This window comes from Oncorhynchus kisutch, linkage group LG11 (assembly GCF_002021735.2).
Source record: "Oncorhynchus kisutch isolate 150728-3 linkage group LG11, Okis_V2, whole genome shotgun sequence".
In the NCBI taxonomy this organism is placed as follows: domain Eukaryota; kingdom Metazoa; phylum Chordata; class Actinopteri; order Salmoniformes; family Salmonidae; genus Oncorhynchus; species Oncorhynchus kisutch.
The window spans coordinates 67,260,157-67,368,020 of NC_034184.2; the positions used below are offsets into that span (position 1 = coordinate 67,260,157).

Sequence of the window (107,864 nt, forward strand, 5' to 3'; positions counted from 1 at the left end):
GTACTGCAAAGATGGCTGTCCTTCTAGAAGGTTCTCCCATCTCTAAAGAGGAACTACAGTGACCAAGGTCCTTCTCCCCAGATGGCCAATGGCTCAGTTTGGCCGGGCGGCCAGCTCTAGGGGAGAGTCTTGGTGGTTCCAAACTTCTTCCATTTAAGAATGATGGAGGCCACTCTATTCTTGGGGACCTTCAATGCTGAAGAAATGTTTTGGTACCCTTCCCCATATCTGTGCCTCAACACAATCCTTTCTCTGAGATCTATGGACAATTCTTTCAACCGCATGGCTTGGTTTTTGCTCTGACATGCACTGTCAGATATGGGACTTTATATAGATAGGTATGTGCCTTTCCAAATCATGTCCAATCGAATTTACCACAGGTGGACCCCAATCCAAGTTGTAGAAACATCAAGGATGATCAATGGAAACAGGATGCACCTGAGCTCAATTTCGAGTCTCATAACAAAGGGTCTGAATACTTACGTACATAAGTTATTTTGTATTTGTAATACATTTGCAAATGTATTTTTAAAAAACAACTGTTTTCACTTTGTCATTATGAGGTATTGTGTGTAGATTGCTGAGAAAAAAAAACTATATTTAATCAATTTTAGAATAAGGCTGTAACTTAACAAAATGTAGAAAAGGTCAAGGGGTCTGAATACTTCTCGAATGCACCATGTCCATTCTACACAATATACTCATCTCAACACACTACTTGGATTAGGAGATATTACAATGTTAAAATAAATACTTTAATATAGTGAAAAACATAACAAATGACAGGAGTTTGTACAGTTCAGACATATTTCAGCACTTTTATTTATTCATTACTCAGAGGCACAGATATAATTTAAAGGGCTACCCTTCGCTACGCATGCGCCCAAAAGTAACTCCTACTAGAGTACAATATGTGAGGTGTGCACACACACACACACACACACATGTGCGTGCGCACACACACACACACACACTGGTTCTCCCTCAGAATGGAGGCTCACTCCCCAATCGCTAGTAATCGCTTCATATAAAAGATTGTAACTATGTACAGAGAAAAGAGAAAGCGATTCGACAGGTTGCTTCTCCTTCGATGAAGCCTCCATGGCCCCCTTGAGGTAGATTACATTCTCTCGTCACTTTAACCAGGTAAATGGAACATATACTGCTTGCTATACTGTCACCCAGAAGCCTTAGTTTTGTGTCCTCTAAAAAGGTTTGAAGTCATCTCTTTTGCTGCTATTCAGCTCAAGTAAGCAAGCTGTGCTGTTTTTAGTTCAACTTTATTTCTTACACTATTAACAATGTGACGTTTCATATCACAGACTCAAAGATTGTATCTTTGGTGGCTAAAAACCTAAAATAAAAATACATTTTCAATTAACTTAAAATCAGTAACATAACCCATCCTCCAACTGGCTCCTCAAAAATCATTTCGGTGAAATCTCTGCCAAAAGTCTGTGTTTCCAATGTGTTTGAGAAAAACAAACAAAACAGATCTGCAAAAATACCTCCCCCACCCCCCCATCCATCCCCCCCCCCCATCCATCCCACCCCCCCCATCCATCCCACCATCCATCCCACCCCCCCCATCCATCCCACCCCCCCCATCCATCCCACCCCCCCCATCCATCCCACCCCCCCATCCATCCCACCCCCCCATCCATCCCACACCTCCATAAAATCGAAATACTCCAGTCCTGAAAAGTAACACTTAAAGAGTGTTATCAGAAAATCAAGTATAACATAACAGTTAAGTGCAAACAGACACTATGACTACAAGTTACACAGGTGTATGTCGGGAAAAACAAAAACACACCAGAAACATAAAAACATTGTCTGATGGTCGACGCTACAACAAAAGACAGGTTGTTTTCATGACATACTGTAGAAAAATACAATGTTCTGGTTATAAAATACTGCACAGCTACCAAAAGGTTTCAAAATAAAACTGTGGATGTAAATACAGAAGAGTTTGATGAGTGATTCCTTCCTTTCTTTGCCCCAATAGTTTCTTATATCTGGTGACTTCCTACTTCCTATAAAACTGGGCTTCACATGCCCTGGAAATCACAGATGCCATTCCTTCCACTGTTGATATGTAGCCTAAAAGGAACTCATTTTGTAACCACAAACTCAGTGTTGCTCATCAAAATGGTCTGTTAGGTAAGAATTTGAGTTCAAATGTGTTGACCTCTGTGCGTCTCCAAATCAAAAGCATTAACTGGTTATAACAACGTATATTGTATTTACAATTTGAAAGTGATCTTGCTTTTTCCACCCCACCCTACAAGCACGGGCGACAGTTGGCGCGTGTACTGTGGCTGACATTGACAAGCATATACTCTCAGCCTTAGTCTTTTTGGCACGTTTCTTCCTATACAAAGTCAAAATGATTCATCATGGTCAGTTGAAAACATGAAACCTAGAGAATATGCACATACAATTAAAACACAAATAACATAAGAACAAATCCTGACATTGAACAGTATGATCAACTGATACCTACAGACCACACCTATATGATTGACCTATGAGGCCGCATGTTTTCACAAACTCTACTCACCTACCCACTCTGCATGGTGCTCATCAGAGAGAGAAAACATCGATGGTTCGGAGCACAACATGGGACATAGCTATTTCATAATGAGACTTTTCTATTCCAGTACAGAATCTTGGTTTGGTGTCCTGTGATAGACGTGATACTCACAAATCACAGCCATTTGAATGTGGTGGCATCACTGTATTACAACATCCCAGCCTAAATACTTCTATTATCAGAGCCAAACAATGCAATGCAATCTACCGTATCAGTGCAGTACTGTACATCGAAGACTGTGCAAAATGCTGAGTGTCGATGTCTCTAACGACACCGTGCTGAAAATGAGCCTACAGTACCCGAACAGTCAACAGTGGCTAGGCCATCAGAGGATGACTCCAACAAGCACATTTCCTTCTGTTTTAGCTGTCAAGCAACACAATGACCGATTTGAGGGTCACAAAGAAGTGGACAAATTCTTGAGTTGATGATTAATTCAGATTCAGTGTTAGTGTCAAACCATCTCGTGATTTTCCTATATGTTGATGTATATATCGAATGGGCTCTGGTAGGTGAAATACCTTGATGACCCCAGTTGTCCTAGATTTGTGAAGCTGTGGAACGGTACGTGAATTTAAAGCAGCACTCCTGTACCTGAAAATAGGCTCTTTACAAAAAACTACTTTCATTCCCTGCACCCTTGCATACAATTTCCAATAATCCCAACATAAATAAATATGCTTTATGCTGTGTATTGGGTGTAACACAGTTAACATAGGCTAAATACTAGGATATATACTACGGCTATTTCTTAAAGCAATGGCTGAAGTCGGGGACTTTGACCAATGTTACAGAGCCAATAAAACAGGGTCAATTAAGGAGACCCCACCAGGCAAGGTGGACCACCTTCTGTGTCTCAGGCCTGTCTGCAATTCACCACATCAACAGCATCTATTGCACATTAAAATCCTTGGGCCTATCCTTGCCAAAGCTCCCCACCCCATACACAGACCTCTTTCAGATGTTGTGCTGCACTCAACAACAAGACGACAATTAACAACAAATTAAATACATGAATAAACCTAGTTCCCCCTAGTCCTAGTATGGATTAACAAGGTGGATCCGCTTCTGCGTTAGAACCCCTAACTTCCTCAATTAGAATTGAGGTTGACTGAACTCCGCTGTGAGTAGCTTCAGGGGTATATGAGGATACCAGTAGGGCAGAACACCTTCAAAATATGACCCCTTTTAATAACCAAGGGACAATGGAGCTTTGGAAAGCCATAGCAACGTCCTGATCTGTGGAACTGAATAAAAGTATGCTTTTTTTGGACTTGCTGCCTCCTTCCGTTCTAACAGAGCTCCGCTGTGGGCTAGGATACTGGAAAGAGTCACAGAAGCATATTATTCTAGATAACAACATTCCTATTGAGTTTTTAGATAATAGGTGAGAGCAGGAACCGTATTCATCTCTTTCAGGATTCAGAGTCGATTTGGTTCTGAGCTAAGGGAGATCTTAAAAGGCAGCACATTGACTTTGTGCCTCCTCAATCTGAATCGTACTTGAAAGATGAGGACAAAGCCAAAACCAAAATGAGGGCAAAGATGGACAAGCTAGAGAGACTATGGCTGTGTCCGAAATGATATAGGGCCAAAGGGTCAAAAATAGTCCACTATATAGGGACTCGGATGCTATTTCAGACACAGCCCATGTCCATATTAACCCTGTGGTCCTCTCCTGATCATGATACACAATTACCATGAACAGACATGAATACTGAACATAGAGAAGGGGGAAAAAAGGAAGAACATCCATACAATAAACATTAACACGTGTCAGATTAAAATGTTAGTGTCAGAATGCTCTATCCTCCAGTCGGTCGACCTGATAGATAGGCCCCAGGATACATGTGCTCTTCCCACGAATCAGGCTGATGCTATGACATCACACTGCCCTGATTGGTCATTCCTTCCGAGGCTAAAAAGCCCTCTGTCCAGTAACATGCCCCCCCCCTCTGACAATCTCCCAGTAACCCCAAGGTTTTGTGGCCGCAAGCGTTTAAGAGTAGATAGTGATGACCTCGCGTCCGCCCCCACGGACCAGGAGGACCCGGTTGAGACCCTCCAGCAGAACCTCCAGGAACTCCATGTCTGAGACGCCAAGGGTCAAAGAGGAAACAAGTCACATCACATGACAGGGGTTTATGCAGGTCCCATGACAAGGGGAGTACATTAGCTCTGAAGCTATTAGTTCTAGTACGCTTTAAATATACACTACATGACTAAAGTATGTGGACTCCTGCTCGTTGAACATCACATTACAAAATCATGGGTATTAATATAGAGTTGGTCCTCCCCTTTGCTGCTGTAACAGCCTCCACTCTTCTGGGAAGGCTTTCCACTAGATGTTGGAACTGCTGCGGGGACTTGCTTCAGCAGTGAGTGTTGTAACCGAGGACAGATGATTTTTACGTGCTGCGCGCACTCGACAGTTCTGTTCTGTGAGCTTGTGTGGCCTACCATAACAGCACATACAGTTGACCGGGGCAGCTCTAGCAGGCCAGAAATTTGACGGACTGACTTGTTGGAAAGGTGGCATCCTATGATAGTGCCACGTTGAATGTCTGTCAGCCAATGTTCCCTCTAAGAGAGAAGCACAGGATTGAATTTCACCAACCACTTGATCTCCAAGGCATTCCTAGTCAATTGCCAAACATTTCTGTAAAAAAACCAACAATAAAGCTTTGTGGTCCTATTTTTTTTGATATGGTGTCATATAGCCAACCTCAAATTTTGAAATGTCCCGAACATCAATGCACTGGCAGGGCAATTCAAGAAAAGCCTGTATGTGGTGATAATGTATTGGGCCTATAGCTTACAGCACAAACCTCATTGCTACAGTACTGTTTTTAATTGGTTAACGTTGCATAGGCTTACGTTTTTTAAGTCATGTTAAAATATAAATCTGAACAGATCTCGGCTTGCATTTTGACTCAAAGTGATCTTCTTGACTCAGAAAAGGTTGGTGACCATTGTTCTATAGTTTTCCCTGTTAACACTATTAACGTTTCCCTTTACCGTGGGAATTGTGATTGAATCAACACAATATTAACCACTTTCAGTGCAACATACCGAAACAAAACGAACTACGCAAGAGATTTTGTTGTAGGCAGAACGCATCGGAGTAGGATTCTATTTCATTGACAGGCACTACTCAACCCGTACTCTACACAGACCTGTGTGGCATATACACAATCAGAGCTCCTGTAGGCCTGTATGCAAATAGGCCATTGCCATATATGGATCTGTGCCATACACTTGAACTGGACTGTGTTTACAGCATGAGCGATTGTGAGTAGATGCACTTGTTTTGAGATCAAAGCGAGAGCTACATGTAGTCACGTGCACATTTTGTTCTTGTCCTTTGCTAGTTAGTAAGTTACTAGCCCAGTTATAGATAATTTGTAGTTGCACAGAATTTTCACACATTCAAGTTTGCACTCCGCAGACCTGAAATTTGCTCAGTGCGGAAAAATGTTTGAGAGAACACTGCTGTCAGCAACGGGTGTGGCTGAAATAGCCAAATCCACTAATTTGAAGGGGTGTCCACATACCTTTGTATATAGAGTGTACAATCAACAACTTAACTATTAACTAAACAACCTTTGTAAAGAGATCATCCTCGACCTCGTCAGACCGCTGATGAAGATGCCATTCGAGTTAACTTGGGATAAACATATTCAACTAAGCAACGCACAATTCAAAACACATGCATAGTCAAATTTGAATAAACAGACATTTTGCTGTAAAGGATACAGTTCTCGTCGCCCCCTCTGTTTTTGGGCGGTCCCGGCATGTTGAGCAGGACCAGGTGGGCTCCCTGTGACTTGTTGACCACCACCTCGTTCAGCTTGACCGCAGTGTGCATCCGGCGCACGTTGGACTGGTTCCTATACCACACAAGGGTGACAGTGAAGAAGAGCAGGCTCAACCCAATACAACCCTGACCCTCTAACTTCTGTCCCTGACTTCTCCAATAATATTAATGGACTGGATTTACATAACACTTTTTCAGAAGCTCAAAGCTCTTTACATTGAATCCTAACTAGAAACATGGAAAGTAAAACTAACTAATCTGTCACTCTTCTCACGTAACACTCATTAGTCTAAGCATTCATTAATGATTGATGAAACACTTCCTGATCATGTTTTTTTAAATGAACAATTACAGTGCTATTGTCAGATTGGCAGCCTTTAGCACACAGATGAGAACATGAAGCAGGTCAGCTGGTGGTTATGATAGTGAAGCCTTGGGAGTTATGTCACTCTGAATTAAGGCTCAGTATGGGCAGTCAAAGCAGCGTCACACTTCAAACAGAGGCAGTGGCAGTAGGGTGGTAGAGAGGATACACTATTGCAGGCCTGGTATACTGACAAATACAGTGGGCAAGCCTGTGGGTATGAAATATTCCATTGTATAACTAAGCAATAAGGCCTGAGGAGGAGTGCCTGGATACAGCCTTTAGCAGTGATATATTGGCCACATACCACACAACCCCGAGGTGCCTTGTTGCTATTCTAAACCAGTTACCAACATAAAAAGAACAGTAAACAAGTAGTTTTGCATCATACCTGTGGTATATTGTCTGATATAGCCAATTAGCATCCAGGTGTCAAACTACCTGGTTCCTAGCACTGCGTTGTATACACAGTATTCCAATATTCAATTGACCAGTTCAATGTGATATTGGGTGTAATATTGATAGCCCTTCTTGAGTTAGAGTGCACAGCAACACCAAAAATGCAGAGCATGATATGCAAATGGTTTGAAGCAGAAATCGCCACATCACAAATACAACGAGGCACTTCCAAAAAAACATACGCTTTCCACCCAGTTGAGATTTAAGGACAATATCATGTTGATTGCAATGACCAATTGAAATGGATTTTGGACCACTGATATTCTTAATTCTTTGGTTCTATTCCGATACAGAACAGATGCATGGAAAATAAAGCAATATTGTTCACACGGCTAAGGTCTGTATGGAAAGCGCAATTTTGATTGCACATGCTACATAACATGACATGTGTACCCTCCCATCACAGGTACGCACACACAAACAAACACACTTGCATGCACACACACAGACACACACATAGTCCCAGTGGCTGGGAGGTCAACAATATGGAGGAGACAGAAAAGGACTACTGTCCACAGACATTCACACACACAGCCTAAGGCACTATGGCAAAGAGAAATGTGACTTACAGACTCTCCCACTCTCTAGAAGGAGGAAAACGAGACAAAACAACAGAAACCGACTTAGATGTTTTATAGAAACCCCTTGCATGTCTACTGTTGCACATAACAACCACCCCACAGTTAAACACTTCCCTCAGTTTAAAGGGATGGTCAAAGTCAGATGTTTTCATTACTCAACAGTAGTCAAGAAGTGCAAAAACATCAGACAAACTTTGATTTGGAAGTGAATTATCCCTTTAAAAACGGTCTTTATAGTATCCAAATCATATTTGGGCTTGTTACAATTTTGGGCTATGTAATGTACTAGTGGTTATATCTGCCTTTTTGAGATAGTGGGTTCTGAGACACAAAGACATGATGATCATTAGTTCAGACAATGCATGTGGTCTGCGTGGTGGGGCCATGCACTGGATGTGTCCACACACACACACACAGTCAAACAGGTCAACATGGAACATGCCAACGCAGCCTGAACACACACCATGCAGGCCATGTAACCATTTCAAACCGGCAGGCTCTGGGGCTCCTGCAGTGTGAGCAACTGTCCACTTGGCTCCTCCATTTTGGCTCTGGAAGGTTTAAGGATAAGAGGGTTCATACGTAGCACCTGACTTACGGTTTCATGTTGAAGATGTCGCGCACGCCCATGCTGGCCTCGGCGCGGTTGCGGTTGCGCTCGGTGAGGAACTTATCCTTGGTCCAGGTCATGTGGACCCGGTCAGGGCCAGCGTCGGCCTTGTCGTTAAGTGCGGCGTGAGACGCCGTGTTTCTGTCATGGATCAGCTGGGCCTGAAGGAGAGGGAGATGATGAGAGAGTGATAGAGAGAGCAAGAGAGAAGAAAAGAGAGAGAGACTACAGGCTAGAAACCATAGAGTTGCACAAACCAGGTAGGTTATTATAGTTGTGGTTTTATTTTTGTTTTTATTTCTATTCATTTTTTAAATTTTGGGGGAAAATTTTGTTTAGATTTACTCATTTTTACTTAGCATATATTTATATATATATTTTTTTATGATTTAGTTTTAGAGACAGAAAGCATGCATGGGACGCTAGGGGCCATTGGTGTTGTATAGTTACTTGTGTGTTTTTTAGGATGTCACTTCTTGCAAATGAGGGGCAGTAATACTTAAGGTGATGGGTCAGGTCATTAGTTAGGTTTAAATTATAAAGTCAATCTCAATGCGACTTGGATTTTAAAATAACAGCACAGACTGGTTCAAATAGTATGATGGAAGAAAACCATGTTTACACCAATCTAATGCTTTTTACTAGGACATGTAAACATAATCAAGCTAGCTATCTAGCCAATTCTTTCCCTTATAGCTGGCGAGAGCTTAGTGATAGTGAGGCACAAGCTAGGCCTATTAGAAACATCGACATCTCCCGGCCACATTTACCATCCAGATTCAGTAGCTTGAAAACCCTCAAAAATCATGAAAACCCTATTGAACACCACATTAGATTTTTGCCTAAAGTTGAAAATGAATTCATTATGTTTTTTATTTTATTTAGTTAGTTTTGGAGTTAAAGATAACAGTTTCAGTATAGTTGTAGTTTTTCCGAACAGGTTTTTAATGATTTTATTTCAGTTTACTGAATAGTTTTTTCCTAATTAGTTTTAGTTTCAGTTACTATAATAACCTTGCCTGGTAGCAACAACACCACTAAGACAATCAACAAACATTGTAAAAGCATTTATAACTGACTAACACAATCAAATCAAAATCCATGATGTGCAAAACAACACCAGTGTTCTCTAAACAGGCCAATATCCCTTATATATCCCTTATAAGGAGTGAGGCACAAAGTACTGTCTGGAGCTACAACACAGTGAGATGGAGTAATGGTGACGTCCACGGAGAATTAACCAGGTGGAGAGGGATGAGTGGAGAAAGGAGAGATGGACAAAAAGAAGGATTACACCACAGTGCACGCATGCGGAATGAGGTGAGTCCATGACGTCCATTATGCCACTACGGTGAGTAACCTGCACAGTTACACAGCCACGGTCACCATCTACCATAGAGGGTCTATCCGGGGATGACTTTAACTCGACATTTTGACTGGGCTTTAACTTACTTTAGGTCCCGGACTGTTAGCAGCTGTGGATGTGGCTGTGTAAGTGTGGTCTCTGAGGGTTGGTGACTGGGGTGTAATGGTAGTCTCAGTGGGGGCGAGGGGCTGCAGTCACAGGGGCATTGGGGGTACAGATGGTGGGTGTTGGCTACCTCGTCCTCCTGTGTGTCCTCCAGCTCTCGACTGGGGCCAGATTCTGAGCCCGCGGCTCCGGTTTGGTTATTCCTCCTGATGGAGCTACGTGACGAGTCAGTGATACTCTGAATCTGAGGGCCGTGTTGCCCCGTACCGCATACGCAGCCAGACAGGAGAGGGGGCCAAAGGTCATACAACGAACACTAGGCCAAGGTGGGCTAGGATAGCCCTGATACACACAAACCAATAACATACAGGGGTGGCAGGTAGAGTGTTGGGCTAGTTTCCAAAAGGTTGCTGGTTCGAAATCCCTGAGCCGACTAGTTGAAAAAAAATGCCCTTGAGCAAGGTATTTAACCCTGATTGCTCACGTAAGTCACTCTGGATAAGAGTGTCTGCTAAATGACTAAAATGACAAATGTTTAAAACAATACAGTGACTTCAGCTAGTATTCATACCCCTTGACTTATTCCACAGTTTGTTGTGTTACAGCCTGAATTCAAAATGGATTAAATTGATTTGCTTTCTCATCCATCTACATACAATACCCCACAATGATAAAGTGAAAACATGTTATCATTTGTAGCAATTTTTTGGAAAATGAAATAATAAGTATTCATACCCCTGATTCAATACATTGTAGACGCACCTTTGGCAGCGATTACAGCTGTGAGTCTTTCTGGGTAAGTCTCTAAGAGCTTTCCACACCTGGATTGTGCAACATTTGCCCATTATTATTTTCAAAACTCTTCAAGCTCTGTCAAATTGGTTGTTGATCATTGCTAAATAACCATTTTCAGGTCTTGACATATATTTTCAAATAGATTTACAAACTAACCTGGTCACTCAGGAACATTCACAGTCTTCTTGGCAAGCAACTCCAGTGTAGATGTGGCCTTGTGTTTAAGGTTATTGTTCTGGTGAAAGGTGAATTAATCTCCCAGTGCCTGGTGGAAAGCAGACTGGACCAGGTTTTCCTCTATGATTTTGCCTGTGCTTAGCGCCATTCCGTTTTGTTTTCTTATCCTGAAAAACTCCCCGGTCCTTAATGATTACAAGCATACCCATGCAGCCACCACTACGTGTGAAAATATGGGTAGTGGTACTCAGTCATGTGTTGTATTGGATTTGCCCCAAACATAACACTTTATAAACCAAAAAACATGAATCGCTTTGTCACAATTTTTGCAGTATTACTTTAGTGCCTTGTTGCAAAACAGGATGCACGTTTTGGAATATTTGTATTATGTACAGGATTTTCACTCTGTCATATAGATTAGTATTGTGGAGCAACTACAATGTTGTTGATCCATCCTCAGTTTTCTCCTATCACAGCCATTAAACTCAAATTATTTTAAATCATCATTGGCCTCATGTAGAAATCCCTGAGCAGTTTCCTTCCTCTCTGGCAACTGAGTTAGGAAGGATGCCTGTATCTTTGTAGTAACTGGGTATATTGATACACCATCCAAAGTGTAATTAATAACATCATACTCAAAGGGATATTCAATGTCTGCTTTTTTTTTACCCATCTACCAATAGGTGCCCTTCTTTGCAAAGCATTGGAAAACCTACCTGGTCTTTGTGATTGAATCTGTGCTTGAAAATCACACCTCGACTGAGGGACCTTACAGATACTTGTATGTGTGGGGTACAGAGATGAGGTAGTCATTCAAAAATCATGTTAAACACTATTATTGCACACATTCCATGCAACTTATTATGTGGTTTGTTATTTACATTTTTACTCCTGAATGTATTCTGGCTTGCCATAACAAAGGGGTTGAATACTTATTTACTTAAGACATTTCAGCTTTTAATTTTAATTAATGTGAAATAATTTCAAAAAACATAATTTCACTTAGACATTATGGGGTATTTTGTGCAGGCCAGAGATAAAAAAAATATATATATATATTTTAAATTCAGGCTGTAACACAACAAAATGTGGAAAATGTCAAAGGTTGTGAATACATTCTGAAGGGACTGCATGTCCCATCTATGTACTGTATGTCCCATCTATGTACTGTATGTCCCATCTATGTACTGTATGTCCCATCTATGTACTGTATGTCCCATCTATTTACAGTATGCTTATAAGACTAATGTAATATCAGGTAATATCAGAGCTTTCCAACCAAGTGAGGTCAGGGTACATCCATGGCTGTTCAATGTGACCCAAAGCACTGACAAACTAAATCACATTCCCATGACACTTTTCTCTTTACAGACCAACTTAAAGTAAGTGCACTCAAGAAAGACCTGAAACAATCGCATTGCATTTAAAACACTACAAGATAAAGTTCTAAAGGAAAATACCATTCATTTTCTGATACAGGTGTTGCAAAACAATAACAGATTATATCAATACTCGCTTAATTCCCATAATGACTTGGAGTGCATCCCAAATGGCACCCCATTCCACATTTAGCGCACTACTTTTGCCCAGAGCCTATAGGCCCTGTTCAAATGTAGTGTACTATGAAGGGAATAGGGTGCCATTTGGGGTGCAATGTTGAAGGGCGATTGCTGCACTGTTGTAATGAGTGTGCCCTGCAGACAGGGGGCGGTGTTACCTCTCTCTCCCTCTCCGTCCGTGACAGCTGCATCTGTTTCAGCATCTGAGAGCGCTGCTCCATCACCAGGGTCTTCTCATAGGTGAAGGCTGAGATGTCGCTGTCGTGCTGTACTCACACACACACACGCACACACATTATCCAAACGGTAAACTAAACATCACACATTTTTTATATTTACCAAAACCCTGATGAAACTATTTTATTTTTTACCCCTTTTTCTCCCCAATTGGTAGTTACAGTCTTCTCCCATCACTGCAACTCCCCTATGGACTAGGGAGAGGCCAAGGTCAAGAGCCATGCATCCTCCGAAACATGCCTGCCAAGTCGGCACTGCTTTTTGACACACCGCTCGCTTAACCCGGAAGCCAGCCGCACCAACGTGGCGGCGGAAACACCAGCCAGCTGGCGACCGAAGTCAGCTAGAGCGCATTGGGACAAGGAAATCCCGGCAGGCCTAACCCTCCCCTAATCCTGGACGACGCTGGGCCAATTGTGCGCCGCCTCATGAGTCTCCCAGTCACAGCCGCCTGTGACACAGCCTGGGATCTAACCCGGGTCTGTAGTGACACCTCAAGCACTGAGATGCAGTGCATTAGACTGCTGCGCCCCTCGGGAGACCCTTGATGAAGTTCTATTGAATGAAACATTGTATTAGTTTTAAAGTGTTTGAGGCACTTCCAAGATCTTCAGAGTACGACAGTTTCTTCCTTTTAATATCTAAGGATATCAAAAGAAACTGACAAATATGAGAGACATTTAAGAGTGCTTGACTTGATGGAGCTACACCTCAGGTTTCGTCATCTCAAGCTATCGGTCAATAGGGAGATGTCAGTGCACCAGAGGTCTACAGGTAAGCTCACCATCTCTACCACCTCCACCTCTGCGTCCAGACGAAGGTGGTAGAGGAACATCTGCAGGTCCTTCTTCATCTGAATACTGTTGTCATCCATATTAGCCACCGTGAAGATACGCATCTTACACTTCCTCCACACCTGAGATGCGTGGGGAGACAGGAAGAGAGAGCAAGAGAGAGAGAGGGGGAGTGTGAACACAAGTCATCCCTAGCCTAGGGTATGGGTGTATAATGATACGTGCCCCTATTTGTGTGTTAATAACTAAGTGTGTGCATATGTTAGCGCGTTTGGCGGTGCATGCGTGTTTGCGTGCATGCACCGCCAAACGCATGAGTGTAATATTCCACCACAACAGACTGTGAATGGCGCCACTATAGATACCTTGTGCTGGCGAAGGAGGAAGGGCAGTAGCATGAGCAGTCCTCCATCATGGACAACCCACCACACGTCTATGGTGCCCTGGCCCAAGCGGTCCGCGTTGGTGGGGAAGCTGTCCACGTTCTTGGCCACAAGCAAGGCTTGATGGGCCGCTGTGGTCTCACGCACAGTCTCTGTGGAGGGGATAGAGAGAAATGCTGTTAAATTAGCGAATGCACGCCATCTCAGTAATGGTATTGCATGGGGTTTAGTACCATGTGATAGGGGTTATGCTCACATGACAAGTAAACGTCCTGAGCTAATTAATGTTAAGACTGTTTTGGTGTGGTCTCAAATCCAAGTGGGTCACACTGACTCACCGATGAAGTTCTTCCAGGATACGGGGTCGTTGGACTGTTTCCAGGTGCCAGGCCAGGCCATGAGGACCGTGTTGTGTTTCATGCCCCCAAGACCTGCTGTCTGGATGAGGTGGGAGAAACCATCACGCAGGTTGGACGACGCCACCACGTGGCAGAAGCCCTTGGTACGCTCCGTCGTCATTGACGACTTGATGTTCTGTTGGAGAAAGTCACGAAGAGTGAGAAAAGGTTTCCACTAGTTACCACAGCCAGACTGACTTGACACAATCGGAATGGAATCAACCTGGTAATTAATGTCTATGTTGGTCTACCAGTAGAAGGCAGGCAAGTCTCTGCCAGTGGAATAAGACTGGAAATGTCAACAGCCACTAAACCTCTCTGGTTGGTTCTCTTAACAGGTCTCTCTCAGACACATAGGACACATCTAACTTACGACTGTTGACTGTCCACGATGTATGAGCTGAGCCCGTGACTACAGTACCTGCTCGGCCTTCTTGACCTCGGCCTCCTTGGTCATGTAAGTGCCCTCCAGCACGGAGCCCACGATAGTCAGGCCTTTGCCTGCTTTGAGCTGGGTGCAGAAGGAGAGCAGGCGTGGGTGTTTCACAGCGTGGTCAGAATCCAGGTTCAATAGCAGCAGCATCTGGGGCCTACGACCCGGGAAGACAGGTGCGGTGAAACATCAGACAAGTCATACTGGATTGTATTATACAAGGCTGACCAAGACCCATACTGGTCCAACACATTGCTTTGATGATGATATAATAAAGGGCATTGAATTTCAGATTATTGTCTAGCAATCTGTATTAACACCTGGGAACATTGCATTGACTTTTGTACAGACATTTGGGTTCAAAATTAGATTGCCATAAGCCTGCACGTCTAAAGGTGAACTTTTAAACACATCTATTGATGGGATTCCTGATGGCTGCAGCTGATTGGATTAAGTAATGGGTCGTTCCATGTCATCTCAGCAAGCCATGACACCCAGCATCTCAGATTTTTATGAAATCATTTATGTAGTTAGAAACAGATAAGATTAGCATTCCTGCAACATTATTTTGTTGAAATATAATTTGACCTAATTGATTGCACCCCCAAATTGGCCATTTTAATTTCTAGGATTCATATAATATTAAATAAATATAGTACCTAACATCTGATTTGGACCAAACATTTTTCTAACGATGAGTAAGATATGAGGAATCCAACAAAACGGTCAAAAGCCACCCACGGACCCCCACACCTCACGCCAATCCCACCCACAGACCCCCCACGCCAATCCCACCCAGTTTTCAGTATCATGTTTCTATGTCTGACAAGTAGAATGGAGCTGCGGCTCAGAGTATTGTTTCTTCATCCTGTGTAATGTTTTCTCAGTGAATTTGGTGATTTTTCTTTTCCCCTGTTCAGAGTAATTGAAGTTGTTAGGTTTATGTCCCATCCTACATCCTGGTATTACCAGGTTCTGACCACTAGATGGTGCTGTTGGGTGATTCTCAACATTAAATTACTTCACCAATCAGTGCTGTGGAGTGGGTAAGCGATTTCATCTGTATAGGAAAGTAATTAAGAGCAAATTTGCCGTAACAGCATGGGTTAGTCATAATGAAAGACAAACACACACACACACAGTGCTGCTAATCACAGTGTAGGGTGCAAGATGCAACTGAACATTTGAGGGTGAGGCGAGAGAGGATGGAGGAAGATTGCCTTGAAGAGCTGGGCACCTTGTTATGACATGCATTATCTGAATCAGGCCCACGGAATTATACACGGAGGAGCGGCTTCTGTGGAGTAACTTTGAATATCGTTGAACTTCCGAGTTGGTTTAATGTTGGACCAGAGAAAACATTAGCTAGGTATGCTCCACATCAAAGAATGTTATTAACCGGTTCCCATGCTTTTAAAATAATGGTTCTGTTCCAGAACAGTATAGATCACTTTCGATTTCAGTTCGGGTTCGTTCCTCAAATAATTTTGCTATTTTCCAGCTGTTCCCTGAATCGGTTCCAACTCTTGGTTTTCTTACCTTGTAAGAAGTTTATGGACACCAACCCATAAAAATAAAATCACCAGGAACAGCACCATCTAGTGGTCAGAACCTGGTAATATCAGGATGCAGGATGGGACATACACCTAACAACTTCAATTACTAATTTCTCTGAACAGGGGAAAAGAAACATCACCAAATTCCCTGAGAATACATTACATAGAATGAAGAAACAATCCTCTGACCCACAGCTCCATACTACTTGTCAGACATGGAGGATTCCTAACGGCTCCAGTATTGGTCCTGCTGTCGAAGGCTGGTGGCACATTGCCAGTTACTGTGTAAAGAGGCTTAGGGGCGCGTCGCGAGCCGAGCGTGGGCGATGTATGGGAGTAAGTACTTGGTAGCCTGCCATTCTCATCAGGCCAGATGGCACAGGGAGAAATATTGATTTTGACGCTGTAGATTAGGGCTTTCCCTGGAAATGGGACTGTGGGTGATGCCAGGTGCATGAGGGAGAGGACCAAAGACTGACCTCATTCTTTCCTGATGTAAATGCTCCACTTTTTGGACAGGCACAGTCCTGGGGCTGCTATGCTTAGGCTTACTGGTATCTTTTTTTTACAGTGAGATTACATAGAAGGTTCAGCGATTCATCAAATAGTAACTTTCTCTGGATTACTCAGATGACAAATGGTACCAATTCACTACGTTCTCCAGCATAAAATTATACTGTTGAGAAAGCCCCAAAGTTGGATATTGCTGGTTGTTCAGCCACAAAGTTGGTTATCGCTGGTTGTTCAGCCACAAAGTTGGTTATTGCTGGTTGTTCAGCCCCAAAGTTGGTTATTGCTGGTTGTTCAGCCCCAAAGTTGGTTATTGCTGGTTGTTCAGCCCCAAAGTTGGTTATTGCTAGTTGTTCAGCCACAAAGTTGGTTATTGCTGGTTGTTCAGCCCCAAAGTTGGTTATTGCTGGTAGTTCAGCCCCAAAGTTGGTTATTGCTGGTTGTTCAGCCCCAAAGTTGGTTATTGCTGGTTGTTCAGAAATGCGGCATCAATAATGGCACAAACAAACGTATTTGCACATAAACCTAATCCCACGCACACACACACACACACGCACCTCCAGTTCTTGGTGTGGGGCGGCGCCTCCTCCAGGCGAATGAGGGCGTAGCGGGCGGCATTGAGAGACAGACCATTTATACCATCACCCCACTCCTTCTCCGCCCTGGAGATTGAGAGAACAAGAAAAAGGAGGACTCAGAAACACAATCTAACATGCGTCCTGTTTGTGATAAGGGAACCAATGTACCATGCTACTTTGGAATTCGGTAACTCTTACCCTCTGTATTCAATGTACTTGTAGATGCAGCCAGCGATCAGCATGGCCACCAGGGCATAGTACCAGGAGGAGATGAACATCAGGGAGAGACACAGACTGGCGCCCAGGAAAGACAGAGCCCTGTGGAGGACGAGAGACGGACGAGAGCATGGAGGTCACAGTCAGTCATATATAGGAGTACATTTTGACAGCCCAAAAATGACAAGCTGATTCCTTAAGTAATCAAACCTATCATATTAATTCAGATACTATGCAGGGTACTCGGTTCAAAACAAGATAGCACATGTCAATCCATGCCGTCTCTAGGAGGGGTGAGTCACTTGAGTGGGTTGAGTCACTAACGTGATCTTCCTGTCCAGGTTGGCGCCCCCTCGGGTTCGTGCCATGGGGGAGATCTTCATGGGCTATAGTCAGCCTTGTCTCAGGGTAGTAAGTTGGTGGTTTGCGGATATCCCTCTAGTGGTGTCGGGGTTGTGCTTTGGTAAAGTGGGTGGGGTTATATCCTGCCTGGCTGACCCGGTTCGGGGGTATCATTGGACGGGGCCATAGTGTCTCCCAACCCATCCTGTCTCAGCCTCCAGTATCTATGCTACAGTAGTTTATGTTTAGGGTCTGTTATATCTGGTCTAATTAGCCGGTCTTATCCAGTGTCCTTTGTGAATTTAAGTATGCTCCGTCTAATTCCCTCTCTCTCCCTCCAGAGGACCTGAGCCCTAGGACCATGCCTCAGGACTACCTGGCCTGATGACTCCTTGCTGTCCCCAGTCCACCTGGTCGTGCTGCTGCTTCAGTTTAAACATGTGCTGCCTGCGGCTATGGAACCCTGACCTGTTCACTGGATGTGCTACCTTGTCCTGGACCTGCTGTTTTCGACTGTCTCTCTCTCTCTACCGCACCTGCTGTCTCGAACTCTGAATGCTCGGCTATGAAAGCCAACTGACATTTACTCCTGAGGTGCTGTCCTGTTGCACCCTCTACAACCACTGTGATTATTATTATTTGACCCTGCTGGTCATCTATGAATGTTTGAACATCTAGGCCATGTACTGTTATAATCTCCACCCGGCACAGCCAGAAGAGGACTAGCCACCCCTCAGAGTCTGGTTCCTCTCTAGGTTTCTTCCCTAGGTTCCTGACTTTCCCTTTCTAGGGAGTTGTTCCTAACCACCGTGCTTCTAAATCTGCATTGCTTGCTGTTTGGGATTTTAGGCTGGGTTTCTGGACAGCACTTTGTGGCATCAGCTGATGTAAAAAGGGCTTTATAAATAGAATTGATTGATTGGTTAATGTGCCCATAGAAATCGGAATGCACCATAGCACTGCAAACAACTGAGCTCGTTCCATGGAATAGCTCAGCAGCTCACTATTGGGCTTTACTGTGGTATATATTTACTGTTACTGTGAAACCTTAATCCCAGACAGCAAATACCTTTCTCTGTTTTAGTACAGATCCATTTATCGCTGGACACGCCATACAGGTGTGTGTGTGTGTGTATTCACTATACAAGCTTACACGAGCTGAAGGGTGGACCTTGAATACTTGGCCAGTTTAGGGTAATGAGTTTTATGCTGTCGAGTAGGGGTGGAGGCAGTGGCAAGTCAAATTCAAGGACTTTCAAGAACTTTTACAAGCCGTAATAATTATTTTAAAGGACCATCAATTCGTAATAGTTCATATTATGCAATTGCTTCTAGTCGCCACCAGGTGCCAGTATATCACTACAAACTCATGAAAAAAAATGAACTTAGTATTTTTTTATTTGACCTTTATTTATCCAGATAGGCTAGTAGAGAACAAGTTCTCATTTACAACTGCGACCTGGCCAAGTTCTTACAAGTTCTACTCAATAATATGCTGTTTCACTACTTATTTACTACATACACGAGTGGTAAGTCAGTACTGATGATTTTGTCATTTGAGTTGTGATGGGCAGAGTTCTTGGGACATGTCTTTATTAGGCATTGTACTTCTTAATAGCTACAAAAAAAGCATCTTGCTTCCGACTGGCAGCTAGTGTCGCCGGTCAGGAGAAGGGCGGTGGGCTGTGTGAGGAAAACGGCACGTGAGCGACCACCAGAACGGCAGGAGCGCGGGTGCCCCATGAATGAGGCGAATTGCAAAGAAGTTAACAAAATTATAAAATGCAACATATAAAGTGTTGGTCCAATGTTTCAGCATCTCAGAGAGAGAGAGAGAGAGAGAAAGAGAAAGAGAGAGAAAGAGAGAGAGAGAAAAAAAGAGAGAGAGAGAGAAAAAAAGAGAGAGAGAAAAAAAGAGAGAGAGAAAGAGAGAGAGAGAGAGAGAGAGAGAGAGAGAGAGAGAGAGAGAGAGAGAGAGAGAGAGAGAGAGAGAGAGAGAGAGAGAGAGAGAGAGAGAGAGAAAGAGAAAGAGAAAGAGAAAGAGAAAGAGAGAGAGAGAGCAAGAGAGAGAGAAAGAGAATGTGTTCTCGGGGGGAGTAAGGAGGTTTGCTGCTAGGCTAACAGAGACTGCTATTGTACTTGAGAAAGCAGGAGAAAACCGTGAAGCTAATTTGAGAGGCCATTCGAAGAGCCAGCAGCACCATACATATAGAGAGAGAGGGGCTCCCGTTTACCAGTGGTAGAACTTGAAGCGGGGTCTCCAGTTAGGGGTGCGCAGCAGTGTCTGGAGGGCACAGGCCAGGTTGACAAACAGGTAGCACATCAAAAAGAACCTGAGTGAGAGAGAGAGATACACAATGAGGAAGTGGTAAGATTACACACGACTACCATTTGTCAGTAAACCTCCAGAGACCAGTTCTGCAACACTACCTTTAGGCTACAATAGATGGGAAAGCAAGTGTGAGAGGGAGGGATGGAAGGAAGAAGGGAAAGAAAGAAAAAGGGAGAGAGAAAAGTTGTGAGAAAGGGGCGGAGAAAGTCAGACAGACAAGTGGAGAGGGGGTTGAGACCAGGAGAGAAGAGGGAGGAGATGGAGATGATAGTAAATGGGGGTACTCACATGGAGAGGATGGGGGCGACAGCGTCCAGAGAGGCAATGAGGATGCCGATCTCACAGATCCCACCAGTCAACAGCAGGGCCCAGGTGGGCTCTCCATTAGCTTTGCCATGACCAAACACCTGGGACACAGGGAAATTCCAGAGAGTTATTGTGTGTGTTGCTGTGTGTGTGTCTACAGTGTGTGTGTCTACAGTGTGTGTGTGTGTTCTGACCTGTAGGAATGGCACAATTCCATCTCGTGCGATGGCCTGCAGCAGCCGGGGGGCTCCAGTGAGACTCTGCAGACCTGCTCCACAGCAGGAGAAGAACGAGCCAATCACAATCACCCAGGGGGAAGGCCAAGCAAGGATGCCAATCACCAGGTTCCCTTTGACCGAGTCCCCAAACCTAGGACAGACGGGCACACACACACACACATTCATTAGAAAATTACTCAGACAATACGCACATACACACGGAGACATGCATACCCAAGCTGCTGAAAGTAGAAAATACCTTGCCAGCGAGACAGAAACCCTTTGACCATTGTGTGCCCAGTGTAATTAACTTGAACTCTTAACCTGACAGTGCTATGTGCAACAAGGGGCTACTATGTGTCACAGACAAATAGATTTTTTAAGGGGAAACTGTGATGTTTTCAAACCAATTTTTCAATGTCCCAAAAAACTATTTGGGCTTCTTATCGCTTAACGAGGAGACACCTTAACCCATGGTCTGTTCCTACTTAAGAAAACAGGAGTTTTTAAGGTAACTACAATAATTCAAGCAAAGATTGAATATCCAGATGAGGCTCAAGAAATAAACAAGACATTTGTGCTGCTTTCATACCAGGTGCGAAAAGTGAAACAGCACTTACTTGTCTCTGAGCACCACTCCCTCGATGCAGGCGCCAAACAGTATGACAGAGGAAATGTCTGGGTGACGCAATTAAGGAAATTGGCCTCCAGAGGACCATAGGTGAAAAACCAACCAGGGTCACATTCATTTGAGTACCACATGGATTAGAGTATAGCAGGGAGAGACTACCTGGACTTGTCCAACAAGGAATTCTCAATTGTGATTACCATTGCAAAATGTTTTGCTCCGTTTTGCTATGGAGTGCCCAAATGAATACAACCTACCTTTACAGTTTACATGTAACAACACATTGACTTGTCATGTTTTATAATAATTTGGTAGGTGCTTAAATGTGTCCTATTAGACACGTGTATGGTTGGGCTGTTGTTGCTGTCATTAAAGATACAGATGAAGGTGGTGGTGGCGATGGCCATGATGGTTCCTATGGGGATGGACTTCTGGGCATCCCTCAGATCACCAGACCTGTTGGATCCAGCCATGATTCCTGTGAAGAGGGGAAAGCAAGTATTATAACATTAAAGTAAGAAAGTAAGAGCTGTGTAAGAGCTGTGCTGCAGCTTGTACTTTGGTGGGTCTAGGTCGGGTTACTGTCTACCATCAACACAGCAACAACAGTTCATGTAAAAATATATTTTTTTAAAATATTTGTAAAAGTTATAAATAGCTTACTTAAGCTTACTTACTACTTATTAATGAAAGTTATTCTAAAGTGTTAAGCAAATAACCAATTGAAACAAGTGAATGTGCCTTGGTCTTAATCCCTTTCCCAAAGAGCACCTTCCACCTACAAAGATCCACCATTGTGTACCCTAGCAACGCTTCCCTGACAAGTGGATATCCATGTGAACGTACCAGTGACGGAGGGGAAGTAGATCCCCACCAGCAGGGTGAAGAAGGTGGTGATGTCGTTGGCCACGTATGGCATGTAGATGTCCTGGGATGTGTCTGCAGCCGGCTCTGATGCCTGGTGCTTATTCTCTACCAGCATGCCGTTAGGACCGTAGTCCCCCCAGATGTTATCTATATGAGGGGGAGGAGGGGTGGTTAGGAGATAGGGAGAAAAGAGGTGGGAGAGGGAGTGGGATGGAGCAGAGGGAGATGGAGCGGTGGGAGAGGGATGGGGGGAGATGGAGGGGGGTGGAGGGGGGTTGAGAGAGAGAGAGAGGGAGGGAGAAGAGAAGGAAGGGGAAAAAGGGAGAGAGGAAGGGAGAAAGAAAGATCACTAGTCCCTATCCTCTGAAGGAAGAACACAGAGTTCATATGGAACTCATCAATCACCTGCCAGCACACGCCCAATTCCATAACTTCGGGAATTTGAGGACTTTGGAAGTGATGATGGGGGAGTGGACATTAATGTCAGAGATTTGGAATGTCCTGAACATCTTGGACGTTGTGGTAACCCAAAACTATGACTTCTGGCAGCGGTGGTAACCCTGCAGTTCAGCATAAATCTATGATGGATCTAGATGATCCTGGGCTGACTGAATTGAAGACAGTCCCAGTAAATAAGCCAGGGAACACTTCGACAAGACTTTCTTCAAGCATCACTCTGTTGGATCTCAGGAATGGGATCACGTTTCCTGTACATCTTCCTAATCTAATTTTCACAAGCACTTCAAAAGGGGCGGCAGGGTAGCCTAGTGGTTAGAGTATTGGACGAGTAACTGAAAGGTTGCAAGTTCAAATCCCCGAGCTGACAAGGTTCAAATCTGTCGTTCTGCCCCTGAACAGGCAGTTAACCCACTGTTCCTAGGCCTTCATTGAAAATAAGAATTTGTTCTTAACGGACTTGCCTAGTTAAATAAAAGGTAAAAAAAATATTTTAAAAAGGCAATATAGTAAGTAGTCAGAGGAGCACATACGGCATTATGCTTTACAAATAAACTAATGATCGTAATCGGGGTTTCCATTAGGATAGGGGTCGTAAGACAGAGGAAGCACAGGCTTTACATTAAGATATAGTTTACCGCACAATCAAAGTTTGTTGGATAATTTCATCCCAAATCATTTTTGTAGACCTCATTACATGCATTAGGAGAAATCTGCAGTAACAAAATGCCAATTCATGAATAGAGCAGATAGCCACCGTCTAAAACAATCTTTGTAAAGGTAGCCCGTCACCTCTGATGACACCGCTGGTCAGGCCAGGGATGCCCTGGATCACAGTGACGTTGTTTAGGGTGAAGTACTCGTTGCAGGTGGCGTTGAGGTCTGGAGAGTCACAGAACAGGGACCACAGCTTGGTGGTGACAGTCACGTTGCCCACCTCCATCGTCTTCAAGCACTGGTCGAAGTTGTGGTTCTGCAGCGTGCGGTTCCCCAACAGGCAAATGCTGGGAGGAGGATATAGAACGAAACATTGAAATATTACATTTAACAAACAAACAAAACAGAGACCTTAGACGTTCTGAGGAGACGTATGATCCGAGGTAAGAGTAATGTGTGTGATCTCTTCTAGATGTTTCTGGTTGTATTTTTATACAAGGCTGTGAGTTTAGACTCACGGGAAGTCTGGCGGTTCGAAGGCGGTCTTGATGACTCCGGCGTAGATGGCCAGAATGGAGAGAATGACACAGGCCAGGAAGACCAAGGCCAGCTTGTTGACGTACTTGACACCCACGAAAACCACCAGGGACATGAGGGTGAGGCAGCAGGTGCCGTACACCCGCATGTTGTTGAGCAGTGCCTCAGCCTCATCCTCCTTCTTCTCTGCCTTGAAGATGGCCGCGCTAGGCACAATGTAGGTCTGGGAAGAGAAGGGAGATGGGGTGTCATCAGGGAAGTTCAGTTCAGTAAAGGTACAGTGTTATTGCACGTTCAAAAACCAGCCTTATCTGGCAGTGTTGTTATCGGTTCAGAGCAGGTGGTCACAAAAATTATGGTATCTTTGCAAAGGATACTCACCAGTAGAATCTCTATAGTACCGAGGATGTACATGGAGCCAGCGAAAGTGGTCCCCAGGTAGAAGCAGAGCCCCACGGCCCCGCCGAACTCTGGCCCCAGGGACCTGGAGATCATGTAGTAGGAGCCTCCAGCTACAGACCAACAACGGGGGACAGAGTCAGTCACAACAGCCTTTGGGGAACTCACTTTAGGGTGTAGTGTAGTGGTATATATTGTTCCCTCTGGTGCTGGAACCGATTTAATCTTCACTTGAAGTTGAAATTCAACGTAATGTCTTGAGGTGAAGGGAATTATAGGGCAGCTCAATTGTATTTTGAAAAAGTAGAAATGTACCATTATCCATGTTGGAAACCTACCTGGAACCACACCATTTGTAGCAATGGCACTCATTGATATGGCGGTCAGCATTGTCTGTAAAGAGCGAAACAAATCTCTAAATATTAGATTAGGTTCAGCAGGAGCAGTATTTTTGAATCTAAACCTCATGGAATCTACATAAAAATAATCAAAAGGGGAGCTTATCCTATATTTAGTGGCTAAATGTCTCAGCTATGGCTTATAAATCTTTGGGAACACAATCGTGGGCGGCTGGGTAATTGATATGAACCCCGTTTTCGTGAAATTGGTCTGTTTCGGGAGTGTTTAACGGGTTTCAAGGATATTTGTATCGAACTGGTTGGTGGTTACATAACACTCCTCCTGCCCTTGAGCTGACACGGGTGGCAATGATTGATCAAAATAAATCCCTGTCCCCTGCTTCCTGCTTTTCTTTCAGGCCATGTGCTGAACTGGAGAAAAGCCAATTAGCTGGCAATTTACCCCCTAAAAACAGCTTATCCATTTGAATGGAAGCAGCATTCAACAGAAGGCTACATTCGTGTCTGTTGTGTGGAATGAGTGAAATGGAAAGTGCTGTCCAGTGTATGTCTAGCCAGGTGGAAGTGAACAGGATGAATGTGTGTACCTTTGAAAACACAAACGACACACAAAAAAAGGTGCCATCAACAACCTAAAAAGGGATCTTCGGCTGTCCCCATAGGAGAACCCTTTGAAGAACCCTTTTTGGATCCAGGTAGAACCCTTTTGGGTTCCATGTAGAACCCTTTCCACAACAACCTTAAACTCAGTAAATTAAGGTTCTTTATGCAGTTCTGATTGCATCGAATAGGTGAGCTTTGTACACTGGCTCACCTCTCCTGTTGGCTATTCTTTCAATTCTTTACTGACATACTTTGCATTTAGCCATGTAGAAAGTTAGAAACCATTTCTTCATTATTACTACGAGAGGACAGAATGCATTTATTCGTAGTTGTGTGAACTTATCTTCCACATGTCCAAAACAATATTGGTTCACACCACTGCTAAACTGTATGCCAATCACAATTAAAGCCTACTATTACTTAGTAAAGCCTACTATTATTTAGTGATCATGTCGACACATTTTGACGAGCAGTGGCTCTTCGATGACATAGAGACAGCAACAGACTCGTCACACACACACACACACACACACACACACACACTAAAGCTGCTCAATCCATTACAGTCATTAGGTAACACACTGGGAGTCGCGTGGCTTCTATTGTTCATAGCTCTTAAGCCGATGGGCGAGGAGGAGAGTACTTCCGTCCGATAGCGCAAAGACAGGAAGGGCTCAATCTTGAGCCTAGCCTTAAGCCTTTCTCTCTCCCGCCGCACCAAGGCTTTGAGAAACCATTGTCTGAGGGGGCTGGGTTAATAAATATAGCCAGGCCCCTGTGTGTCAGCGAGGCTTGTGGCGAGACAAGACAGAGAAGATTAGATATCAAGCTGCCAGGTGTCATCAGTAGCGGGAGCTCTACGTCGCTCTAAGTCGAGCTTCACAGCTAAATATAGGGGGATCAGTGACCAGGACTGACTAAATCACTCACTCCCTCTCAATCTTTCTCCTGCTCTCTTTCTCACACTAACACAACACCACCCCACTAATTCATAATGGGTTGGTAATTTCGCAGATTCTGATGGCATTGTCTGCACAGTTTATAATATACATACTGTTAGTATTCACATCAATGACCACAGCCTTCAAAGATGTTGTACAAAGGGAGCTTTTGAAATAAATAGTATCACCAAAGATGATCTATTATATTGACAAGATGGTCGAGTTACCACTTGAACAATGGAAATACATGTCCTCAAAGATGGACGGCAGGCGAGAGGAGGCAAGATCAGGTGGGAGTTGCCGAAATGCCACGTTCGTCCATTTATATCTGCACACCGCAGGACTGCGGACTGCGGTCTTCGTTCAACCTAACATAGTCTTCAGTCTCTGGTTAGGTAATGGTCCTCTGTAGCTCAGTTGGTAGAGCATGTCGCTTGCAATGCCAGGATAGTGGGTTTGATTCCCGGGGCCCCCATACATAAAATGTATGCACGTGACTAGGTCGCTTTGGATAAATAATTATATTACTTACACAGGAACAGGTCATAACCACAATGGCCAGGGACTCCATGATACCAGCGGTGCCCACGATCCAGGTGAGGCGCAGGAACAGGATGACCCCCAGTATGTTCTGCAGGCAGGGCAGGTACACCCCGATTAATGTGCCCAACGCAGGACTCTGAGAAGGGAGGGGGGCAGGGTGACAACAGGTAAAGGAGATCAGTTTCACTATATCAATCATATTCAACTACTGTAGCATTTAGAAATGGATTACATTTAAGATATTGCTTTTCATTATCCGTCATGACAATTTGATATGGGGGTAATCCCATCCCCCATCATAGTGTACCACGCAACTATAATATTACTCAGACCCACTACTAGGACAAAATGCCCAAGTGAAAAGCATCGGAAAATGCATTTTTCTTTAACCATTAAATATTATTGTCTGGTCTGGTGCCTTATATGACACATTGCCTTGGCCAGGAGCTTAATAACACGTTTGTAAGATACATTGAATTAAATCCTTGTTTCCCGCAATTGAAATCAAACACCCCACCAATTATTGTGTTTTTGATAAATACATGCATTCAAGGTCAAAAATATACCTAGGAGTCATGGAGATACAGTCCAAGCATTGTTGCTGGAGGAAAATGTCCCATTCTCAGAGTATAATAGCTTGACCGTACAGCGAAGCAAACAGTTCTACCCTGCACCGTGATGAAACTTTCCAGAACTTTCATCACAGGTATCGTCCTCACAGATCCATTCCAGAAAAAGAGAAGTTTCGCAACAGCTCAAAAAAGGAGGGGGTACCGCGATTGTTAAAAGAAACGGAAACGGACCTGAAAGTAGAGTACCGTCTCCTATTTCTTCAAAGTTGTAGCTACTTTTTCGACCATCTCTCAATCTATAACTAAAGGAAAGTCCCACTATCCTGTTCTGAGAGTGGAGACCTGGACAGGCCAGGGGTGTTATTCTCACTCCATCCTTGACACTCTAGCACCAATCAGAAATGTCTATCCGCATCTGGTCTCCATGCAGAATATGTGATGGGGCAATTGGCATGGGACAGAGGCTGTGGAATTGCAGCACCACTTGGAAAACAGTGTGGGTGTTTTCTTTAGATTTTTAGCAACAAACTGACTTGGAAGAACAACTTAATAAAAAAGGTTCCTCCAGGCTGAAACCGTGAGAGAAGAAGTATAAAGGGCTGGGTTGTGTCAGACCCGTGGAAGAGAATGAAGTTTGTTCATAAACATCCTTTTTTTTTTACTTTAACTTTATGCTACAGTGCATTCGGAAATTATTCAGACCCCTTGACTTTCCACATTTTGTTACATTTCAGCCTTATTCTAAAACGTATTAAATGTTGTCCTCAATCTACAAACAATAGCCCATAATGACGAAGTGAACAGGTTTTAAATATGTTTGCAAAAAAAAAACTTAATTACATAAGTATTCAGACACTTTCAAAATTGAGCTCAAGTGCATCCTGTTTCCATTGATCATCCTTGAGATGTTTCTACAACTTAATTGGAGTCCACCTGTGGTAAATTCAATTGACAGAACATGATTTCGAAAGGCACACACCTGTCTATATAAGGTCTCACAGTTGACAGTGCATGTCAAAGCAAAAACCAAGCCATGAGGTTGAAAGAATTGTCCGTAGAGCTCAGAGACAGGACTGTGTTGAGGCACAGATCTAGGGAAGGGTAGCAAAAAATGTCTGCAGCATTGAAGGTCCCCAAGAACATAGTGGCCTCCATCATTCTTAAATGGAAGAAGTTTGGAACCACCAAGACTCTTCCTAGAGCTGGCCGCCCGGCCAAACTGAGCAATTGGGGAGAAGGGCCTTGGTCATGGAGGGGCCCAAGAACCCGAATGTCACTCTGACAGAGCTCCAGAGTTCCTCTGTGGAGGTGGGAAAACCTTCTAGAAGGACAACCATCTCTGCAGCACTCCACCAATCAGGTTTTTAATGGTAGAGTGGCCAGACGGAAGCCAATCCTCAGTAAAAAGGCACGACAGCCCACTTGGAGTTTGCCATAAGGCACCTAAACGACTCTCAGAGAATGAGAAACAAGAGTCTCTGAATCTCTGGTCTGATGAAACCAAGATTGAACTCTTTGGACTGAATACCAAGCGTCACGTCGGGAGGAAACATGGCACCATCCCTACAGTGAAGCATGTTGGTGGCAGCATCATGCTGTGGGGATGTTTTTCAGCGGCAGGGACTGGGAGACTAGTCAGGATAGAGGGAAAGATGAACGGAGCAAAGTACAGAGTGCTCTTTGATGAAATCCTGCTCAAGAATGCTGAGGATCTCAGACTGGGGCATCGGGACAAGTTTCTGAATGTCCTTGAGTGGCCCAGCCAGAGCCCAAACTTGAACCCGATCAAACATCTCTGGAGAGACCTCAAAAATAGCTGTGCAGCGACACTCCCCATCCAACCTGACAGAGCTTGAGAGGATCTGCAGAGAAGAATGGGAGAAACTCCCCAAATACAGGTGTGCCAAGCTTGTAGCGTCATACCCAAGACAACTCAAGGATGTAAACGCTGCCAAAGGTGCTTCAACAAAGTACAGAGTAAAGTGTCTGAATACTTATGTAAATTTGATGTTCTTTTTATACATTTGCAAAAAAAAAAATCTAAAAACCTGTTTTTGCTATGTCATTATGGGGTCATTATGGGGTCATTATGGGGTATTGTGTGTAGATTGATGGGGGAATCAATTTTAGAATAAGGCTGTAATGTAACAAAATGTGTAAAAAGTCAAGGGGTCTGAATACTTTCCGAATGCACTGTAAATACCCATTGATTCTTGAAGAAAATAACATAGAAGCTTCATGAGCTTGGAGTTCAACTGTCACACCATCAAAACCCCAAATAAAAGCATTTGTTTGCAAACAATGTAATTTTAAACAAAACACTGTGCAGCTCAAAACATGGTTAAACCTATAATGTTTATATCATGGATGGTCAGTCCATGACTTTGAGAGTGGTTATATTTCTCCAGCCCCATCCCTCAGCTGTTTATCAAGTCAGTGGCGGGGAGTCCGCTTTGTTATTGTTCAAACTGTAGATTGCCCCTTTAAAAGGACAACACCAGATAACGCAACAGAACACCAGATGAATTCAGCCCATTAGAAAAAGAGATTGCATGAATGATTATCAACCATGCTTTTCACCCCATGGGACCACATGCCCCTTGGGTCTCCCGAGATGTGCAGCGGTCTAAGGCACTGCATCTCAGTGCGAGAGGCGTCATTACAGACCCTGGTTCAATTCCAGGCTGTATCACAACAGGCTGTGATTGGGAGACCCATAGGGCGGGGCACAATTGGCCCAGTGTCGTCCGGTTTAGAGTTTGGCCGGGGTAGGCGGTCATTGTAAATAAGTATTTATTCTGAACCGACTTGCCTAGTTAAATAAAGGTTGAAAAAGAACACACAAAAAAACAGGCCCCTTCAACGATCACACTGTTTCAGGAGGGGGTGCGCTGCAAAGCCTATTGCACAACACCCAGACCTAGGATGCGTCCGAAATGAAAGCTTATCTCATATAGCGCACTATTTGTGACCAGAGCTCTGGTTAAAATGAGTTGCACCACATAAAGAACTAGGGCTCCACTTCAGATTCTGACCTGCATTCAATTCTTGCTGTTTTGACCACATTTCCTGAAGAAAACAACGGTCTGTGAAAAATATGACAAGAATGTGTTTTTGATGTCGTTGTGGTGGCCAGAGTCGTTTGATTTCTTTATGGGAGGATGTGGGTGTGGTGGTGGCTTTCTTGGAGCATAACAAGTATTTACTTATTTAACATTTTACAGGATGACATCTCATGAGATGCATTTTCAACCGTGTCAAAAAAAAATAAAAGCATACACACACACGGAAGTGTACATACACTTAGGTTGGATTCATTAAAACTTGTTTTTCAACCACTCCACAAATTTCTTGTTAATTAACAAACTACAGTTTTGGCAAGTCGGTTAGGACATCTACTTTGTGCATGACAAGTAATTTTTCCAACAATTGTTTACAGACAGATTATTTCACTTACAATTCACTGTATCACAATTCCAGTGGGTCAGAAGTTGACATACACTAAGTTGACTGAGCCTTTAAACAGCTTGGAAAATTCCAGAAAATTATGTCATGGCTTTAGAAGCTTCTGATAAGCTAATGGACATCATTTGAGTCAATTGGAGGTGTACCTGTGGATGTATTTCAAGGCCTACCTTCAAACTCAGTGCCTCTTAGCTTGACATCATGGGAAAATCAAAAGAAAATCAGCCAAGACCTCAGAAAATAAATTGTAGACCTCCACAAGTCTGGTTCATCCTTGGGAGCAATTTCCAAATGCATGAAGGTACCACGTTCATCTTTACAAACAATAGTACGCAAGTATAAACACCATGGGACCACGCAGCCGTCATATCGCTCAGGAAGGAGACGCGTTCGGTCTCCTAGAGATGAACGTACATTAGTGCGAAAAGTGCAAATCAATCCCAGAACAGCAGCAAAGGACCTTGTGAAGATGCTGGTAAAGATGCTGGAGGAAACAGGTACAAAAGTATCTACAGTGGGGAGAACAAGTATTTGATAACCTGCAAAATCGTCAGTGTTTCCTACTTACAAAGCATGTCATTTTTATCATAGGTACACTTCAACTGTGAGAGACGGAATTTAAAACAAAAATCCAGAAAATCACATATGATTTTTAAGTAATTATTTTGCATTTTATTGCATGACATAAGTATTTGATCACCTACCAACCAGTCAGAATTCCGGCTCTCACAGACCTGTCACTTTTTCTTTAAGAAGCCCCCCTGTTCTCCACTCATTACCTGTATTAACTGCACCTGTTTGAACTCTGTACCTGTATAAAATACACCTGTCCACACACTCAATCAAACAGACTCCAACCTCTCCACAATGGCCAAGACCAGAGAGCTGTGTAAAGGACATCAGGGATAAAATTGTAGACCTGCACAAGGCTGGGATGGGCTACAGGACAATAGACAAGCAGCTTGGTGAGAAGGCAATTATTAGAAAATGGAAGAAGTTCAAGATGACGGTCAATCACCCTCGGTCTGGGGCTCCATGCAAGATCTCACCTCGTGGGGCATCAATGATCACGAGGAAGGTGAGGGATCAACCCAGAACTACATGGCAGGACCTGGTCAATGACCTGAAGAGAGCTGGGACCACAGTCTCAAAGAAAACCATTAGTAACACACTACGCCGTCATGGACTAAAATCCTGCAGCGCACGCAAGGTCACCCTGCTCAAGCCAGCGCATGTCCAGACCCGTCTGAAGTTTGCCAATGACCATCTGGATGATCCAGAGGAGGAATGGGAGAAGGTCATGTGGTCTGATGAGACAAAAATAGAGCTTTTTGGTCTAAACTCCACTCGCCGTGTTTGGAGGAAGAAGAAGGATGAGTACAACCCCAAGAACACCATCCCAACCGTGAAGCATGAAGGTGGAAACATCATTCTTTGGGGATGCTTTTCTGCAAAGGGGACAGGACGACTGCACCATATTGAGGAGAGGATGGATGGGGCCATGTATCGCGAGATTTTGGCCAACAACCTCCTCCCCTCAGTAAGAGCATTGAAGATGGGTCGTGGCTGGGTCTTCCAGCATGACAATGACCCAAAACACACAGCCAGGGCAACTAAGGAGTGGCTCCATAAGAAGCATCTCAAGGTCCTGGAGTGGCCTAGCCAGTCTCCAGACCTGAACCCAATAGAAAATCTTTGGAGGGAGCTGAAAGTCCGTATTGCCCAGCGACAGCCCGGAAACCTGAAGGATCTGGAGAAGGTCTGTATGGAGGAGTGGGCCAAAATCCCTGCTGCAGTGTGTGCAAACCTGGTCAAGAACTACAGGAAACGTATGATCTCTGTAATTGCAAACAAAGGTTTATGTACCAAATATTAAGTTCTGCTTTTCTGATGTATCAAATACTTATGTCATGCAATAAAATGCTAATTAATTTCTTAAAAATCATGCAATGTGATTTTCTGGATTTTTGTTTTAGATTCCATCTCTCACAGTTGAAGTGTACCTATGATAAAAATTACAGTCCTCTACATACTTTGTAAGTAGGAAAACCTGAAAAATCGTCTTTTCCCCACTGTATATCCACAGTAAAACGAGTCCTACATCGACATAACAGGATAGTCCACTCAGCAAGGAAGAAGCTCCAAAACCGCCATAAAAAAGCCAGACTACGTTTTGCAACTGCACATGGGGACAAAGATGGTACTTTTTGGAGAAAGGTCCTCTGGTCTGACGAAACAAAAAGATAACTGTTTGGCCATATTGACTATCGTTTTGTTTGGAGGAAAAAGGGGGAGGCTTGCAAGCTGAAGAACACCATCCCAACCGTGAAGCATGGGGGTGGCAGCATCATGTTGTGGGGGTGCTTTGCTGCAGGAGGGACTGGTGCACTTCACAAAATAGATGGCTTCATGAGGCAGGAAAATTATGTGGATATATTGAAGTAACATCTCAAGACATTTGTCAGGAGGTTAAAGCTTGGTCGCAAATGGGTCTTCCAAATGGACAATGACCCCAAGCATCCTTCCAAAGTTGTGGCAAAATGGCTTAAGGACAACAAAGTCAAGGTATTGGAGTGGCCATCATAAAGCCCTGACCTCAATCCCATAGAAAATGTGTGGGCAGAACTGAAAAAGCGTGTGCGAGCACGTACACACACACACGACTCAGTTACACCAGCTCTGTCAGGAGGAATGGGACAAAATTCACCCAACTTATTGTGGGAAGCTTGTGGAAGGCAACCTGAAATGTTTGACCGAAGTTAAACAATTTAAAGGAAACGCTACCAAATACTAATTGAGTGTATGTAAACTTCTGACCCACTGGGAATGTGATGAAAGAAATAAAAGCTGAAATAAATCACTCTCAACTATTATTTACATTCTTAAAATAAAGTGGTGATCCTAAAACATGGAATTTTTACTTGGATTAAATGTCAGGAATTGTGAAAAACTGAGTTTAAATGTATTTGGCTAAGGTGTATGTAAACTTTCGACTTCAACTGTACACACACACACTAAAAATGTCAACTACTATCTAATAACAATAACAATTAAATAACACACAATACCCCATAATGTCAAAAGCGGAATACAACATTAAAAGCTGAACTGTCTTGAATCAATAAGTATTCAACCCCTTTTTTATGGCAAGTCTCAATAAGTTCAAGAGTAAAAATGTGCTTAACACATCACATAATAAGTTGCATGAACTCATTCTATGTCAATAATAATGTTTAATATGATTTTTGAATGACTACCTCATATCTGTACCCCACACATACAATTATCTTTAAGGTCCCTCAGTCGTGAAGTGAATTTCAAACACAGATTCAACAACAAAGACCATGAGGATTTTCCAATGACTTGCAAAGGGCACTTATTGGAAGATGGGTAAAAAAAATGTTAAAGACATTGAATCTCTCTTTGAGCATGGTGTAGTTATTAATTACACTTTGGATGGTGTATCAACAGACCCAGTTACTACAAAGATGCAGGCGTCCTTCCTAACTTGGTGGCCGGAGAGGAAGGAAACCGCTCAGGGATTTCACCATGAGGCCAATGGCGACTTTAAAACAGTAAGAGTTAAATGGCTGTGATAGGAGGAAAATAATACATTTAAAAAACAGATTCTGAATAAAGCACTTGTACACGAGAGAGAGTGTGCTAAACAACTCTTTTGCATGGCTCTGCTGCGGTCATAGGTATGAGGCGGAGCCGAGTACCATAGATCAGCACAGCCGTGGTAAGGACCGCGAGTGTACAGCCGTTGCAGAACCTCGAGTGTACAATTGGTTTTCTACAATGGTTTACCAATTAAATAAAAAAAGTTTAATTTTAATAATTGTATTCATAGGTTACTATTTCATGCCTCAACAAAAATATAGGTCGCACCCCAATGGTTGCGAGCCAAGCCGGCTGGCCGTTCATTCATGTGCAAAAATGTCTAAAAACATGATTTCACTTTGTCATTATGGGGTATTGTGTGTAGATGGGTGAGAATTTTTTTTTTTGAATTCAGGCTGTAACACAACACAATATGGAATAAGGAGTATGAATACTTTCTGAAGTCATAGTACATACATTTTTATTTACAAATATCTGCACATGATGTTTCTATTAGTTAAAAACACAAACAGTTTGTTCTTAACAGGTGAAAACGGGCTTCCTTAAATCACTGTGTGATTGTCATGCCCTGATTTCTGAAGGTAAAGTATTCCAGTTGGGCCTTGTATCTGAAAGATCTTGCTCTAACATCACGATGTACCCTTAATTGCTGCTGTTGTCGAAAGGAATAGTGTGACTCTTGTAAAGTTAGGTGTTCGTTAATATATACAGGGAAATGTAAGTTGACACATTCAAAAATAAATTGGGTACCAATATAGTTGTCTTCTGTTTGGGAGTGACAGACAATTCAGTCATCCATATTTTGTGCAATGATGTCTTATAATGGTAATTTATCTGCAAAAGATAGTTATAAATTACATCTGATCCACAAAGTAAGGTCTTATTTGTGTTTTGATACATGAGGTCACCATAGTCTAGGATAGATAGAAGAAGTTGTGTTAGTAAGTATAAATGCAACACTGATCAATCACAGTGTAGACAAACAAAGTGGGAATGTTTGCATGTCCTTCATGCTGCACACGTGCTGCACAATGAATGTTTGCTCTGGTCAAAGACCCTGTTTTGCAATCATTCATTCAGCAGTTTTTAAAGGGTACAATAAATCAGCAGAAGATACGCACGATGGGATACACTAAATTGAAGACATTGTATAGAGTACCATCTACAGTACCAACAGTCCAAACAAAGCTATTTCCTCCACACTTCAGAACACCCACAAAGTCCCCACGTTGAGAGGATTACATTTGCTTTGTCATTATCACCAAACTCGGGCAGTAGGAGTCGGATGTGCACAGAAGTGGCTTGTGTCACTAAGTGGATCTCAGAATTTTAAAACGTTATTGTAAACACAGTGTGGAGACAACAGGCTTACCTTGACTGGTTTCTTAGTCTTGGCAGGCCCCTCGTCGTCGTCTGCCTCCTCGTGCTCTTTGACCCCCTGGGTGAGGTTGGTGTAGTTAGCCAGCTTGTTGAGCAGAGAGGACACCATGGGGTTGCTGTCCATCTCTTCCTGTGAGCAAAAAAATACCATAACACAGAAAGTGTCATAACACCTCTTAGCATTCAAGCTCTCTGCATAAGGGTCAAGGAAATAACTTGAGAACTGCAATGATGGGAGAAACGGTCAAGAGGAATTTAGAAACTGCAGAGAAATCAAAGGAGATTAGAAAATCTTTGCTGGATCAAATTCATAGGATTCAATATAATGTATCACTAGCATAGAGAGGTTAGAGCAGCCAAATGGCATTAGACAGTGGATAGAAATAACAGAGAAAGCCCCTGCCGCACAGTTGTCGTCTCACTTCATTTAGCATTGAATCCCTGACCAACAGACCTAAGTCAAAGCTTAGGTCAAAGGTCAAATGAAATACTACAGATAACATTATATATAAATCAAGGCTGTTGGCAGTTACCTCAAAGAGGGCCATGTTCTTCCCATCGTATAGATTCCCTTTGTCATTGTCTGTGTTTATGAACGGACTGCTTTCCTTTGGCATGCCATCGCCTGTGGAAGCAGAAGAGAAAACCTCCATTAAAGTAATTGAAGTGGAAAAGACAATATTAAAATGACTGTGTCGGCTGAGGTAGGTTAACTGGCTGTTAACCAGAGAGCAGAAAACTTATGGTAAAAGCTCAAACCAACCAGGGCCTGGTTTCCCAAAAGTTAAAAATCGCTAGAATGTTTATAGGAGCATTTTTAAATCTCAAAGCTGTTTCCCAAAACCATCGTTTTTAACGTTGCACTTGAAAACGACTCGTAATCTACCCCTGCCTCAGGCCACTCGTAGAACAGCTAAGGGCACCGGTAGATAACTTTTACCCTCCCGTGTCACTTTATACACAGAAGATCTCCACTAAACATAGAATCATATGGTTTATCCGTTTCTCTGTGACCACAGATAACTTCAGAAGAAACTTGACTTTGTATTTCTAAGTTGCCAATATGTTTTCAATTGATACAAACAAACGACGTACAGTTAAAAAATTCTTCAAATGAAAACCGAACTGACTGCATTAAAATATAAACAGTAGGCTATAGGCCTATTTGAATCATATTGAAATACATTTCATGTTTAATCAATTGAGTTCTATTTTCAGCCGCAGGTGATACCATCGCTCGAGGAGCTGATCCATCATCAGTACTGTGAAATAAATCTAATGTTAAGATAGCATTCTCTGTTCAAGTCTGATCCATCATCAGTACTGTGAAATAAATGGAATGTTAAGATAGCATTCTCTGTTCAAGTCTGATTCAAAAGCAGTGTTCCCTTTCTTTCGATCCCATCTGTATCGCCATGTTCAAACAACGCACTTAGCGAACATTCTCTCTGCGTGGTGTTTTGGGAAACACGTTATGTTAAATCTTTGGCCACTGTAGGATAGAGCCCATTGTTAAATACACTCGTACGCCTAAATTCCATCATTATCGGGAAACGGACCCAGTTTGTTTGGAAGACAAGAAAATGAATCCAACTTTCACTTCACTGAGTTTCAGCTCAGCCCCATAGATTTTCTTTACTGGGACATTGGGGGGCCATGATGGTGATCGATGTCTGGTGGTAATGGGTCATTGATCCAGCTATTTCAGCTTGTAATGGGAGTTCTGGATGAACCACGAACACACACATATCCTCCTCATGGTTGAGATGGTTCAAAAACATGTAGTACGAGTATGTAATTATAGTTCGCTAGAAGCAACAAATATTAATTGATTACATTGGGTCGAAGGCTAAAAATAGAGTTGGCAAAAAAAAATCTAAAATGATGACTGCTACAGAGGGCAGTGACAAGTGGAGATGATTCTTATTTAGCCACTCATTTCCAATGGGTTCTGTTTTAGCATTAGCGTCAGTCTGGCTAGCTGATACCATCAACAGAGGAAAAACTACAGACCCAGACAGAGCGTGAAGACTAAACAAACAATGGGAATGAGTTATTTTGGTCTGTGTTACAAAAGCAGGCCTAACAGCCGACTTGTTACAACTATCAAAAGAAAATGAGAGATAATTGTAGCAAATTGCGCAATCTTATGATTCTGTTTTGCTAAATAAAGTTCCCTCAAAAAGGGTTGATAAGATGTTTTAGGGCCTACTAAATTGCATTAAGCAATCACTACACTATTTATTTGGCAATGTAAGGCTCTACATTGTTCACCTTGCAACACTAAAATAGTCATCTTAAACATGCAGGCATAATTCATCCCATATATTTTATCTAATGCTACTTTAGCTAATGCTAGTTTTCAGAGGCTAAGAGTATGACATTTCCTCTTGTGAGGAATTGTATATCAACACACAGCAGACTGGAATGTCAGAGTTGGCTGCTTTCATGTGTCTGGCCACAGCTTACGCTGCCATTCCGCCCACCTGAGGCCTAACAGCGTGTGGGGACAGAACATTCTGGCACCAAACTGTGAGCCGAGCCGGCCCTTTACCCAGCTATCTGCAGAGCATCGCGCAAAGCAAGTGTTTAGAGTAAGCGGAATAGCAGACCGCCTCTAAATGGGGGTTGAGATACCGTAGGTCTACGTATTTCGCTACCGAGACACCATTTGCGAGCGTCTCACGTTTCAGCACACTCAATAGCCGGTGTCTCCTTTCCACACCCATTTATGTGAGTATGTGAGTCAACCAAATTCATTCATTCAGACCTGGTGAAGTGTGACCTGTGACTGCTATGTGCTTTCATCTGTGTAACTTTTGCTGCTTGATCCAGCTGCTGGGAATAAGAAGCTTGCAGTGTGATTCCATGTCACACTCTTGCACTAACAGACAGTACGATCTACAGACTTTAATGACGCTAAATCCCAATGTCATCAAATCCCCTTTGAACCGAGGGTTAATTCCTGTGTGCTGTGTCTAATATTAGTGTGGTACTTTTCTACTTGCAGCATGCCACGTGTGTAAGAGAACCACAGTGTAAGGATGTCAGCGGGGGAGTGATCCAGCAAGAATCCTGGAAGTCAGGATTGCTTTTCAATGGGGGGTTATAGCAACTATTTATGGCTCCAATAGCAGGTGGTTCTATGACCTGTGGAAAGTGAAAGTAAAAATGGCATACATTAACATCTTAGTAATTTAGCAGACGATCTTATCCAGATTGAAATGCACTCACTACTGTAAGTCAAACTAATTCATACTTGTTCCCCAGTGGGAATTGAACCCTCAACCCTGGTGTTGCAAGCGCCAACCTCTACCAACTGAGCGACACGGGATCATTTGCTCAGAGACAATTCAACATTTGTTATTCATGTTCTGGTGTCATAATCCCGTCCACATTAAAGAACACCTTCAAAAAGGTTCAGGTGAAGTTCATAAATCTAATCAACATAAAACACCTAACCCATTGTACCGACCCTCAGTTTCCCAGAGCTATAAATGTAGATTTTAAATTGGGTTGTTCGAGCTCCTGAATGCTGATTGGCTGACAGCCGTGGTATATCAGACGTGTATGACAAAACATTTATTTTTACTGCTCTAATTACGTTGATAACCAGTTTATAATAGCAATAAGGCACCACTGGGGTTTGTGGTATATGGCCAATATTCCATGGCTAAGGGCTGTATCCAGACAATCTGGGTTGCGTCGTGCACAAGAACAGTCCTTAGCCGTGGTATATTGGCCATATACCACACTCCCTCAAGCTTTATTGCTTAAGCGATCAATCCCAAAGACTCTGCAGAAAACCTGTATCATGTCCAATCATGAGACATCCCAGAAGACATCACAGCAGGTGATAAGATAAAGTCCCACAGTGAGCATTAAAACATCCTCACCATGCCAAAGGAATTGACACTGATCCCTGACACTCACAGGATAGATCCATGTGCCAACTAGCCTGTGCCCAGTCCCCAACAACCGGATGTTCCGGTTTTCATGGGAACAGAAAGAGAGCCTGTGACGCAACTTCCACTTTTGGACGGTAACAAGGTGACACTCCGTCCTAACTCCTCCTTTAAATTGACTGGATTGGTAGGACAGCAGAAGAGATCCTCCCAACAATTTTTCTCTTCTTCTTCCTGTCAAGACCAATATGTAGGAATCTAAAAGTTTGAGCATGTGTGTGTGTGTGTGTGGGGGGGGGTGGGTGAGTGTTGAAGGAGGGAGTGGGGAGGGACGTCGAGGGAGCAGTTGGAAAAGTCCCAGGAGACACGGTCCAGTTTCATATGGGCTAGCCTACTAAGGCCAAACTGGTGACCTAGTTTATGGACATGTGGGCACATCATCGCTGCCGTCGTACGTGCCTATTCATCCCTTCTCAAGATAGGCAGCTACCAATGGACTGGTCTACCTCTTCAAATCAGAGAACTAGCTGGAGAGAGCAAGAGAGAGAACGAGAGAGAAAGAGAGAAAGAGATACACACAGAGGTCTAAAAGGGTGCAGTTTGGGAAAGAGTATACCGTGTCCATTGATGGGGCAGGCGGTTGTTATTCTCCGCGGCGATGTTGCGTGTCTCCCCATGTTGCGTAACTTCGGCTGGTTGCTCTAGAAGAATACCTGAATCCTCGTCATTCCTCTCTGAATCTGTGTACAACAAATGCTCGCACGCCATGTCCGGACCCAGTTCAGCTCACATAGAAGATATGGGACCCATGCCGTGTTCTCTTGGTAGGAGACTGCATAGTACGGATTGATGCATCTACGTCATAGTATAAAAGTCCAACTACCGCAGAGCTTTGCCTGGCCATGCATTAAACAAGTCTCTTCTGCATCGTAATGTAAGAGTCTTACATTGGGCCTACCCTTTGCAGCACTGTGTGTATATAGGGACTGAGAAAGACCCGACAGTTAGGCATATCCCAGTCAAAACTCTTATTGCAGCAGACATCTTACTGAGGCTGTGGATGAAGGCCTACATCAAAATGTTCCATTGAAGCTCCCCCGGAACTGCCGCCCAGAAGAAATATCAGCCCGCGCAGAGAAGCACAAGATTGAACATCACTGAACTTTCTAGAGTTTTCCCTGTTAGTTAACACTATCAATGTGTCCATTTACTGTGGGAATTGTGATCGAATCAACGCAATATTAGCCACTTTCAGTGCAACATTCCCGAAAACAAAATGAACTATGCAAAACTAACTATACAAGAGATTTTGTTGCAGGCAGAGCGCATCGGAGTAGGATTCTATTGCATTGACAGGCACGACTCAGAGCTGCGGTAGGTTTATATGCAAATAGACCATTGTATGGATCTGCCATTCACTTTGAACTGGACTGTATTTACAGCATCAGCAGTCGTGAGTAGATGCGCTTGTTGAGATCAAAGCGAGAGCTAGCCACCACATTTGTACATTTGTTCATATCCTTTGCTAGTTAGTTATTAGCCCAGTTATAGATCATTTGTGGTCAGCAATGGGGGGGGGGGTGATTGCTTGCTACAAGAGCACAAAACATGTGCATTTCTAGATATCTTTGAAAGGCAAGTCAGGTGAACAGCTTTTTTTTTGTATTTTGAGACAGGCTTTAATAAGCTAAGTAGCCAATAGGCAGAGGGTAGCATAATTTGTCTGATTCTCTGTAATAATGGTATGGGAATAATGAAGTCAAAGGTGAATTTATACAGTTCAATTGCAATCGTGAGACAGGATTAGCTGTTCAAATTCAATTTACAAGGTGTCAACAGGCAGACATGCCAGAACTACCCATGCAATCCCAGTCCATCCAATCAAAGAAGTTGCATAACTTGCACTGCATGAATTTAGCCAGGAATACAGGAATACAGCAGTAGCCGACATTCCCTTTAACTCCAGTTCTCACAACTTTCCTATTCCCAAATGTTTTGATCAGAGCGAGAGGCTGCACAATAGATTTCTGATACGAAGGTTGACAATATTATTGCCTTTATTTAACCAGGTTTGTTATTGAGGACACATTCATCTTTTTCAAAACAATGACCTGAGGGTCAGACAATGAAGGGGCAGGTTCTGCAAATAATTGTCTATATTTCTTGCTGTCTTGCTGTTGTGCCACTGGTGAAAGTTGTGTAAAACCTAACCAATGTGCTCCAATGAAGCATACAATGGCAACAAAGTCTACTGTAAACAGCACTAATGAACTGAGAAAGAGACCAGAATCAAGACTCATTTAGTCAATTTGTGCCAAGGAAAATTTGCTTTTTACAAAGCAATGTCCTACAAAAATTTGGTTGAGTTGAAAAAGGTTGTGAGTAGCCAAATGAGTTGCCAACAAGGAAGTGAGACTCCATAGACTCCATTACTCAGTCCGGCTTTCAACTTACTCTTGAACGCTGTAATAGTAGAACGCACATCGTGTCATTTTGAAAATGGGTAGTACATAATCAGTGTTCCTCTTGTCATGTCAGTCATTACATACCATAGAGAGATATTTATCATTTGTCCAGATCAACTAGCTCATGTCAGCTAATATTTTTTAGCTAGGTTTTTTTAGACATGAGATTTTATTGTAATGTTTGAGTCACTCAGATATCACATGAATACACATTAGGCATGGCATAATGTATGGAATTGCAAGAAAATGTACTTTTAAAACTGCAATATACTCTGCACCCCATGACAAAATGTGTAGAATTGCAGGAAATAAGCTTAAAACCTGTTCAATTTTCTCTCCGCCTACAGGAGGGGTGTGAACAGTGTGTCATGAACAGTGCTTGTTCCCATAGAATTAGACACCCGAGGGGGCCTGAGTGCTGGAAGGGTGGCCTGAGTGAAAAAGTTTGGGAATCCCTGCTCTAATCAGGGAAAGATTTAGACCTGAGACACCAGGTGGGTGCACACAAAAACAGCATACCTCCTGACCTCGTGAGGCAAGATTTGAATACCCATGCTATAAAGTCTATGTTCCAAAATCCACAATTGCATGCCACTTAGAATGCAATACATGGCCAACACTGTGCATTACCTCATTCTAAGTCCTATGTTTAGCTAGTATCAAAATTGGAACAGCAACCGATCCACAGCAAAAGAAACCTTCCAAGTCAGAAATCAGGAATATTGTTGAACATCCCTCTGCAAAACGAATCGATATTTATGCTTCCTTCAAACAGAGAGGAGTAGGAAGACAAGAAAGAAGGGAAACCGTGCACCTGTGCTGTGTGACTGAGCTTCAGGTAGCAGTGAACTAATAGGGAGGCCAAGCGTCTCAGTCTCTATGGTAATAAATGGCCACACACACACACACACTATTTATAACCGCTAAGCTCCCCTCAGTGGAAGCTCTGTACAGTAAGCTTCCTAGCACTCCCAATGTTAGTTTGCCTATGGTTCACGGAACGAGAGAGAGAAAGAGTGGGAGTCAGAAACTATTCCCTTCAATCGCTTTACCTCGCCTTACTCCAACTCAAGCCCAGTACAGACATCAAATGTCATCCCAGGTAAATAAATCCACATAAAATACCAAGTTTGGAAAAACGTATGCACTCACAACTGTAAGTCACTCTGGATAAGAGCGTCTGCTAAATGAATAAAATGCAAAATGTAAAACATTCTACAAGAGAGAAATGAACACAAAACAAAACCATAAAGCAGACAACTACAGAAAACCTATAGAACACCATAGAACGCTCCGTCAATAGCCAATCAATAGGTTAGTACAACAGCCTTTGCAGCCCATGATAACTAGGTAGCAGGCTGCATGTAGGGGGGTAAGAAAGTCAAGCGTAGCGAGATAGAAGTCTGACTCTAGGGGGTAAAAAAAAATCCTCCAGGTGAGAGTCGCCCAGGCACTTACCCCTCCGTCGCGACTGCGAGCCTTCCCCTTGCTCCATGCTGGAGTGGAGAGGGGCTGAAGGGGGAGACGTCCCTGTAGTGCTGCTGCTGTTATGGGGGTCCCAGGTGATGGAGGAGAGGACGGGAGCTGTGTGGCTATGTTAGAGACGCTACGTCGCTGAGCGCTCTGTGAGTGAGGACCAGCTCAGTGTGTGTGTGTGTGTGTGTGTGCATATATGTGTGTGTGTGTGTGAGAGAGACACTGGCTGATGGAGATGGCAGCAGCCACGCATCCCAGCCCCCACCCCACTCCTGATCATCACCGCCTCACACTCTCTCTCCCTCTCTCTCTCCCTCTCACACACACTCAAAGGGGAGGAGCAGCAAAAGAGGGCCAGAGGAAGGCAGGAAGAGGGAGAAAGTGAGAGTTGGAGTTGGAGAGGGGATGAGTGAGAGAGAGACAAGTAGCAGGAGGGAGGGAGAGATGTGCAGCTGCTCCTCTACCCATGAACAGCTAGCGCTACATTATATTCCAAGCCTCTGAACAGAGCAGAAACAAGGGTTTACATTACCACACACATCCTGCAGGCAGACAGTACAGACACTCGCATCCTCAGAACACAAACACAATTGCCTACATGGTAACACACATTCTGTCCTAAATGCCTACAAGGGACATTATCCACGATCTGCCTGCCTTGAAACAAAACGGAGACCTTCGTGGGAAAGCCCCTTGCATGGCTAAGCAAGTGCCTCTGGTCCATGACAGGTCAGATTCATTACAAAACAGCAAAAGCTAGAGTGCAATCAATGACTGAATATTTTGCATCGAGCAAGGTTGATAAAACAAGGGCACTTATCGCAAGAATAATGTGAGAGTGAAGTGGAGAATTGGGTTTGAGAACATTATGAGTTTAACTGTCGTTGGACTTTCAGTTGACTTTGCAGTTGGATGTGAAGTTGGATGTTTGGAGTATAGAAGGGGATGATGCCTAGTGTATGGTGCCTGCGCTAGGGTGCCGGTGCCTGCGCTAGGGTGCCGGTGCCTGCGCTAGGGTGCCGTTGCCTGCGCTAGGGTGCCTGCGCCTGCGCTAGGGTGCCTGCGCCTGCGCTAGGGTGCCTGCGCCTGCGCTAGGGTGCCTGCGCTAGGGTGCCGGTGCCTGCGCTAGGGTGCCGTTGCCTGCGCTAGGGTGCCGGTGCCTGCGCTAGGGTGCCTGCGCCTGCGCTAGGGTGCCGGCTAAAGCTGATCAATGCAAGTTCTACTAGGGTTTGACATATGACAACTTTGCTCCTGGACTGCACGTTAGTCACATGGTACTGTAGGTGTCGGAGGTGGACAGTTGGTGTAACCTCACTACTGGGACTTAGTGAGATGAGCCTAATCCCAACCTTAGATCACTGTGGTCAAAACAACCACACAGTAAAACAACGATACGATAAAACATTACTTTGCCTTTTGACACTCTCTCTAAATCAGTCGATGTATTGCAACAGACTTCTGTGCAAAACAATAGAACCCAATCTAAAAGTATTACCTGTAGCAAGAGGACATGGTCTGGTAAACTGTTTTTCCCTATACATTTTTCCATGAGAAACAGTTGCATATTCTAAGGACTTTTTTACCTGACTTTTCAAGCAAAAGGGCTGTCAATGACAGTGTCAGAACAGCCCATAGCCTAAGTCGTCCTAGGAAGAGTTTAACGAATCTGGTTTGAGATTTAGAATTCAAAAGGATGCCAACATGGTGGACTGGTTTGCCAAGCGTTGTACCTGTAACCAGGCAGAGAGAGAGAGAACTGTAATGCCCAAGTCCAATGCCCATTAATCACCTCTCTAAAACCATGTGAACTAGACAGTAAATCACTTAACCAGATTAGCCAAATCCTGTCCTTTTAATAAAACACACCACTGAACTCTGTGCTCTGGTAGGGACAAGCAATATAGAACACCATAGAACGCTATGGTGGGAACTATGGTGGTCACTGGTCAGAGGCTGAACAGTAGTACGAGAACGACCTGGCTTTGCCATCCAGTCACTTGGATTGGATTGACTGCATCTTGATGTCCCCTCTGAAATGGCCTTGGATGAACTACCTACACGTTGTCAATGAAGCAAAACTGAGGAGAGTTTGACTGTCAACCTAAAGTATAGGCTGTGCTGCATAGTGTGCATTTATAATGGAGGTGAAAGAGAGATACAGTGCGGTCACCAAAAGTGAAATACAAAAAAATAGGGATGCTTTGGTGAGTCGAGGGAGGGAGCTTGGCTTACTGAGGCTCTGTCAGGTCTGTTGTACTCTGTGAAGCTGTAAGCTTTTAAGACTATCAGGTAAATCACTGTTGTCCATTACGTAACAGTGAGTGAGTGACCGAGTGAGTAAGTGAGTGAGTGAGAAGGGATAGAAGGACAGAGAGAGAGGGTGGGTCAACTGGGGGCGATGAGCTGGAGGCTCAATGATGCTTAAACCAACTGACATCATTTACTCACACATACATCATAATGCAAGCAGCATCGACTATAAAGAAGGTACATAGCCTAATATATCTACTAGCGTATATCATCCCAAAACTCCTCCTTGTAACGTTACATAGTGCTCCTCCTTGTAACGTTACATAGTGCTCCTCCTTGTAACGTTACATAGTGCTCCTCCTTGTAACGTTACATAGTGCTCCTCCTTGTAACGTTACATAGTGCTCCTCCTTGTAACGTTACATAGTGCTCCTCCTTGTAACGCTACATAGTGCTCCTCCTTGTAACGCTACATAGTGCTCCTCCTTGTAACGTTACATAGTGCTCCTCCTTGTAACGTTACATAGTGCTCCTCCTTGTAACGTTACATAGTGCTCCTCCTTGTAACGTTACATAGTGCTCCTCCTTGTAACGTTACATAGTGCTCCTCCTTGTAACGTTACATAGTGCTCCTCCTTGTAACGTTACATAGTGCTCCTCCTTGTAACGTTACATAGTGCTCCTCCTTGTAACGTTACATAGTGCTCCTCCTTGTAACGTTACATAGTGCTCCTCCTTGTAACGTTACATAGTGCTCCTCCTTGTAACGCTACATAGTGCTCCTCCTTGTAACGCTACATAGTGCTCCTCCTTGTAACGTTACATAGTGCTCCTCCTTGTAACGTTACATAGTGCTCCTCCTTGTAACGTTACATAGTGCTCCTCCTTGTAACGTTACATAGAGATGCAACTGAATGGATCCTAGGCAATTGCTACAAGTATTTCAGGGCAGTAGGTTGTCTCAGGGCCGTTTAGTTAGTCTGTCAGAGAGAGAGATGTGTCCGGCCAGCGTTATGTGAGCAGAGACGAGCAGACCATTACTAAGGCGAAACAAACCAATAACCACTCTCCCCTTTGCCCAGGTGAGGGTTGATCTGAAGAGGATGTAGGGTCTGTTGAAAGTGTTCAGGCAAATGAAAACGCCTGTGATGCTTTTGTTCAACTCACGGATGGAACACAATGTTTCTATGGTTTCCTCTAACAGAAGTGTTCACATACTGGCTTGATTAACTCTGTGTCCTCTGATGAAATACAATTCTACCATGATAGCTATGATCTAATTTACTAATATAAATTGCATGAAATTGGATACATTTAAACATGAATTTGTTCAGTGAAAAAGTCATTGTTTTATTAATACCACAAGAGACGTTCTTTCATTCACACACATTCACAGGAATAAAATATACCATCAATAAAAACTGTTAAAAGATCAATTCTTCAACAAACAATAGGCCTAAATAAAGTCATGACTGTGTTTGGAAAAATAAGCCAGCAATGAAAGCTTGTAACCTCAACTGATGATAGAGATGCTGAAATAAAATGGTTGTGAAATTTGCCATTGCATTTGTGGGAAAAAGTGTAGTTCCTTAAACTGGTGAAGTCACACATCACGTGATAAAAATCTTTTTTTTTTGTATCTTTTTTATTTTTTTTTTCTCCCCAATACTTTATTTAAAGATTTTCAGAACATCTTGTCATTAACTCCTGAGAGTGGTAAGGAAGAAGTTTACACAAAAGCCACTCATTCTCAATAGATTCTAAAACACAAGGGTTAATGGAGAGATGAACAGGATGGAGAAAAGTCCAGGCTTCTCCAGAGGGTGTCACTGTTAGGTAGGTCGGAGATGCTTCAGGTACTGGGGCGCGTTCAGCAGGACGCAACATTTTGGAACATTCAGATAGAAATGGACTGTTGAATAAGGAATAAGGTCGGCTCTATTCATGACATTTCTATCTGCAATGTTCGAGAGTGTTTTTCAACTGAACGTGGCCCTGGTGCATGCAAGCACACACACACACACACACACACACACACACACACACACACACACACGCACACTTCTTAACAAGAGATCGTCCTTTGTGTGATCGTGATGAAAAGCACGATTGCACCAAAACAAAGGCTACTTTTTGTCTAAGATTGCCCTCTCAATAAGCATCAATGCAATGTACACTTCCTAACGGTATTTGGCAAAGCAACGAACAGGGATTTGATCGGTTCAAGTAGGAACCAGGTGTTTTCCAGTTTCCCCTTCTAAATTCCAGAACCCATGGTTGTCACAGCAGCCAAACCATAAACGTAGGAAAACAAGCTGCGGGCTGACCACTTTAATAACTTGACGCAATGGACGGAGTGAATCAGCAAATTTACCAGGACTCAGGAGAACTAGTGGATGTTCCTCTCTAATAGATTTGAACTTGTTAAACTAAGGCAACAAACAAGAGAACTACAGTTCCCACTTCATTTGGTTGCATTATCCACAGTCAGTGGATCTCATTAGTGGGCGTAATGGATGTAAAACCTACTACCTAATGCCCCATAACACTTCCGGTTCTCTTGTTTTCCCAACTCAAAAATATCTAGTGAGAATGAACAACAGCAGAATGTCAACAGTGTCGATCGAAGACCACTTAGTGGTGGGAGAGTAAGAAGTACTGTCCACATTAAAATGCAGTTAAAGCCATCCACAGGCCCTGAGTGGAGTCAGAGGAGAAATAAACCAGCACCAGTAGTATAGCCAGCACTGTAGCCACACCCAGGAATCTAAACAGAAGAGCACAGAGGGAGGACAGAGAAAGCAGAAGAGTGGTGGTGTGTGTGTCAAGTCGGGAAGCTGATGAAGAAGCACGTGATTCTGACGGGCGCCCTGCTGCTGGGCTGGCCTCCAGAGAGAAGGAGCGAAAGAGAGGAGGGAGACTGAGTGAGGGCGAAAGAGAAATAGGGGAGGGCGAAAGAGAAATAGGGGAGGGCTAAAGAGAAATAGGGGAGGGCTAAAGAGAAATAGGGGAGGGCTAAAGAGAAATAGGGGAGGGCTAAAGAGAAATAGGGGAGGGATAAAGAGAAATAGGGGAGGGATAAAGAGAAATAGGGGAGGGGTAAATAGAAATAGGGGAGGGATAAAGAGAAATAGGGAAGGGAGAAATAGGGAAGTGATAAAGAGAAATAGGGGAGGGATAAAGATAAAATTTTTATTTTACCTTTATTTTACTAGGCAAGTCAGTTAAGAACAAATTCTTATTTTCAATGACGGCCTAGGAACAGTGGGTTAACTGCCTGTTCAAGGGCAGAACGACAGATTTTGTACCTTGTCAGCTCGGGGATTTGAACTTGCAACCTTTCGGTTACTAGTCCAATGCTCTAACCACTAGGCTACACTGCCGCCCTCTGTGAATTTTTTTTATTTTTTACCTTTATTTAACCAGGTAGGCAAGTTGAGAACAAGTTCTCATTTACAATTGCGACCTGGCCAAGATAAAGCAAAGCAGTTCGACAGATAAAACGACACAGAGTAAAATGGAGTAAAAACAAACATACAGTCAATAATGCAGTATAAACAAGTCTATATACAATGTGAGCAAATGAGGTGAGAAGGGAGGTAAAGGCAAAAAAGGCCATGATGGCAAAGTAAATACAATATAGCAAGTAAAATACTGGAATGGTAGTTTTGCAATGGAAGAATGTGCAAAGTAGAAATAAAAAATAATGGGGTGCAAAGCAGCAAAATAAATAAATAAATTAAAATTAAATACAGTTGGGAAAGCGGTAGTTGTTTGGGCTAAATTATAGGTGGGCTATGTACAGGTGCAGTAATCTGTGAGCTGCTCTGACAGTTGGTGCTTAAAGCTAGTGAGGGAGATAAGTGTTTCCAGTTTCAGAGATTTTTGTAGTTCGTTCCAGTCATTGGCAGCAGAGAACTGGAAGGAGAGGCGGCCAAAGAAAGAATTGGTTTTGGGGGTGACTAGAGAGATATACCTGCTGGAGCGTGTGCTACAGGTGGGAGATGCTATGGTGACCAGCGAGCTGAGATAAGGGGGGACTTTACCTAGCAGGGTCTTGTAGATGACATGGAGCCAGTGGGTTTGGCGACGAGTATGAAGCGAGGGCCAGCCAACGAGAGCGTACAGGTCGCAATGGTGGGTAGTATATGGGGCTTTGGTGATAAAACGGATTGCACTGTGATAGACTGCATCCAATTTGTTGAGTAGGGTATTGGAGGCTATTTTGTAAATGACATCGCCAAAGTCGAGGATTGGTAGGATGGTCAGTTTTACAAGGGTATGTTTGGCAGCATGAGTGAAGGATGCTTTGTTGCGAAATAGGGGAGGGAGAAAGAGAAATAGGGGAGGGAGAAAGAGAAATAGGGGAGGGAGAAAGAGAAATAGGGAAGGGAGAAAGAGAAATAGGGAAGGGAGAAAGAGAAATAGGGAAGGGAGAAAGAGAAATAGGGAAGGGAGAAAGAGAAATAGGGAAGGGAGAAAGAGAAATAGGGAAGGGAGAAAGAGAAATAGGGAAGGGAGAAAGAGAAATAGGGAAGGGAGAAAGAGAAATACGGGAGGGATAAAGAGAAAAAAAGACAGACAAAGCCAGAGAGATAATGAGATGATGAAAAGCTATGCACCAACCGGCAGACATGGCTCTCTCTCTCCCTCTCCCACCTTCAGTCCCAGGTAAGACTCTAAAAACACTGCCCAGTGTTTTTAGTTTCAGACTGGCCTAGTACAGTACAGAACACACATCTCATTTCTCTCCTAACCCTCGGGCCAATCTGAAACTAGTAGAGAGAGAGAGACCGAGTCCAGACTGAGTGATTTTCACTTTCACCAGTGGAGGATGTGCATTTGATTGTTTTTGAAGTAGGTTACATGGCCGTTTTGTAATTTAACCCTATTTTATAAGGCCTATAATTCTGTCATCATAATAATGACATTACATACGGTTGCTATGAGCTGACGTATGCTGTCATTAGCTGTTTATGACATCTGCTAGACTATGTAAGCCCTTATGACAAAGGGTTCAAGCATGTAGAGATATGGTCATTCAATCAAATGTAGGCTATTGTTGAATATGTTCTACTCAGAGCAGGTTGGTGTTGAGCCATTTCCTGAGGATATAGCATGGAAACCAACTTGTGTTAAGTAATAGTCTGCCAATGTGAGGGGGAGAAACATGCAGGAGGCTTATCAGTTGCGCCACATTGAGGGTCAAGCACCCAGGAGGGGGGCTTTGTGGGGCGGGTTCATAGGGCTTAAAAAAACAGAATGTGTGATTGGAGGAGGCCACCGTAGCTCTCTCGTCCCAGACTCTCAACAAATCCGTTCAACCGCTTTTTACCAACAAACCAGTGATACAGAGCCTGTCAATCAAATGAGTGCAAAAGCATTCGCAGCCATGTTGTACCAACGTTACTCTGTGAATCTGGATGGGGATGTGTAACCTGTCGCTGTGTTTGTGTGTGAGCATGCGGGTCTGCTTATGTGTGTGTCTGGGAAAACCCTCAGTGCTGATGACATGAAGGGATGTGGTGGGGCCTACAGATCAAGGCCCGGGTGAGGGGGGAGAGAGGGGGAAAGGCTTGAGGGTGGGTGCCCATTATTCAGAGAACAGAGATACCAAAGAGAGACTCTTCATTCATAACCGCATACACAACCAGCTTCCTGTGCAGTACACACACTTACCCTACAGCAAACAAGTGTAAGAGGCCATGCTCTTTTTGTGACATGTGACTCCCTCCCTTTCTCCAACTGCAAACAATCCCAATGAACACATTAGATTATGCAATCCTCAGTCGAGGGAAGGCACTCACAGAAACACCTTGCATCGGTGTGTTTGTTCATAGAAAACACACCAATCACTTGCTCTAACACCACTGGGTCTGTCATGTCAAATAAAGTCCCCCTGACAAAAAGTGCTCGATGTGTTCTAGCTTCTGTTGCTAGGGCTGTTGATAAAACTGGCAAAATTTGGACCAGATTGCGTAATGAATCAAAGCATCCATTGCTATGCTGGTTGCTTGGCTCTATTTGACCTCGTAGATGTAGCGAAGGAAGGAGGACGCGGGCAGTTCTAGTTCCATTTCACCACATAAACGCTCGCTCAGTCCACACAAAATTATTACCTCAGAATTGCTCTCCAAAGACGGTGTTTTTGACGGTGACAACCTGCTGACTACCTGCTGCTTCAGAAAAATAATTGTTAAATAGGAAGAAATTATTTAAGCTGTTTTTAGATAGATTTTATGTTGACATTGCAAGCTACTTACCTCAGCCTGCCTAGTAAGCTAGCTAGATATCCAGACAGACAGTTTGATTTAGCTAACGTTATATAGCTTGCTAAGTGTTATAGTAGATTTCTGTTTGTATGTAGACTGCACTTTAATGGTATCCCTCGAGGAGATTTTATTTGTATCTTTCCAACCAGGCAAAGTATTACGAAGGCATCACTGATCTCGACAAGAGGCGCAACATTCGTAAGGGGGCAGGGAAATTCACAATTCAGGGTAACGTTAAGCAGTTAATTTCTATTAGATATCTGAAAGGAGTTAAATACAACCATTTAACAAACATTTTTCATCTAGCTAGAAGTTAACTCTGATCAATCAAATGGATAGGTGTAAGCAATTATGGTAACTTAAACTGCCCTTAACGAGTTGTCTTCGCTAGACAGAGAGAGAGAGAGAGGAAGAAAGTGAGAAAGAACGTGACAGGGAGAGAGAGAGGTGGGAAGAGAGTGAAAGACAGCAATATTTGGAGAGAGAGAAACAGAAAGACAGCAGTGCAAATTTACTTAAACTTTAGTATTTCAACAACTCTACCATCGACTGTCCGAGACACCCAGGAGGTATCCCATCCACCAGATTCAGTTCGGATCAGTCTGATACTGTGTCAGAAGGGGACAAGCTTAAGGTAGGCTATACTTTCAAAAACGGTTGAAAAGTACATATCTCCCCTTCATAACACTTCACTAATCCATCAAATGTTCTCACAGGTGGCTTGTGTCAGACTGGAGGAACAGGGGCAGGTAAGTCCATTCACTGGACTAGAAGACACGAGTGAGGTTCTCATCACTAGTGTCCAACAGGGGCAGGTAAGGCCAGCTGCTCTCTGTGGCCGGATGTAGGACCTTCGGGAGGTCGTTCCTCCATCACACTCCTGGTTAGACAATTTTACAATTGACCATGCTCCAGCTCTTTTGCAGGAGCAGCATCCAGAAGTAGGCTTCCTCGCGGTGGGAGGCATTGCCATGCTGTCAGCAGTACCAAGACTGGCCCAGGGGTTTGCCCAGATAGTCAATCTCAAGGCTAACCACTGGGTCACGGTAAGTAACCGCCGCTGCCAGGTAGGTACTGTTAAGGTGTATGACTCCAGTGGTCACGACACCACCCCAGAGTTTCTCTCACAACTCACCGCTCTCTTATCTTTTCCAGGGACCTCTGTGACTGGAGTGGCCAGCAGTCCAGCAGCAGAAGTTGGTTGGTAAGTACAGTTGAAGTCGGAAGTTTACATACTCCTTAGCCAAATACATTTAAACTCAGTTTTTCACAATTCCTGACATTTAACCCTAGTAAAAATTCCCCATCTTAGGATCACCACATTATTTTAAGAATGTGAAAATGTTAGAATAATAGTAGAGAGTGATTTCAGCTTTTATTTTTCATCATATTCCCAATGGGTCAGAAGTTTACACACATTCAATTCGTATTTAGTAGCATTGCCTTTAAATGATTTAACTTGGGTCAAACTCGGGTAGCTTTCCACAAGCTTTCCACAATAAGTTAGGTGGATTTTGCCCCATTCCTCCTGACAGAGCTGGTGTAACTGAGTCAGGTTTGTAGGCCTCCTTGCTCACACAGGCTTTTTCAGTTCTGGCCACAAATTCTTTATGGGATTGAGGTCAGGGCTTTGTGATGGCCACTCCAATACCTTGACTTTCTCCTTAAGCCATTTTGCCACAACTTTGGAAGTATGCTTGGGGTCTTGTCCATTTGGAAGACCCATTTGCGACCAAGCTTTAACTTCCTGACTGATGTCTTGAGATGTTGCTTCAATATAGCCACACAATTTTCCCGCCTCATGATGCCATCTATTTTGTGAAATGCATCTGTCCCTCCTGCAGCAAAGCACCCACAAAACATGATGCTGCCACCCAAGTGCTTCACGGTTGGGATGGTGTTCTTCGGCTTGCAAGCGTCCCCCTTTTTCCTCCTAACATTACGATGGTCATTATGGCCAAACAGTTCTATTTTTGTTTCGTCAGACCAGAGGACATTTCTCCAAATAGTATGATCCTTGTCCCCATGTGCAGTTACAAACCGTAGTCTGGCTTTATGGCAGTTTTAGAGCAGTGGATTCTTCCCTGCTGAGCAGCCTTTCAGCTTATGTCGATATAGGACCCGTTTTACTGTGGATATAGATATTTTTGTACCCGTTTCCTCCAGCATCTTCACAAGGTCCTTTGCTGTTGTTCTGGGATTGATTTGCACTTTTTGCACCAAAGTACGTTCATCTCTAGGAGACAGAACACGTCTCCTTCCTGAGCGGTATGACGGCTGCATGGTCATTTTCTGTAATTTTCCAAGCTGTTTAAAGATAGTCAATTTAGTGAATTAAGTGAAATAATTTGTCTGTAAACAATTGTTGAAAAAATTACTTGTGTCATGCAAAAAGTAGATGTCCTAACAGACTTGCCAAAAATATCATTTGTTAACAAGAAATTTGAGTGGTTGAAAAACTAGTTTTAATGATTCCAACCTAAGTGTATGTAAACTTCCGACTTCAACTGTATATAGCACATGTATCGGTATTGTATTGCAAGTAATGTTTACAAGCATGTAAATATTTGTATATTTTTCCAATAGTTTGCTGGTAAGTTGTTGAAACTTGCTCGAATTGGCTTTAAATGTATACAATGGAAGTTACATTTTCAATTGACTGAAATTGACTGTTCAGCTGCCTAGTTCCTTACTGGTCCTTAACCACTTCTCCTTAGCCATTCATCTGTTGTGCCCAATTCCAAATCAAACTTCAGGCCAGGGTTGGTATGGAATTGGACATTGGTTTCTAGTTAACGTTTGCATATCTGGAGGTTCTAGATTTGTGTATGTAATATGGCCCAGAGCCCATTACACAGCAGGGTTGAGTCATCACCATATCACTACACCTATCCATGCCCCATCAGGTCAAACACTAAAAGATTAAAGGCCGTAATTAAGGGATTAAAGGCCGTAATTAAAAATAAAATAAAATGTTTAAACCTTGTCGGCCTGTACCTTGACGTCGTGAGAGAGCTTCCAACTAAACCAGGCCCATGTTATTGAACATTAAGTATCCTCTTTGTTTTCTTCTCTATCCCACCCCCGACTGAGACTGGCTGCCTGTCAAGGACAAGTGACAGGAAGAACTCGCCGCCGCACCCGTCTCTTGATTCTGCCTCTTCTCTCTCTCTCTCTCTCCTCATTCTTTAACTCTCTCTCCTCTCCCTCCAATGTTTAAGACATTGATTTCATGTTGTTGAAATGTTAACAAGGCACCAAAAGTGGTTTGAAGTAATGTTATCATCATTACCTAAACAGCTAAATTATCACGGAAATCAGCTTTGTTTAACATAGCGGGGATGAAAAGAACGTCATTTTGGCTGTAATGATCATCCAAATTTTGACGCATTAGGTCATTTTAGGATACAAACTAAATTGAAGGAAGGTGCTTTCACACAGAGGTATGGTTCCTGAGTTAATTAATCAATTAACATCCCATTATGCTTACGGTAATGTAGAAAAATACCGGGCAGGCCATTATTTTGGCTGTGGGAGCAATTATTAGGAAATGGAAGACATACAAGACCACTGATAATCTCCCTCGATCTGGGGCTCCACGCAAGATCTCACCCCATGGGGTCAAAATTAGCAAAAATCCCAGAACCACACGGGGGGACCTAGTGAATGACCTGCAGAGAGCTGGGACCAAAGTAACAAAGCCTACCATCAGTAACACACTACGCCGCCAGGGACTCAAATCCTGCAGTGCCAGACGTGTCCCCCTGCTTAAGCCAGTACATGTCCAGGCCCATCTGAAGTTTGCTAGAGAGCATTTGGATGATCCAGAAGAAGATTGGGAGAATGTCATATGGTCAGATGAAACCAAAATAGAATGCTGAGTTGCATCCAAAGAACACCATACCTACTGTGAAGCATGGGGGTGGAAACATCATGCTTTGGGGCTGTTTTTCTACAAAGGGACCAGGACGACTGATCCGTGTAAAGGAAAGAATGAATGGGTCCATGTATCATGAGATTGAGTGAAAACCTCCTTTCATCAGCAAGGGCATTGAAGATGAAACGTGGCTGGGTCTTTCAGTATGACAATGATCCCAAACACACCGCCCATGCAACGAAGGAGTGGCTTCGTAAGAAGCATTTCAAGGTCCTGGAGTGGCCTAGCCAGTCTCCAGATCTCAACCCCATAGACATTTTTGGGAGGGAGTTGATTTGCACTTGCCCAGCAACAGCCCCAAAACATCACTGCTCTACAGGGGCAGTAATAAATTCATTAAAAATCCTACAATGTGATTTTCTGGATTTTTTTTCCTCATTTTGTCTGTCATAGTTGAAGTGTACCTATGATGAAAATACAGGCCTCTCATATTTTTAAGTGGGAGAACTTGCACAATTGGTGGCTACTAAATACTTTTTTTGCCCCACTGTATGTCAAGGCCCAACTCCCTATTAAGACACAGTATGTTGGCGTGTCCGATATTTTGGCAGTTACCTGTACATAAAGATACATCTCACAGTAGTTTCAGGGTGAAAATACACATCGGGGATACTGTACTACACAGGACTTTAGACAGACAGTGTGACTCTGGCTGCATGCTTATCAATTGGTAACGGTTACTGCACATCTACAGTACATAGCATGAGTACTGCTAGAGATAACAACACCACCACTGCAACAGAGAGTCTGGCGAGGTAGCCTGGATTTAAACTATACCAGACCTGGGAAAAACAGGAAGCACATGCCTGCAGAGATACACAACAGATTGAACACTGTGCCTACTGTTTTTTTGCATTACAGAATGTTTCACCTGCTCTGTACAGTGACTGTGTCCATACTGGTAGGTTATAGCCAATCCATGTGAAGGAAGGCCGTACACAAGCATGGTAAATCAGCTAGCAGCAACCTCATGTTAAAAATCATCCAACTGCATTGTTTTTCATGTCCACTGAGCAAACATGCCATCAGCACAGGTTATTTTGGTCAATGTAAATCCTATTTGGACAAACATGAAAAGGCACTGCTTCTCATTTGGGGAGAACTACATTTAGCTCAGCTCAAAATTCAGTTTTATCCAAACCACAAAAGATACCTGTTTATAGAAAGGGCTGTCTTTTCCAAGCCAAGGCCAATGGAACTAGCCCAGTTGTTTAGTTTGGCTGGCTAGTGCAATATGCTAAAAGCACGATGACTTTAGCTTCGTAGACCTTTGAGTGCAATGCATAAGTGCATGCTACATCTGAAATGGTTTACTTGTACCCTGTTATTCAAATGGTTTTTTTCCCCCCTTCTTTTTTTGTTGAGCTCGGGAATAATTTGACACAGATGTCAGCTTTGTGTTCAGTTCCAGTTTAAATACTCCTAAAGAATGAGGGAGAGGCAGAAAGAGACAGAGGTGTTGCTTGCCTTCCCAAAATATCTGGTGGGGATGTGAGCACAAAATATTGGGGGTAAGACAATACTCAAACACCTGAAGAAGAGGTCATGATTGTGTCAAATTTCCCCATGTTTTTCATGTTGATCTAACCAAAGTCTAGTATTGTTATTAAAGGGGAGTGAGTGTTATACATGTACTATAAAGCAGAAACCAGACCCATTAGCCAACAACTAGACCAATCAATAACACTGGCTGCTATCTGACTCTTGCTTTCTCGCAGTCTGAGAGTCAACAACATCAACGCATGGGGTTTCAAACCCCTTCCCAACAGACAGACCCCTGCCAGACAGCTTATATAACCCACCATAATGGACACCACTCTTCTTCCCAGTCTGTAGAATCTCACACAGTGGGCGGCCGTAATTGTGCGTCGCGATGGAAATTAGGGAGGAGGACCCTGATTGGCCCTCGCCTTGTGAAACAGTAGGAAAACTAAAAAACAGTAACAACTGTTTGGCACAACAATGGGGGCTCTGTGCAGTTCGTTAGCACAGACTTGTGGGAAGTTAAACTTAATGACCTTCCCTCGTTAGGGCTTGTAATTAAGAGTTGCTTCTGGTGTTGAACATGGGAAAGATGATGCAGTGGAACAGCATACTATATAATAATAATAATAATACAATTTAGCAGACACTTTTATCCAAAGTGACTTAGTCACGCATGCATACATTTTACATGCTCTACCCACTGAGCTACAGAATAGCACATGGCATCCCTGGGGTAAGCTGTGTAGTAGCAACACATAGTAGTTTGTAGCAGTACGCTCATGGAACAAAAAGACACTTGTGTCTTATTATGCCTCTGGATGCTACGGCTAATTATTTCTGCCAAACGTGACTGTGGAGAGACTGAGGGAAGGGAACAATGAGACGAAGAAGTGTGGCAGCGTAGCACTGTTGAAGTGGATGAGAGAGAGAGAGAGAGAGAGAGAGAGAGAGAGAGAGAGAGAGAGAGAGAAAAGAGGATAAGTGGGAGTCGTGGCAAAAAGAAAGAGGCATCGGAAGCACTTCTCTCACTTGAGTGTGTTGAGAGGTCCAGAAGGGTGTGACTCCATCTACTTCATTCCCAAAACCCGCAGAAACACAGTCTTAATGACACTAAACAAAAACACAGTTCAGCCCAAATGTACAGCCAAAGCAATTCTATCCCTAAAATGAGCTGGCCACTTCTTTATTAGGGTCAAGAAAGTGACGTGCTTCAACCTTTCCCTTATCAACCATCACCTTCCAATATACGTGATCCAATACCTGTATCTGATAACACAACCATGTTCATCCAATATACGACGAAACACAACTACAGAGTCATGCTCAGCCGCAACTTAGCAACAGATACTCTAGCTCATTGAAGTAACGTGCTCATCTCCCTTGCAGGGTGGAGGGAGTGAGTTGTGTGGAGCGCAAAAGCCCCCAAAATCCTTCTCTCACCTGGGAAGGGGGCATCCTCGTCTTCCTCTCTGAAAACATTGTTGTCATCTACATCATCGTCCTCCCGGGACTTCCTGCCATCCTTCACAGGAACCACTGTGAAGTTTGTAGGCATTTTCACACCATGTGCCTCTCAGCGTTTTGCCTGTCCCTCTCTTATCTCTCTCTCCTTGTTGGTTCTGCTTCTCGCCTCCTCTGTTCAGTTGTTTGCTTTGTTTTTATTCTAGGTATCTCCCTCTCTGTCCCTCTGGGCTCGTGCTCTGCCGTTGGTTCGAAGTTCTTAGTTTTTACCCCTATCGCTTGGATACCGGGTGCCCAATGTGACCAGCCCTCCCTCTCCAAATACGGAAACGCTAAACTGCCCCGCCCTGTAGAGGAAGGCACGGCTCGACACACACCGTAACGTCTCGATCTGCCCGGGGTCAGCTGTATTTCACATACTCACTGCACAACACAGTACTGTCTGTGTGAGAGCACAGAAAAAGGAAGCGGACAGCATTGATAATAGAGTTACACTGACGGGGGTGGGGTGACATTACTTCCTCTCCTTGGTCCTCTAAACCACACACCCTCACAGAGAGAGAGCTGGGCTGTGTCACAGACACACAAAGAGGAGGAGGAGGGTTTGGAATAAGAGCCTATGTGGGGTTATCAGCCCCAGTGAGAGGGGTAGCCACTGGTGAAACTGATCGTCCTGCTTATCTCTCCAGTGTGATTCAGAAGAGTTAGCAATGCCTCCCAGACAGCCCCTTCAGGCAGCGATGGAAGGACACACTCTCCTCCATGGCGCCTGGCTTGGAGAGGTTTAGATAGTGTGCCCATGTGACTCCACTGTATACAGCGTTGCTGTGTGTGAAGCCATGGGAACTCTCACTTCACATAAATTACCACAGAAAAGTATTGTGTTACTGTTAAATCATTCTAGTATTTTAACAGCCCTTCCCTCAGCAGGTAGAATAACAGCCCCAGGCCAGTTTCAGCCCCAAAGGAGGCTGACAGAGAGTTCTGGCAACAAGGACACATCTGGCCTATTCTCTCACAGCCGAGTCAAACACAACCGGAACTCCTCCTCAGAATATCACCAATGTTCAGGAGGATCAAACCGGCTCTGAATACTGGAAGGGGAGGGGGGTGCCTCCTCTGGAAGTCCAGAGAATAGATGCTACGAGAGCAGCACTCTCACTTGCATATGAAGCAGCAGCCCGTGTCCGTTTCAGAAAACAAAGGGTACTGTAGTCACGTACACAATGACTGCTCAGGGTCAGTGTGTTTCTTCAGTTCAAGTGGTGCCCTGTTGCATTTGACTAGCCAACAGTGGCAAGAAAGAGAATCTGTCCATGGTGCTACTTCCAACTGCTTGTCAGTTGTAAAACTGAGTATGTGCAGGTAATGACGTTTTTCCTGTCTTTAGTCCCAGCATGTAGAATATCCTGAAAATGTCCTGTTGACTGAACATTGATCTGTTCAGCTTATGTGTTCTTCACACTTGTGAGTTGACGTGCACAAACAGTTGCACTCGTCTGTCGTGTCCGATACATGTTCTGGGAATCAGTGATTGCAAATTGCATTAAGCAGGCAGTGAGGCAGGCTCTGACAGGGGTGGCCAGGAGTGGATAATATTCCTCCTCTTCCGGTAAAGAAGAATAGGCCTCAGCAGTGCTTTAGCTACCTAGGCTAACACAACTGGGAGGTAGCCTAGAGGATGGAGACGGGCAGAAGCTAACCAACGCTTTGCTCGGTTTCTTCTGTCCACATCTCACAAGTGTTTTCCACCAGTACAGAATGGTCACATGCATAGCCATGTTCATCCATATCAGTTGGTCTGATAATGTTGAGAAAGCAAATCCTGTTTTCAAGGAATCCCGTGCTATTGAGGACTTGAGAATTGACTGTAGCATGCAGACTACCTAAGGCTGTCTTAGTGTAAAACGCTCCAGAGATCCAGAGTTCCACACTCTGCCAGTGTGCCACAGCCTGAGGGGCAGAGAGGGAGATCATAGATGATCCATCTTAGAGAGTAGAGGAATGTCTAATCATGAAGGATTTGACTTTGTGTACGGAGAGAATCCCTCTTCGCATTCTGAAGTCATTCCAGGGTGGTTGGAGGGTAGGGAAAGGCAATCAGGGGAGGGGGGATATTGGAAAATACCTGGGAAACAAACTATCTACGGTGACTATAGATGTGGCGGATGCACCCAGTGTAAATTCACGTTCAAATGCAACGTCTATTACCGGCAAGGCCATACAGATTAAGCGCATCATTACATGTTCAACAGAAAATTTTATATATTTGTATTTGTGGTCTATGCCATGTAGGAAAAACAAAAATTGATATGAAAACAAGGATAGCAGAACACAGGAGTAATATCAGGACCCTTTGACCAGAGAAAGCCTGTGCCTGCGCATGTCATGGAGGCTCGTCACAACATTAGCATCGACCACGTTAAGACTCCTAGGAAAGGAGGAGATACTGATCATCTATTATTGAGAAGAGAATTGGATTGTATTGGATTGACTGTTTGTGTACCATGTCTCCTAGAGGTCTGAATCAAGAGTTTGATATCAGACGATTTCTTACCTGAATGTTAATTTACTTTGATTTGTCTTGCCTTCCAGGTTACCCACTTGGTCATTTTGTAAAGATAGATTATTTTCTGAAACCATTACATGCACCCATCTCATTGTTATATCAAGGCAAAAGGCGAGACCCACATGCAGACACAGGAGGCAAATGGTCGGAGTCTTACAATGTTAATTAATCAAAAGGGGTTGGCAAGAGAATGGTCGTGGACAGGCAAAACCAGGTCAGAGTCCAGGAGGTACAGAGTGGCAGACAGGTTCGTGGTCAGGCAGGTGGGTACAGAGTCCAGAAACAGTCAAGGGACAAAACCAGGAGGACTTAAAAAAAAGAATGCAAAAAGCAGGAGAATGGAAAAACCACTGGTTGACTTAGAAACATACAAGATGAACTGGCACAGAGAGACAGGAAACACAGGGATAAATACACCGGGGAAAATAAGCGACACCTGGAGGGGGTGGAGACAATCACAAGGCCAGATGAAACAAAACTGTCACGTCCTGATCTAATTATTGGAGGTATATAAATGTTTTTTGCACCAACCATGCGTCACGTGAGGTGAAATGTGTATATTTTGGGACGTGAACACTGAGTGTGTTTGACCTGATGAAGATCCGTTGTCGAAGTGTTGTCAATAAAGCGGTGAATTGGGAGCTTTAAGAGTGTGCAGGCCTTCTCGTTCTAAAAACAAACAATCTACGGCACTGTTGGAAACAACTGAACAGGGCTATGTGGCCAAAAGGGTCAAAGGTCACCAAAGGGTGAAACAGTGTCACAGATCAATGTGTTGAGGTCACACCATGCCATCCAATGTAGGTCAACAAGTAACTCCAAGGTCTATTCCCTAAGGTATTATTATTCCTTGTGTATTACCAATAACCTATACCGCACCTGTGTCTCCTTTAAATAGGCAGGGCAGCATGAGAAGCTATCAGCCATCTTATTTTGCATTACTCTGGCATGTACTTGAGGTGAACTATGAATTTCTCCTGCGCTCTGGTAACATTTCCATAGATTTTATTGATGTCAAATTCCCAGGAGGCTGCTGAGGGGAGAATGGCTAGAAGGGAGCGAATGGAATGTCACCAAACACCTGGAAACCATGTGTTTGATGTATTTAATACCATTCCACCAATTCCGCTCCAGCCATTACTATGAGCCCGCTCTCCCCAATTAAGGTGTCACCAACCTCCTGTGGTCAAAGTGATGATTAAGTAGGTGGTATATAGGCTACATAAACAGCATACCAAATATAAATTGAAGCTGGAAGCCAATGCATTGAATGGAGGGGAAGGGTGTAGGGGATGGGACTTCAAGAGAAGGTTACTACCTTTCAGAGTAAGATCTAAAAATACTATCTATTGCCCATTCCTGGCACAGCAGATTGTATCGTATTGCTTGCCCTGGCCGCAATGTGGAATATCGAGCGATGGGGAAAAACCAGAAACACAGAGAGAGATAGGGTTTCTAATGGATCCACGTCAAAGTACAACCCAAGGACAGTTGGCCATGTCTATAGACTGCGCTTTCTAAATGTTTATTTACACTTCCTTCCTGTCCATTGAGAAGATTACAGGCCAAGTCCATTACCCTTTTCCCCAATATCAAGAGGTCCCTGCACTGAGATCTGTAACCCAAAGGGAGTTGTTGTGACAGCAAATAAGCCCGAAGCTGTAATCTGCTACAGTGTGTCTGACAGCAGCTCTATAAGAACATAACATATTGTTATGTTAACATAATGTACAGACAGAGGTGGTTCTCCATTTCAAAACAAATCTTCCATGTGACGTTATGCTGGAGGTTTTAGCCACCCACTATCCTCAAGAGTAAACAGGACCAGAGCAGGATTTGGGATGAATGGTGGCACACTGCTGCTCCTCTCTGGACATGAGGAGAATCACACCACCAGTATATGTACTGGTACTGTACCTTCCTTCACAAGCTAGTCACATCCTGGTGGAAAATGAGGAAAGCTAATAAATTAAATGGAACCCTGCAATAATCCAATGGAAACAATCTATTGGCTATGGTGTATATTACGCAGCTATAAAAACTCAATACAATTCCCAGGACAAAATGACAGAGGAAAAACGGCAGTAGGCATAACTGCCAGGCGGACCAGCCATAATTCAGAAGCATTCATATTTCATTTGAAAAACAAATCCATGCTGGCATATGAGTTTTATCCCAAGTCAAATTTTCCACAGGTTTAATGGCGAAATAAATAGGCTCTTTGGTTCTGCTTGTTGGCAACATTTGCATGACATTTTTACATGTTGAGAACAAGACTCATAAAATCAGCCCAAAGCTGAAAAGGGCTCAAGTCCAGCCAATGAAATTGACACGAAATGAGACACCAGACCAATCAATCCAGTAAATGTTTGTTAGGCTTCCTCTTTCACAGTCTACGGATTACTGTGTCACCTAGAAATGTCCCAAATCTGACGTCACCTCATTGAAGTTGACATTAAAAACCGTTAGGTAAGAGTTATGGTTAAGGTTAGGGGTTAAGGTTTAGGGAAGAGTCATCCCAAGGATCCCGAATAGTACTAACCAAACAATCAGCTGATAGAGATGTGTGGCCTCACACTGATTTCCCCTTGTGAAGATTACAGATTGCAGGCTGTGGAAAAACACGTTTATTCCATTTCAAAACACTCAAGACCGGTCTCTCTCTCCATGGGCAGGGCCAACTGTATGTACAGGCTAAATTACAGGAAGCTCTGTGAAACAAATGAGTCACAACACAGTATGTGTCTAATGACAGTGACTGTGTTGAGCCATCAGTAAGAGCTGAGCACTCCATCCAACGACTGAGTCCTCATCAATCCCTTAGTAATCTCTGGCATCCCTGACATCTGGAGGATGTATCCTATTTATAGTCTCTCCCAATCCCAAATGTGCAGTGTTCAATGGGAGAGCAGCATGGTTGAGATTAATGGCCAATTCCATTTCAAATCCATCTATTTCAGATATGAATTGAAATCCCTATTAAAGAAGCTCTATCAATTAAGTCTATGGATAACTGATAGAAATCTGCCATAACTGCTGGTCAAAGCACGTTTAACACCACATTAGATAGGGCTCAAGAGAGTTAAGACATTATCTTTGACATTTTGTAGTCACATATTTTCTCTATTTCCAAACTCAAATGTCTAAGGGCTAAGAAACAGCCCTGGAAAGTTTTTTTCGTTTCTTTTAAGTATGGTGTGCTCAGGAAAAAAAGCTGAAAAAGTACTGGGCAAAAAATGGTTGATTTCCACTGAAAATGTTACTAAAACACATTTACTTGAGGAACAGTGCAGATACTACATTCGGTAACAAAATGACAATAAAATCTCCCTCAGTTTTTTTATGTGACAACTTGAGTTTGAAAAAATCTATTTTGGTTATTGAACTACGGAATGACAGCAACAGAATGACATGAGTCACTGATCTGTACTATACATTAATGCATAATTATGAACATACTCTATTTCTTCATGGTGATATATCCTGAATAGATACACAAAGGTAGAAAAATGTCAAATTCTCCTATTATTCTACACACTGGCTATTATTCTAATGAGCTCGTCTCCCAAACTACCTTGGAGGGTTTAAAGCTTGGGGTAGTCACCTCATACAAGTACTTGGGAGTATGGCTAGATGGTACACACACCGTCCTTCTCTCAGCACATATCAAAGCTGCAGGCTAAAGTTAAATCTAGACTTGGTTTCCTCCTCTTTCGACACAGCTGCCAAACTAACCCTGATTCAGATGACCATTCTACCCATGCTAGATTACGGAGATGTAATTTATAGATCGGCAGGTCAGGGTGCTCTCTAGTGGCTAGATGTTCTTTACCATTCGGCCATTAGATTTGCCACCAATACTCCTTATAGGACACATCACTGCACTCTATTCTCCTCTGTTAACTGGCCATCTCTGTATACCCGGCGCAAGACCCACTGGTTGATGCTTATTTATAAAACCCTCTTAGGCCTCACGCCCCCCTATCTGAGATACCTACTGCAGCCCTCATCCTCTACATACAACACCCGTTCTGCCAGTCACATTATGTTAAAAGTCCCCAAAGCACACCCATCCCTGGGTCGCTTCTCTTTTCAGTTCACTGCTGGACTGGAACGAACTGGAACGAGCTGCAAAAAACACTCAAACTGGACAGTTTAATCTCCATCTATACATTCAAAGACTTAATCATGGACACTCTTACTGACCAGGGATGCAAACTGGCGAGGGCCCAAAAAGGTGATACTTTTTGTTGTTGTTGTTTCACTGAGACATGCAGGTTTTAACTAATTAAACAACAAAAAATATGATCTATATGATCAGTCTCTGGGTGTAAAATAAAAAGTGGTTCATGTGAACCTAACTCACAGCTAAAGAATGTAAGGAAAGCAATCCAATGTTATTTGTTGCCTACACTTTACAGAAAATGACACGCAAGTCTTGAGAAAAACACAATACACTAACATTGCAGTTAGCCATGACAGCCTTTATAATAGAACGCTTGTGGTCACACACATCTAAATATTGCACCTGGGGAAAAAAACATCTTAATGTAGAAATAGAATGAAACAAACAGGTATTCTATTTCTGTTCTAATATAGTGGCCATTATAGCAGACATCAATCAAGTGGCTACATTTGTGCAAAACTAATTTTCACTGAGTAAAAAATGTAATCAACTGTCAGTGACGGGGGATTAACTGTCAAATTCAACACAACAAAAGTAATATCTTTGGGCTACACTGCACATTATTACATTGTACACTTTCTGCCTGTGGACATCTGTTCTATAATGTGCCAGCAGAGCATGATACCCTTTGTTGGCATAATTGATCTCTTTCAGGCAGAGAGTACACCTGCAATACTCCTTTTTATCCACTGTATTGAAAGAGAGAAATTGTTTGGCGTTTCTTTCAACTCCATAGTGGCATCCAGCTTAAACCAGGTCCAGCTACACTTGATCCCTGAATCCACTTGTTTAATGAGCAATGCCTCATTTTCACCTAATTCTCTCATTCTGAAAATGAACCACATAGTGCAGAGGGAAAACATTAGTTCACAGATGGTAGTTAGTTCGTTAGCTAGTTAACATTTTACAGATTGCCAGGGTCCAGTAAGCAACTAAGACATTATAACTTGAGGAACGGCAAGGAGTCGTATACCAGTTCATACTATAGCGAGTTGGTTAGGTTACTAATGTTAGCTCATCTGATGTTGTAACGTTAGCTAGCTAGGTGTCTGATTTCAATAAACTCAATTCCGTAATGGGTCAGCGGTCAAACGACCTCCACTCATCACTGTAAAACGCTCCCTGAAACACTTCTGCGAGCAGGCCTTTCTAATCGACCTGGCCAGGGTATCCTGGAAGGATATTGATCTCATCCCGTCAGTAGAGGATGCCTGGATATTTTTTTTAAATGCCTTCCTAACCATCTTAAATAAACATGCCCCATTTAAGAAATTTAGAACCAGGAACAGATATAGCCCTTGGTTCTCCCCAGACCTGACTGCCCTTAACCAACACAAAAACATCCTATGGCGTTCTGCATTAGCATCGAACAGCCCCCGTGATATGCAGCTGTTCAGGGAAGCTAGAAATCGTTATACACAGGCAGTTAGAAAAGCCAAGGCTAGCTTTTTCAAGCAGAAATTTGCTTCCTGCAACATTAACTCAAAAAAGTTCTGGGACACTGTAAAGTCCATGGAGAATAAGAAGACCTCCTCCCAGCTGCCCACTGCACTGAAGATAGGAAACACTGTCACCACTGATAAATCCACCATAATTGAGAATTTCAATAAGCATTTTTCTACGGCTGGCCATGCTTTCCACCTGGCTACTCCTACCCCGGACAACAGCACTGCACCCCCAACAGCAACTCGCCCAAGCCTTCCCCATTTCTCCTTCTCCCAAATCCATTCAGCTGATGTTCTGAAAGAGCTGCAAAATCTGGACCCCTACAAATCAGCCGGGCTAGACAATCTGGACCCTTTCTTTCTAAAATTATCTGCCGAAATTGTTGCCACCACTATTACTAGCCTGTTCAACCTCTCTTTCGTGTCGTCTGAGATTCCCAAAGATTGGAAAGCAGCTGCGGTCATCCCCCTCTTCAAAGGGGGGGACACTCTTGACCCAAACTGCTACAGACCTATATCTATCCTACCGTGCCTTTCTAAGGTCTTCGAAAGCCAAGTCAACAAACAGATTACCGACCATTTCGAATCTCACCATACCTTCTCTGCTATGCAATCCGGTTTCAGAGCTGGTCATGGGTGCACCTCAGCCACGCTCAAGGTCCTAAACAATATCTTAACCGCCATCGATAAGAAACATTACTGTGCAGCCGTATTCATTGATCTGGCCAAGGCTTTCGACTCTGTCAATCACCATATCCTCATCGGCAGACTCGACAGCCTTGGTTTCTCAAATGATTGCCTCGCCTGGTTCACCAACTACTTCTCTGATAGAGTTCAGTGTGTCAAATCGGAGGGTCTGCTGTCCGGACCTCTGGCAGTCTCTATGGGGGTGCCACAGGGTTCAATTCTTGGTCCGACTCTCTTCTCTGTATACATCAATGAGGTCGCTCTTGCTGCTGGTGAGTCCCTGATCCACCTCTACGCAGACGACACCATTCTGTATACTTCCGGCCCTTCTTTGGACACTGTGTTAACAACCCTCCAGGCAAGCTTCAATGCCATACAACTCTCCTTCCGTGGCCTCCAATTGCTCTTAAATACAAGTCAAACTAAATGCATGCTCTTCAACCGATCGCTACCTGCACCTACCCGCCTGTCCAACATCACTACTCTGGACGGCTCTGACTTAGAATACGTGGACAACTACAAATACTTAGGTGTCTGGTTAGACTGTAAACTCTCCTTCCAGACCCATATCAAACATCTCCAATCCAAAGTTAAATCTAGAATTGGCTTCCTATTTCGCAACAAAGCATCCTTCACTCATGCTGCCAAACATACCCTTGTAAAACTGACCATCCTACCAATCCTCGACTTTGGCGATGTCATTTACAAAATAGCCTCCAATACCCTACTCAACAAATTGGATGCAGTCTATCACAGTGCAATCCGTTTTATCACCAAAGCCCCATATACTACCCACCATTGCGACCTGTACGCTCTCGTTGGCTGGCCCTCGCTTCATACTCGTCGCCAAACCCACTGGCTCCATGTCATCTACAAGACCCTGCTAGGTAAAGTCCCCCCTTATCTCAGCTCGCTGGTCACCATAGCATCTCCCACCTGTAGCACACGCTCCAGCAGGTATATCTCTCTAGTCACCCCCAAAACCAATTCTTTCTTTGGCCGCCTCTCCTTCCAGTTCTCTGCTGCCAATGACTGGAACGAACTACAAAAATCTCTGAAACTGGAAACACTTATCTCCCTCACTAGCTTTAAGCACCAACTGTCAGAGCAGCTCACTGATTACTGCACCTGTACATAGCCCACCTATAATTTAGCCCAAACAACTACCGCTTTCCCAACTGTATTTAATTTTAATTAATTTATTTATTTTGCTCCTTTGCACCCCATTATTTTTTATTTCTACTTTGCACATTCTTCCATTGCAAAACTACCATTCCAGTATTTTACTTGCTATATTGTATTTACTTTGCCATCACGGCCTTTTTTGCCTTTACCTCCCTTATCTCACCTCATTTGCTCACATTGTATATAGACTTGTTTATACTGCATTATTGACTGTATGTTTGTTTTTACTCCATGTGTAACTCTGTGTCGTTTTATCTGTCGAACTGCTTTGCTTTATCTTGGCCAGGTCGCAATTGTAAATGAGAACTTGTTCTCAACTTGCCTACCTGGTTAAATAAAGGTAAAATAAAATAAATAAAATAAATAAATTATTTGATCAGCTAAGTTGGCTAATGTTTCTCAACATTTTTCTGGCTAGCTAACGGAGAATTCGATCCAGCTACCACTACTATAGCAAGATACTTAACAATGCTAACAATACTTGTTCCACCACACTTTCTCCCTCAACTCAAACTTTCCAAATGCAAGTTGTTTTTCGGTTACAGTTTTTCAGTTAAATAAATTAAAACAAACAAGATCAAATTTGGTTGGTCAAGACCGGACCAAATCTGTACCAATCCTAGACATCTATGTTTCACAAGTTTGGACATTACAGCACAGTAGCGTACAGAACAGCACAGTAGAGTATAGTTCAGTACAATACATTTCATTATACTGTACTCTACTCAAGTGTGCTCTACTTGGCCTCCCGGGTGGCACAGTGGTTAAGTGCTGGTGCCAGCTGTGCCACCAGAGACTCTGGGTTCGCGCCCAGGCTCTGTCATAACCGGCCGTGACCAGGAGGTCCATAGGGCGAAGCACAATTGGCCTAGCGTCGTCCCGGGTCAGGGAGGGTTTGGCCGGTAGGGATATCCTTGTCTCATCGCGCACCAGCGACTCCTGTGGCGGGCCGGGCGCAGTGCACGCTAAGGTTGCCAGGTGCACAGTGTTTCCTCCGACACATTGGTGCGGCTGGCTTCCGGGTTGGATGTTAAGAAGCAGTGCGGCTTGGTTGGGTTGTGTATCGGAGGACGCATGACTTTCAACCTTCGTCTCTCCTGAGCCCGTACGGGAGTTGTAGCGATGAGACAAGATAGTAGCTACTAAACAATTGGATACCATGAAATTGGGGAGAAAAAAGGTAACTAGCATAATGCTAACTAGCATTGGCATACAGCAATGACTGGATGTCTATGGGTATCTGCTAGCATGCTAGTAGATACCCATAAACACAATTATTATGAGTAAAAACACTATAACTAATTGGTAAATTTACCTTTACTTGTTACTTCTGTGAACTTTCACAATCCTCTCTCCTCATGAGGGAGAGAAATGAGAAAATATCTTAAAGATATGTGGGGTTTTGGTAACAGAATTACAAGACACTAGGCATTTTGTCTTACAGAAAGCAAATCATTTCTGCAAAACTAAATATAAATGTTGATATTGTCAGGGGCCTTTACCTCAACATAATGTGTTTTGATGGATTTCTAATACCGTAAGACCTTTTCTAGTAGATGTTTTTTAAGATTCCTTTTCCATCTGTGACAAGAAATCAAAGCTTTAGCTTATTCCTAATTTTAGGATGGAAAATAGTTGAAAAACATATCTATGCTTTCATTTGCAAAACGTATAGGTTCTTAGCTTTCATTTGACACCAAATGTGATATGCTCCTCTAAAAACTTCACGTTGGAGCTAATGGCTCTTTTTACATGGAAATTACCAATGATTTATATATACACATACGTACACTAGATGACGATAGAGGGCGCTGTTTTGAAGCCACCGCACCTCCATCTTGGCACTCACCCACCTTTGTATAAAAAATTTAAAGATTTTAAAAGCTATAAAATACATTTATTAATGTCTACATTTGGTTTTGCCACGTGTGTTCTATTAAAGACACATTAATGCATACTTTTAAAGAATGTGAGATATAATTGTTTTATATATAAAAACATTTTCCTTAAAGTATCATTTTAAAAAGTACGAGTGTTACTGTCCCCACTAAAACAAAACAAAATACTTAAATACATGTAATTTTGTCATTGAAACGTTAATTGAAATACTGTTGAATTACATTCATTCCTTTGGAGGACTGCTTCTTCTGGGGAGTGCCAATATGGCCGATCGGAGGCTTTAAAGCCTCTCATTGGCGAATACTTAGCATCATTGGAAATAACCTACTATTATTTTCAACGTGGGGTATCTGAAGCCTTTTTGACCACATAGGCATATAGTTCCTGCACTGAAACGAACCCAGAGACCATGCCCCATCAGTGTAATCAGTGTAAAATGTCCATCTATGGAGTCAGATGATAAAATGAAACCTTGGCATTGAAATCATTATCCCGTACCCCACCCATCATTATCCTATCTTCCTACTTATCCCGTACTACTAAATGCAATACAATAAATGAAATGTTGGAATTAAGCTATTATTAAAGAATGTATTAAAATATCAAGCTTGTGGATGTAAAGATAGAGGAAACAGATTCCAAACAGATTCCAAACCCAGGTGAATTGGAGAATCCCAGCTGAGATAAATATTGTAAATAGTAAATGTGCTTCTCTCACTGAAACACAAGCACAAACACAATAATGCACTGCGCGCTCGTTCTCTCGCGCTCTCTCTCTCAAATGTACTTGTTTTGGAGCGCTCTCTTGACATTGCATATCACAATTTGAATTTGCCCTTTTAATAATAACAGCTCTATAAGAATATTTTCCATGCTGCAATACACCTATACAGTCTCGTGCGATCACAACCACAAGAAAAACCAATTCAAATACAGAGCTGCCAACTGCTTTTGATTCTAAATTCAGAAATAGTAGAGTCTACTCATGAACAGGCAATGCCTTGCGTAGCTTCCCAAAATTAAACTAGTAACGTTAACGTTGTTTATTTGCGAGAACATCCTCATGAAGTATGTCATTCAGAATCTCAATGATAGCGCACCTTTCTATATTCAGGTGGACTACTATTGGTTGAAATGGGGTAAAGTTGTAAATTATCTATTCTTTAACTGGTTATCCCTGGAGATGCTTGCTTGACAATTCAGTCTAATTTTAGAGGAGTGCACTTTCACTGCAACCTGTTGCCATGCAACACCCGACTGGTGGTAGGAGAGGGACACAAACAGCTTTAAAAAGACAAGCTTATACATAATTGCAAAATTATTAAACATGACCATCATCAATTATTACATTTGTGCAAAATAGCAGCAGAACAGTATAACGAATGTAGGAAAAACAGCTTTGAATGTCATGGAGAAGTAAGTTAATTAACGTTAGCTAGGGAATTATTTAATTACGATCACTCACAAACATGAGTGATCGCAAACATGAATATGTGTTTAAAATGTAGGCCCTATGTACGTGCACATAATACAGCTGTCGCTCATTTCAGCTCGTTCCTAATGTATGGGAAGTAACATAAAAGTTTTATACAAACCACAGTGTTAGATAAGCATAAACAACCCGTAGTGAAATGCATAGCTAATCCCCAGTGGATAATAACGGATTGAGTAGGAGACGGGTATCATTTTACCGTATCTGTTGGGCTCCCTACTGTACTCGAGGACAGGAACAGCGTCTTGCAGTTCTATGGTGTAGCCTTCTGCCCCTTCGCTTTCAGAGCACTGTTCGTTGCCCTGACCGACAGGGACCACCACAAACCTGTCGCTCATTCCCTTCTGCGTCCTCCCTTATCACACTTCTTACGACGGAGAAAAACCTCGGGCTCGAAGCGGTTTGTGCTGTGATTCAAACTCAAGCAGTCTAATCGGCAACGGGTTAGCAGGTACACATGACAGTCTGTATGGGACACGAGCGCTGACCCACGGTTTGAAACACTCTAGGCGTGTCCATCGCATAGTGTCCTTTCATTGGCTGGGGGCCTCGCGTACCGGTGTCAATACGCACAAATTATAATTCAGAATATGGTTATTTATGAAATAAGTGTCCCGAATATCATAATGTTACCAACCCAAGCTCTTTCTAACAGTCACAGACTTGTTTTGAATTTTTGTGATGGTTTTCTCAAAATATGACCTGGTAGTGCGTGCACAGGCTACTAGAACGAGAACACAGGTGTGTTTGCAGCACGTAGGATATGCTCTATTGTTTGTCACTATGTCATGCCTTTGTACCTTCCTCATCATTATGTGTGATTGTGCAACGTATAATCATAACATATGTGATTAAATGGAGTCCACAAAGATTCTTACTGTGTGGTAATTGATTGCATGTCAACATCACTACAGCCTGCAGAGTATTTCTTTCACTCTCAACCTTTATGTTGTTTTTGTCAGTAAGCATGTAAAGAACAGAGTTTGATTAAACTTTATTTTTATTTTTATGTAACCTTTATTTTAATTTTAATTTTATTTCACCTTTATTTATCCAGGTTGAGAACAAGTTATCATTTACAACTGCGACCTGGCCAAGATAAAGCAAAGCAGTGAGACAACACAGAGTTACACATGGGATAAACAAACATACAGTGTGGGCAAATGAAAATCTGTACAAAGTGTGTGCAAATGAAGTAAGGCGGGTAAGGCAATAAATAGGCCAAAAGTGGCAAAGTAATTACAATTTAGCAATTTACACTGGAGTGACGTATGTGCAGATGAAGATGTGCAAGTATATATACTGGTGTGCAAAAGAGCAGAAAAACAAAAATTATGAGGATGAGATAGATAGTTGGTTGGATGGGCTGTATAATACAAATGGGCTATGTACACGTGCAGCGATCGGTAAGCTGTCCTGGAAGCTGACGCTTAAAGTTAGTGAGGGAAATATAAGTCTTCAACTTCAGTGATTTTTAGAATTCGTTCCAGTCTTTGGCAGCAGAGAACTGTAAGGAAAGGTGGCGAAAATAGGTGTTGACTTTGGGGATGACCAGTGAAATATACCTGCTGGAGCGTGTGCTATGGGTGGGTGTTGCTATGGTGACCAGAGAGCTGAGATAAGGAGGAGCTTAACCTAGCAAAGACTTATAGATGATCTGGAGCCAGTGGGTCTGGTGACGAATATGTAGTGAGGGCCAGCCAACAAGAGGATACAGGTCACAGTGGTGGGTAGTATATGGGGCTTTGGTGACAAAATGGATGGCACTGTCATTTTGTAAATGACATCGCAGCAGTCAAGGATCGGTAGGATAGTCAGTTTTACGAGGGTATGTTTGGCAGCATGAGTGAAGGAAGCTTTGTTGCGGAATAGGAAGCCGATTCTAGATTTAATTTTGGATTGGAGATGCTTAATGTGAGTCTGGAAGGAGAGTTTACAGTCTAGACACCTAGGTATTTATAGTTGTCCACATATTCTAAGTCAGAACTGTTCAGAGTAGTGATGCTACACGGGCTGGCGGGTGAGGGCAGCGATTGGTTGCAGAGCATGCATTTCGTTTTACTAGCATTTAAGATCAGTTGGAGGCCACGGAAGGAGTGTTGTAAGGCGTTGAAGCTCGTTTGTAGGTTTGTTAACACAGTGTCCAAAGAAGGGCCAGATGTATACAGAATGGTGTCATCTGCGTAGAGGTGGATCGAAGAATCACCCACAGCAAGAGCGACATCATCGATATATACAGAGAAAAGAGCCGGCCCAAGAATTCAACGCTGTGGCACCCCCATAGAGACTGCCAGAGGTCCGGACAACAGGCCCTCCGATTTGACCCACTGAACTCTATCTGAGAAGTAGTTAGTGAACCAGGCGAGGCAGTCATTAGAGAAACCAAGGCTGTTGAGTCTGCCAATAAGAATACGGTGAGTCGAAAGCCTTGGCCAGGTCAATGAAGACAGCGGCACAGTACTGTCATTTATCGATGATGGTTATGATATCGTTTAGGACCTTGAGCGTGGAAGAGGTGCACCTGTGACCAGCTCGGAAACCAGATTCCCTAGCGGAGAGGGTACGGTGGGATTCAAAATGGTCGGTGATCTGTTTGTTCACTTGGCATTCGAAGACTTTAGAAAGGCAGGGCAGGATGGATATAGATCTGTAACAGTTTGGGTCTAGAGTGTCTCCCCCTTTGAAGAGGGGGATGACCGCGGCCGCTTTCCAATATTTAGGAATCTCAGACGATATGAAAGAGAAATTGAACAGACAAGTAATAGGGGTCACAACAATGGCGCCGGATCAATTTAGGAAGAGAGGTCCAGATTGTCTAGGCCAGCTGATTTGCAGCTCTTTCAGGACATCAGCTGTCTAGGCAAGTCATTTAACTAGGCAAGTCAGTTAACAACAAATTCTTATTCACAATGACGGCCTACCCTGGCCAAACCTAGACGACGCTGGGCCAATTCAATCACATGAAGGACAAAAAACTCACTGTACAGAAAACGATTAGACTATTATACATCAGTTCACATACAGCACCTTCAGAAAGCATTCACACCCCTTGACAACATAAAGTGGGCTACCGAGTGGCACAGCGGTCTAAGGCACTGCATCTCAGTGCAAGAGTGTCACTACAGTCCCTGGTTTGAGTCCAGGCTGGATCACATCCGGCCGTGGTTGGGAGTCCCATAGGGCGGTGCACAATTGGCCCAGCGTCGTCCGGGTTTGGCCGGGGTAGGCCGTCATCCCAGTCTGTTGTTCCCACATGCTTCAAGAGGGCCACCATTGTTCCTGTTTCCAAGAAAGCTAAGGTAACTGAGCTAAACGACTACCGCCCCGTAGCACTCACTTCCGTCATCATGAAGTGCTTTGAGAGACTAGTCAAGGACCATATCACCTCCACCCTACCTGACACCCTAGACCCACTCCAATTTGCTTACCGCCCAAATAGGTCCACAGACGATGCAATCTCAACCACACTGCACACTGCACACTGCCCTAACCCATCTGGACAAGAGGAATACCTATGTGAGAATGCTGTTCATCGACTACAGCTCGGGATTTAACACCATAGTGCCCTCCAAGCTCGTCATCAAGCTTGAGACCCTGGGTCTCGACCCCGCCCTGTGCAACTGGGTACTGGACTTCCTGACGGGCCGCCTCCAGGTGGTGAGGGTAGGCAACAACATCTCCACCCCGCTGATCCTCAACACTGGGGCCCCACAAGGGTGCGTTCTGAGCCCTCTCCTGTACTCCCTGTTCACCCACGACTGCGTGGCCACGCACGCCTCCAACTCAATCATCAAGTTTGCGGACGACACAACAGTGGTAGGCTTGATTACCAACAACGACGAGACGGCCTACAGGGAGGAGGTGAGGGCCCTCGGAGTGTGGTGTCAGGAAAATAACCTCACACTCAACGTCAACAAAACTAAGGAGATGATTGTGGACTTCAGGAAACAGCAGAGGGAACACCCCCCTATCCACATCGATGGAACAGTAGTGGAGAGGGTAGTAAGTTTTAAGTTCCTCGGCGTACACATCACAGACAAACTGAATTGGTCCACCCACACAGACAGCATCGTGAAGAAGGCGCAGCAGCGCCTCTTCAACCTCAGGAGGCTGAAGAAATTTGGCTTGTCACCAAAAGCACTCACAAACTTCTACAGATGCACAATCGAGAGCATCCTGTCGGGCTGTATCACCGCCTGGTACGGCAACTGCTCCGCCCACAACCGTAAGGCTCTCCAGAGGGTAGTGAGGTCTGTACAACGCATCACCGGGGGCAAACTACCTGCCCTCCAGGACACCTACACCACCCGATGTCACAGGAAGGCCATAAAGATCATCAAGGACAGCAACCACCCGAGCCACTGCCTGTTCACCCCGCTATCATCCAGAAGGCGAGGTCAGTACAGGTGCATCAAAGCAGGGACCGAGAGACTGAAAAACAGCTTCTATCTCAAGGCCATCAGACTGTTAAAAAGCCACCACTAACATTGAGTGGCTGCTGCCAACACACTGACTCAACTCCAGCCACTTTAATAATGGGAATTGATGGGAATTGATGTAAAATATATCACTAGCCACTTTAAACAATGCTACCTAATATACTGTTTACATACCCTACATTATTCATCTCATATGTATACGTATATACTGTACTCTATATCATCTACTGCATCCTTATGTAGTACATGTATCACTAGCCACTTTAACTATGCCACTTTGTTTACATACTCTTCTCATATGTATATACTGTACTCAATACCATCTACTGTATCTTGCCTATGCCGCTTTGTACCATCACTCATTCATATATCTTTATGTACATATTCTTTATCCCCTTACACTTGTGTCTATAAGGTAGTAGTTTTGGAATTGTTAGCTAGATTACTTGTTGGTTATTACTGCATTGTCGGAACTAGAAGCACAAGCATTTCGCTACACTCGCACTAACATCTGCTAACCATGTGTATGTGACAAATACATTTTGATTTGATTTGATCTGATTTGATTGTAAATTAGAATTTGTTCTTAACTGACTTGCCTAGAAAAAAAAAAAATGATTGACTGTTTCCACATTTTGTTGTTTTACAGCCTGAATTTAAAATGAATTCAATTGAGATTTGGTGTCACAGGCCTCTTAACAATACTCCATAATGTCAAAGTGGATGATGTTTTCAGAAATTTTGACATATCCATTCAAAATAAAATGCTGAAATTAGTCAATAAGTATTCAGCCTCTTTTTTGATGCAAGCGTCAATAAGTTCAGGAGAAAAAAAAATTGCTTAACAAGTTACATAATAAGTTGCATGGACACATTCTGTGTGCTATAATAGTGGTTAACATGATTTTTGAATGACTATCTCATCTCTGTACACCACACATACAATTATCTGTCAGGTCCCTCAGTCGAGCAGTGCATTTCTAAGACAACCACAAAGACCAGGGAGGTTTTTCAATGCATCGCAACCAAATGCCACCTATAGATGGTAGATGGATAAAAATGAGAGAAAAAAACAAACGTTGAATATCCCTTTGAGCATGGTGCACCAATACACCCAGTCACCACAAAGATACAGGCATCCTTCCTAACTCAGATGCCGGAGAGGAAGGAAACCACTCAGGGATTTCATCATGAGGCCAATGGTGACTTTAAAATAGTTACCAAATTTAGTGGCTGTGATAGGAGAAAACTGAGGATGGATCAGTTTTGTGGAAGTAAGGAGATAGAGGAAACTAGAGAGTCTGAGTTGCGATGACAAATGATTGTAAATGTGCTTCCCTCACTGAAACAACTACACAATATGTGTTTGCGCCAAATACAACAGCTGTAGACCTGTACAGTGAAATGCTTACTTATGAGCCCCTAACCAACAATGCATTTAAAAAAAATACAGATAAGAATAAGAGATAAAAGTAACAAGTAATTAAAGAGCAACAGTGAAATGCCAATACAGAATCAATGTGTGGGGGCACCGGTTAAATGCCCCCTTACAAATATATGAATTTGTTTTTCTGTTTTTCTGACAACAGCCATGTGATCAATGGTCATGAACTTTCAACTGCAGTCAACTGGAAATGTATGCAGTTGCTCCGGTCGTCACTAGTTACCACAGCCACAAAGTTACAAACCCCACCTATTTCTACCTACAATTTATTTTAAACCACTTTGAAGGTGGTGGCCAACATTGTTCAACTTGACGAACGTGATCCGCTCAAACACATCCAATGCCTTTTCATCAAAAGCGATCACCTTTGCATGTGAAAACACATAATCCTACTGTCAATGGTGTGCGTACTGGTAGCGGAGTCAGGTGCAGGAGAGTAGAGAGTTGTGAACAGGCGCACACTTTATTTAGGCAGCAGAAACCAACAGACGCACGCCACTGCGTCAGTACCTCCAGCCAAAGCAAAAGTGCAAACGCACAAACAGTCACAATAATATTGTATAAACACAATAACATACCTCGTGAAATAAAACACGGAATAAACGCATACCAGTAAAGCGTGTCAACACAGACACGTAAACACAAAACAATCTCACACAAAGACATGAGGGGGAACAGAGGAATAAATACATGTAGTGTGATTGGGGAATGAAAACCAGGTGTGCAGGGAACAAGACAAAACAAATGGATAAATGAAAAATGGAGCGGCGATGGCTAGAAAGCCGGTGACGTCGCCCGAACAAGGAGAGGAGCCGAATTCAGCGGAAGTCGTGACACCTATTCATTCCTCCACGTGCTTAAAGATGCAGTCTGAGTTCTTAAGCACCAAAAATGTTTAACATATTGTAAGAATTAGATTAGTAAAGAAGTATTTTTTGAAAGATGTAACATATCGTACAAAATGAATAACATAGTATACACAATTGGATGACTTAGTAAACAAATCATGGGGACCTGTTCTGTCTCATGAGCACCAATTTCAAAACTACTGGCTGAAATTATACAAAAGTTTTGGGAGTGTCGCATTAGTAGAAGCGTAAGGTGTTCTCAGGGCAGGCCTGACGTTTTTGAAAAGCATAAAAAACTTTTTTACTTTTCGTAGTAGGTTAGGAGAAATTATGCAGCAGGTTAGTAGAAATAACGTGTTAGGTTAGGAGAATTAGGTCTGCCCTGAGAACACTCTATGTTTCCACTAATGCGATTCTGTAAAGTTCTGGAGTGTCACTTTAAGCAATGTCACTTTTGTTTTAAGGGGACTTCGTCATCAGCCAAAACGAGGTACCTGGCTCACGCCTGGGATGCTCATGCCAACATGAATGCAATCAAATCGAACTAATTATTTGTCACCCCAGATGGTTCGTTTAAATTTCTACCATTGTGACGAGATGGAGTAGGCCTACAGCTTCATCTAGTGTTCGTGTTGGATACAGCAGTTGCTTACAACTGTAGCATTGTAGCTAAACCTAACCCTAATCCTTTTCCTAACCTTAACCTCATTCTCCTAATTTGCTACGTTAATTCATCTAACCCCCTGCATTAGATCACAACCTCAGGAGGCTGAAGAAATTCGGCTTGTCACCAAAAGCACTCACAAACTTCTATAGATGCACAATCGAGAGCATCCTGTCGGGCTGTATCACCGCCTGGTACGGCAACTGCTCCGCCCACAACCGTAAGGCTCTCCAGAGGGTAGTGAGGTCTGCACAACGCATCACCGGGGGCAAACTACCTGCCCTCCAGGACACCTACACCACCCGATGTCACAGGAAGGCCATAAAGATCATCAAGGACAACAACCCCCCGAGCCACTGCCTGTTCACCCCGCTATCATCCAGAAGGCGAGGTCAGTACAGGTGCATCAAAGCTTGGACCGAGAGACTGAAAAACAGCTTCTATCTCAAGGCCATCAGACTGTTAAACAGCCACCACTAACATTGAGTGGCTGCTGCCAACACACTGACTCAACTCCAGCCACTTTAATAATGGGAATTGATGGGAATTGATGTAAAATATATCACTAGCCACTTTAAACAATGCTACTTAATATCATGTTTACATACCCTACATTATTCATCTCATATGTATACGTATATACTGTACTCTATATCATCTACTGCATCTTTATGTAATACATGTATCACTAGCCACATTAAACTATGCCACTTTGTTTACATACTCATCTCATATGTATATACTGTACTCGATACCATCTACTGTATCTTGCCTATGCCGCTCTGTACCATCACTCATTCATATATCTTTATGTACATATTCTTTATCCCCTTACACTTGTGTGTATAAGGTAGTAGTTTTGGAATTGTTAGTTAGATTACTCGTTGGTTATTACTGCATTGTACTGCTAACCATGTACATTTGATTTGATTTTGATTTGACCTAACCAGCCACACTAATTCACCTAACCTTCCACGTTAGTTATCCTAACCTGCTATGCTAGTTATCCTAACCTGCTATTTAAACAAACCATCTGTGGCAACAAATCATCAGTATCACCACACCGGTTCACATGGGACAGGCCCGGGGCATTAATTGAATCCCCTCAATAGGTGTGTGGTGAGAAGTGAGGTTTGGCGTTTGAGTCAAATACATTTAGGCCAACATGGCTATTGAAGCCTGTTTTCAAGACTAGGCCTATACTTTTGAAATATTATTTTGGATGGTTTCCAGTAGACCACTTGGAAGTAGAGTGCTTGGGCTTGTAACTTAAATGTCTGAAATAGATAGATAATTTTGGATCTATTCAGAGGGAGTCAATCCACTACAACCCAGACAGTTTATTTTGACGTGGTTTATTCTGTGAGTTACTTCCTAAAATATTTGCTGTAGTACTGGGTGGACCTCAGTCTCAATAAAGGCCTTCATTTTGGTAGCTTGTTGTCCACCACTCCTATGATTAAGTTTACTCAATTAGACTTAAAGTGGTAGCTGTTATCAATTACTGTAGGCTGTAAAGAGTTCAATATTTTATGTGATAGAGATTAGTAAACAGGCAACGGACAGATGAGCCAGTGGTTGCAGATGGCTACACCCTGATCTAAATGTGTCAGATAAAAGTGTGAAATGCACCTCTAAAGGTCAAATGACATTAGCTCAACACACAATTATTTAGGGAAATTATACAGTTATTAACAGACATTCAAGCCCTTTCTTTTCTTGATGAGACAGGCTAGAGGGCCAAACGGAAGCTGCAAGATCAGAAGCTATCTTGGACTACAAGACTGGAAAAGGTATTGATAAGAAAATCTAGCCTAAGACATTATGCTGTCTTCTATACACTCTTAGAAAAAAAGGTGCTATCTAGAACCTAAAAGGGTTCCTTGGCTTTCACCATAGGAGTACCTTTGAAGAAGCATTTTTGGTTGCAGGTCAAAACCCTTTTGGTTCCGTGTAGAACCCTTTTGGGTTCCATGTAAAAACTCTTTCCACAGAGGGTTCTAAATGGAACCAGGTTTATCCTATGGGGACAGCAGAATAACCATTTTGGAACCCTTTTTCTAAGAGTGTATATTTCCCTGTCACTGTTCATAACTCTGACCGTGCACTGTTCAGTGAGGAGTCCTACTAGCATGGTTGCTGCTGGCTGGCGCTTTTGTCTGCTTGCGCCCTCCTAAGTTTCTCTTGACGCTCTAGTGCTCTCCCATGGCTGTTGTCATAGTGACTCTTCTCGTCAGAGAAGAAAATAAAACAAATTGCCCTTCCAGCCTGTAACTTAATAGGGGATTGTTAGGTGGTTGCAGGATACATTTGTCTTACGTAACCCAGCACTTTAGTTTTGCTACACTGTGAGAGCAGTGAGTGGTTATTACAATTGTTTGAGATTTATGCCTTACCGTAAATACAATATCACTGTTGTTGTGACAAAAAGTTTAGGCTTGTCTTCATACAACTTTCACTCCCTTAAAGCATCACACTCATCTCCATTAGTTTTAGGAGGAGTCCAATCATAGCACGTATACTATAGCCTTATACTCTAAAACAGTAGCGTATCTGCTATATCAAATCAAATCACATTTTATTGGTCACATACACATGGTTAGTAGATGTTAATGCGAGTGTAGCGGAATTCTTGTGCTTCTAGTTCCGACAGTGCAGTAATATCTAACAAGTAATCTAACAATTCCCCATCAACTACCTAATGTACACAAATCTAAAGAGGTGAATGAGAATATGTACGTATAAACATATGGATGAGCGATGGCCGAGTTGCATAGGCAAGGTGCAATAGATGGTATAAAATACAGTATATACATATGATATGAGTAATGTAAGATAAGTAAACATGATTAAAGTGGCATTAATTAAAGTGGCATTGTTTAAAGTGACTAGTGATCCATTTATTAAAGTGGCCAGGGTTTGCGGCTCAATGTAGGCAGCTGCCTCTCTGAGTTAGTGATTGCTGTTTAGCAGTCTGATGGCCTTGAGATAGAAGCTGTTTTTCAGTCTCTCATTCCCAGCTTTGATGCACCTGTACTCACCTCCCCTTCTGGATGGTAGCGGTGTGAAAAGGCAGTGGCTCAGGTGGTTGTTGTCCTTGATGATCTTTATGGCCTTCCTGTGACATCGGGTGCTGTAGGTGTCATGGAGGTAGTTTGCAGTTTGTAGTTTGCCCCCGGTGATGCGTTGTGCAGACCTCACCACCCTCTGGGGAGCCGCTACGGTTGAAGGCGGTACAGCCTGACAGGATGCTCTCGATTGTGCACCTGTAAAAGTTTGTCAGGGTTTTGGGTGACAAGCCAAATCTCTTCAGCCTCCTGAGGTTGAAGAGGCATTGTTGCGACTTCTTCACCACACCATCTGTGTGGGTTGACCATTTAAGTTTGTCAGTGACGTGTATGCCGAGGAATGTAAAACTTTCCACCTTCTCCACTGCTGTCTCTTCGATGTGGATAAGGGAGTGCTCCGATATAGGTTATATATGAGTCTGCTAAGATCCACATCCTATCTGACTTACCTACTGTGACACAATCATATATGTCATGTACTGTATAGAAAGGGCATCTAACCTTTAAGTTTCATGTAAGTGTAATGTGAGTCAAGAATGTGAGGCATGAATCAGGGTCAGCAATATACCATGAATGGCACCTTCTATTTAGCAGTGTGTGTGTGTGTGTGTGTGTGTGTGTGTGTGTGTGTGTGTGTGTGTGTGTGTGTGTGTGTGTGTGTGTGTGTGTGTGTGTGGGTGTGTGTGTGTGTGTGAGAGAGAGTATGCTTGTATGCTCCAATGGCTGTATTGCCTGGCTGTGTACAGTAAATATATGAGCAGGCATCTCAGAGCCTCCATTATCAGGTTATGAAACGTGGTTGATCAGGGTCCTCCAATTGTTTCCTCTCTGATGGAGCCGAGTTACCAGCAGTAGTAGCAGCAGCAGTAGGGTCTGTGTGGGCTTTTGATTCCCCAGCCCCCATGCATCTCTGGGGGCTGTGTGACGGTGGTGATGGCCCCGGTCACAATGAAAAGAGAGGCATGGAAGATGGATCAAAACAACCGTTGGGGGTGATGGAAATTATGCAATAGGGCTCAACCCTTCTCTGTGTTTCCAAATTGACTGCCATGCATGCTCCTACGCTGTTATCTCCCCTGCGGTAATGAATGCCAGGCGCTGGTTATGTTCTGTTACAGTGTGTGGCATAATTCCTGACTCACTAGGCCATTCACAGCCATGACACTTGTGAATCCCCATTGAAATGAAAACCATTTGACTAACATCCCAGTTGTTTACTGGCTAAAAGACCCTAGCGGTCTTTGAATCCGTTTTCCGTCCTGTGGAGTGGATTGGACCGGATTCTATCTGCCTGGCTGGCTGTCTGTATCTCAGGCTTTGTCTAAGCTGCCCTGGGTTATTTTGAGAAGTGGACAAAGAGGAATGGGATGGTTGACATACCAAAGGAGACAGACTGGCCACCTAACCCCACTGCATGGAGGGAACGATAGGCTGCTGGGGCACAGCATGTTCCCACACAACCTTTTCTCTCTCCTCACACGTTTACATGTTAATCGTGCTTAAACACGGTACATAGAAGCCACTTACAATATATTTGCACATAGGGACCTGATTGTCCCATATAGTAGGCCTTTTAAAATATAAACGCAACATGCAACAATTTCAGAGATTGTTACAGTTCTTATAAGGAAATCAGTCAATTGAAATAAATTCATTTGGCCCTAATCTATGGTTTTCACATGACTGGGCAGGGGCACAGCCATGGGTGGGCCTGGGAGGGCATAGGACCAAGCACTTGGGATCCAGGCCCACCCACTGGGGGAATCAGGCCGAGCCAATCAGAATTAGTTTATCCAGACAAAAGGGCTTTATTACAGAAATACTCCTCAGGTTCGTCAGCTGTCTGGGTGGCTGGTCTCAGACGATCCTGCAGGTGAGGCCGGTTGGATGTACTGCCAAATTTTCAAAAATGCGGTGGAGGCAGCTTATGGTAGAAAAAAGAACATAAAATTCTCTGGCAACAGCTCAGGTGGACAAAAAGTTCAGACATCTGTCGTATTGTGTTGTGTGACAAAACTGCACATTTTAGAGTGGCCTTTTATTATCCCCAGCACAAGGTGCACCTGTGTAATGGTCATGCTGTTTAATAGCTTCTTGACATGTCACACATGTCAGGTGGATGGATTATACTGGCAATGAAGAAATGCTCACTAACAGGAATGTGAGCAAATTTGTGTACAACATTTGAGAGAATACTATTTTTTTGCTTATGGAAAATTTCAGGGATCTTTTATTTCAGCTCGTGAAACATGGGACCAACACTTTATATGTTGCATTTATATTTTTGTCCAGTGTAGATTGTCAAAGTGTGACACTGCTATCAAAATAAGTGTGACTGTCAAAGAAGGACAAGTTTACTTCAGATTAGTGTAGGTATTAAAATAAAGAATTGTTGGCCACTTACCAGCCAGTCTTGTGCCGATTACTCTGCTAATTGCCTCTAGCTGATTCTATACCTCAACTTGCTGTCACAGTAAGATAAAGCTGAAGATGAAGACTTTATTTTTTTTTAAATCTTCTTTTTAGACAAAACGTATAAGTGAATAGTTTTTGATTCTGCAAATCAATGTAAAATATGAAACCTTTGTTCCTCAATGACTGTGCAGTTTTAATCTTTTACCAGGCCCAAGGTTTGCCTTCCTCTGTGGTTCACAAATAGGTGTAATTTGATAGTCTCAAAGGGTATTATCTCCCCTCCATAAGAAAATAAACCATTCTCTCACGTACAGCAAAGTGAACACCCCCATACCTACAGTCAAAGGAATCTCCCTTGTCTAAATTCTGATAATAACCCTACACTTGTGGAAAACGTGTGTCACTGGTTAATGTCCTACGGTGGTGTTGATTGTTGTTGAACTCTTTCCATGAGTATATATTACTTTACTGTTACTCACCATTCAGACATACTGTATGTGGGTCTTCCATGTGTGAGTCATAGTGACAAATCAAGTGTTGCTCTAATAAACAGGAACCTATTCTAGACATTGACTCAACTCTTGAGTGTGAAGAGAATGCTTCACACACGCTGTCTGAGACTGTTTTCCACTTGGCCCAGTGGCGCTAAACCGTGGTGTGTGTGTGAGGTTAAACACCGCGGAGGTTAAACACCGCGGAGGTTAAACACCGCAGAGGTTAAACACCGCAGAGGTTAAACACCGCAGAGGTTAAACTTAAACACCGCAGAGGTTAAACACCGCAGAGGTTAAACACCGCAGAGGTTAAACACCGCAGAGGTTAAACACCGAGGTTAAACACCGCAGAGATTAAACACCGCAGAGGTTAAACACCGCAGAGGTTAAACACCGCAGAGGTTAAACACCGCAGAGGTTAAACACAGTGTACCCACTTTGCTTTAGCCCAACAGTTCGCCAACCCATTGAAAGTATAAGGAGCGTTTCTTTCTTTCACCCCGACTGGAGATCAGATTTCACCCATGCATTTATTTACCACGACATCACTAGCTCTAAAAGTACACAAAGTGCAGTTTAAGAAGTAATATTGTTGGGTAATGATTGTCAATCATTTTATTAGAAGTACTCATTGGCCTATCATATCTCTCTTCTTTGATATGTATCTTTAAATCAAGCAGGTGCATGCTGCCTGTAAGCACCATGATGAGCACTGTCTAAAATGTATTCATTTATGATATTTATTTTATTTATTTTATTTCACCTTTATTTACCTTCACAACTGCGACCTGGCCAAGATGAAGCAAAGCAGTGTGACACAAACAACAACACAGATTCACACATGGAATAACCAAGCAAACAACAAACAACAACACAGATTCACACATGGAATAACCAAGCGTACAGTCAATAACACAATAGAAAAAAAGAAAATCTATATACAGTGTGTGCAAATGGCGTGAGGGGGTAAGGCAATAAATAGGCCATAGTAGCAAGTAATTACAATTTAGCTAAAGGAACACTGGAGTGATAGATGTGCAGATGATGATGTGCAAGTAGAAATACTGGTGTGCAAAAGAGCAGAAAAGTTAATAAAAACAATATGGGGATGAGGTAGGTAGATTGAATGGGCTATTTACAGATGGGCTATGTACAGCTGCAGCGATCGGGTTAGCTGATCGGATAGCTTATGTTTAAAGTTAGTGAGGGAAAGGTAAGTCTCCAGCTTCAGGGATTTTTGCAATTCGTTCCAGTCATTGGCAGCAGAGAACTGGAAGGAAAGGCGGCCAAAGGAGGTGTTGACTTTGGGGATGACCAGTGAAATATACCTGCTGGAGCGCGTGCTACGGGTGGGTGTTGTTATCGTGACCAGTGAGCTGAGATAAGGCGGAGCTTTACCTAGCAAAGACTTATAGATGACCTGTGTGAGGTGTGGAAACACTTTGTTGCTTTTATGAATTTTGTCTTGCTGCTTTTTGTTTTATGCTGCTCTGTCTGTATGCTACGTCTTGCTTGTCCTATGTTGCTCTGTCTGTATGCTATGTCTTGCTTGTTCTATGTTGCTATTGTCTATATTGTAATTGTTTTTAATAACCTGCCCAGGGACTGCGGTTGAAAATTAGCCGGTTGGCTAAAACCGGCACTTTTACTGAAATGTTGATTAATGTGCACTGTCCCTGTAAAAATAAAAATAAACTCAAACTCAACTCAACCTGGAGCCAGTGGGTCTGGCAACGAATATGTAGCGAGGGCCAGCCGATTAGAGCATACAGGTCGCAGTGGTGGACGGAATATGGGGCTTTGGTGACAAAAATGGATTGCACTGCGATAGACTGCATCCAGTTTGCTGAGTAGCATTTTGGAGGCTATTTTGTAAATGACATCGCCGAAGTCGAGGATCGGTAGGATAGTCAGTTTTACTAGGGTATGTTGTTGCGGAATAGGAAGCCGACTCTACATTTAATTTTGGATTGGATTGGAATAGATTGTATTTCGGTATAGATTGTATTGTTATTCCACTTTCTCAAAGAATGGCTGTACTCACACTCTATGAGAGCAAGGTTGAAACAGATAGGACCAGGATTTTCTCAGACTGGCTTCCTGTGTGAGACAGGGAAGAGAAGTACATTACAGTATTTCTGGCCTGGAGGAATTATACGGTAGGAGGAAATTTGCTCTGTTCCATCTCAAGCGTCAGCAACAGAGCTACAGTCAGGCCGCACTGAAAATATCATAAATCTAACAGGTTGTACAGTAAATGCTTTGATCATGTGACCACAACAACCTTGGTTAGGCATAGGCTAAGTATGAAAATATGCTAAGTTGGTGTATGTGGTGGGCTCTGTATTTCTGGTTTCTGTAGAGAGGTGTTCAATATGCTGTATCCATGACAGTGAAACATGGGAGATGTGTTTGCTTTAAGTGTTGTAAGGACCATACAGGCCTACATTTTCCTCTTCCAGCTGTCATGTACAGTATTTCCTAAGGCAGAAATCAGAGTAGTTTGTCATCTAACCACTAGATGGCAGTAGCTACTCATATCTTCCCTTCACAGCTACACTAACATTGCATAGCTTGTGTAAAATAAGCTCCTGGATCCCTACATACTGATCTTGATGAGAAGGAAAAAAAACTGTCAGGGGAGGTTCTCTTCTGCACTGTTCAACCAATCCAGCACATTTTGAGAAGGAGTCAGGACGGAGTGTCGCCTTTTAACGTCCAAAAGCTGAAGTCGCGCCACAGGGTATTTTTCTATTTCCCCTGAAAACCGATCTGGTTGTTGGGGACTCAGCAGAGGTTACAGCTACACATACACATTCCCGACCACTTTGAGAGTCAGTGAAACTGATATTTAGTTTTGTTTTTATCAACAGACTGCTTTAGTATTGTTTTGCCCTCCAAACATATAGGCAGATGATTAACACTATGTTTTTACCACAGGAGGTTGGTGGCACCTCAATTGGGGAGAAAGGGCTTATGGTAATGGCTGGAGTGGAATAGTTGGAATGGTATCAAATACATGGAAATCATGTGTTTGATGCCATTCGCTCCGTTCCAGCCATTATTATGAGGCATCCTCCCCTCAGCAGCCTCCCCTCAGCAGCCTCCCCTCAGCAGCCTCCCCTGGTTTTTACTCTATTGCTGAACACATGGTCATGTTTATGTCACTTAGAATACTGTGGCATTGATCTGAGAGGGAAGAGTTTCCAGTCCTTTACAAACCTCATGTTTGCTTTCATCCCTTACGGCTTAGCCTTATGGCTATACAACTGGTCAAAACTATGTCACAATCTATATTTGCCTTAGTATTTAGCAGTTCAGGTGCGTAGTTTGTGGAATAAGGGAGTAACCTTCATCAGGGAACCTCACTCCTAAGGTTGATTATGCTGATCTATGCTGGATGGCATTTGGTGTTGTTACTTTTTGTGCCTCAGGGACGGGGTTTTAACGAGGCTAAACACTTGACCCAGTGATACTCAAACATCATTCCCACTCTGCACTGGCCCTCTTACTCACCAAGTATTATGTTGTACCTTTTACAACCTTCATCAATCTGTTTTTGTCTCCTCTTGCAGAACCTATGAGAAAGGAAAGAATCAAGAGTAGGAGATGTTTGTTGACTCTTCCAGACCAAGCCTAACCGAGAAGAACAGGTGAAATAACCCCTATAGCTGACCACTGTGTGATTGCCTGTATTAGTAGTCACAGGCCAGTATTGACCGTTTCCCACTGTGAGACCTGACACTGTTTTCTTCCCGAAGCCATCATTACCATGGCAAACCACAGGAATGCCATTTACCCTAAAGCCTTTTTCACCCATCTTCTAAAATAATCCGTCCTCTCCTGCTTTTTTTTCTCCTCTCCTGTCGTCTCTTCCTCCTGCTTGCATGACTCTAATGGTACCCATTTTTACCATACACCGTAAAATGTCGGCACACACTTTTATAAGGTTCTGATTGTACAAAACCATAGACAACAATTGTTGGCTTATATTCCCTAGCCCTGCTTTTCACATAGCTGATGTTGAAATGTTGCTTTTTGTCTGATTGTACAGCTACAAAAGTGACTGCAGTCGTCAATGCTTGAAGACTAACCCTTTCCCTACTTTTAATGTCATTTCCAAATTCCAGTACAGTTTGAGAATACATGGTCAAGTCAATCAATCTGATTAAAAACACCCAATTGAAAAGAAGCGATACAACCCAAATGTTATACCATTTGATTTAATGCAGTTAGTTCTTTATTGTATCTAATTAAAAGTAGTCAGGAGTACCTAAAGGAAAACTGTCCCAAAGACAAAACAAATGGAGGGAAAACTGAGTTCTAAAACATTGTAGAATGTTCGATCGGTTCGCTCCCTGCATGTTGCGTGGGGGCAGCTGGTTTCCCCGGACAATGGCGCAGGTGAATCCTGGACTGTTTGTGGGGCAGTTCCGGATCGGCCTGTTTGCTCAGCTAACTTTTTCCCAGTGAAAACATTCTCGCCATGCAGGCCTGCTGGGATCCAGGAGCCCGGCGGACGGTGGCTGATCCCGGCATCCTGCATCCTGGATGCTCAGAGCAACTAAACCCCGTCCATGGAGACCCTCACCCAACAGGGGTTTGAGTGCTTTGACCCCCAGGCCTCACACACAATAAGGTTGGCATGACAACCACAGTAAAAAGGAAACAATCATTCTGCTAGATCTGAGATGGATACAGAAGTATATACAAGGCAACTCTTGTCTGTGAGTTATGATTATAGAGGATTTCTATTGAAATGTGCCTATGGATAAGAATGGTAAATTGCTTCAATCAATTTGCGTACTCATAAAAAAAATGTAATACGACAAAAAAATACCAAATATTCTTATTCTTTCACATTTCAACAGGTTCAGGTAAGATATCAACATAATATAAATTTTGTTAATGCCTGTGTCATAATGCATTCTTTTGCATTTAAATGATTTTTAAGTTAAATGTCGGAGTCAAGATTTAAATGTCAGCTCACATTCATTTGGCACCACTCAGACGCAAGGATGGAACCACCATTTTGTGTCTTTCCTGTCACTCACACCAGCCCCTCAGACTCCTGCGTAGGTGCCATTGTAGAAGAAAGGCTTGTCAGTCACACAATGACCTACAACCTCTGGGGTCCATCTCTGGACCTTCGGCTTCCCCTCTTTGTCTGGCCGGACAATGACGGTACTGCGGGATGAGAGAGAGGGGTCCTCATCGAAGAAGTTGAAGGGGCGCAGGAAGAAGCCCACAGAGTTGCCGGGCGTTGCCGTATTGGGGATGTCCTCCGAGTGGGGCACGTGCAGGAAGCCCACTGTCACCCAGGCAACCAGGTCCTACACAAAAGATATTGTCAAGTTGATTGATGAATTGATTAATTGGATTGATTATTGAGTTATACAATTATAATTTCATAACCTGTGTAAGTAAGGAATTATACACAGTAATGTCATCCAGGGTTGAGAAGCTGCTAGCATAAATCTGAGAATGAGTTGCGTTATTGTAGCAGCAGGTCTAACCTGGTTGGTGATGTCTTCATTGTTGCGGATGTAGTCCTCAAAGGAGACCACAGGCTCCCAGGGGTCGTTCTGAGTGTAGATACTACTGCTGGTGGGCTCACTGTCCTTGTGCCTGGTCACAGCCAATGGGTATCTACAGAGGAAAACTAATCCATTATCACGCTCACTAATACAGACCATATGTACTGCGCTTTAGATAAACTGAATCAGAACTTTCTGACAGTAGATGATTAGAGAGAGAGAGAGAGAGAGAGAGAGAGAGAGAGAGAGAGAGAGAGAGAGAGAGAGATAGAGAGAGAGAGAGAGAGAGAGAGAGAGAGAGAGAGAGAGAGAGAGAGAGAGAGAGAGAGAGGGGTCCAGATAGATAGATAAATAGATAGATAGATAGATCGATTGATAGTAGAGCATTGATATATCTCTTATAATAATGATCTGTGCACCCTTCATATACCACAGTATCCATTTCCCATATTCTCTGGATTATCATGGAATTGCTGTCTGTAGTTCATGGTACCTATACCTTTTATTCATTATTTTATGCTAGGGTTTAAAGGGATGGTATCCCTACTACCCCACCATATAATTAGATGGTGATTTAGATCTTTCCCATTCATTTTGGGTTGCATTCTACAGCGGGAACTACTCAACACGTGGAGTGGAATGAACTGAGGTTGACTTTAGACCTCTTCTGATGTATCAAAAGTAACATTTGATTAAATGAGCTTTTAGGGTTAACTATCCCTTAATTAAACTAGCTGTGTGTTTTGTTACCTGGACCAGCTGATGCCATTCTCCTCTCTCCAGCCACGGGGAAGCACACTGTTGGCGTGGGAGTTGTACTGGATGCGGTACCCCTTCTGGTGGCCCCACTTGTTCTTCTCATTGGGGTTGTAGAAGTGCACATAGCGGGGGAACTTTTTGCCAAATCGGAAGGCTGCGCTGCGTTCCGTTTGGTGTTGCGTCTTGACAAGCTTGGATTGGACGACAGAATGTTTGTGGCTCCACGGGTTGGTGAAGTTCACGTACTTGAGGTCCATCGACTCAAAGCTGTTCTCCCGACCTGGACCGTTTGACAAAAGCAATCATATACTGTACTGAACAAAAATATAAACACAACATGTAAAGTGTTGATCCCATGTTTATTGAACTGAAATAAAAGGTTCCCAAAAATGTCCATATGCACAAAGAGCTTACTTATCAAAAATGTGGTGCACTAATTTGTTTACATCCCTGTTAGTGAGCATTTCTCCTTTGCCAAGATAATCCATCCACTTAACATGTGTGACATATCAAGAAAGGGGGAGCTGCTGAGGAATATTTCTTTCTGTCTATAAAGCTATTTTGTGGGCGGAAACTAATTCTGATTAGCTGGGCCTGGCTCCCAAGTGGCTGGGCCTATGCCCTCCCTCATTAAAACCTCCCTTTATTGCCATTTGTTGATTTGAAATGCAGTTGACCTAAGCACTAATGTCAAGTTCTGAAGCAGATATTGCACAGACTAGACATTCCATTTCACGTGTGATTTATCAATTGTATTGCCCATGGTGCAGAAATGAGAGCTTATTTTGTGTTTCTTGTCAATGACTCACCAAAATGACTGACAATCTCATGTTATTGTTTTTGGCTGGGAGCATCACTCATAATGCAATATTTGACCAAAGTTCTAAAATACCTTTTAGAATCTACTTCCCTAGAAGTGTGACCACGCGACCAGATTATTAAAACAGAACTCACCGGCAATATCAAGGTCAACCTTGTAGTGGATGAGATGAGTGTGCAGGTTACCAAGTACGAAGTTATACACCTTAGAGCCATAGTGCAGTCCGTTAGGCGTAAAGAAGGTGGCGTGGATGTAGCCGGTGGCACTGACCCTGGACTCCATCACTCCGTTCTGGTAGAAGAGAAAATCCCAGATGTAGTCGTAGTTATAGACGGTGGAGGTGGTACGAAGCACCAGCACGTGGTTCTCCAGACCCCCGAAGAAGTTGTAGCTCCCCTGGAAGTTACTGTTGAAGTGCCTCCTCAGAGGCATCCCTGTGGTCATTTCAAACACACACAAGGCGTTCTTGTAGCGCATGGGCTTGTCCGTGTCGTAGTAATGGTGCAGGTCTAGAAAGGTTGCGATTTCGGGGCAGTCAATGCCAGGCGCCAGCTCGTAGTCCACAGTTCCCATGGCCCAGCCAGCATCTATGTATTTGGTCTGCATGGCGGCGGGGGTGTCACCCGAATAGAAGGCGATGGCTTCCTGGAGGCTGACCTCGTAGGCGATGCGCTCTCCATTGAAGCGCAGGTCAAAGATTTGGAGGCCGGCCGATGAGCGGACTCGGAAGGCGAAGGACCAGCCGGCGTATTCCACAAAGTTCCCATCCACGTGGTAGCGAGGGCCTTGGGGCTCTACCAGCTTGGGCCCATGAATGTCGGTGCGCGTGTTGCTGTGCCCACGGGGAATGTAAGTGGAGTACAAGTCTTCATCGTCATGGTCAGGAAGCTGGACCTTCTCCAGCGTTCCCTTCTCATATCGCTCTGCCAGTTCTTCCACGTTGTCAAAGTACTGGCCGTTGTACCACACCTTCTCCACCGTCCAGCGCTCGGGATCCAGATCTTTATGGTTCACCAGGACCTCAAAGCCCACAGGGTGGATGAAGTAGCCCTCTACGAACTTCTGCAGCATGATCCAGGTCCTCCTCTCACCCGACTCCAAACCACGGGGCGCAATGTCCGAAAATGTCAGGCAGCGGTTGGTGCAGTTGTGGAAGGAAAATCCGCCTGTGGTCTCAAACAGGACCTTGTGGACCTTGGCAGTAATCTTCTGCAAGATGTCAATGATGTGTGAGTACTCCGCCGCCGTGATGGGTCTCGACTCAAACCGAATGGGCCGGTCTCCCTTGAAAGTCTTCCCCGTGTATGAAGTAGGGAAGGGCAGTGGACTCACGATGAACTCAGTGATGTTGGGCTGGGCCTGGTTCCCGAACTGCACCACCACCCTGGCCTGGCGTGTGGGTTTGGCCTGGCCCCGGTCCAGTGTCCTCAGGGCCTCGTGCTTCCGAGGCAGGTGGAGCTCCATCAACAGGATGCTGTTCTTCTTCAGGTCCTTGCCCCGGGTCGCTGTCAGACCCAGCTCTGGCTTGCCTTGTAGGTAGTCCCGGACGTCACGCATCTCACGGGGGGTCAGGTCGGCGAACATGGAGGCTCCATGGTGAGCCCACTCCCGGCCACGAGAGGCTGCACACACGCCCAGAGCAACCAGCAGCACCAGCATACAGCAGCACCTGGCCATGTCTATGGAGACACAACAAGTAGAGAAGACGGCCAGGAATTAATCGAGAACGTGCTCTTATAGTCACCGACAACCCTGTTCTTCCTGTTGAAATGACCCTTGCACTTGAGTTATTGAGCTATGTATAATGCTTATCTAACAAAAGAGCTTGAGTAAACCCTACACTGATCTTATAGCGTGCTTCCTCCGTTTCCTCCAGTGCTGAAAAAAGAAACATACATACTAGCATCCAGATTGGGACACATTCCCCCCACCCCCCCAATCTCTTCTTCCCCACCCCGGTTCTCTCCACAGCTGGAAAAGCAAACCTCCTCCTTCTCATCCTTCCCCTCCTCCTCCTTTCTTTACCACTCTTTTTTTCCGCTCCCTCTGGTCTTCTAACAGTATGGATCAGCTTCCATGCACTGGGGATCTTCGTACAATGTTTCCTTTCCTCCCCTCTGCCCTGTCTCTGTTAATGTTGCATGTGTATCGACCCCTGTCAAGTCTGTTCTGTTCTCAGCAGCACACCAATGGGTCCTCACTTCAATCTGGGACTTATGTGTTACAGATTGCCTCTTTCAAACAGTTTGATTTTATAACATGCTTATGTAACCCTATTTATGTAATATTGTGATATGCTGCAATGAGGCAGAACACGAAAAGCATGCAAATCAGAGCACTGTAAGCAGTGCACGCCTTTGTAACAAAGAAACTGACCTACCTACAGTAGGCACTTCAAACGTTGAAGGGTACTCCTGCTTCCAGCCCTGAGTGAAACAATGTTGCTTTGTCCAGAACCAGAACAGACCAAGCAGTTGTATCCTTCCCTTTGCAGTTCAGATGGACGAGATGTATTATGAAAACAGGGCTCAATGAGCAGCTGCTTATATTTTGCCTTCAACTTGGCAGCGGCGGAACAGGATTGGTCACTGAGGGGTTGTAAAAGTGTTGAAATCTCAGGTCTACTGTATAGATGATTAATTCCACAGGGGGGCACGCCGAGTAACTGAGCAACAAGTGATTTTGAAATGATTTGATTAGTGTAGTACGCTGACAATTTACTTAGTGGTCCAAGTATTTATCCTGGCAGAGGATAGTGGTTCAGTACACATGAGTAATGTTCCCCTAACATGCAGGAGTCTGGAAAATGAATGTAACACTTTCACTGTATGCTCTTAATGCTCTTAAGGGATGATTTGACCCACAAATCAAATACAATCAAATCAAATTGTATTGTATTAGTCACATGCGCCGAATACAACAGGTGTAGACATTACAGTGAAATGCTTACTTATGTGACCCTAACCAACAATGCAGTTAAAAAGCATATACATAAAAAAGAAAAGTAACAGGTAATTGAAGAGCAGTAGTAAAATAACAATAGGGGGGGTATATGTACAGGGGGGGGTACCGGTACAGAGTCAATGTACAGGGGCACCGGTTAGTTGAGGTAACATGTACATGTAGGTAGGGTTATTAAAGTGACTATGCATAGATGATAACAACAGAGAGTAGCAGCAGTGTAAAAGAGGGGGAGAGGGGGGGCAATGCAAATAGTCTGGGTAGCCATTTGATTAGATGTTCAGGAGTCTTATGGCTTGGGGGTGGAAGCCGCTTGGACCTAGACCTAGATGGTAGCAGAGAGAACAGTCTATGACTAGGGTGGCTGGAGTCTTTGACAATTTTTAGGGCCTTCCTCTGACACCGCCTGGTATAGAGGTCCTGGATGGCAGGAAGCTTGGCCCCAGTGATGAGTGCCTTGCGGTAGTGCCTTGCGGTCGGAGGCCGAGCAGTTACCATACCAGGCAGTGATGCAACCAGGATGCTCTTGATGGTGCAGCTGTAGAAACTTTCAAGGATCTGATGACCCATTCCAAATCTATTCAGTCTCCTGACAGGGAATAGGTTCTGTCGTGCCCTCTTCATGACTGTCCTGGTGTGCTTTGACCATGTTAGTCATCTCCTTTGTCTTGATCACATTGAGGGAGAGGTTGTTGTCCTGGCACCACATGGCCAGGTCTCTGACCTTCTCCCTATAGACTGTCTCGTCGTTGTCGGTGATCAGGCCTACCACTGGTGTGTCATCAACAAACTTAATGATGGTGATGGAGTTGTGCCTGGCCGTGCAGTCATGAGTGAACATGGAGTACGGGAGTGGACTGAGCACACATTCCTGAGGGGCCCCTGCGTTGAGGATCAGCGTGGCAGATGTGTTGTTACCTAACCTTACCACCCTTACCGGGGCGGTCCGTCAGGAAGTCCAGGATCCAGTTGCAGAGGGAGGTGTTTAGTCCCATGGTCCTTAGCTTATTGATGAGCTTTGAGGGCACTATGGTGTTGAACGCTGAGCTGTAGTCAATGAATAGCATTCTCAAATAGGTGTTCCTTTTGTCCAAGTGGGAAAGGGCAGTGTGGAGTGCAATAGAGATTGCAAATTGGAGTGTGTCTAGGGTTTCTGGTATAATGGTGTTGATGTGAGCCATGACCAGCCTTTCAATGCACTTCATGGCTACAGACATGAGTGCTATGGGTCGGTAGTCATTTAGGCAGATTACCTTAGTGCTCTTGGGCACAGGGACTATGTTGGTCTGCTTGAAGCATGTTGGTATTACAGACTTGGACAGGGAGAGGTTGAAAATGTCATTGAAGACACTTGCAAGTTGGTCAGTGCATGCTCGCTGTACACGTCCTGGTAATCCTTCTGGCCCTGCGACCTTGTGAATGTTGACCTGTTTAAAGGTCTTACTCACATCGGCTGCGGAGAGCGTGATCACACAGTCTTCCTGAACAGCTGGTGCTCTCATGCATGTTTCAGTGTTATCTGCCTCGAAGCAAGCATAAAAGTAGTTTAGCTCGTCTGGTAGGCTCGTGTCACTGGGCATCTCTTTGCTGTGCTTCCCTTTGTAGTCTGTAATGGTTTGCAAGCCCTGCCACATCCGACAAGTGTCCGAGCCGGTGTAGTACGATTCGATCTTAGTCCTGTATTGATGCTTTGCCTGTTTGATGGTTCGTCGGAGAGCATAGCGGGATTTCTTACAAGCTTCTTGAAAGTGGCAGCTCTAGTCTTTAGCTCAGTGCGGATGTTGCCTGTAATCCATGGCTTCTGGTTGGGGTATCTACGTACAGTCACTGTGGGGACGACGTCATCAATGAACTTATTGATATTCCAGTCTGTGCTAGCAAAACAGTACTGTAGCTTAGCATCTGCTTCATCTGACCACTTTTTTATTGATTGAGTCACTGGTGCTTCCTGATTTAATTTTTGCTTGTAAGCAGGAATCAGGAGGGTAGAATTATGGTCATATTGCCAAATGGAGGGCGAGGGAGAGCTTTGTATGTGTCTCTGTGTGTGAGTAAAGGTGGTCCAGAGTTTTTTTCCCTCTGGTTGCACATTTAACATGCTGATAGAAATTTGGTAAGACGGATTTAATGTGAACCCCCCAAAAGGAAATTAGTCTCTTTATTTTACAGCACCTCCATGGGGAAATGATTTGGTATTGTAAATCTCCTGGACACATACAACATTGTGCCAGTTTTTCTGTTTACTTTGAACTGTTCACTCTACCTAGCCCTGAAAGGTTTCAACGGATGTGCATTTTACTCCTTAAGAGTCGTGCATGATATTGGTGAACAGAAACTTCTAGAAAACCATCCAGGGGAACACACTGTGTTGTCCCTGTTCCTCAGCAACACACTACTCGAACCCTATACGTATCTCATAGAAAACCTGTGGATATCATATGAAATCCTCAAAGTCACTTCAAACTTCAGGCCATGGAGTAAAAAACAAGATTATCAGTGTCTATAGAAATTACATGCCATTATACAGTACAGTATGGGTTTGCAGTGTGTACTGGTGCATGGATTGGCACCAAACTATTATTTACATACCTCATTTGGCTTATATAAATTATAACGTTGCATGACTTTGTAAACTTGCCATTACAGGCCCACTGTAGAGCTACGAACAGAATTTACTTTTTGTAGCAGGTTACAAAAATGTATGCAGCAGGTTAGGATAATTACGTTAAGGTTAGGAACATGGTTAGAATTAGGGTTTGTTAAAATGGTAAAATTCTCCCTGAAACGACACAGAATGACGATTTTTACAATTTATGTGTCACTTCCATCCGTAGCTGTATACCATCTAGCCACAACCCCTCATTATCACAATGCTAATAAAATGAGGGAGCTGTTATAGGACATTATATATTTGCAGGTCTAGCAACTGGGTTAGTTCTGGTATTACCAATGTGTTTCCACAACAAATCACTCTGGCAACCAATAACTTTCAACAACATTCTATCCTCTGCAATTCTACGAATTAATCAATGGATTGTTGATGAAGAATGCCAGAGAAGCCGGTGTTTGGAGGATATAGTGACACGGGTGTTGTTAGGCCCGAGACGAAGTCCAAACACCGGCTTCGAGGGCATTATCATGGGTGAACAGGGAGTACAGGAGGAGGCTGAGCATGCACCCTTGTGGGGCCCCTGTGTTGAGGATCAGCGAAGTGGAGGTGTTGTTTCCTACCTTCACCACCTGGGGCCGGCCCGTCAGGAAGTCCAGGATCCAGTTGAATAGGGCGGGGTTCAGACCCAGGGTCCCAAACTTTATGATGTAAAACGGGCTTTATAAATACATTTGATTGATTGATTGATGATGAGCATGGAGGGTACTATGATGTTGAAGACTGAGCTATACATAGGTATTTCTCCTTTCTCCAGGCGATTGCATCGTCTGTGGATCTATTGCTGCGGCATGCAAATTGAAGTGGGTCTAGGGTTTCAGGTAAGGTAGAGGTGATATGATCCTCTACCTAGGCTAGTTAACTAGCCTCTCCAAGCACTTCATGATGACAGAAGTGAGTGCTACGGGGCAATAGTCATTTAGTTCAGTTACCTTTGCTTTCTTGGGTACAGGAACAATGGTGGACATCTTGAAGCAAGTGGGGACAGCAGACTGGGATAGGGAGAGATTGAATATATCCGTAAATACTCTAGGCAGCTGGTCTGCGCATGCTCTGAGGACGCGGCTAGGGATGCTGTATTGGCCTGCAGACTTGTGAGGGTTAACACGCTTAAATGTCTTACTCACGTCGGCCACGGAAAACGAGAGCCCATAGTCCTTGGGAGCGGGCCGCGTCTGTGGCACTGTGTTATCCTCAAAGCGGGCGAAGAAGGTGTATAGCTTGTCCCGGAGCAGGACTTCGGTGTCCGCCGCGTGGCTGGTTTTCCCTTTGTATTCCGTGATTGTCTGTATACTCTGCCACGTATGTCTTGTGTCTGAGCTGTTGAATTGCGACTCCACTCTGTCTCAGTACTGACGTTTTGCCTGTTAGATTGCCTTACGGAGTGAATAACTACACTTTTTGTATTCAACCATATTCCAAGTCACCTTGCCATGGTTAAACGCGGTGGTTCGAATTTTCAGTTTTGTGCAAATGCTGCTAGGTAGGTTTTAATAGTCACAGTGGTGACAACATCCCCTATACACTTCCTGAGGAACTCAGTCACCGTGTCCGTAAATACGTCAATGTTATTCTCAGAGGCTACCCGGAACATATCCCACCGAAATGACGTGGAAACAGTGTTGATTCATCCAATGTGTGCCCAGTGGCACATAACACTGGGAGATTGATGTCTTATCTACTTCTGTTCTGTGGAAACAAAGTAGTTGGTACCGGAACTAGCTGAATCAAGTATTTAATCACAGTCGATGGAAACTCGGTCTGAGAGTTAACTCACTTCTTTCTCTCTCTGGTAACTAGTGAAGTGTGTTGAAGGGCTGTGGCCGCGAATGGATCCAAAATGGCTGCCATGCTCCAGATGAGAGCTACAGATAGGGGGGCTTTGGTGGCAGCTGTGTTTGTGTCTCCTTTCTCTGGGGGTCAAAGGGTCAGGCCAGGGATATTGTCCGGGTTGAAAACCCCCTGGCTCCTGTCCATTGACATGTTTTATTAAATAAACGCCACTGCCATCCTTCCCGATACGCCTCTCTTTATAGGATTAGTATCAGCACAAACATATCCCTCCATCATGGATGGTCTCTCTCTCTTTGCCTGTACCCCCTCTGTGTCACCCAGTGTCACCCACTTCCCCCTCCTCCTTCCTCCTCCTTCCTCCCTCAGCCCCCATTCCTGCTAGGTCCTGTACCGTTGGACAGGCAGGAGGCCCGAGTGTCACCATCCTTCCGCCTGGTGGCCAATGGCGGCCCTCCCAGCTGTGGCCCTCAGGCTTCTCAGCCAATGACGTGCTCCTCAGATGGCACTGTGCTCCTCCGGGAGTCGGACACCGTTTAAAACCCAGTGAAAGGGGCACCCGCCCCTTATAAAGCAACAGATCCCCTTGCTGAGAGTATACTTTCAGGACCTGACAGAGAGAAAGAAAACGAAGATACCTTGATCTAGGAAAGGGAAGTAAATCAGGGGTATACCATATTAGGATCAACAGTCAAAGGAATACCCCCAGGTTATTGAAGTGCCAAGCTCTATCTGACACCAGTTATATCCAGGTGAGAATTCTATTATTCTACTCATTGCCTTCAGTTGGCTGTATTTTATCCCCAGTTTATCTTATAGTTCTTGAGTTACCTGTGTCATCTCTGCCTATGTAAACATGTATTTGTTGCCTTCGTCACTCAATGTAATAAAGGGTCGCACAACCACAGTTTAACATTTTACTCCTGTATGTGTATACATATTGAGAGAAAATGTTTTCCCTCAGAGGTCTATTCCAAGGCATCACAGAGCGGGAGAGAGTGAGCAGTATGTGGACTCTACTGATGTCTCTGCTTGGACTGCGTGTGGTGATGGTGATGGGGTAAGAACTGACCACCGTAGAGTCTAAGAGAAAGGAAACACAAATTATATTGCTTTACATTATCTGTTGGAAGGGGTACTTTTTTCTGCCGACAAGTTAATCATATTTACAAATCGTTTCCCCTTTGTTTTTACACCATGGTTCCATGCGTCCCTCTTTTTCACTTAAATTATTTTTCACTCCTCTGTAGCTCAGTTGGTAGAAAAATCGAATAAAATCCCATTTTATTTGTCACGTAGGGCTACACAGTTTACAGCATGTATAAAAGGTGCAGGGAAACGCTTGTGCGATAGCTCCCTCAACATTGCAGTACAATAATCAATAATATAGATAAAAAATAGAAGGTAGTATCCAAAGGAATAAACTGATATGTAAACGATAGGATATACAGTATAGATTATGAGCAGTTTAGATTATAGAGCATAAGATAGGATGAACTTTAATGTCCCCAGGGGGAAAAATGGTCTTAGACACCCAGTACTGCTGTATACAAAATAGACACTGTACATTACACACTCAACGTAATACATACATTCCCCGTTTCCCAATATACACGTTCTCCACTTCTCATATAGCCATATACAGAATACATATTGCACATTTAGTCAGTGACCTACTAACACAGCCCAGCATTACTTATTGCTGTTCAGGTATTTGATGGACATGGGAATGAAGGAGTGCTTATACCTGTTCCAGCATGTAGGGACCTTATAGCGTCTGCCTGAAGGGAGGAGATGATAGCCTCCTCAGAGTGAGGCACAGGGGATGGGGTCTGAAATAAGTTCCTGCGTGTGTCTGATAACTGTCTGTTCAGGAATAGTCTGCAGGGATGGATGCCGCCTCACACACATTGGCCTTCGTGGCAGTTTGTGTCAGGGGGGCAATTTGAGATTTTAGTTGGACTGATAAATTGCCAAGGCAGACTGTGATGCCACATCTCAGGATAATCTCTTTGGCCGCATTTTAGAAAGGGAGCATTATTTTCTACGTAGGAAATAGAGGCGTTGTTGGACTCTGGTGCAGACACTCCCTACTTGGACCTTCCAGTTAAGAACACCGCCCAGCTGAACACAAGCATGATGCTTGCAATGCCAGGAAAGTGGGTTGGATTCCTTGGACCACCCATATGTTTCAAAAAATGTATGCATGCATGACTCTATGTCACTTTGGATAAAAGTGTCTGCTAAATGGCATCTGTTATTATATTATATTATTCACTTCATTTCATGTTGTTTATCACCACCCCAGGCACTGGTGTGAACACACAGTGGAGGAAAGAGTGGACCGGATCATTTCCCCCCGTCTTCAGCGTGAGGTGGACTGTTCCGAGGTGTACCAATACAACACGCAGGACTGGAGGCTGGATGTGGATAGGATGCGCCACAAGCACGGGGGGGATGACGGCATTGCACTGTACTACAAACAACTGGGCCGCAAGGCTGTCTGCTTCTTATACAAGTGAGGAGATGATTACTAAGACTCCAAAAATGTACTACAACACCAAAATGTTCAATAATGATATGAAATCTGCAATGACTTGAATGTAGAAGAACAAAATGAAGATGCCAGCTATTGAGTGTATTGCGTGTTGCCTTGTGCAGTAATACATATACGGTATGTGTTTTGAGCAGACCCGCTGAGATAGAGCCCCAGAGGGTGAATAAGACTGTGAGGGGGTGCTGCGAAGGCTGGGGAGGGCCGCGCTGTTCACAGGGTAATAACAGCTTTCTATACAGTAGTACTATTCACTTTCCATTGACGCTATGTGTGTCCATCTTAATGATTACATTGGCTATTAGTAGGCTTCTGACAACAGGAGGGACAAAAAAAATGGACTGCATATTGAGAAGAATTTAACATATTTCCTCATCATTCTGTCTGACTTGCTCCGTTTCTCTCTCTCACACTGTCCCCCGTTTCTGGACCAGGCGTGGGCGTGCGGGGCCACTGCTACTCCACATGGAGCTGCGAGGACTTCCCAGGGGTGCACAACTCCTCTCTGATGCCCATGGAGCAGTGCTGTGGCAGCCTGTGGGGCCTGAGCTGGAGGAACGCGTCTGACCAGACCTGCCTGTCCTGTACCTACACCCTGCTGGCTGGTCAGTGCTGTAGGGATGTACCGCTCTCCACAGCACCGCCCTCTCTGCCACTCACAGTATTACACTGATTGAGGACAACATTTGTTTGACAGAGAAAAATGGTCTAATTGAGAACAAAACACTGCTCTATATTCTCTAATGGCTTTGAATGTCGAATGGACTTGATAAAGATCACTAGGAGGCCTAGACTGTCAGATGTTTGTCTCGTGGGGTTAAAGGCTGAGGTTCTTGGGAACTTTTATCAGAGGAGATTGGTTTTAAATATGTCTTCCAGTTAAAGACAGGCAGTTATTCCTGTGTGGCCTTGACGTGGAGCTGCTTTGAGTCAACATAATGATTCACATGTGAAGATGAAGAGCAATGAATCTATTTAACACTCTCCATTGACTTTTCCTCTCTCCATTTCTCACCATTTCTCACCATTTCTCTCCCTGACTCTATCCATTTCTCTCCTCTTAGACTCGCAGTCGTCTCCCCTCGTGCGGGGGGGTCATTTGGGGAGCGCCCGGAACCCCCAGGGCTCGGCCACCTGTCTGAGCTGGGGAGGGGCTCACTATCGTACCTTTGACAGAAAGCACTTTCATTTCCAGGGTGACTGTACGTACGTCCTAGCATCGTCTACAGATGGGACATGGGCTGTGTACATCAGCACTGTGTGTAACGGTCGGGGAGACTGCAGCAAGGTACAGTAGGTTACGATGAGCTGAACTATCACTCCTTGTCTCTCCACTGTGTTAGCCTGTGTGTGGAGTGTCCTCCCACAAAGTAGCTTGGTGGATGCTATAGAGTGTGGAGCGCTTTGGGTTGAATAAAAATGCATCATTTCTGATTTGTCATTCTCCCAGGCGCTGAGGATGATGCTGGGATTAGACCTGGTCTCTGTTCACCTCAGGAACTTAACATTAAATGGATTGCTAGTTCCTCAAGGAGAACCGCTCTTTCAAAATGGTAATTCCAACACCCTCTGGTCAGAACAGTTGAAAAGCTTCTCCATTCCTTTTCTTCTGTCTGTCAGTTCTGAAATTGTTGCCAAGCAAGCTCACATTCACCTTCACACAATACTAGCCTGTACCATTACCATTTTTTTTTTACCATGCCCTCCCCTCACTGTGTCTGTGTACAGGAGTGAGTGTGCATTGGCTGGGGGACTTTGTGTTTGTGGAGAGCGGTCTGGGGGTGCGGGTGAAGTTCGACATGGGCTACACCGTCTACCTGACGGTCACCACGGAACACTTTGCCACCACCAGAGGGTTGTGTGGAGTCTATAACAACAATGCAGACGGTGAGGGGGCCAGACAGGGGCTTCCTAGTTCCCTTTCCTTATCTCCTTCCCTTCATGAGTACTGATTGCACCTTACTGATGGCAAGGCTATGACAATGTTGGAACACTAGTGACTTTTTCTCTGTGGTCCTTCAACTATCTTTCCCGTGTCCTCATAGACGACTTCACCACAATGACTGGGAGTGTATCGGAGTACGCTGCCAGTTTTGGGAATTCGTGGCGAGTGCCTGACCATCAGACTGAGGCATAGTACCATCTGAAAACTAGGCTAAATATATACAGTAGAGCCTTCAGAAAGACTTGAGCTTTGACTGTTTCAGGCAATTCTGGGTCATTTAGTTCTCCCACCCTCCTTTCTCAGGGTTGCAACGACGCAGCAGAGCTAGGCCACAGCTGTGATGTCACAGGAGACTCTGCTCTGCGCAGGGAGGCAGAGTCAGTGTGTCACCGGTTGCTGGAGAGCCCCTTTACACAGTGTCACCACAGGGTGAGGAACTCCAACACAAGTCATGCTTTGTGTCAACATGCACACACACAAACACATACAACTCACTTTCCATATTACACAAACAGATTTCCAACAATATAATATAATATTTCAGCAATGGTATAACAATGGTAACCATAATCCTGATGTGAAAGCCATGACTTTGCCTTTCTGGTCAGGTGGACCCAGCGGCCTACGTTGACACATGTCTGTACCTGCACTGCAGCCTGGGGACCAGAGAAAGAGAGGACGCCACGTGTGATACTCTGGCCAGCTATGCCCGCGAGTGTGCCCAACAACATGTCATCATCAGCTGGAGGAGCTCAGGACTGTGTGGTAAGGCCCCACAGCCCCCTGCAGACCTCCAGTATTGGAAAGTACCAGGAAACACCCATTCTCTGTTAGGGATGAACTGTCTTTAACTCTCTCTCTCTCTCTCTTTTGCTCTCTCTCTCTCTCTCTCCCCCAGGGCGTGTGTGTCCGCGGGGGCAGGTGTTTTCCGACTGCGTGTCCTCCTGCCCCCCTAGCTGCTCTTCCCCTCAGCCTCCTGCCTCGGGCCAGTGCAGGGAGGAGTGTGTAGGGGGGTGTGAGTGCCCCTTTGGGCTCTACTTGCACCAGGGGCTCTGCCTGAGGAGGGACGACTGCCCCTGTTTCCACCGCAGACACACCTACCAGTCAGGAAACATCATCCAACAGAGGTGCAACACATGGTGAGTGGCTGGAATTACATGTCCATTATTGGAGGTGTCCTGAAAATGTGGGCAGCCAATGTTATTCTTAAAAGCTTAAAGGGGTCCTCATTAATATGTTGTTTTTTAATGTCCTCTCTTCTGACCCATCCCTCCCTATCACCCCCTTCATACCTTTCTTTTCTCTCTCTCATTGTCTCTCTCTCACCCCTCTCTGACAACCCCCCCACTCGTACTTGCTCCCTCTAAAACGCATTCTCTCTCTCTGTGTCCCCCATCTTAGTGTGTGTCGAGCAGGTGCCTGGCAGTGTTCAGGGGAGAAGTGTGCTGCCCAGTGCAGCCTGATGGGTGGTCTGCAGGTGTCTACCTTCGACAAGAAGAGGTACTCTCTGCAGGGAGGGGACTGTGGCTTCACTGCCATAGAGGTAAGATGCCATCAGGAACCGTCTCTATGGTAACTGGATATAACTGAAAGTTAACCCATAAGAGTCTAAGCCGGGGGAGAGGTGGGGGAGGGGGTGCTAGTAAGCTATATGGAATTGTTTACACAGAGGAGTCATATTGGTATGTAGCCTAAACGGTTCGGGCGTTACAGACAAGAAGTTGGCAGATCGGTTGTACCGACTTCAGACGAGTCCCAAGACACTTGTGAGGGTCGTAGAGCAAAACGGAGACCACCATCATGTTTGTGAGAGTCTCATCTTTCCATAGAGACGACAAATATTTGTAGGCCAAACCGTTCGGACTCTACAGACTCTCGCTCTAGCTCTGTCACTTTTCACCGCAGATGCGGAAGTGCTACGTAGGCGGATGCGATGGATTGAGGCACAACCAATGCAAAAATAAACATCTAAACTGACATAAACTGACAGATTTCTATGGGGATTTATGTATTATGCTAAGTTAAAGGCACATTTCCTGTAGAAAGTGTCACTCAAGACATCATCTGACATTTTTCCATTGTTTTATTACATATTGCTCCTTCAGAATCTGTCAGTAATCAAACCCCGATGGCTCTCGTGAAAAGTCAGGCTTTTGATTAGCTGTGAGTTAATTGGAGACATCTTACGTTTTTCTTCCTTGCAATTTGTAGATCACTAAGACATATCTATGTGTCTTTGCTAGTGTGTCTAAGTCTGTTTATTAGAGGGAAAACAGTTGTTGTGTATATGCAGGACTTTGTGGACAGGAAGCTGGTAGTGAGCATTCGAGGTGGAGAGTGTGTGCTGGGTGGCGGACAGGGCTGTCTGAGAGAGATGTCTGTCACCGCTCTACGTACCACAGTGACCATCACCGACACAGGTGGGCGGACATTACTTCTGTTTATTACCATTGCATTGGTGTTGTCTGTAACGTGTTTTTAACCAGTCAATCACTCAATCAACCAATCAGTTTGAGCTGGCTGGGGCAGAGCCCTCTATGCAGGAAAACAAAAGATGTGGTGCATTTTTGTCCTGTTCCAGGTGCAGTGACACTGAATGGCCAAAGGGAGGCGCTGCCAGTGGTGACTGGGGACTTGGTGGTGCGGAGGTCCTCATCCTCCTTCCTGGTGGTCCAGACGTTCGGTGCACAGCTCCTGTGGCATCTGGACGGGCCCCTGGCCCTCATCACCTTGCAGCCTGGCTTTGCTCACAAGGTAAAACTCTACCTTGCTCCCACTATAACTTAATTCTTTACCAAACCAAGGTCCTGACTCTATGGTTGTGTTTACACAGGCAGCCCAATTCTGATCTGTTGCTCAATTATTGTCAAAAGATCTGACTGGTTCAAAATACCAATTATTGTCAAAAGTTCAGAATTGGGCTGCCTGTGTAAATGCATCCTCTGTGGTGGTATTGAATTGATGTGTGTTTTCCTCCAGA

At 43.8% G+C, this 107,864-nt stretch overlaps 2 protein-coding genes across 10 annotated transcripts; both read right to left on the bottom strand.

Moving 5' to 3' along the window:
* Positions 1–1,893: 1,893 nt before the first annotated feature.
* Positions 1,894–72,980, bottom strand: slc12a7b (solute carrier family 12 member 7b). Of its 7 annotated transcripts, none has more exons than XM_020494539.2 (26): positions 72,677–72,980; positions 36,297–36,388; positions 35,756–35,893; positions 26,712–26,858; positions 24,615–24,669; positions 24,259–24,389; positions 23,859–24,100; positions 23,476–23,687; positions 22,207–22,374; positions 21,740–21,838; positions 21,353–21,410; positions 20,709–20,883; positions 20,497–20,615; positions 20,111–20,209; positions 17,517–17,636; positions 17,298–17,402; positions 14,663–14,831; positions 14,182–14,377; positions 13,826–13,995; positions 13,451–13,582; positions 12,588–12,695; positions 10,029–10,142; positions 8,416–8,588; positions 7,806–7,820; positions 6,353–6,486; positions 1,894–4,687 (listed from the first exon to the last, which is right to left on the bottom strand). In XM_020494539.2, the coding sequence occupies exons 1-26, from the start codon at positions 72,813–72,815 to the stop codon at positions 4,596–4,598; spliced, it is 3,402 nt and encodes a 1,133-aa protein (XP_020350128.1). In that variant the 5' UTR covers positions 72,816–72,980; the 3' UTR covers positions 1,894–4,595. The 7 variants fall into 7 exon arrangements, with proteins under 7 accessions (XP_020350128.1, XP_020350130.1, XP_031692005.1 ...); XM_020494541.2 differs by lacking the exon at positions 72,677–72,980 and adding an exon at positions 58,994–59,473; XM_031836145.1 differs by lacking the exon at positions 72,677–72,980 and adding an exon at positions 43,592–44,568.
* A 17,076-nt stretch (positions 72,981–90,056) lies between these two features.
* Positions 90,057–95,490, bottom strand: aoc1 (amine oxidase copper containing 1). Of its 3 annotated transcripts, none has more exons than XM_020494538.2 (5): positions 95,350–95,490; positions 93,100–94,644; positions 92,137–92,425; positions 91,366–91,498; positions 90,057–91,182 (listed from the first exon to the last, which is right to left on the bottom strand). In XM_020494538.2, exons 2-5 carry the CDS (start codon positions 94,640–94,642, stop codon positions 90,913–90,915), a joined length of 2,235 nt encoding a protein of 744 aa, XP_020350127.1. In that variant the 5' UTR covers positions 94,643–94,644; positions 95,350–95,490; the 3' UTR covers positions 90,057–90,912. The 3 variants fall into 3 exon arrangements, with proteins under 3 accessions (XP_020350127.1, XP_020350124.1, XP_020350125.1); XM_020494535.2 differs by having other exon boundaries at positions 95,346–95,490; XM_020494536.2 differs by lacking the exon at positions 95,350–95,490 and adding an exon at positions 94,991–95,185.
* Between the last annotated feature and the right edge of the window lie 12,374 nt (positions 95,491–107,864).

Coding starts and splice junctions, on each gene's coding strand:
- slc12a7b (XM_020494539.2), bottom strand. CDS start 72,815: ATGAGCGACAGGTTTGTGGTGGTCCCTGTCGGTCAGGGCAACGAACAG. Junction 26,859..35,755: donor AGACTAAGAAACCAGTCAAG/GTAAGCCTGTTG, acceptor CTCCCTTCTCAG/AGTCCTGCGTTGGGCACATT. Junction 23,688..23,858: donor TTCGAACCGCCAGACTTCCC/GTGAGTCTAAAC, acceptor TCCTCCTCCCAG/CATTTGCCTGTTGGGGAACC.
- aoc1 (XM_020494538.2), bottom strand. CDS start 94,642: ATGGCCAGGTGCTGCTGTATGCTGGTGCTGCTGGTTGCTCTGGGCGTG. Junction 92,426..93,099: donor GGTTGACCTTGATATTGCCG/GTGAGTTCTGTT, acceptor CAAACGGTCCAG/GTCGGGAGAACAGCTTTGAG. Junction 91,183..91,365: donor ATGAAGACATCACCAACCAG/GTTAGACCTGCT, acceptor TCTTTTGTGTAG/GACCTGGTTGCCTGGGTGAC.